Raw genomic sequence first — 123,423 nt, 5'->3', positions numbered from 1 at the left:
ATGCCTCAGCATTGTTTTTGTGTGATATGAGCATGCTGATTAATTATGAATTCCATACACACACTTTAGAAGTGGTGACTGCAGATTTTCAAACCTCCATAACAGGAATTACTGCTTTGACTTAATACCAGGGAATGGTGAATGCTGTCTGAATAGCCATTTGTTTTACTGTGAGAATTCTTTCAGCATGAAGTCGGGACTGACAAGATGAAAAATGGCTTTGTGATTCATTTTCAGACCTGGGCTTCTAGAAGCACTTAAATGTTTTGAATGTCCCCCTCTGTCCTGTAATTGAACTAAATCAGGGCTGAAAGGATCCCAAATATCTGAGCTTGATCCCTGGGTTAAGATATCATACTTTATTTTCCTTTCCACAATGCACTAATGCTGTGGAAATAAACATTACTAAGAAACATTAAATGTGATTAACTGACAATTTTGAACTTGTCATATTCCATTACAAATTGCTTCCAAAAGTGAGGGCAGGGGAGAGGTGTACCTATGCTTCCCACGGGCCACCACACATCAGGTGTATCAAATGAACAAGGTATCCACGGATTCTTGGGGGACATTTCTAAGCACAGACCATTTGATGCCAGCTATTAAAGTCTTTTGTTCTTTTAATACATTTTAACATAACTCTCAAGAAATGTTCTGACTGACTCTGACTCATAGTCAGGGGATCTGGCCAGTGGAACTTCTCAGCGTGCAGTACTTTCCAAGGTATGCAGAGGCAGTTGGAACACGTCAATGTATGCAGCCAGGGAAAGTCAGATGGCAGACACATGTCACCCCATTCAGAAAACACCAGCCTGTGCTTACCAGAAGCCTTATATCAAGAAAGAATGCAAGGCCATTAAGGAAGAACAGACCCTCAATGAAATACATAAACAATAGTGTAAGGTCTACGAAAATAGCCTCTCTGAAACACTTTCTGGTTGCTCTTAGTAAAGATGATGTAGCCTCCAACTTTCAGACGACTGATCCAACATCAGATTTTATTTTTAGTAGGAGTTTAAAATGGAGTTATTCACTCAGCAAATATTCCGTGCCGAGAAAAGACTTCTTAGAGACTGTGCATGTGTGAGTGAGTGTGTGTGTGTGTGTGTGTGTGTGAGAGAGAGAGAGAGAGAGAGAGAGAGAGAGAGAGAGAGAGAGAAGAGTGAGTGTGTGTGTGTGTGTCAGCGCATGCGCCCATGCATGCTCATGCTCATGTGCATGCGCACACCCATAGAGACATTGGCAGCCCTGGAGCTAGTTACTGAGCCATCCAGTGTACTTACTTCAAACTAAATTCATGTCCTCTAGAAGAACAGCCAGCACTCTTTTTTTTTTCAAAGTAGACTCTTTTCTTATACAATATATCCAGATTAGCGTTTCCCCTCCCTTCCCTTCCTCCCCACCTCCTCTCCCCTCCAAATCCACTCCCTTTGCATCTCTCATTAGAAAAGAACAGGCTTCTAGGAGATAACAGCCAAACATGACAAAGTATAATAAGACGAAGGAAAAACTTCCATATTGAAGTTGGCCATGGCATCCCGACAGGAGGAAGAGTCCCAAAAGCAGGCACAAGAGTCAGAGACCCAGCTGCTTTCATAGTCAGGAGTCCCATTAAAAGTACTAAGCTAGCCGGGCGGTGGTGGCGCACGCCTTTAATCCCAGCACTCGGGAGGCAGAGCCAGGCGGATCTCTGTGAGTTCCAGGCCAGCCTGGGCTACCAAGTGAGTCCCAGGAAAGGCGCAAAGCTACACAGAGAAACCCTGTCTCGAAAAACCAAAAAAAAAAAAAAAAAAAAAAGTATTAAGCTAATAGCTATAGTGTATACACAGAGGACCTGGAGCAGACCCATGTAGACCCTGTGCTTGCTGCTTCAATCTCTGTGAGCTCAACGTGCCTTGCTTAGTTGAACCAAAGGACCATGCTCTTCTGGTGTCCTCCACTCCCTCTGGCTCTCATAATATTTCTGTCTCCTCTTTCTCAGGATTCCCTGAGCTCTGAGGGGAGAGATTTGATGGAGGCCTCCAATTTAGACTCTCTCTCTCTCTCTCTCTCTCTCTCTCTCTCTCTCTCTCTCTCTCTCTCTCTCTCTCTCTGCATAATGTCCATCTCTGGGTCTCTGCATCTGTTCCCACCTGCTGCCAAGGAAAGCCTCTGAAATGATGACTGGATAAGGCACTGAACTGTGAGTATATCAGAATATCATTAGGAGTCAGTTTATTGTGTTTGTTTAGACCAGTCATGTTTGATTTTACTCTGGGTTATCTAGTCTCTGGTTCTTGGTTACCTAAGCCCTGTTAGATATGGGTTCCTTCTTATGGAGTGGGCCTGAGGTCAAATCAGACATTATTTGGCTACTCCCACAAGTTATGTGCCACATTTCCCTAGCAAATTTTGCTGGCAGGACAGATTGTATGTATGTTTTATGGCTGGGTTGGTATTCACACTCCTCTTTTGGTAGTCTGCATGCAGAGATGCAGAGCATCTTCCCACACCAAACAGACAAGAATGTAAGGATGAAGGCTCCATCTAGGAACCAGCTCAACTTCTTCATATTCAACAGGTTGTGCATGGATGTTGTCCTGGGCAATGGGACCCCACTGTCAGTTTGCAGAGAGTAACCCTTTGTCTTAGCATCATCCTGGGTTGTTTGGAGATTTTTATGAGACCCCCTTGGCCAACAACTCAATTGAATACAACACAGTTCTGCCACTGGCAGCCTTGCCTGGCTACAAGAGATAGCCAGTTGAGACCTCATATCCCCTATTACTAAGAGTCCTCACTAGGATCGCCTTCATAGATTATAGGAAGTCCCCACTGCACTAGGGTTCCACACCACCCCTCAAATGCCCCTCAGTTCCAGCCATCGCTCTCCACACGCTCTCCCTCAATTCCATCCCCACCTCCTGATCTTTCCCACTCCTGTCCCCACCTGCCCTCACTCCACCTGTAAAATCTAGTCTATTTCCCCTTCCCAGGAAGATCCATGTGACCCCTGACCCCTCCTCTTTACCTAACCTCACCTTTTCTACAGATTGCAACTTGGTTATTGTAGCTGGAGTTTTCCTGCCTGGCCCACAGTCAGGACAAATCTCTCTCACCTGCCAGTCCCACAGCCACTCAGACCCGACCAAGTAAACACAGAGACTTATATTGGTTACAAACTGTATGGTCATGGCAGGCTTCTTGCTAACTGTTCTTACAGCTTAAATTAATACATTTCTATAAATCTATACCTTGTCACATGGCTCGTGGCTTACCAGCATCTTCACGTGCTGTTTGACATCGTGGCGGCTGGCAGCGTCTCTCTGACTCAGCCTTCTACTTTCCAGCTTTATTCTCCTCCTTGTCCCGCCTATACTTCCTGCCTAGCCAATGGTCAATCAGTGTTTTATTTATTGACTAACTAGCAACACATTTGTCATACAGAACATCCCACAGCAGTTTATCAATTACTTAACAGCTAATATCCACTTATAAATGAATACATACTATATTTGTCTTTCTGTGTCTGGGTTACCTCACCCAGGATGATTTTTTCTGGTTCCATCCATTTGCCTTGCAAATTTTATGATGTCATTTTTTCAACTGAGTAATACTCCATTGTGTAAATATTTCACATTTTTTTTAATCCATTCTTCTGTTGAGGGACATGTAGGTTGTTTCCAATTTCTGGCTGTTACAAATAAAGCCACTATGAACATAGTTGAGCAAGTTTCCTTGTGGTGGGATGGAGCATTCTTTGGGTATATGCCCAAGAGTGGTATAGCTGAGTCTTAAGGTAGATCAATTCCCAATTTTATAAGGAACTACCATATTGATTTCCATAGTAGCTGTACAAGTTTGCACTCCCACCAGCAAGGGAGGAGTGTTCCTCTTGCTCCACATCCTCTCCAGCATAAACTGTAATTTGTGTTTAAGATATTAGCCATTCTAGCAGTGTAAGATGGAATCTCAAAGTAGTTTTGATTTTTATTTCCCCAGTTGCTAAGGAAGTTGAACATTTTCTTTAAGTGTTTCTCAGCTATTAGAAAATTCTCTAATGAGAGGTCTATGTTTAGATCTGTACCCCATTTTTAATTGGATTATCTGGGGGATTTTTGGTAGCTAGCATCTTCAACAAATGGTGCTAGTCAAACTATACATCTACATGTAGAAGAATGTAAATACATCCATACTTCTTACTCAGCACAAAACTCAAGTCCAAGTGAATCAAAGACCTCAACATAAAACCAGATACACTGAAGCTAATAGAAGAGAAGGTGGGGAATAGCCTTGAACAAATTGATACAGGAAACAACTTTCTGAACCAGTGGCACAGGCACTAAGATCAACAATTAATAAATGGGACCACATGGAACTGAACAGTTTCTGTAAGGCAGGACAACATCAGTAGGACAGAAACAAAAGCCACAGAATGGGAGACGATTTTTATTATCTCCATATCTGATAGAAAATTGATATCCAAAATATATAAAGAATTTTTATCTCTTATAATAAAAATACTTCATTCTTTCAAGTAGGAAAAAACCAGTATTTTCCCACATATAAGTAATCAAAATAGATAAAAATCTTTCCCTGTAGTGTTTATACAAATTCATTCCAAAGTAGCTGACCTACTTTAAGACTAATTTGTTTCAGAAAAACAAGTATGAAACATATATTTGGCATAAAGAAATAACTTCAGAAAGAAATACAAATTGTATTTTCTGGCTGTTATGAATAAAGCCACTATGAACATAGTTGAGCAAGTGATTAATATGATTTTTAAGGACACATAAATGTAGCTAGAGTTTTCTTCCCTGGCCCACAGTCAGGACAAATCTCTCTCTCTTTTTTTTTCTCGTGACAAGGTATAGATTTATAAAAATGGGTTAATTTAAGATATAAAAACAGTTAATAAGAAGCCTGCTACAGCCATACAGTTTATAAGCAATATAAGTCTCTATGTTTACTTGTTTGGGTCTGAGTGACTGTGGGACTGTCAGGTGAGAGAGATTTGTCCTGACTGTGGGCCAGGGAGGAAAACTCTAGCTACACATAAAACAGTATTTTAAAAACATTATTATTGTGTGTGTGAGTGTGCATGTTATGTGCAGGTGGGTACACATGTTCCGTGGTAAAACATTAAAATCAGAGGACAACTTGTAGGAGTGAGCTCTTTCTCTCCATTTACAGATTGGACTCAGCTCATCATGCTTATATAAGAAGTATATCCAAGGGGGGAAATACTAGACATTAAAGTTGTACACATGGTGAAAGAGGAGAGAGGAGGATGTGGTTTTAGCGATCATGAAGAAAAAGAAAGTAAGATAGAGCAATGGATGAAATAGAGCCTAAGACAATCCTATGACATTGTGGCACACATGTAGAAACATAGCCTTTGTGTTTGAACCCCACCTCCAACACACACACACACAAAAAAAAAAATTTAATTGTCAATAACCATGTCATAAGCTGAATTACTGACAAGAATGAGAAAATAGAAACACTTGTGGTATTTTGTTTAAATGGGAAATGATGTATCAGGACTTCTGCAGTACTGGAATAGACAGAAAACCCTCTGGCTTTAAACTTACTGTGTGGATGCGACACTTTCATGAATGCTTGTAACTCTACTGTCTGTGGCATTGCCTAAGTTCTTTTCTGCTGTGATAAAACACTCTGGCAAAAATAACTTGCAGGAGGAAAGTTTTACTTTGCTTACCCTTCCAGAAGTCCAGAATCAAGTAGGGAAGATATGGCAGTCACAGTCAGATGCCGGCTGATCAAATGGAGAGCCAGGCTGTAAAACCTCAAAAGTTCCCATTGAGGCTGGTCCTCCAGCAAGCCTCCACCTCCCAAAGGTTATACACCTTTCCCAAACAGCCACCATTTGGGGACCAAGTAATCAAACACATGAGCCTATTGGAGACATTTCATACTTAAGCCACACAGATTCTTCATTTTATTCAGCAATTAGAAGAAGAGTTATGCATTTATCAGGCGAGGGTTTCATTTAAAATTCACAATAATTAGCAGGATGATCATGCTGCCTTTAACGACAGACAGCAGCATCTCCAGATTCTAAGCAGCTCAAAAGATTCCCCACGACAACGTCCAGTGCACAGAGGTTCAGAGAAGATGGGCAGCTCAGCAGTGCTCCTATTACTGTCTCTCCTTGAAGTATTTTCATTCAGGTATTCACTTTAATCCCAAAAGCCATTCACTCCAGTTGTCCCTGATCTGTCATTACTCATAGCTCTCCGTCACACTCTTCAACCTCCATCAATTTGCACTCAAAACACTCTGAATGTTTAAATTGGGACCAATGTCATTCCTAAGTCTCTCAATATGCCTCACTTAAGGGGCTGTTTCTATCTTGTGACAATCTTGCAGAAGCGTAAGTACCGTCGATATTTTTTCTAGAGCTGAAGCTATAATCAGGAAAGCCATCAAAGACGACCTTTATCAGCAGTTGCACATTGGGACCACACTATCGTGAGAATAAGGATGTTCCCATTGTCCTCTGAGGGAAATGTATATGAAAAGGAAAAAATAAGAAAAGAAAGTTGAAGATCAGCTCATGCAGATGTCTATTTCCCCAGACGTAGCTACCAGATCAGTATAATTACTAGGAAGACAAGTGAAATTTTAGCTAAAAGAAATGATTTTTTTTCTAACTCCTAAAAATGTTAATAAAGAAATTCAAGTATTGTCTTTCTTAATAATTCAGAAGGAAATTTGTTAACATGCATAGGAAGCAATAGTGGTGTTTTTATGCCGTTTACAGAACTTGGGCAGGTGATACTATTAGCTTCAAAACTGTTTTTCAAAAACTACGTCTATGTGCTCTGCATGTGGCTCTGCAGACATCTAAAAATGGTTCCATCAGCTGGGGACCAAGTGTTTCAGCACATGAGCTTGTGGGGGACGTTGCACATCCAACCCATGATAGGTTCCAGGAAAATCATATTTATTGAAACAGAAGTAAAACCACATCCTGTGTGTGATCATTTTCCTGCTCTTACCATGTTTATCTACTTGCTATAAACCACAGTTTATCTACTTGCTAAATCTACATCATAGATTTTATGAAAAAGAAGGAAAATTCTTTTATAGCCTAGGTCTCAACTGTTTGCCTCTTGAGACTAATTCATCCTTGATTTAAAGGAGGAAAGGGCCCAACTGATATTGCCTGTTTATAACTTGATTCCTATCTATTTACCCTCCTCTTCCATATGTATTATAATGTATTATAAATGCCACCTACAATTGATGGATTGTATTTCTATTTAATAAACTATTCTGTGACCCATTATGAAGATTTCATGAAGAAAATCATACTGCCAAAGAAAATATCCCATTGAATCCCAAACTTAAGAATAGTATAGTGTGCTAAAAATAGCTGAAGGAAATTTGAAGGAAAGCAAAGTTTTTGACATGGTTAAAGACATAATTTGTTAACAAAATCATTGAACTGGATTTAATTCAATATATTTAATTAGACAAACTAAATGGCTGGTGGAATGAACGATGAGTGAATGTTTAAAGAAACCATGCTTAATCTTAAATAGCTAATAATGGTGTAGAAAATGCAACATCTCTGGCTTGCTTTTCTTCCAGCTGATTTCAGCTTTTCAGGGAAAGATAAATCTAATGTGCCATGAATAGAAAAATTCCTTAAACCATTTTTCATTATTTAAGTTAAAAAAAAGAAGCAACAAACAAATCAAATAAATACATGAAATTTCAACATTCATGCTCTGCATTTTGGATTTTCTTGATGGCTTTTAGTTGTTCTCTGCTCTGAAATGACGTGACCTTCCCTTGGCAACAGGACCATGACCAATACATGACAGACACACACCTTATTTCAGTTCTGATTTCTTCACTCTGTTTCCAGTCTCTATAACAGCCCCCTTTGTCCATAATTGTGCAGTGATGACCATTTTCTCTGTGTCCTGCATGGCTAACAAATCCATCTGGGCAGTTCAGGAGTACACTGGGAGAATTTCATACAACTCATATACCAATAATACTTATGGAGAAAGTTGTGTAAGGATCATTATATGAAGTGGTAAATTTCATAAAGGACTGTCAATTCTAATCCACTCCAAAATAGTTGATTAGCTGTTGTACTTCTATAACATGATATTTCCAAATGACGTTACTAAAGTTAGCACATTTTATCCTTCTAGACTCTCGGAAGTCATTACAGTGAATTGTTACGTATCCATATTGCAGACATAAATCCTATCTCTCAGGGGCCAAATTACATATACAAAAATCAGAAAATTAGTAAATGATGGAATTTAATTTAGAACTTAAATGTCCTTCCTGCCCTATTCCATTTACAGTCTATTTAACTTCATAGTAATCAGTTGTCTTAAATGTGCCTATCATAGAATGCACACTAAATATAGACATAAACAGAGCGAATTAAGGCATCCCCCTAGGTTGGAAAGGCAGCTCAATTTCAGAAGAGCTGGGTTAGGATACAGACTTCAAGGCCAAGGGTAGAAACCACAGAACATGAGCACAGGTTGCTTGTTTCTTTGAGACAGAAAAAAAAAATTCCCCAAGTGACCTGGGATTTGCAGTGATCCTCCTGCCTCTACTTCCCCAATGCTATGATCACAGACATGAACTGACTTTCTTGACTTAAGCACAGAGTTTTAAAAGGCAATTTATTTAACAATAGTTTTCAGGAGAGGGTAAATAGGACCTGGCTCTTGAAAGCAGGGCTGGGAAGAATGAGGCTGGCCTGTGGCAGGAAACTGGGGGACAAAGACTTGTCTCTTGGTACCCAAGTACGCAGAGAGATCTGGAGACAGTATATTGATTCCCCAGAAGGGCATTTGGTGAGTATGCCCTGCCACCCTTCCTGAAAGGCACGGGGCTTTCAGCTCACAGTGAGAGGAAAGATTTGCAGTTCCTACTGACTTTTAGAGAAAGGAGTTGAACCACACTGACAGACACACCACTCAGCCTGATTGGTTTTGTGCTGACAAAAGGCAAGGCAGTTTGCCATTGCTTGGAATTTATGACTATTAGGAGAGAGCTGGGGCAATGCTCAAAGAAAGAATAATGTTTACTAATGACATTATCAGTTCTCTATGAAAAATTCTACCTTCAAGTATCCCTATCAAGAAAACACCCATGTGCTTTCAACCTAGTGGTTGCCTGGGTGCTGGGCTCCTATAATTTATTAACTCAGCAAACTTTTAAAATACTCATCTCCAAAAAGGTACTTTGAACAAACACAAGTCCAATTCTCAATTGTTACCCTAAATCTTTTGCATACTATAGCATTTCATCTTTGTAACCATCTTACAATAATATTATGCATCTGTTCATGCTATAGATGAGGAAATGTGAATTGAAAATAGACTAAGGGATTTCAAGGATTCAGACTCAAGTTTGTCTATAGCCCAAGCTCAAGAACTTGAGTGTAACACAAATCTTAAATGGTATTATTAATAAAAAACCCAGGATCAGATATTGGGGTGAAAGCTGAATGATCAGAGAAACAGAACAAGCCACAGCCAACTTCACCTCACCAACTCCTCAGCTGATCCTGTTTCCATGAATCCTCAGACTGGAAGCCTCTGAGTCCTCACCTGAAAATGATCTCAGCTGAACTGCCTAAAAGCCTCTATCTAGTTCCTGGTCCTCATGCCTTATATACCTTTCTGTTTCCTGCCATCACTTTCTGGGATTAAAGGTGTGTGTCCTTCCCAAGCAAAGACATAAGATCTCAAGTGCTGTGTGCCACCACGCCTGGCTCTGTTCGCAGCGTGGCCTTGAACTCACAGAGATCCAGATGGATCTCTGCCTCCCAAGTGATAGGATTAAAGGCATGTGTGCCACCACTGTCTGGCCTCTATGTCTAATCTAGTGGTTGTTCTGTTCTCTGATCCCCAGACAAGTTTATTAGGGTACACAATATACCAACCACACTTGAACATACCTCCTATAATGACATTGGTTTAGAAAGCCTGGGCTTAGGCAGAAAACTAACAATACCAAGTGTATAATTCTCAAAGAACTACCATGGAGAGTAGCAACAGCTACTTTCTGGGTAGTGGAGGATGATTGTATGCTTCACAGACATCTCTGGGAGTGATGAATAAAGAAGAAATAAAGAAAGATGAATAAGTTTTGTTTTCTTCAGCTTAGTTGTATGATTATGGTGGGCAAGAATTATCTTAACATCTCTAAGGAACTAAAGGAGAGGATGTTGAATGCTTCTAACATAAAGAAATGTTTGAATTAACAGATATACCAATCGCTCATATCAAATTATTGAGTTTTGTATGTATTGAAATATTACATACCTAGATAGGAATACAGCTCAATTTTAGATGCTAATACTTGCCTAGCATCTCTGATGCCATGGGTTCTATTTCCAGCACCAGAGAAACTAGCTGTGATAGTCCATGCTTGTAATCCCAGCACTCATGAGTCAGGAGCATCAGTAGTTCAAGGCCAGTCATGGCTATACAGTGAATTGGAGGCTAGACCGCTGTGTGTTCGTTAGAACTTGCCTCAAACAAAAAGCAAATGCATAAGCAAAAATTATTACCTATCCCATCCATGTGTACAACTATTATTTGTCAATTTAAAAAATGTATTAATAAAAATAATTGTGATCAAAAGAGGTGTGGTGTATGTGTTTAATCTTCAAAACTAACACATCCAGACTGATGGAAAAAAATTGAAGCATTTACCATAAGAAAGTGTGAGGAGGAGGTAAATGATTCCACAAAAGCCTCAAAGCAAAAATGCTCAAAGAATATTTAGCGATGGAACATAGACCAGACTGATGAAAACCAAGTAATAGAGATGTGCCCACCACCACCCATAAACACAATGAAAGAGTACAGACAAGGATCCATGTCAAAAGGAAAATGCTGGGTCCTGCTACAGAGAAAGCATGTGTTTCTCCATTAGGGATCCAGCCAATAACAAGTTCCTGTTCTCCTGTTAGAGGATTCTAAAGAGGCACTGGGCTAAGTAATGATTGGATCTGGGATAAAAAGTTATTTATTACAATCATGATGAACTATTCTGGAGCCTGAAAGCTTGGTACCCAGGTTTGAGGAGAAGACAGTGTTATGCCCAGATCTCGGGAATCCCCAAAAAACCACCACAGAGATTGAATCCCGCATGTAAAAGCAAAGAGCCTTTAAGCTCTGAGCTTGGTCCCTCTGTCTGTCTGACATAGCAGTGAGAGCAAAGAGCCCTGAGCCCAGGCAGGGTGGGGTTTTTATCATAGCAAAGGTTAGGTTAACAGTTGTCTAGGGGTATCAATAAAACAAAAACAGGTGTGCTAGACTCAGGGACATCTGGTCACCTTATCTAATAGCTCAAATGTTTAGGATGTTAGTTACTTCTCCATCCCTGGGTGGATCCCTGGGTGGTGTCAGCTTATGGCTTTTCCTGAATCTGGGTGTTGCCTACCAGTAAGCCTATCACAAAAGTTATGTCTGGGCCCCTAAGCCTGTCATGGCAGCTGTGTGGTCAAGCTGTTTTGGGGCCCCTCCACAACAGCAAGGTTCTGAATACAGTAGATCCATCCATGCAGTATACACTCTTGAGGCCTCCATTGTCTATTGCCAAGAGAGGCTGCCATGGTCCCAGAGGACCATGTTTATCCTCATAATATAAAGAGAGATGACCTTGGCTGTTTTTAACTCAGCATCTCTCCCCTCTGCTACACCCTGTACTGGGATTCTTCTTATGAATTCATGGCTCGGCCAAGTAGTGACAAGGCTCAAATGCTTGAATTCTGCCCTCATGTCACTAAAAGTGGCCGCATGGATGGGAGGGAGCAAAGTCAACACCACTAAGAATTCCACAAAAGCTGTCTTCTTCAGCAAAACACAATGATTCTCACCTACCACCATTCAAACATGATATTCCATTTTCCACACGTGTGTTTACTAGAAACAAAAGAAAAACATTTCCTCTCCATGTGCAGCAGGAAGTTATATGTGGAGAAAATAAAATCTTTTCTTCATGGAAAGAATTTTAGCACAATAGAGAGCTGACTGACCTTCACAAAACTGTGCTGGGAGGCTTCCCTGGGAAAAAAGGTAGAAGTTGAACCAAGCCTAGGATGCTTCAGCTTTCCCTCCAGGTTTAACCAGGAAGACATCTTTAAGCATCTGTCACCCATGTGGGTCTTCAGGGGAGAAGGAGGTCCTGCATGCCAACAAGAAAGACAAAACAGTCACGAAGGATGCCACCCCTGTACAGGATACCACGCTTTGTCCAAGTTGTTCTCCATTGTCAAATTGTTCCCTAACCTCTCCACATGGAAGGCACAGTAATACCTCAGACCATCAAGTTCATGACAAAACCATTCATCTTTCCCCAAAAAACTATCCTTTCTGTGTTTCCTAGCTCAGAAAATTGCAGGAATGTCTTCCAAGGCTGTAAAATTCACCAGCATCAAGTCCATGGTCCTGACCTCATCTGCACCTGCTCTCTTGGGCCCCACAGCTTTTACACCCCTCTCTGTTACACACCACATGGTCACCACTATCATTTTATTAGGGGGACCATTACCCTACATCCTTTGTTGCTGCCAAAACTACATGGGTAATGGGATTCTATGGACAGTCACCTCCCTGTCCATCTCTCTTGTACATGACTGAAAAATATTTGTCTTGTCTTCTGAATGAAAAGTATCCTATCAACAAGAAGACACTTCTTCCCTGTCACTCACTACCAAATTCTTCCCCTCTACTCTTCCTGTTTGACTCAAGACAGACTTTCAAGACCTCTTACTGGGAACTTGTCATAACCAGTCACTTTGTCTCCCCAAGTCTCTGTGTCTCTGCTTTAGCGTCATCCTCACAGGGCTGCCACAGCCAGTCTCCTAAGTCAGCTCTCAAGCTCTTTCTTCTGTCTGAAGCTCTTTGGTTCCTTCCAGCTCACAGGTTCAGCTTGTGTTGGGAAGTTTGAAAAGGTTAGGAAAGAAATAAGAAAAGAAGACAAAGGATAGAAATATTTCAGCACTTACCAAAACATTTTTGCTCCTAATTTGGTGCCATGTGCCAATTATGTTTTGTGGGCTGAATATACAAAGCTATAAGGAAATGCAATTGTGAATGTGTGTGTGTGTGTGTGTGTGTGTGTGTGTGTGTGTGTGTGTGTGTGTGTGTGTCTTCCAAAACAAAGAAAGTAGATCACAAACTAATATAATGAGTTATGTGTTGGGAATCAATGTAGATTGATCATCTAATTAGAATCTCTAGAATTTTGCAAGTGTAGTATGTTTATATAAAATTCTTATCCTTAGGAAATATACACTATAAAATAAACAGACCAAAGAATATGACTTTTCCAATCTACTGTCAAATGACTCAGATTAAAAATTACCATGAGTGTGTGTTGTTTGAGGAAGACAGAACAGAGAGAAAATGAAATAAAACCAATTTGTCATGAGGTTAGAAATTATCACTTAAGGGTAAAGAGTCATTTTCTTTTCCCTAACCAAACATTCATCACTTCCTGATGCTCTGGACGAGCCAGAAGCCTTTATCCTTGTTCCAAATCTCTGCTTCTGGTCACTGATACATTTAAAACCCTGAAGATTTGCTGATAATTCTGTCCTGGGGAAGACTGACAGTGTCTGAGTTCAGTCCTCCATCTTCTGCCATGGTTTGGAGTGCTGGTGAGCAAACGGTTCTGTACATTTCCTCTCAGACTGAAATATTGCAGCTCTTAGGTTGTTACTGGGATGATTCATTGCATGCTGTCATGTATGTTCTTGTGAAATAGACATTTTAAATTCCTTCATCTGCCGAACTGTTGAGCAACCACTAGGTTACATCTCTAAGGTCCTTTCTCCCACCAAAATTCCTCTGCCATATTGTACTTCCTTGACCTTCATAATGTAGAAGAAATTCAGTTATGTGACCACACATTCCACCATCACTTGGGAGAGAAAAACTTTATTTGTTCATGACGGAGATGAAATGAAGGCTCTTGTCAACCTTGTGCCTTCCTGCCTGACTTCAATTTCTTAGTTGAGCCCAGAATTGCAAGAAGCTTATTATAACAAGAATGCTAAAAATACTAACCCCATGCCTGAGATGGCTCACATTCTTCCAAGTAGAAGGGAATTGTTGAAATATTGCCATGTTGCCAGATGAAGGCCTTCAGTTTTCCTCATTGCTTGGGCCTGCTGTCTGTTCCAGTCACTAGGGGTTACTGACCTGCTCTTTGAGCGTGTGCTATAGTTCTTGGGTCAAAAAAGAGTCACTACCCTCTCTCCAGAGGCCACAGCACTTGTGTGCTTTTTAAGTGACTGGATACACATTGGGAATCATTTTCTATTCTTTTTTTCTGCCCGGAGGAAGCCTTTGAAAAGGACTGGACATCATACAGAAGGAAGCTGCTGCTGTTAGCGGACGTGTGGCAGCCATGGGGTCTTGGTGGAATTCTCAGGATTTGAGGGTTTAGATGACAGAATATCACAAATCTTATCTCCAAGAGCAGCAAGACAACAGGGAAGGAAGTGGCATCCGGGATGGCATCCATTACTCTCAGAGACACTGAGGTCCTGTGACATACCAAAGGCAATTCGTTTTCTTACAGGAAAAAAAGTTTATATTCGAGTTATACTTGATTCACCTGCTACACATGCTTTAAGTCCTTATTATATAGTCAGTACCATGATCCACAAGTCAAACTTCTGCTCTCAGGGAATTAGATTATAAGGAAAAATTAGCTTCTAAGAATGATTTATTAAAAAAATTTAAAGATAGTAGTTAGTTCAGATACAAGATTTTATGTGATATTTTCCAATGGAAAGAGGTGCATACATAAAATTAATCTTAAAATAAATTGAAATTTCTTCTTCCTAGGCCATGCCCTTAGTGTTTTCACGTATTTTATAGTCTGTCTCGGCACCGCACAGAGCTTCTGCATTCAGAACTGCCCACGCTGCTGCACAGCACGTCCTTTTACTTTTGTCTGTGACATTCACCCAGCTTCGAACTTTTAAGATTCAGACATGCAGTGGGTGTTGACGACATCGTTCATCTTCCCACACAGGCATTCAAGGGAAGTGTCCACAGTGGAATAGGAAAATGTGGATGCCATTAAAACTGGCCTTTCCTAAACAATATTGTCACTGCCTAAATGCCAAGGTCTCGTCAAAAGCTTTTCATGGTTTCAAGCCTTGTAATTTTTCCTCCAATAAGCAGGCTTTGCTGTCTAAAATGTTCTCTATGTAAATCGTCCCAAGGAAGTCTATCTTAGAAGGAAAAGATAGTGTTATTTTAAGAACATCACTTAACAAAATGGTGTTTTACTACAATTGATGTTGACGTACTTCTTTTGAAGCTTTTCACACCTATGCATGCATGTATGTATCTAAACATATACAAAGAAGCCAATTAGAGCATTGGGTTTCTTTTTACCCTGGGAGTGTTTATTATTCCAAGATTTTAGAAGGTTGGAATATTTCTTTTCAGAAGAGCAAATGGTGCTGAGAATAATGAAATGTGGTCTCTGTTGTATTTTTTAAATGATGAGAAGGAGCCACATCATACAGCAGGGCCCACGTGGGAGGTTTATAGGGAGAGGGCAGGAGAAGAGGGCAGAGGCTGGTCCCTGAGGACAAGAGCAAAGGAAGAGAGAGATGGGAGGTGGACAAGGCCCGCCTTTTATAAGGGAATGTAGCAAATGCACACAAGGGGTGCTCTTATTGACTGCAGCTGAGGATGTATCCTGTCAGGACCCTAAGGGCAGACTAGTACAGATGCCTGAATACTAACCTTCCTCCCTTTTGTTTATTATAAAAAGTTGAGGAGTTAGAAAGGGGTAGCAGGTGAGGCGGGGATGGAGGCCCTGTGTTCTTGAGAGTACTTCAAGCTGACTTGGGGGCATTGGTCACCTTTGGGGTACCTGAGAACTGGGGTACTGACCATGTCCTGAGGTAGTTGGCTGTTTCACTTCACTGTCCAGGCTCTGTGGAACCGTCTAGCGCTGCTTGGACCTGGCAAGATGCTGTTCGAGGTGGATCCAAGTCGACTCCCTGTAGCTCCCAAGAAATCGTGATGAGGTCACCAGCCAAGATAAAGGAAAGCCACATGGTTGCCGTTAATAGTTACATGCACATACACACAGAATTAAACAGGAGTTGAGTAAATAGAAAGGGAGAACCGGTGTGTGCTGAGCAAGGCGAAGCTGGCTTCTCCATCTCTGACTCGCACGTTGCAGCAAATAGAACATTCAGAGAGGGAGAGCAGACAGACACAAGCAGGTCTTGGAGAAAAGAAAACGAAAGAAAGTAGAGAATTCTTTCTCAGTTCCTCAACTGCCTGATCCAAAGAATGGTCAATGGGTCTCCAAAAGACACCCCAATGGGAGCAAGGAGGTATATGACACAGTTCCCAAGGATGAGGCAGAGAGAAGAAGATCGAAGGGCCTGAATGTTCTGGCATCCCAGGGGTCCAGGGAGGGTCAGATTAAGTAAGTGGGCAGAAGTTGTTCAGTTCGTTGTCGTGTAAGAACAGGGGATGAGGGCTAAGAGTCTGCGAGAGACACAGGTGCCTGGTACCAGGACTTCAACTTCAAGAAAAGCCAGAAGGCGAGGAGAGGACTGTGCTCAAGAAATGAAGCCTCACATCTAGGAGAATGGTCAGAGGTGGGTGGCCCTACCAGAGACCCAGTTGTTGGTATTGAACGGAAGGCAAAGCTGTCAGTGAACGAGGAAGCAGATTTGTGGCAGGTGGAAGAGAAGAGATCAGCTGCGGATGAAGCAGGTGGTTAAGGTCCTAACGTGAAGTGGGTACCTTTGGCGGACCCTGCCAAGGTATGCCACTAAACAAACACACTACACACCGACAGTTAGTGCAAGAGGTTTATTGGGAGAGGGAGAGCCAAAAGTGAAAGAGCGAAAGGCTGCATCAGAGTGGGGACTTGAGAGAGGCAGGCAGGCAAGAGGAAGAGAAACAAGAGAAGAGGAAAGAGAGGGAATTGGAGGCAAGGAGAGGAATAAGCGAAGAGGCAAGAGACAGGCAAAGAGAATGAGCTCTGCCTGGCGGGCACTTTTAAAGGGTGCACATGCCGTGGAAAAGGATCTGGAGACAGGTGATGACGTAACTGCTTTGGTCGAGGCTGGGCAGGGGAAATGCAGCTTAACCGGAGGCCCAGCAGCAGGCTTCTTAGCTATCAGGAGCCGAGGAGAGCAGGAAGAAAGAACAGAAGAGAAGGGCTTGGAAAAAGGTTAAAAACAGGGCACCCCCTTCCATCTGTTGGATTGCTGGCAGAAGTTGCAAAGGTCCCATGAAACACCAGGATATGAGGTACCGGCAAGGGGCCATTTGAATTGATATCCAAGGGCTATTGGGACAAAGGCGGCTAAGTTTAGCCGTTAAGTCGAGTGGTAGGTATGATGGTAGGCACATTTTTCATGAGTGAGGTAGAGAAGTTCCAAGGGCTGGAATCTCTAGCGTCCCAAAAATTCAGCGAGGATTGATGAGGAGGCACAGGCTGCTCAGTGGATCGTTGACCAAAAAAGCAGGGGCCGATGGGCTAAGAGCCCGAGTGAGACACAGTCGCCTGGTACCAGGACTTCGAGAAAAGCCAGAAGGTGAGGACTGTGTTCAAGAAACGAAGTGAAGAAGAGGAGGGCTTTCTAACTGTCGGTGTTGGATGGAGAGTCCCAGCGATCTGTTAGGTGGGAAGGTAGGGCTGTCACCGGAGGACCAGGTTCCAGGGTCCCCGCAGGTCTCAGACTGCTGGGAGAGCCTATTCGAGTCACAGCACCAAATGTTCTATTTTAAATGTTAGCACTTAGGCATCCGTACTGGCCTGCCCTTAGGGTCCTGACAGGGTACATCCTCAGCGGCAGCCTTAAGAGCACCCCCTGGGCACATTTGCTACACTCCCTCTTAAAAGGTGGGCCTTGCTCAAGTCCCCTCTCTTTTCCTTTGCTCTTGTCCCCAGGGACCAGTCTCTGCCCTCTTCTCAGCCCTTCCCCCAATAAACCTCCTATGTGAGCCCTGTTGTACGGCGTGACTCTTTCTTGCCACTTTAAAATTACAAAAGTCTCTACCTTTTGTATTTTATTATTTTACCTAAGAGCTGCAAGTAACATTTGAACCACACTACTGTTATACCTTAAACAAAAACTCAATAAAAACCCGTATTTAATCCATTTTTAAAAAAATCTCTTTTTGAAGAAAAAGTTCAATGTCTCTGATTAGACAGAGTATGGATCTTCACTGAGAAATATAATGGCCCATTTTCTTTGTTAAAATCTGGAAAAATGCAAATGAAAGCATGCTATGCATGCTCTATTTTTATTGAAAGAGTGTACTTTTATGTCTCTTTGCTTTTCTTGACTTTTTTCAAAAATCGTACAGCCTTTGAGGTGAGTTTCTTCTGTTAATGTACTTAAAGGATATAGAAAATACAAATAAATTGCTTTTAAAAGTAATTCATAATCAAGCTTTAAAGGTATATTAAAAACTATGCTACTTGCAGAATAAAAGATTAGTTTTAATTTTTTTTAGATTAGCTTAATTTTTATGAGTGTGTGTTTTGCTTATATGTATGTCTATACACCATGTGCATGTATGGTGCACATCAAGGTCAGAAGAGGAAATTGGATCCCTTGGAACTGGAGTTATGGATGGTTGTGAGTTGCCTTGTGGGTCTGGAAATTGAACCTGGGTCCTCTGCAAGAACAAGTGCTTTTAACTGCTAAGCCATCTCTCCAACCCAAGACTAAAGTTTTATTTTCTACAAGAGCCTAGGACAATGTTTCACTAATTTTTAACCTATATTCTTTTTAATATATATTAAGTTCACACCATTTTTAGTATTATTTGGAATATCAAAATGTTATGACACACACACAAAAAAAAAAGACACACAGCTTTCTGAATGGGTTAGGTTTCTATATAAAATACCATGACCAAAAAATAAATAAATAAATAAAGAGGGAGAGAGGGTTTATTTGGCTTAAACTTCCACAGCAGTCCATCATGAAGGGAAGTCAGAGCAAGGACTCAAGCAGGAATACAGAGGCAGGGGCAGAAACAGAACAAGTCATGAGCACAGCTTCCTGCTTGGTCCTCACACCTGCTCAGTTCGCTTCCTTATATAATCATCTGCCTGGGGAATAACACCGCCCACAGTGGGCTGGGCCCTCCCATATTAATAATCATGAACATGTCCCCACAGACTTGCCTACTGACCTGTCTAATGGAGGCATTTTTCTCAGTTAGTTTTCTCTTCCCAAATGACTTTAGCTTATGTCAATTTGGCAAGGGGAAAAAAAAAAAGACAGACTCTGGTTGCTAAGGAAATATGGCCAATTTGGATCTCATGAAATTAAAAGGCTTTTGTATAGCAAAGGAAACTGTCAATCAAGTAAAGAGACCCTGGAGAATGGGAGAAAAGTTTAATCTGATGAAAATTTGGTATCTAGAATATAGAAAGAAATGGAAGAAACTAAACTTCAAGGAAACAGCCAATCATAAATGGGCCATGGAACTGAACAGAGAATTCTCAAAAGAAGAAGTACTAACAGCTTGGAAACATGTTTAAAGTGTTCAATACCACTAGCCAATAGGCAAATGCAAATTTAAACTACTCCGAGATTCCATCTTTTCCAGTGTCACAAGAATCCCTCTAGGTACTTACAAATAAGACTCCAGACTGAATGGCTATCACAAAGAAATGAAATGACAATAAATGATGCTGAAGACATGGGGAAAGAGGTTCCCTTGTTCACTGTTGGTGGAAATGTGACATGGTAGAAATGCTTTGGAAATCAATGTGGAGTTTCTATAGATGAACAACATGGCCTGCCTACAGCATTCCAGGGCTGTACCCAAAGGACTCTGTATGATACCACAGAGACACTTGCACATCCATGGTCATGATAGCTAGGAAATGGAAAGTACCTAGTGTTGGTTTTAATACAGAGGCACTGTGTTATTCATTAAGCGGCGCTATTACCATTCGAGAAAGGCCACAAGGAACAACAAAACCCACCATCAGAGCTTTATTAGGAGAAGAGAGGGACAGAAGAGAGAGTGACCAGGCCTGTGGAAGACATGTGCAGAGAGAACGCTAGGAGGAAAAGGAGAAGAGTGGGGAGAGATCTGTGTCCTGCTTCTTATGGATTCCCCTGCACATGCGCATATGGGCTTATGGAGCTATGCCACACATGTGAAGATTGTGATCATGCTGCATGCAAAGTACGTGATCACTCAGTACACGGATTACATAAGACGCAAGGCCCCTTGCTTGGCTACTGAACTGTACATGTGTGGTCATGTAGCTGGAGGAGTGGCCAGGAATTCCAACACCTAGATGCCCATCAACTGATGAATAGATAATGGAAGTGTAGATGACAGAGTTTCATTTAGTTGTAGATAAAAATGAAATTATGAAATCTACAAGTAAATAGATGGAATTGAAAAAGTTAAACCAACCAGCAAGATCAACACTGTGTTTCCTCTCTCGTATGTGACCCTTAGCTTTGATTCTTTAGTCTGCTGTGTTTAACCTGGAGAACTGAAAGTCAGGAACTAGAAAAAGGCCATTGTGTGGGAAAATCTCAAGGGAGGGGTAACATGAAGAAGCATAAGTAATATGAAAGCGGAAAGGGGTGTGGATATATTGTTTGAATGCCACTTTGCTTTGTCTTTTTCATCCAGCAGGGGAGTATTTTCAGTTCCTGTTAGTATCTTCAGAAAACTGATTTTCCCCCCAATCTTAAAAAAAAAAAAAAAAGAAAAAAAAACTAAAGTAAAAAAAAAAAAAAGTAGAGAGACATCAAAGAAGGTTTGAGACAGCTCTTCTCCTTACCTTGCTTTGAGAACGTACAATTATTGCTCCTCTTGCTGCTATTACAAATTACAAACTTGGAAGCATAAAACAACAGGGATTTGGTAGTTATAGTTAAATAGGTCAGAAGTCTGACCCGGGTTGCTGAGGGATAAAATGAGACAGCACAGATGCATTCCTTTCTGGAAGTTCTAAAAAACGAATCCATTTCCTGACTGTTCCGGCTTCTACAAACCACCCACATTCCTTGGCCCAAGATCCCTTTACTCCACCTTCCAAGCCTGTTACTATTACCTCCAAGGCTATTTCACTGTAGTTGCTTCTCACCACCGCAGGGAATGAGTCCCCATGTATGCCTCTGTGTGATTAGGTTCTATTCATGGAGGAATCTAACTCTACCTCAGAGTCACAGCTCAAGCACACTTCCCAGGTCCCTTTTTGTCATGTAAGGTGACTTATTCACAGGGTGTCAGATTCGAAAGTGGGTGTCCTCAGGAAGGCATTATTCTGTTTACCACAGCTGACATCTTGTGGCTTAAATATTACTGTTCTGTTCACTTTTAAACAAGAATGTCTTACATGGAAATTCTTTTGAAAGCATTCAGTCACATGCAAGGTTTTATGGAAAGAAATTTGCCAGTTTTTCTTTGATACACGATTGGAAAAGCATGTTGTTGAAGAGACTGCTTTCTCCGCATGGCTCACTCTAGACACTTGTCCTTTTTTTTTTAACATGCAGTAAGGTCTATGTGTTTACAAACAGTACCATGTGTTTTTCAGCGTTACTTCCAACAGTCTTCTCTTGCCGTTATCATATTGGTTTTGTTTCTCAAAAAAATTTCAGAAGTAGTTATACTAGTAACATAAAAGTCACTAATTAGGACTACATTAAACACTTCATTTAATACTTTGATCTTTAATTTTTAGGCCAGTTTGTTACGATGACAGGGGTTCCAGGTTGTGTGTAAAATACCATTCTGGATGTTTCTGTCAGGATTTGTGGGGTGGTATTTGATAGGTTTTCTGTACCCCAATAGTAGGTTTCTCTGCCAACATGGTAAGCCAGATCAAGCAGAACTAAAAAACCAGGTCTGGACTTTGGGTGATCTTTCTGAGAGGGGCGGGTTTTGGAATGGGGAGGAGTGGAGCCAAGGTGGAGTTTTCAGTCCAATGGTATTGACTTTGAATGGGGTAGATTCTTTTTTTTATTCCCTAATTGAGAATAGTTTTTGGGTTTTTTTTTCCATGTAGTATATCCTGATCACAGTTTCTGGGTAGATTTCTTAACTAATGTAGATTGCCCTCCTCAATGTCACGAGAGCTCTTTCAATAAAGATCTGAAAAAACAAAAGTGAGATGGAATTTTATAGCAGACAGGCATGTCCTGGTTATAAAGTAGCCTGCCTACAGCAATGATTCTCAACCTTCCTAATGCTGTGACACTTTAATACTGTGCCTCGTGTATGGTGACCTCCAACCATAAAATTATTTTCATTGCTACTTCATAACTTTAATTTTGCTACTGTTATGAATCATAATGTAAGGATCTGTGTTTAATGATGGTCTTAAGCTACCCTGTGAAAGGGTTGCTAGACCTCCAGAGGGTTTGCAATCCACAGATGGAGAACCACTGGCCTACAGACTCCATCTGCCACACTGGCCTTTGAATGGAGCTGTGGTGTGGCTGCTCCAATCCACAACATGCCAGTTTATTCTGTACTTTTAGAATGGTCAGCTTCCACAACTGTGGGAGAGCACTCCTTCTGAAATACTAATGTTGTATGAACAAAAAACACATAAATAAAGAATATTTGCCAAGTGGTAGTAGCACATGCCTTTAATTCCAGCACTTGGGAGGCAGAGGTAGGCAGAGCTCTGCAAGTTCAAAGCTAGCCTAGTCTATACAGCAAGTTCCAGGACAGCCAGGGCTACACACAGAGAAACCCTGTCTTGAAGAAGAAGAAGAAGAAGAAGAAGAAGGAGAAGGAGAAGGAGAAGGAGAAGGAGAAGGAGAAGGAGAAGGAGAAGGAGAAGGAGAAGGAGAAGGAGAAGGAGAAGGAGAAGGAGAAGGAGAAGGAGGAAAGAAAGAGAGAGAGAGAAAGAACAAAAGAAAGAGAGAGAGAAAGAAAGGAAGGAAGGAAGGAAGAAAGAAAGAAAGAAAGAAAGAAAGAAAGAAAGAAAGAAAGAAAAGAATATTTTGTAACACTATTTAAATATAATTATAAAGGCCTGAAGGCAGGGAAGGGGATCATTTGCGGGAGGAAGGATGGAGGGAAACAAGGAAGGGTAGTGAGGAATGAATATGAACAAATATAATGATATACTTGTATGAAAATGAAATGGCATAATGAAGCCCACTATTTTTCATGCTAGCTTAAAAAGCAACACTAAATGAATATAACAATAACCTCTATTCCTCTCTCTATCTTTGTCTCTGTCTTTCTGTCTGTCTGTCTTTCTCTATGGGTGTGTGTGTGTGTGTGTGTGTCCCTGTCCTATGGACTCTGTTTTTCTAGAGAAGCCTTGTTAATGTCAACATAAATAGCTCCTTTGATATATGAGGTACCTATTATCATTAACCTTGTTCTTTAAATTAGTATTTTTAATTGATAAATCAATTGTATACATTTATGGAATAAATGTGATGATTTGATATATGTATAGAAAGCAGAATGACTAACTCATGCTAATTAACACATCCCTTATCTCACTCACCATTTATTTTATGTGCTGAGACACTTAAAAATTGCTCTCTTGGTTATGTTGATACATTATCATTGACTCTAGTCATCTTGCTGAGCATTAGACTACAAATTTTTTCCTTCCTTCCCAATGGTCCTCACTTTATAAATGTCAAACATGAAGCCAGTGATTAGTTCGGCATTTCAGAGAGAGTGTGAATGAGAAGAAGACAAAGAAGAGAGAGAAATGTGAGACTCAGGTTTGCCACTCTTGATTGTAACTTCTCCTGGGGAGGCACACACAAATGTCTACTCACACCAGGTGAGCCCCAGTGACAGAACAAAGAGACAATTCTATCAAAGAGCAGCTTAGTGAACCAGTAAGTTTATTCGGGTGATTTGTGGGAGCATGGGCGAGGCATTACTTCCAGGAGTGTGCACAACTCAACTCAAGAAGGAAATGGTTAGTTGAGCCTCCTGAGTTCAAGTCTATCAGGAGAAGTGTCTTGGTCCATCGTCTAAGAAGAAGAACAGGACAAAACTTCCTTACCTGCATTAGAATCCTAGGTCATCATAGTAACACACCACAAATGGAGTGCTTTAAATCATAGATGAATTCTCTAGTGGCTCACCAGGCTAACCTCGAAGTCACTGTACAGCCAAAGTCTATCCTTGAAGTTCTGAATCCTCTAGGCTCTGCCCTCTGAGTGCTAAGATTATACTCATTCACCACCATAACTGGTTTATGTGGTGCTGGAGATCAAAACCAGAACACCGTTCAGGCTAGGCCAGCTCCCTACCAACTAAGCTCCATCTTCAGCCCCTCCCAGAAGAGCACTATCACATGGGATTAAAGTCTACCCTAAGGAACTCATCTTAAGCCAATTGGACCTACTCAGACCCTCTTTCCAAAGAGGATCACATTTATGCCTTAAAGTTTGTATTCTAAGCTATCTTTGTGAAGAAACAAAATGACCTTTTTCAATGAAGCCAGAATCATATAGCTCTAACCTCTCACCTGTTATAGAGTTTAGGTTCCTCTGCAACCTGAACTGCCTGTATACCTTGGAGTCCTATGATCTGGTTTCACACTGGAAACTGTCACCTATAACAGTAAGTTTCTCTGGTCCCACTCGGTCCTATGGTTGGGAGAATCTCTTCCATCCACGTCCCACAACCACTTGGTCCCAAGTAAACACACAGAGGCTTATATTACTTACAAACTGTATGACCTGTGGGTCAGGCTTCTTGCTAGCTAGCTCTTATAACTAACCTCAACCCAGTTCTATTAATCTATATGTTGCCACATGGCTGTGGTATCACCCATCTGTGGGCATCTTGTTGCTCCTTGGGTGGCAGGCTGGCATCTCCCTTGACTTCACCCTTCTTCCTCTTGTCTTCAGTTCAAATGTACAGCCTAGCCATATCCTGCCCTGCCATAGGCCAATGCAACCTTATTTATCAACCAATCAAAGCAACACATATTCACAGTGTACAGAAAGACATCCCACAGCTGCCACCTTGAGAACTAAAGCACTGATACATACCAGAGAAAGTTTCTGGTCAAGCTTGCCCATGGAAATGTGAAATGAAGAACCCTTTCTTCTTTGGTTCCATTTTCACATCATTAAACACCATGTAAAGCTTGTAGTCCCCTTTCCTCGTGTTTTATCTGATTGGTTAGCTTCTTCCTTAATCGGCAGTTTTGGCCTAATACCACGCTAAGTACTGTGAGGCCATCAAAATATAATATATATGGTACTAAAAGAGGCAATCTTCCCTGTCCACTAGAGAGGGACACTAATACCAACAGAGTTTAGTTTTTTCTTAGGTTAAACCCACTAGAGACAGGGCCAGATAACGCCGAGTATCAATTGGCCCTCACCTAGCCATGTTTCCCAATCCAATATGATATTTATATAACTCACAAAAATACACATGGGACAACTTGTTTTGATTTGCATTCACTGACCCTAATTATAGCCATTACAGAGGAGAAAGTTCACAATTTTGTCCCCAACAAAGGAACTCTCTTTTTCCTGTCACTCAGAGGACTCTGGTGCAGATTATGACATAGGAAGCATTTGTTCTTTGCCCTATCTAGTAAATAAACTGATGAGAGAAAGTCCAGGCATCTTCCTTGGTCTGGACAGCTGCTTAACCATCTCAATTCTGCTTCCTCAAGGCAGCACTCATCCCTCTCCACATTTCAATTTCCCACAAAACCACTGAAGGCTTTGCTTGGGCAGCTGTCAGTGCCTAGCCCTGAATATTGAACAGACAGCTACACATAGAGCAATCATAGTCTTAATCAAATAATGTTTTATGCCCTTGAAACTTGGCAATAAAATTCAGATGGACTTTTTAGAAGTTACACCTTCTCCCTGCAATGCACATAACCTATTTCCAACTTTCATTTTCTGTACTATCCGAGATTTCAGGCACCACCATGGCTTAATAATTGCAGGAATGCATTTTTATGAGGAATGTGATTAATTTGTCTCCATCCTCTTTAAAAAAAATCAATGGGGAAACATTTTACAGCATGAATCTCTGCATCACTTACTGCATTAAGCTGAGTATCTACAGTCATTGAAGAGGAAGGTGAATAAACTATCCAGTGGAAAGAAAGTATAGCTCCATTAATGAGAAAGCAATCCAATCAATCCTGTTCTAATTGAGTTATGAAGACAAACAAGCCTTAAGGACCTTGGAAAACATGAATTTTGATAAGAAGGATTAGACGACTAATGCTGAACAATAGGATCAATCTTTATAAAGTAACTTGGCTCTCCCAACTCATATTTTTAACAGAAAAAATGTAGAAGCACTATTTTTCTGGAAATAGCTAAATATTAGTTTTATTTTCACTTTACTTAAACTTCCCAGAGACATAATATAATATAGCATTCAAATCTGGACTCTAAAATTAGGCTTCATTCAAGGACAAGCATTGAGATTGAGTAGCCATACGTCCTTGGGTAGATTAACCCTTATAAAGCTTCCTGGATTGTCTTGTCTATAAGACAGAAATATAGTATAGTTCCTTCCTCCCATTATATCTGCACAGATGCACCAGGATAATGCATGCAAGACACCTGGGATAGTAAGTACACATGTTCCCTCAGCTACGTGGTCTGTGTGAGGAGGGAAAGCCATATACAGACTCTTGCATATGGAAAGGGAAGTTTTAAGCATTGGCTACCCACTCTAGTGATGTCTTTTTTTTTTTCAGCAGCAGACAGGGCCACCACCTTATCTATCTTCCTGAAACAAGCTGCATGTGGTGGGAGTTTAGTGACAAAGCATATATACTTATGAGGTTCACTAACGTGAAGCTGGGAGAAAAACAGAATGTTGTTCGTGTCCTACAGTGGTTTGTCTCACTAAACGAAATGGTGACTAGTCTTGCTTCAGCCATCATTCAGAAACTTTACAAGACCTAACACAGAGACGAAGTAGATGAAATAGAGAATTTGTGTTCTTCCAAGAAGCAAATATGTAATTTATAAACATTTTTCTTATTCAAAAATATCGCATATGTTTTTCATGAGCTTTTAACTGTAAAAAGTCTTCTAATTCCCATGAAGTCCTTTTGTAAGAGTCAATTATTTGCAACATGATGAGAAACCTGTGCTCTGTTCTTGGCAGACAACCTTGGCATTGGCAACTACGGAAGCAGATGCTGTCTGCACAGCTATCCAAAAGGAATAAGGAACAGTCCAAGGTCAGAGTTAGCTGAAAAACACTCCATGAGGAAAAGTACAGAAAATCAGGGATATATCAGAATGGTGGGAACCAGTGCCTTGGTGGTTGCACTTCCTTCAATGCAGCAGTGCGGTGGACCAGAGGAAGAAAGCAACAAGCTTCCAGATTCTTCCACGATGAGATCTCCATTGAAAATTGTGGAATCTTATCTAGCCACTTTGTAATTAATTCAAGGTCTTCATACTACATTCCAGCTTGTGAAATGTGACAGGTCCTCCTACTATTCATTAAGAGCATATAATTTTTACATGATTATTTAAACCAACTCCTATCTGAAAACCAAATGATTGACCCTGATACTAAAGCAACAGTAAAAATCCATCCGATGTCAAAGGGCAGGAGGTCAAAGCCACACCTATGGTGCTTGGAAAGAGACTCTGAGAGGGATCTCCACAAAAGTGTGTGAGGAAATGCCACAGAAATTCTTCTCTAATCCCGTGGTAGAGGTTAATCTTCAGAAAAGAAGAATGACATAAAGGTTACCCAGAACCACAACTAAAATCTATCAAATAATTAATTTGCTCTAATTAAGACCAATTCTGCAACAAAATGAGAAACTGTGACGGTTTATAAAATTAATAAATAAATGCTTCTGACCCTATTGGGTGTGACAAGACAGTAACTTCAGCTCTTGCCAGTTCTGTTTATGCTCATGTCGGATCAGTTATGAAACACTCAGACTAGGGTTATATCTCAGTGGCTGAGCATTGCCTACCATACCCCAGGCCCTGGGCTCAATCCCTAGCACCAAACCAAAAGAGGAAATCCCCCCAGACCAATTCCTATGTTTTAAATCTGCATTAGCTTCTACCATTGACCAGAATACCTGCGAGCTACCACATAAGAAAAGAAGACTTATTTTGATTTGCAGGTTCAGAGAGTCCAGCCCAGTGTTGGTTGGTCCTGTACACTTGGGTAGAACATCATGGCAGAAGGAGCTTGTGACAGAGGAGAGTTATTAACTTCACGGCCAAGCAGGGGTGAGACAGGAAGCACCTAAGGATAACAACTCCCATGCCCCCCCCCCCAGTGGCTCACTTCCTCCAGTTGATCTAAAGATACCAGCACCTCAAAAACAGTGTTACCAACTAAGGACCAAGTGTTCCTGTAACAAGCCTATGGAAAGCATTTCATATCCAAACCATAGTAAAACTCGGTCTCTGTGCTTGGTTGTGGAGAGAACACCCTACAGGGGGACTAAGGGAACACATAAGCAGAGGAGACATGGGTTTTTACCTCCTGCTAATAAAGGCAGGGCAGACAAGTTTCTTGAAACAGAGTTAAGGATTCCGGGAGGCGGCTGTTATCATTGGCCTCCAGTTGACAAGAGAGGCTAGTCTTCACAGCTGGGCCAGATGTTCTTAAGTTCGGAGGTTGCTTCCCAGCACACAGGCCTGGGAGAAATAGGAAGATGATGTCATTGCCTCACCTCTTCTTTCTGCAAATGAAAAGAATATCTTTTTCCCCAGAATCAGACTGCAGGCTAGGAAAACTATAAATTCATATTGTTTGTATTTATACAGCCAATTAATATTTATAATAATGAAATCTATATCACAGCGATAGGTAGATATAACTTCTCACCTCTCTCTCTCTCCTCCCCTCCACTCTGTGTGTGTCTGTGTGTGTGTGTGTGTGTGTGTGTGTGTGTGTATGTCTGTGTCTCTCTGTGTGTATCTGTGTGTACATGTATGTCTGTGTGTGTATGTCTGTGTCTGTGTATGTTTCCTGGATTCTAAGATACTAAAATATCCTAGGCTTCACCTATCTTGCCAATAACTTCCTTTCAGCTTCTTGAAGTATCTCAGACAATAAATATCCAAAACAAGCTTCCTTCCTTCACCCCCACCCTCATCCCTGCCCCATTACCCATCTGGTTCTTGTTCCTTATTGAATTTTCTATTTCCTTTACACTGACATATAACCAGTTAGTCCCATCTCCAAAATGTGTTCAGCATCTGACCATTTCTCTTTACCACCACTGTTTTTACTGTGGTCCACCCTTGCTCACCTGGGTCACTTAAATTGGTGTCCTCACTAGCTCTATGCTTATTATTCCCTTGGTTCTTAGATTATATTCTCCTCACATAAAGGCCACTCCAAAAGGGTCAGTTAGTTCCCAGCCACAGCACCCTTATAAAAGAGAAGTTATACCCAGTTACACTTGCTGTACTTTGAATGGGAATGTCCCCCAAAGCCTATGTATCTGGTCCCAAGCACAGTTCTGTTACATACTGGTGGAATCTCCAGGAAGGGGGGGCCTTGTGAGAGGTCTTTGGGTCATTGGAGGTGTGCCCTTGAAGGGGATTGTGGAATCTCAGTGTACTTCTCCAAGGTCAAGTAGAAAATTGTCTCATTGCTCCACTTTAAAGGGCAGTGGCTCCCCTGCCCCATGCAGGCAACATTCTCCCTTGGGTGCTGTTTGCACTCCTTGGATTACCTCAGCCAAAGCGCAGTCATCACTGCCAGACCAGCACCTGGGCTGCAACAAGGACTGCTGTTTTTCTAAAGATCTCAGACTACCCTCTACTAAAGTCAAGGAAATCACTCTAGGCCTGGAAATAACCTTGCTCACGCTCAGGCATTGCTGAAATTCCACCCAGGAGAAGGTGCAGCTGATTAGAATTCCTCCGAGACTCAAGGTCCAAACCAAAGTCAAGAATGAAAATATGTTTCTATTCAAATCAGAGGACAATTGCATATTTCTGAACTAACATTTTAAAGTTCAGATTTTCTTGTTCACATAGTAAAAACAATGCACATTTTCAAAAAGATGCTAAAATTTATTGAGATATCAGTTTGAAATATGTAAAGGATAAAGGCAAATAAGTGTTAATGAAGAAAAAAATTGTAGAATCTAGAGATTCAAAAATCAGTTAATAAATAAAGTACTTAAGTGCTTACCGAAGCTATGTGCATGCTCAGCATCTTACCAAGTCAGAGCAAGATGCCAGGCATTTCTTGACCTGAAGAGATTGTCTGGGAGGAAGTAACAGGCTCCTTGGAGCACTGGGGATTGTAGGAGGTGCCTGGCTGACCAGGGAAAACTCGGCCACAGTTGTTTCTCAAAGATAACATTGAGGCCCATTCTCTAAGCCAAGCCTGGGCATCAGCAATTCTAATGCATTATCCTGGTTAATCCTCACAGCATCTCTCTCAGCTACATATTGCTGGCTCATTCCCACCTTACACCTTAAAAGCCTGGGTCTCAGAAGTTCGGTGATTTGCCCAAGGACACAAAGCGAAGAGTGACTTGGCTGGCACTCAAACCCAGAGCCTGCAGGCAGCGTCTGATGCTTGCCACTGCACTCTGCTGTTTCTTGGCCAATAATGAAACAAATAATGAACAACTAAAATACTGTCTTTCTGATCACTTCCTAAGGGTGACCTGATCACTTCCTCACCCTTGGAGGACTAGAACACCAGGCAAGGTGGCTTCCCAGTCACCCTTGGAGGACTAAAACACCAGGCATGCACCTCCTTTTCTGAGTGTCTTTTCTTTAATTGTAAAATGTGACAATAACAGCATCCACGAATGTTATGAAAACGGAGTGATTATACTGACAGGAAATAATCCTGCCTCAAAAATCACTGGCCCTGGACCCTCACACTGACCGCACCTTTTCCATAGATCTGAAGGGGCCTGCCTACTGGCTCTCCGAGCCTGGTCTCCTGCCTGGAGTCTGGTCTCTCAAACATCTCATGTGTTTGCCTGCATGTTCTGCAGACCCAAGTCTAAGAAATGGATTTCTGGCCTCTTTGATCTGGCTCTATTCCCCTTGCCTAGGTGATTTCTCTGGAACGTGTGTTCATTTTAATGGTCCGCAGCTTGTTTAAGTTCCACCTGTGCTGAACATTTTACCTAAATTGAGGTGTGTGTTATGCCGGCTGTTTCTATAGCTGGGAATGCACAACTTTTGTCTACTATGGAAATGTAGAGACATTGCTTCCCCGACGCTGACCACCTCTCCCTCTTTCTAGTCTGTCTTTGTAGATCCCTCAGCAGATGTGTACAGGTCTTCCCCAGACTTCCTTCCATTAAAGCTTATCTTCAGGCACTTTTTGAGAATAGTTCATTGTTCCGATGGCCAGCTGTTCTCTAAGCCCTGCACTCAGAACTCCACTTACGTAATTGTTATTTTAAGAATTCAGTTTTGGCCGGGCGGTGGTGGCGCACGCCTTTAATCCCCGCACTCGGGAGGCAGAGCCAGGCTGATATCTGTGAGTTCGAGGCCAGCCTGGTCTACAGAGTGAGATCCAGGAATAGGCGCAAAGCTACACAGAGAAACCCTGTCTCGAAAAACCAAAAAAAAAAAAAAAAAAAGAATTCAGTTTTGAAAAACAGAATTCCATTTTGTCTTTTTTTTTCCCCATGGGCTCGTGTTCTAGTCCATATTAACATTCTTCAATAAACTTCTTCTAGTATTTTAAGGACTTCCCACACCTTATCTGTATTGCTCCCTCCATTGTAAATTGGATCAGCTGATTAGGGTAATTTTTCTACTTCTTTTCTATAAACTTTGGTTCATGGCAAGTGAGTTCTTTATGTTTGAATTTAACTTATTTTAGGGAGTCTGAGTTTTCACTAGTGTCTCCATGATGGCAGGTGCTGAAGACCCTCCTGAAATTTGGGGTATCATTTTTTCACACGCCAGGGGCACCTTGAATGCCAGCTTTTATAGTACTTTCTTATCTGGTGATTCCATGCTTGCCACATACCGCAAATTTGAACCCTCACCTAAAATAGGGTATTGGTAGGGTTTTTTTTTTTTTTATTGATTTGAGATTTTTTTTTCCCCTGGCAACAGACAGAAAAATGAGCTTCCTTGTCAAACACTGGGTCATAGGGCAGATAGTTAATGCCCACCTGTCATGGAAGCTTCAAATTTCTATCATCCTGGTTTTATTGGAAGTTTTTTTTCCCCATAAAGAATCTTTGCTTTGTAAAGTTCATGTGCAGATATTGAAATTCAAGCCCGGGGGCTATTTCCATATCATCCCTCAACCTCTGCCCAGGGCTGCAGCTGTGTCTACTCTGGGTTTACTGACCTAAGCTCTATTCCATTTTTGAAAAAGTCAAATGGAATTGCGGTGCTAGGACTTTCTGTCTTTGCTCTGTCCTCAGTGTTAACTTTTAATGCCAGCATATACTTTATCAAGCGGTTCCAACGCAAGGGGAGGAGTTGGCACTTATTTGGCACATCATTTAATGGAACTGAAACTCTGTGGGTGATTTCTTCTATTTATGTGGATTTAAAATTCCATGTGCATTTTAGCAACTCCTCAATTATATTCTGGAATCAGTGGCTCTCAATTGGGTGGTGTCTTTGCCTTCTGGAGGGCATTTGGTCATGTCCGGAGGTATTTTTGGTTGTCATAACAGGAGAGGCCACTGCTGGCTCACTGTGAGTAGAAGTCAAAGGGTGGCTAAACAACCTATAAGACCCCCAGTAGACATTTATCGCTCATCAAATGCCAACAGTAAGAGCCTGGTGGTCTTTGTGCACTTTAGACCACTGCTCTATTTTCTAGACTCCCACTTGAATGCATATTTACATGTGTTAAACCAAATATTGGTTTAGGCTTTATTCACCAGATCATTTTTCATCATCTATCCCATCCTGCTGAATGGCAAGCACCATTATGAAACTGTCTGCTCAATTTAGAAATGTGGTGGTCATTCTTAAAATCTTGATAGCCCCACTCAGTTGATCAGACTTATTAAATATGAGCTCATCTTCCATCTCTTCTCCTCCAAGCTTACCTACCTTGTTCTCTCAAAGGCTCTTTGCCTGCCTCCTTCCAGCCTGGCCTGTCCCAGATTCATTTTCAATGTCATCGGAATGACTTTCTCACTGGAAATCTAACAAATATCCAGTTTCCTCAGCAGGGTATTCATGATCTTAGCCCTCTGAGTTCTTTAACCCACATGTGTTTCATACATTCCTGTACCCAGGGCCACATTTCCTTAGAATGACCTAATCATTGCTGAGTCTCTTTCCTTCCTGTTGCCCAGAACTCAGGCCCTTTGTGTATGTTTTGCCATTGGTGTTTTTATAGCTTAAGTATTTTGCTATCCTTAGATGGAAACCAAATATGTTAAATCCTTTTTTGGGGGAATGAGATTGAAAACTTAGTAAATATAAATTAATTACTGTTCAAGGAAGATAATAAACTGAATTTACAGAACCCTGTGTTCTAACAGTTACTTTTTGTAAAATGACTTAATGACTTTTTGTCAACTATTCCTTTGAAAAAGAAGAGTTCTCTCCCACTTCTTTTAAGGCAGAAATGTGGGCTTTATAAGAAAGAATATAATGTTCTGAAAAAGTACTTCATCCGACAAAAGAAAGCTGTACTGAGGCAATGAATTTTATTCTACTGTGCCTGTCACAAAGTAAACTCAGCTGCCTTCAATGCTGTATCCTGCTAATACCAGGATGCTGCGTGGAGAATCCCATATTCTTAAAATCTTTCCTTATCTCTAGAAGAGTTATGTGCATATTGACCTTTCAATTTTCTCCTCAGTAAAAGTGCTCTAAAATTTAAACCAACTGAGTAGACTTTGGGTTGTTGAATGTATATTGTGGTCTCATTGTCATATTTAAGGCTGCTACTGCTCTGATTGCAGATAACAAGAATATCACTCCAAAAAATATTTCAATCAAAACAACAATATCAAGTTTTGAAAAGTATCACTTCATAGTCTTGAAAATAAACTGATTTCTAGCACTCTAAGTGAAGGACTTCTTCACAGTAGAGAGCTGGTTTTCTGAGTCTAAATCTGGCCTTGGTTTTTGCCTACCTCTTGCTTTAAAGCGCACTAACTAACCAGTCAACCAGGGTTGCATTGGCCATTATGTCTACTTGCAAACTAGCAAATTCAACCTTTAACATAACAACACAGAGGAAAATGAAGTGGCATGCTGTGATTTTAAGGGGCTTTGGCCTCTTTTGTTCTGTGACCTTTGCCAGCTTTCACACCATAGAAGCCCCACAGCCCTTTGTTCAAAGTCACATCAAATGTACAGAATGGCTTTACATTGTGATTTCCTTACCAGAGGAATCCAAAGGCATCAAGAAAAATGCTCATCGAGGCTTGGAACAGAAAGAAGTATTTATTTTTCCTGTGCCCTCATTTTGTGCAACTCAGCATCATGACAGACGGGTTGGGCTTGCATAGGAAAGTCTGTGCTCTCTCTTGTCTCTATGAATCAAGAAGCCCAAACACATGCCTAATACTTATCCTATTAAATATCAGCTACTGGTGGGAGGGGCCACTGAAGATCACCACCTCACACACCTGACTAGCACCAGACATGCAAGAGATACCACGAAATGCATCCTTGGTTCCCACAAGTGTTTATTAGTCAGTTTTACACCAGACTGTGGTCACTGCATATTATCCCATTACAGGCACGGATACAGATTCTCTCAAGGAAGCCACGGGGCAAGGTGGAGAAAGCTCAGGGTGGACTAAGGAAACTTACATGACCTAATTTTCAGGAACATAAGTGACAAAGTCAAACAGATTCAGACTGAGTTCACATCAGCTCAGCTAGCTCCTGCCTAGTGGATCCTCAGTGAATTCTCCACGAGTCTTTGTTTGTTGAGAAGGATTAAGTTGAAAAACAGAGTTGGATGTGATAGGCGTGTTAGCTGACTTAATCTACTCATTCTATATTATATTTTAAAAACACATTGCTTTGTACTCTTAGTATGTGTAGGGTTTTTTTTAAAAGAATTTTGAAAAGAAGACAGTGTTTTTGAAGAGCATGGTACCATGTTGCTTTCATTATAGGAAGAATCTGACACAAGTAACTATTATTATTAGAAGGGATATCTGCCTTGTTTTTTTTTTCATGCTATAACTCTCCATAGTTTGTATGAAATCATCTTCAGATGAAAATGAAAAAATGTATGGGATAAGGAGCCAATAACCCAACCAAGTTTCCAGTGTGTCAGCTTTGCTATTAACTTTTCCACTGTGTGGCCCTTTGCTCCTTACATTCATTTAATGACATCCAATGTCTGTGGAAAGGACCCTTATAGATTTAGAAGCACAAAAAGGCAAACACCAGACATAGCACTATACATATGTTAATACCAACACTCAGGAGGCTGAGGCGGGAGGATCCTAGAGTCTGATCAGGGCCAGTGCACACTACATACTGAGATCCTGTCTCCATGAAACAACACACACACACACACACACACACACACACACACACACACACACACACACGATATCTATGAAAATAATGAAGCCAAGATTGTCATTTCCCTCCGTGGTAGAAGCAAGGTTGTATATCTGCTTGAGACACTGACCTAGAAGAAACACTGCCCACGTGTTAAGGGAAATAGAAGCCTGGGAGTGGCAGGATGTCAAAGGCCACAACTCTGTGGCCCACCGAAGAAGAGGGCAGCATTAGTGAAAAAGAGGACGAAACACTAGAATTTGGACAAAGATGAAGTGTCCAGACAGCGCAGAGAAATTACTTCAATAAGCAGAAATTACACTGAGGAGTCTTCTAGAAAAAAAATAATGAAATAAAGGTAACAATTTTGCAATGTACTTAGACACAAAATATAAGAGTTTCTGGCAACAGGGAAACTCTAAGGGCAGGGTGCAACTCACAGAGGACAGCTCTTGAACTTGACTGTCCTGCCATTAGTCTTCCTCTTCACAAATACCATCCATTTCATTCGGAGCAGAACATCTTGCCAAGTATGCTCTTTAAATATTGATTTTTTTAAGAACATTTCCTTGATTTGAAAGTTCACTACCGAGCCTGGCAGCAATCCAAATTCCTTCTTTCTGTGGTCGTCGTGGTGATTTATAGGGAGCTCTTCCTCCCAAAGACCAAGTAGAAGAAGACCAGATGGTCGAACGGTGCAAAGCTCACCACTGCTGACAGGAAAGTGCCTTGGGGAGAGCCATTCTGAGCATGTGGTTTGACCCAAGAGATCCTCATTGTGTACACAAAGACGTCTGGACATTTATGTTTCCTCTCCTTGTAGGGACCTTTGAAGACTGAGAAGAGAAAGCTAAGTGAACGCTGCATGAAATTAGCCTTCATGATGTGTGCGTAGTTTAGAATGAACGCTTCTCACTTCTCTTGTCCCACAGATGCACTGGCGTTAGCTTGAAGAAAATAAACTGCCAATGAGGTAGGCCCTAACTGCCTGCTTCCTGCTTTCTCAGGGGACCGAAAGCAATCCTGACACACACCTAGCACTAAATAAACACTGGCTGTATGAATGAATACATACAGCGCTAGAGAACTCACATTAGCAAATGAATCGACTTCTTTTATCATCACCACCTGAGAGGCCCCTGGGTTGGAAGCCCTGAGAAATCTGAGGAGTAAGTTGCAACTCCTGGTTTCTGGCACCTCAACCTGAGTTCACAGCTCCAGCCAGAAGCAGGTGAATAAGCTGGTTTGTGATCAACCATGAAGAGAAATCAGGATTTCTGTGTGTGTGTGTGTGTGTGTGTGTGTGTGTGTGTGTGTGTGTGTGTGTGTGTGTGTGTGTGTTGGGGTGTGTGTGTTTGCATGAGCACACACATGTGTTTGCTCAGGTGCATGTCCTTCTGAGTCTTTCCCTTTGATGTGGCCTCAGTGACCTTCCTGGTTTACATAATTCTCTTTAAAGGCTACTGATGTGACAGCTGAGGGAAATATATCTAAAGCCTGAAGCAGTCTCCTTTTATCCGTGTTTCTAAAATATCTTTTGAAATTTCATCTCATAACAGCGTTTTCCTCAGAAGTTGGTACATTTCCTATGGATTTTAAAATGACCCACAATTACATATGAAAGACTCTGGAAAACTACACCTATCATAGATACCTCTTCCCTCGATCATCTCTTGCCTGAAAATCCTCTAGAGCTTGCTAAATTACTTTCCCGCATTGCCCACCATCCTTTCCTGCTGTGTGCCCCAGTCCCCTGGAACACAGGCCTATCCTGTGGTGGCTTTTCAGAAAAACACATTGAAGCCCCCCAATAAAACATGACAAGAAAATAAATATAACATTTAGTGGGAACCTGGGCAGGGTGGAAAGACAGGTAAATTTATGGGGACATGGAAAGGGAAGAGAGCCCTCACTCCAGAGTTGGATTGAAGCCAACTGAGAAACAAGAATTCCAGTACAATGAACATTTGCTGACATAGAGTTAATATTCCTCTGATGTTTGTGGATATTTTATGTTGAAGTAATAATGAATAGGCTTAAGTACTGATTGTACATGACCTTGGGTAAGGCCTCAGTCCCTTCCCCAGACCACACCTAAGGATCCCAAATAAAATATTAACTTCGCTTACGGTGAAGATGTCCTACCTTGTTGCATCCCTACATTTTTACCTTATTGATTAGAATTCTATCAGATGCCTCAGAAACTACCCTGTAATCTTATTTAGATTCCTTGGTTGCCCTTTAAGATAGTAACCTTAAACTCCATCAGAATCCTCTCTACGACTGCTGTAAGCAGCAATGCAGTGGTACACCTCTTCTCTGAGAACCCCGTGCCAGTGTGTCTTCCTTTCTTCAGAGCACCTGTGTCTCTTAGCCCTGGTACTTAAAATGACATCAACATATCTACTAAACCTCAGCTCTACTTTTTAAACTGCCTAGTCCTGAAATTCTTTTCAGCACTGAAGCCACAAATCCCACTTCGGCTTGAGTCAAGGTCCCTAAAAGTTTCAGGAAACACCTTGGGCTGCTGAAGGCGACAATTAGCTGTTTCTCCTGTGCCTGTACCCACAGATGAGAACAAAAACCACTAAAATTAGCTGAGGCCAGAAATGCAGGGAAGGTGATGCCTCTGGCATCACTCTCTAAAATGGCCGCCACCAAAACCAGAGACCAAGAGCGTCAGACAGTCATAGTGAACTGTCCCATGATCACAAGCTCATTCTCCTGCCAACACGAGGTAAATAAAGGGTTTTGGGAGACCTTCAACAAGTACTTCACTCGCTCCTTCAAAGACCAGGGTGGGAGGAAACAGGAGCAGCAGGAATTCAGCTCTGGAGCTGAGAAATAGACACTGCTGAGAGTTTTGGTGTCCGTAGTCCATACCTAACTCCTTGCTGCCTCCACTGTTCCCCACCATCTCTTTTCTTACCCATCTCTTGCAGCTCAGCAGAAGAAAGTCTGGCTAAGATCTCAAGAGTGTTGCCCATTATTACTGGTTTAGTTTGCAACTCTGGAATCTTCTTTCTTATCGCAACTCCAAAATTCTGGTTGAAATGTTCTGATTGGTCCATTTTCATCAGTAGTCTCATTTTAAACCAATCAGTTATGACAGGAAACAGAGCCAATAAAAAGAATGACTTTCCTGGCTTCAGTTACATGGCTGTCCACTACAACAAGGAAGAGGTTAGGGATGAAGTGGGGTGGCAAGGTTCCCAGAACACTGTTTTTAGGAGGCAGTACAAAGTTCAGGCTATTTTGTCTCACCTACAGTCAGAGGCAATACCTGTAACATTCACCATGTGCTATGTTTAGCCATTCACCAGAGAGTTCTAGTGTGTGTACTTTGCAGGCTATGTATCCAATGTCTGGAAGGACACACACCTTCCAAACGTTTTTTTCACTCGTGCATAGAGATGAAAATAACTGAGGTCTTCCACTCGCTTGGGTGCAGAACCTAGCCATGATGGACATGCACCATAAAAAAATCTCCTTTGCTGTAAGTCACAGAGGTTTGCGGGCATTCCGCTCTTGCAGCATTCCTTTGCCTGTTGCTGTGGTTTGGATAAGTGCCTCCCAAAGATCATTTTGCTAAATGCTCAGTGCCCCGAGTAATGCTACAGGGAAGTATAGAACCTAGTGGGAGGTCCCTAGGTTACTAATACTGTGCCCTTAAAGAGTGGGAGTTATAGGAACATTGTACTTGGACTGGAGCCTCACAACCATCAATCAAAATAAAGGATTTGTTAGTTGCTCGTACATTTCACAGTTGTGACGAAAGCTGACTGAGGTACCTGGGCAGACTGAGACTCCACCCTTCCCCCCGTTTGCCACGGCCACTCTTTCTGCAGAACCCACTCGGCTGCTAACGGTATCCTGGCTCAGCAGCCCCTCTCCAGTGTGAGCTGCTGGTTCTCTTCCTCATGACAAAATACGTCTGCTTCTTTGACCCTCTTTCAGAAGAGATTTTGAAATGCTTTTGAGGCCCTAAGAATGGTTTTATGTGTCAGAAAAGTTCTCAAGAAACACAGATCCTGAGTCCTGGGGTAGGAATGAGAACAGGTGTGTGAACAGTGTTACTGGGTCTGGAGATTTGCTTTGCCATGGGCTCTTTCAGACTTATTCCTCACCTGGACTCTTTCAGAGCCTCAGATGTGTCTCTCCCCTGAATGGCAAGTGGCTGCTTTCTGTGCTTGGTTTCCTCAAGCCCTGTGGTCTCCCTGGATTTTTCCTCATGTTACACAGGGTGCCAATAGATTTTTTTGAGTGGAATTTCACAGAGAAATCTCTCATAAGCTAACTGTGAGAAGACCACAATTCAGGTTTATCTTTTATGAAAGACTTGGTATATAGGCAGGAGCTCTCAGCTGGGGATGTGTGAGGGGATGGGAGAGGGGGTGTCCTGGGTGATATTTTGCTTCTCTGCTGTGGAGAGTGGAGAGCAGGGTGAAGGCTAATCTTGGTTGTCATGGAAACTGCTTGTGACAGCTAATCTTGGTTGTCAACCTGACACACTTGGGAAGAGACAATCTCAATATCATTACCCCCATCAGACTGGCTTGTGGGCATGTCTGGGGGGGCATTTTCTTTATTGCTAACTGATAGAGGAGGACCCAGCCCAGTGGGGCAACACTACCCCTAGGCATGTGAACCTAGGCTGTATAAAAAAGCTAGCTGAGGGCAAGGCAGGGAACAAGCAGACAAGGAGCATTTCCCTTCAGTTTCTGCTTCCAGGCTCCTGCCTGAGTTCCTTCCCTGACTCCCTTCAGTGGTGGACAGCTAGCTAGAAGTGGGAGCCAAGTAAACCCTTGGCTCCCCAAGAACCTTCGTCACAGTGTTCATCGCTGCAACAGGAACCAAACTGGAGCGCCAGCTGAACCACCTGCACTACTCATAACAGTTGCCACACAGCGAGGGCCCTCGGCTTTCAAATGTCTCCAGTCCAGGAAAATCACACCACAGTTGAGTTTTAACTAGGAAGTTTTGTCTTTCATTGGAGACTTTGCTATTCTGGGTCCTGCCATGCTCCTCTTGTTAAAACACACCACCTCCCTCCTCTCACGGGAGACAATGCTTTTGGCATGCCCATAACAAGGGAGGTGACACAAGAGAATAAGATAGAAATGTCACAGTACTAGCAAACAATTAGTACTGTCACAATGGCTGCCAGGACATTTGGGGCTGCCTTACATTTTATCTGTCATGTTCACTGATTAAAAGAGATTAATATTGAGTCCCTCATGGAGGAAGCCATAAATTATTCCTTTCCTCTCTTTAAAACTATCTGAGACTTACAAGCTTAATCATAACACAGTCTCGCCAATTTAGAAAGAATATCTGGGTCATAGTTTGTTGTTGTTATGAAAATGCTACAAAGACTTAAAAAATAATAATACATTGACCTCAAAGTCTAATACTCCTGAGATTAAGAACCAAGTATCTTATTTTCTTAAATGGAAGTTGAGCCAATAATATATGACAATGTATAAACCAAATGATGCCTGTTGTCTTGGATCTAAAGAAACCACTGGCAGATCTGCAAACTCACAGCTCTCAGTCTGGGTTATAAAGCAGCTCCTGTCTCCGAAAGCCATCTTGCCTGCTGAACTAGAGTGGCAGCCAACTATTCGTCTGCATGGGGTGAGAGCCACGACTAGGAGGCTGGCTTCAGTTTTTAGCTCTATAACACAAAGCTTTAGGAAATCCTGACAAGTATTGTTAAGAAAGATAGATTACTTTTTTTAAAGACAATGTATGAGGGTTCCTTAATGCACACATAATTTACCAAAGTAAATGCATTTTAGCCAGATGACAGTAGAGGGGTACCCAACCTTCCTATAAGACAAAGAAATGTTGCATTGCTCACACACAGTGCCCTGACAGGGAAGGACCTCTGTGGTTCATTCACTCAGCATGTGCATTTTTAGACTCTTCAACAGAATGCCAGCAACTGTGAGTCAGGCCTTTCTTACAGCAGAGCCCCATCCCAGGGGACTAAAGAGCTTAAAAAGTGGGGAAGATGCCATATTCTGACATAATACAGCTGTGTGTAAACAGGGAAGGGGCAAAGGTGACCGGGGCAGGAAGCCCAATGGCCTCTGAAAGTCAAAGGCACAGGTCACATGGCCTTAAAGCTTCTTGCAATGTCAAAGAAATAACTCCATCAGCAAAGTTCATAAATTTGTTTAGGAAATTGTTTTATTAATGTTGGAACATTACTAATGTTCGGTAAACTATTGAGTAATAATCACATAGCTTATTTTAATACCACATATTAACTTAGCTTCTCTCCTACTCCAAAACAGGCCATGTTTTGTTTTGTTGTTGTTGTTTTAACAAGAGCAAATAATTCAGGTGACAGAATTTTAATAAATTAAAGGATTAAATAAATGCAAATGACATTCTACAATTGGTGTCAGTGGATTGGGAACTGATGGAATGGACCAAAAATATTTAATAATTACTAAAAATAAATGGTTCTTCAGTTTTCATTGTGAATAAAACAGTTTATAAACTATTTCTTTCAAAAATCAAAGTTCCAATTTTGTATGTAAGTAATTATTTTGCTCTATTAAGTGATGATCTTTCTTTTTTATGTGTAATATAATTTCTTACCCTCCTTATTTTGCTGGAAAGCAAGCATTTTAACCATCAGAGACAGTAGACCAAGAGCTAAGTGATCCTCCCATAACTGGGTATCTATGGGTCTGAGAGCCCACTGAAATTATAGGCAGAACTATTGAACAGGCTAGTTTCAGCAGTTCCCCAAAGTGACCCAGAGCTCAAACCCTTTTAATGCTATTGTTATAAGACAGAACACAAGTGAACGAAGTCATTACTAGTCGAGATATGCAGTATGAGTACTAATTCCTGTAACACCACACTGGAACATAGTGATACACATGGTACATGCTAAATTTGATCTGTCTCCCCAGATGCCAGATGGCCTGGAATAAACATTGTGAATAGTAATAGTTAACTATGGAAAACACAGTCAGACTCACTAAAAGAACAATACCTCTTTAAACATTTCAGGTACAAAGTTTAGTTCTAATTTTGGACAATTTTCAGTAGAACTTGTCTCTTAAACTTGATGGCTAAAGATAGAACTTGAAGCTTATCCATGGGGTCTTGATTGAGGATTTATACACTAAATGTCTGCTTATTGATTTTAACATTTGCATTGCCTAGCACAGAGGGTAAGATGATAGACTGCCAATCAACTATGTCAAGAAATTATCAAAAGTTTCTATTAACTTCTCCTCATGAAAGTTTACAAATCTAAAATCAGTACCACACATGATTATGACCATGTGAAACCTTAAGGATCCATAAATTGAGATTCCTTGTATTTGTAAATAATGACATTTACTGGCATTCTCTCTTTCTATATCAGAATAGTGAGGAATCTAGATCAACCATTTGCCTAAAATGGAGCAAATTAAGTCACTTCCTTTCATTAAATGTTTATTCCCAGGGTAAGAGTTGGATAAATGCTAAATTCATGAAACCATTCTGTTATAAAATTTTATCAGTATGTCTTAAAAGTTTGGTTAAGTGAACTTTTCAAAAAAAATTAAAATAGCTTTCAAACAGATAAAAGTATACAAGAGTAGTTAGAAGTTTATTAAAGCAAAATTTTCCAAAAGATAAAATTGATTCTTAGGCAGATATAAATATGTATAAAAAATTTTATTCAAATAACTACAGCATTACTACAATGATAAATCCATTTAAAAATATTTCCAAAGCTAAATATTTATACTCCATATTATAAGATAGTTGGAGTAGATATAATACTGGTTAGTGCCCAATATGGTAATAAATTTTAACTATTAAGGTTGTTTCTCCCACTAGAAAAAAAAGTTGTATTTCTATGGAACAGGAATCTACATGATAACCTCTTCCCTAAAATTCTGTTCAAAAGCCATTCAGTAGAAAATTAAGCCCAACAATTATAAGAAAATGTCAAAATCACATCACGCTATTTCCAAATAAGTTTTTTTTTTTTTTCCAGGGAGGAGAGTTTATTTGACTTACGTTTCCAGTAACAGTTGATCATGAAGGGAAGTCAGGGCAGGAACTCAAGCCAGGCAGGAACCTGGAGGCAGGAGGTGATGCAGAGGCCATGGAGGGGTGCTGCTTACTGGCTTGTTTCTCATGGCTTGCTCAGCCTGCTTTCTTTTTTTTTTTTTTTTTTTTTTTTTATTAATTTATTTTGCAATACAATTCAGTTCTACATATCAGCCACGGATTCCCTTGTTCTCCCCCCCTCCCGTCCCCCTCACCTTCCCCCCAACCCCCCCCCCCCATTCCCATCTCCTCCAGGGCAAAGCCTTCCCCACAGACTGAGGTCAACCTGGTAGACTCAGTCCAGGTAGGTCTAGTCCCCTCCTCCCAGGCCAAGCCAAACAATCCTGCATAGGCCCCAGGTTTCAAACAGCCAACTCATGCAATGAGCACAAGATCTGGTCCCACTGCCTGGATGCCTCCCAAACAGATCAAGCCAATCAACTGTCTCATCCATTCAGAGGGCCTGATCCAGTGGGGACCCCTCAGCCATTGGTTCATAGTTCATGTGTTTCCATTCATTTGGCTATTTGTCCCTGTGCTTTATCCAACCTTGGTCTCAACAATTCTCGCTCATATAAACCCTCCTCATTCTCGCTAATTGGACTCCCAGAGATCCACCCGGGGCCTAGTCATGGATCTCTGCATCCAGATCCCTCAGTAGTTGGATGAGGTTTCTAGCACAACAATTAGGGTGTTTGGCCATCCCATCACCAGAGTAGGTCAGTTCGGGCTATCTCTCGACCACTGCCAGCAGTCTGTTGTGTGGGTATCTTTGTGGATTTCTGTGGGCCTCTCTAGCACTTTGCTTCTTCCTATTCTCATGTGGTCTTTATTTACCATGGTCTCCTATTCCTTGTTCTCCCTCTCTGTTGTTGATCCAGCTGGGATCTCCCGCTCCCCCAAGCTCTCTTTCCCTCAACCCTCGCCTTTCATTACCCCCACTCATGTCCAGGCTGTTCATGTAGATCTCATTCCATTTCTCTGTCATTGGGTGATCCCTGTATCTTTCTTGGGGTCCTGTTTTCCAGGTAGCCTCCCTGGTGATGTGAGTAGCAGACAAGTCATCCTTGTTTCATGTCTAGTATCTTGCTATGAGTGAGTACATACCATGTTTGTCTTTCTGAGTCTGGGTTACCTCACTCAGGATGATTTTTTCTAGATCCATCCATTTGCCTGCAAACCTCATGATGCCATTGTTTTTCTCTGCTGAGTAGTATTCCATTGTGTATATGTACCACATTTTGTTTATCCATTCTTCAGTTGAAGGGCATCTGGGTTGTTTCCATGTTCTGGCTATTACAAACAATGCTGATATGAACATAACTGAACAAGTGCTCTTATGGTGTGGTTGAGCATTTCTTGGGTATATGCCCAAGAGTGGTATAGCTGGATCTTGGGGGAGATGGATTCCCAATTTTCTAAGAAAGCGCCATATTGATTTCCAAAGTGGTTGTACAAGCTTGCATTCCCACCAGCAGTGGAGGAGAGTTCCCCTAGCTCCACATCCTCTCCAGCATAAGGTGTCTTCAGTGTTTTTGATCTTAGCCATTCTGACAGGCGTAAGGTGGTATCTCAGAGTTGTTTTGATTTGCATTTCCCTGATGATTAGGGATGTTGAGCAGTTCCTTAAATGTCTTTCGGCCATTTGAGTTTCCTCTGTTGAGAATTCTCTGTTTAGCTCTATAGCCCATTTCTTAATTGGACTGTTGGGCATTTTGATGTCTAATTTCTTGAATTCCTTATATATTCTGGATATCAGTCCTCTGTCAGATGTGGGGTTGGTGAAGATCTTTTCCCATTCTGTAGGCTGTCGCTTTGCCTTGTTGACCGTATCCTTTGCTCTACAAAAGCTTCTCAGTTTCAAGAGGTCCCATTGATTGATTGTTTGTCTCAGAGTCTGTGCTACTGGTGTTCTATTTAGGAAGTAGTCTCCTATGCCAATGCGTTCAAGACTACTTCCTACTTTCTCTTCTAGCAGGTTCAGAGTAGCTGGATTTATGTTGAGGTCCTTGATCCACTTGGACTTAAGTTTTGTGCACGGTGATAGATATGGATCTATTTGCAGCCTTCTACATGTTGATATCCAGTTTTGCCAGCACCATTTGTTGAAGATGCTTTCTTTTTTCCATTGTGCACTTTTGGCTTCTTTGTCAAAAATTATATGTTCATAGGTGTGCGGATTAATGTCAGGGTCTTCAATTCGATTCCATTGGTCCACATGTCGGTTTCTATGCCAGTACCAAGCTGTTTTTATTACTGTAGCTCTATAGTAGAGCTTGAAGTCAGGGATCGTGATGCCTCCAGAAGTTGTGTTATTGTACAGGATTCCTTTGGCTATCCTGGGTTTTTTGTTTTTCCATATGAATTTGAGTATTATTCTTTCCAGGTCTGTGAAGAATTGTGTTGGTATTTTGATGGGGATTGCATTGAATCTGTAGATTGCTTTTGGTAAGATTGCCATTTTTATTATGTTAGTCCTGCCTATCCATGAGCATGGGAGATCTTTCCATTTTCTGACATCTTCTTCAATTTCTTTTTTCAGGGACTTAAAGTTCTTGTCATATAGGTCCTTCACTTGCTTGGTTAGTGTTACCCCAAGGTATTTTATGCCATTTGTGGCTATAGTAAAGGGTGATGTATCTCTGATTTCCTTCTCCACTTCTTTGTCCATTGTATATAGGAGGGCTACTGATTTTTTTGAGTTGATCTTGTATCCTGCTATGTTGCTGAAGGTGTTTATAAGCTGTATCAGTTCCTTGGTGGAATCTTTGGGGTCGCTCAAGTATACTATCATGTCATCTGCAAATAGGGAAAGCTTGACTTCTTCCTTTCCAATTTGTATCCCCTTAATCTCCTTATGTTGTCTTATTGCTCTGGCTAGAACTTCAAGTACTATATTGAATAAGTATGGGGAGAGTGGACAGCCTTGCCTCGTTCCTGATTTTAGTGGAATTGCTTTGAGTTTCTCTCCATTTAATTTGATGTTGGCTGTTGGCTTGCTGTAAATTGCCTTTATTATGTTTAGGTATGTTCCCTGTATTCCTGATCGCTCTAATACCTTTATCATGAAGGGGTGTTGGATTTTGTCAAATGCCTTTTCTGCATCCAGTGAGATGATCATATGGTTTTTTTCTTTGAGTTTGTTTATATGGTGTATTATATTGACGGACTTTCGTATGTTGAACCACCCTTGCATCCCTGGAATGAATCCTACTTGATCATGGTGGATAATTGTTTTGATGTGTTCTTGGAGTCTGTTTGCCAGTATTTTATTGAGTATTTTTGCATCAATGTTCATGAGGGAGATCGGTCTGTAGTTCTCTTTCTTTGTTGTATCCTTGTTTGGTTTAGGAATTAGGGTAATTGTAGCCTCGTAGAAGGAGTTTGGTAATGTTCCTTCTGTTTCTATTGTGTGGAACAATTTAGAGAGTATTGGTATTAACTCTTCTTTGAAGATCTGGTAGAATTCTGCACTGAAACCATCTGGTCCTGGGCTTTTTTTGGTTGGGAGACTTTTAATGACTGTTTCTATTTCATTAGGGGTTATTGGACTATTTAAATAGTTTATCTGGTCTTGATTTAACTTAGGTATGTGGTACCTATCCAGAAAGTTATCCATTTCTTTTAGGTTTTCCAGTTTTGTCGAATAGAGGTTTTTGAAGTATGACCTGATGATTCTCTGGATTTCCTCAGTGTCTGTTGTTATGTCCCCCTTTTCATTTCTGATTTTGTTGATTTGGATGCTCTCTCTCTGTCTTTTGGTTAGTTTGGATAAGGGCTTGTCTATCTTGTTGATTTTCTCAAAGAACCAACTCTTTGTTTCATTAATTTTTTGTATTGTTCTCTTTGTTTCTATTTTATTGATTTCAGCTCTCACTTTGATAATTTCCTGGCGTCTATTTTTCCTGGGAGACTGTGCTTCTTCTTGTTCTAGAGCTTTCAGGTATGCTGTTAAGTCTCTAGTGTGAGATTTCTCCAACTTATTTATGTGGGCATTTAGTGCTATGAATTTCCCTCTTAGTACTGCTTTCATAGTGTCCCATAAATTTGGATATGTGGTGTCTTCATTTTCATCGATCTCTAGGAAGTCTTTAATTTCTTTCTTTATTTCTTCCTTAACCCATTGGTGATTCAGTTGGGTATTATTCAGTTTCCATGAGATTGCAGGTTTTCTGTAGTTTTTGTTGTTGTTGAAATCCAACTTTAGACCATGGTGGTCTGATAGAACACAGGAGGTTATTCCAATTCTTTTGTATCTGTTTAGATTTGTTTTGTGGCCAAGTATGTGGTCAATTTTAGAGAAGGTTCCATGGGGTGCTGAGAAGAAGGTATATTCTTTTTTGTTAGGATGGAATGTTCTGTAGATATCGATTAAGTCCATTTGAGTCATGACATCAGTTAAGTCCTTTATTTCTCTGTTAAGTTTCAATTTGGGAGATCTGTCCAGTGGTGAAAGTGGGGTGTTGAGGTCTCCCACTATTAATGTGTGGGGTTTTATATGTGATTTAAGCTTTAGTAATGTTTCTTTTACATATGTGGGTGCCCTTGTGTTTGGGGCATAAATATTCAGAATTGAGACTTCATCTTGGTGGATCTTTCCTGTGATGAGTATGTAATGCCCTTCTTGATCTCTTTTGATTGATTTTAGTTTGAAGTCTATTTTGCTGGATATCAGGATGGCTACACCTGCTTGTTTCTTAAGACCGTTTGATTGGAAAGTCTTTTCCCAGCCTTTTATTTTTAGGTAGTGTCTATCTTCGAATTTGAGATGTGTTTCTTGTATGCAGCAGAAAGATGGGTCCTGCTTTCGTATCCATTCTGTAAGCCTATGTCTTTTTATAGGTGAATTAAGTCCATTGATATTGAGGGAAATTAATGACCAGTGATTGTTCATTCCTGTTATTTTTTGGTGGTGATGTGTGGGTACTTCTATACGTTGGGGTTTACTGCTGTGGCTTTATCTGTTGCCTGTGTTTTCGAGGGTGTATCTGACTTCCTTAGGTTGGAATTTTCCTTCTAGTGCTTTCTGTAGGGCTGGGTTTGTGGATAAGTATTGTTTAAATCTGGCTTTGTCATGGAATGTCTTGTTCACTCCATCTATGGTGATTGAAAGTTTTGCTGGGTATATTAGTCTAGGCTGACATCCATGGTCTCTTAGTGTCTGCATTACATCTGTCCAGGTTCTTCTGGCTTTCAAAGTCTCCATTGAGAAATCGGGTGTTATTCTGATGGGTTTGCCTTTATATGTCACTTGGCCTTTTTCCTTTGCTGCTCTTAATATTCTTTCTTTATTCTGTACGTTTAGTTGTTTAACTATTATGTGGCGAGGGGACTTTTTTTGGGGGTCTAGTCTGTTTGGTGTTCTATAAGCTTCTTGTATCTTCATAGGCATTTCCTTCTTTAAGTTGGGAAAGTTTTCTTCTATGATCTTGTTGAATATATTTTCTGTGCCCTTGAGTTGGTATTCTTCTCCTTCTTCGACCCCTATTATTCTTAGGTTTGGTCTTTTCATGGTGTCCCAAATTTCTTGGACATTTTGGTTCATGACTTTGTTGGCTTTAGTGTTTTCTTTGACTGATGAATGTATTTCTTCTACTGTATCTTCAACGCTAGAGATCCTCTCTTCCATCTCTTGCATTCTGTTGATTATACTTGCATCTGAAGTTCCCAATCGTTTTCTCAGATTTTCTATTTCCAGCATTCCCTCTGTTTGTGTCTTCTTCATTTTTTCTATTTCCCTTTTCAGGTCTTGGACTGTTTCCTTCATTTGTTTCATTGATTTTTCTTGATTTTCTCTCAGTATTTTATTGTTTTCTTCCAGGACTTTATTGATTTCTTCTAATTTGTTTGCCCTTTCCTCTAGTTGTTTACAGCGTTCTTCACATTTTTTTGTCTTTTCCTCTACACAAGCCTCTAGCTTCTTCATGATGTCATTCATAAGGCTGTTTTCTTCTGCTTCTTCCAATTTCTGATGTTCAGGTCTAGGTGTTGGAGGAGGGCTAGGGCCTGGTGATGCTGTATTGCTATTCATTTTGTTGTATATGTTTCTGCCTTGACGTCTGCCCATCTCCTTGTGCTTCGTTACTGGCCTTATCCGCACACTTGGTTCAGCCAGACCAGTGTTCCAAAAGGGAAGTCCGGAGCAAGATGGGAGCTGGGGGCCGGCCTCTAAGTCTCAGGAAGAGGCTTGGGGCTCAGGCGGATGGGAGTGGGGGCAGGGCGTGGAGACTGCAGGGTCTGCCAGGGGTCTTGGAGAAGGGGATCCTTCCCGGTGGGGCAGCAGGGAACCTGCCCGGTGGCCAGGACCTGGGGCCAAGTTGGGCAGGTCTTCCCTGGAGTGGCTGGTGCCCAGGGATGGGGTCCAGGGCAAGGAAGGGCACTCACCAGTTTTCCAAAAGGGAAGTCCGGAGCAAGATGGGAGCTGGGGGCCAGCCTCTAAGTCTCAGGAAGAGGCTTGGGGCTCAGGGGGATGGGAGTGGGGGCAGGGCGTGGAGACTGCAGGGTCTGCCAGGGGTCTTGGAGAAGGGGATCCTTCCCGGTGGGGCTAGCAGGGAACCTGCCCGGTGGCCAGAACCTGGGGCCAAGTTGGGCAGGTCTTCCCTGGAGTGGCTGGTGCCCAGGGATGGGGTCTGGGGCAAGGAAGGGTACTCACCAGTTTTCCAAAAGGGAAGTCCGGAGCAGGATGGGAGCTGGGGGCCGGCCTCTAAGTCTCAGGAAGAGGCTTGGGGCTCAGGCGGATGGGCGTGGGGGCAGGGCGTGAAGACTGCAGGGCCTGCCAGGGGTCTTGGAGAAGGGGATCCTTCCCGGTGGGGCTAGCAGGGAACCTGCCGGGTGGCCAGAACCTGGGGCCAAGTTGGGCAGGTCTTCCCTGGAGTAGCTGGTGCCCAGGGATGGGGTCTGGGGCAAGGAAGGGTACTCACCAGTTTTCCAAAAGGGAAGTCCGGAGCAAGATGGGAGCTGGGGGCCGGCTTCTAAGTCTCAGGAAGAGGCTTGGGGCTCAGGCGGATGGGAGTGGGGGCAGGGCGTGGAGACTGCAGGGCCTGCCAGGGGTCTTGGAGAAGGGGATCCTTCCCGGTGCGGCTAGCAGGGAACCTGCCCGGTGGCCAGAACCTGGGGCCAAGTTGGGCAGGTCTTCCCTGGAGTGGCTGGTGCCCAGGGATGGGGTCCAGGGCAAGGAAGGGCACTCACCAGTTTTCCAAAAGGGAAGTCCGGAGCAAGATGGGAGCTGGGGGCCAGCCTCTAAGTCTCAGGAAGAGGCTTGGGGCTCAGGGGGATGGGAGTGGGGGCAGGGCGTGGAGACTGCAGGGTCTGCCAGGGGTCTTGGAGAAGGGGATCCTTCCCGGTGGGGCTAGCAGGGAACCTGCCCGGTGGCCAGAACCTGGGGCCAAGTTGGGCAGGTCTTCCCTGGAGTGGCTGGTGCCCAGGGATGGGGTCTGGGGCAAGGAAGGGTACTCACCAGTTTTCCAAAAGGGAAGTCCGGAGCAGGATGGGAGCTGGGGGCCGGCCTCAGTTTTCCAAAAGGGAAGTCCGGAGCAAGATGGGAGCTGGGGGCCGGCTTCTAAGTCTCAGGAAGAGGCTTGGGGCTCAGGCGGATGGGAGTGGGGGCAGGGCGTGGAGACTGCAGGGCCTGCCAGGGGTCTTGGAGAAGGGGATCCTTCCCGGTGGGGCTAGCAGGGAACCTGCCGGGTGGCCAGAACCTGGGGCCAAGTTGGGCAGGTCTTCCCTGGAGTGGCTGGTGCCCAGGGATCTCAGCCTGCTTTCTTAACTCCAAATAAGTTTTTTGACAAGTCAAAATGTCTCTCACAAAATGAAAGTTCTTGTATTTCGATGTTCTGTTTTGTTTTCCATTTGTTTTTGAGATACAGTCTGACTAGTCCAGGCTACTTCAAACTTGAAGTGACTCCAATTCAACGCTTAAATGCTGGGATTTGAAGTACAGGCCATCATTCCCTCTATAAAACATCAGTGGAGAGCAGTCAATCTGAGTAGCAGCACACAAGGTGCTCACTCTGTTTTCCAGTGGGACTCCAATAGCTTGGGCTCAAGTCATCATGGTGCCATAGGCTACTGAATACCTTGGAATCCCCTACCTTGATTCTTAACTATGTTGCTTAATTTTTACCAAAAAAAAATCAAATTCATTTTCATTTGATCCATATATAATTTCAGTATATTTTTCAGACTACCACATTAAATGTGACTTACCTAAGTCTGTGTTCAAATAGACATTAGGATCTCATAAGGCAATGTGCAAATAAATTTCTATCTAGATATTTTATTCATTACATGTAATGTAATGCATATTTAAAGGTACAGTAGAATAAACACATTATTATTCAAGTCCAGAGATATAAATATTTTAAGAATAAGTCTAGGATATTTTACACTTTGATTAGTTCCTTAAGTACTTAACAAACTTATTAAATATAAATAATAGGAAGGAGACTTTAAACATACTGTAAGGCTCATGTCAACCATAGAAAGTTAACCAAAAATTAAATCTCTTCCTAAGATGTATGGTATCTATTAACTAATTTTTTTGCCAACCCTATAGTACAGTACTTATGAACACCAAGATAAAGCATAGTGATCATGAATTATGACATCAAATACATGCATACATGATCCAGGCAGACATCTCAGTCTTAAAATTGTCTCTTTCTTCATTTGTCTCTTTTTTTTTCACACTCCTTCCAACAAATAAACATTGTTTGTTCTGTTTTCCAGTTTAAGCAGAATATTTGCTCATCCAAACAAAGGACAATATAAAGCAGACAGAGATTGGAGTGAACTGTTCCAAAGGAGAGGGGGAAGCTGCTGTATGTAGCCTTTGAAAATTCACGTATAAAAAAAAGAAAAAAAATGCAACTTTAATTTGTAACATTTTATTACAGAGTCTCAGATACATGTACATTTTTGTATCTGCTAAAAGAAAACATGGCACAGGAGAACAAGCTCTTGTATGTGAGCCAAGATAAATTCTTCTATTTTAAATCTGTTATAACAGAGCAAATAAACCACATAATGGGATAATGCAAACCAAATCACAGTAGAATTTGAGCACATCTGAAATGCACAAAATATTCTCATCATTTCACCAAAGGAGAATGTTACTTATTAGAATTCAAAAGTTGGTTTGCAACTGTTATTCAAAACTAATGCAACATTAATTACTCACTGTTTACAATACAAAATACATTGTTAAAAGGTGACTAGAGGACTGGTGAGATGCTGGGCTGTTGAAAGCACTCATTGCTCTTCCAAAGGACCTTAGTTCAGTTCCCAGAACCCAAGTCAGGTAGCTCACAACTGCCCCAGAGATTCCCAAACCCTCTTCCGGTTTCCATGGGTACTGCATACACATGCATGTGTATATACATGTAACACACAAATAAAAAGTAAAAATAAGCCCTTAAAAGGAAAATTATAAAAGTAATTAGTGTTCTTGAGCCTTCTGTTTAGTATTAAGCATGTTGAAATAACCAGGCAAAAAATATAGTCCAACCCACCTGTGGGAGTCCAGGCTGCTCCAAAGCAATGTAGCCTTAGACACATGAAAGCAAGCTTTTAAGATGTTCACAGTGCCTGAAATTAATATCAAAGTGTGGATGAAATGGTACATTTTCTAAAAATAAAAAAGTATTAAAATAAATGTAGGTCATCTTGACAAGGCATGAGACATCTTGGAAGAAATTCTTTTGATTCAAGTGGGGGGGTGCAAGTCAAGTGGGGGGGTGCAAGTGCTTGAAAGGATAATTAAATGATGATTAACAAAATAAAACTCATAGACAGAAGACAACATGGGGACTCACCAGGGCCAGAGTCATACTCAGGTCACAGTGGGGGACTGAAGAGAATGTGACAAAAGTCAGCACTCCAAGGGAAAGGGAACACACATGATGATAAATGCAGTGCTTGGACATGAGCCTTAAAAAGCAGAAATGAGAGGGTCAGAGGAGGCCTCTCCCCTGTGTCTGTCTTTTATTATAGTTAAAATACTATTAGCTTAAGTTGGTGTGTTTGTATCCATTAGAATCTACACAAATGTTTTCCATCTATGATATAGCCTAGACTACTATGTTTTTTAAAGTTAACATTGTATTAAATTATTCTTCATCAGAATATAGAAACTGTGCATGTTAGGAACTGAAAAAAAACAACTGGAAAAAAAAGAGAAAACAATACGATAAAAATTTGTAACTTTTTTATTTTTAAGTTTCCAAAGAAATAAAAGGTCAGTAAACCAACTTTTATGAAGGGAAGGATACATGTCAGACAGGATATTACTATGTCAACCAGACTGGCCTCAAACTTGGAATCTTCCTTTCACAGCTTCCTGGGTGCTAGGAAGTCAGGTATTCATCACCATATCTGGCTAATCAGTCAGCTTTTAAATAAGGAGTAGGAGAGCTAAAAGTGAAAGAGAAATAATTTGTTCTAGATTTGAAGCCTTCTTCCATGTAAGTAGACTACATGATGACCTTGCAGATTTCCCAAGGACAGGAAGATTCAGAGCACGAACATTGTATGCCTCAGTCCTTCCAACTCAACTAAAAGGTTGGCAGAGGAATTTGGAGGAGAATTATTTGAGATTCAATTTTTCCCAATATATTGTCACATGTTCTCTAGTCATGTACTCTTCTTGAAAAGATTCAGTCACATGGGTTGGGTTCCACTGAGACTTCTCATATTGAATTGATCTACATAATAAATTTAATATCCGAACTTATCGTCAATACCTAGTTAACAACAGTTGAATCAGATGACACATAATTATACCAAAGATGTCTTCTATGATTAAAATAAAACTACAGAAATCATAGCATATCCTTTATAAAATGACAGTTTGCTAAACAGTCATTAAAAGTGGGCTGGGGTTATGGGCTTAGTCATGCAGTACCTATCTAGCATGAATGAAACCCTGAGTCTGATCTCCAGCACTGCTGGAGATCTCCAGCACTGGTGGCACACATCTGTAATCCCAACACTTGGGAAATGGAGCATCTGAAGATCAAGGTCATCCTTAGATGCATGAGGAGTTCAAAGCCAACATGGACTACATGAGACCTTCTAATTATTTTTTTAAAAAAGCCAACCAACCAACCAATAAGAACATTAATAGACTCCACAAAATAAATTTTCAAATAGTAACATCATGCCTTATAACTGTTTAGTTTTCAAACCACCAGACATAAATTGAATCAAAATTAAGAGAGCAAAGTGAACTAATATATCCATTATTACATATGGATATTTCTATGCTGACAGTAAATTTCTTAGAAGGAATGAATATAAGATTTTGGTAGATCAAAAATAACTGGTTGTTTATAGACGCTAGAAAATACAACCAGCAGTTTGTAAATGAATCTACTACCATGACTACTTAGAAGGTGTTTCAAGACTGTGACTTTCACAGCCACATGCCTCAATTTCCTGGTAGAATTGCTTCTGGATAGGGTTGGGGAAACTATTGTAATGATCAACATCAGGGGAATGTCAATAAACTCTCTGCTAGGAGCTGGTCAGATCAGTTAAATGGCATGAGAATGATTTATTAGAAGAGTCAGTGCCTCTGGTTTATATTGCTCTGTCAAATATCATGAAAATGCTTTAAACATTAGTGGGAATAATAATTGGAGCCATTGTATAATAACAATGCTGAGACACACATGTCAGAACGTTAGGCAAAAAAACACCATCAGACATTTTGCAAGCAATATGCTATCCCGAAACTTCTTGAATCTGCATACCTTTAAATGATGCAAACTTTCTAAACTCTGTTTAGGATATAGATCAGATCAGTTTTGTATATTCAACTATGCTGCTTCACTCCTAGAAACACTTAAGGTTGATCTACTTTATTTAAGAAAAACCAAAGGTCACACATGTATAGCCCTCAAGGCAGAAGAAAGTCCTGTGTCATTCTTTCATCGGTAATACTTTGACGCCATGGGCATTGATATAGGTGACAAGGATTCTAGCTCTCTGCTCTACCACATCAATGAGCTTCTCGATGCCTTGCCTGCCTCCTTGACTTTCCCAGTAAACCTTATCAAGGAACAGAGACTGAAGGAGCTTCTGCCGTAAGTGCTGGCTCTTCAAAACAGAAACTGCAGAGTCGGGAAACCTGAAACGATAACACAATGTTTCACTTAGCAATTGCTCAGAACTATTATTATTCCTTCTCCCAAGTGCCCTGCCTTCATTAATCTGGCATAAATCACACTATCAAACAGGACCTTGAGAACCAAATGTTTTTGTCACTGACAAGCAGACTCTTCTCCTAAAAAATAAAATACAAGAAAAATGTATAATTTTGTACTTAAAGGTTGCTACAGACTGGCAAAGAGAGGCACAGAATTGAGATCACATCAGGTCTGAAGAAGTATTTCCCTTCATCTTAAGCTCTATGTGCCCTACAGAAAGTCTTTTATCTGTTTCCATTGGTAACAAGGTGGTTTGGTGAAAGGAAATTTGAGAGTGGAGTATTCTCCCTGAGCAAAACTTGGAGTTTAAAGTGCAATGATCTCAGCCGGGCAGTGGTGGCGCACGCCTTTAATCCCAGCACTCAGGAGGCAGAGCCAGGCGGATCTCTGTGAGTTCGAGGCCAGCCTGGGCTACCAAGTGAGTTCCAGGAAAGGCACAAAGCTACACAGGGAAACCCTGTCTCGAAAAACCAAAAAAAAAAAAGGGCAATGATCTCAAACTTGTAATAGAACAAAAGAAAAATTATTATTTTTAAAGAAAACTCAATTAGAGAATTCCCTCTGATTCAGATTATACTTTTAGAACTTGAGTGATTGCCAATGCTCTTCTTTTATTGTTTTATTTTTTATTTTAGATTATAATATAATCATTTCCCCTTCCCTTTCTTCCCTCCAAATTCCTATATGTCCCTCCATGATCTCTTTCAAATTCATAGCTTCTTTTTCATTGTTATTACATAATATGTATATGTACATACATATATAGAGATATGTATATATATCTATATATAGATAGATATGTATATATATATATATATATTTGGTTTTCGAGACAGGGCTTCCCTGTATAGTTTTGATGCCTGTCCTGGATCTTGCTCTGTAGACCAGGCTGGCCTTGAACTCACAGAAATCCTTAGAGTACTGTGATTGGGAGATGGTGGTCCTTCAAGGAGGTGAGGCATAGTGGAGGGTGGGGTCAATGGGACAGGCCTTGCAAAGGATACTAGAACTCTACCCTTTACTTTTCTCTCTTTCAATTCCTGGCCATGTACTGAAAAGGACCTCACCAACATTGATTATAAAAGTTCTGTTTAGGCCGGGCGGTGGTGGCGCACGCCTTTAATCCCAGCACTCGGGAGGCAGAGCCAGGCGGATCTCTGTGAGTTCGAGGCCAGCCTGGGCTACCAAGTGAGTTCCAGGAAAGGCGCAAAGCTACACAGAGAAACCCTGTCTCGAAAAACCAAAAAAAAAAAAAGTTCTGTTTATAAAAATAAAACAAAAAAATTTAAAAACCCATTACTCTACTATTGGTTTTATTTTACATTACACTGGTTAATGAGATGGAAATGATTAATGGAAATGTGGTGGCATTTAGTACCACTAAAGGATCAAACAAACAGTCCAGGTGACTATGGTCTGAAATCTCTAAAGCTGTGAACCACGATATATCTCCCCATTTTGTAAGGTGATCACCTCAAATGTTAGTTACAGTCATGGGAAGCTGGCAACTGTTTTCAAATAAATTCAGTGAAAGTAAACTTTTGGAGCAAGGACATTCCATGACATCTCACTGGACATCCTGAGGTCACTTAAGAAGGATCTGGCTGAATCACCTTGATAGAGTTCACTGAACTTGCTTCTTTCCATGTAGAAGGACTAGAGCCAAGTTCCAACACACACAGAGTCTAGCAGTGTGGACAGAAATCTTAGGAAATGTCTGGTTGAAATCATAGGTTATATTCTGCCACGCCCCCAGCTTGGCCTCGTCTAGCTCTCATTAAAATGCTGCTAAATGCACCCTATAATCACTGGGGTTCAAGAGTAACTTTCAAATGAATTCAGTTGTACCTCAAACACTGCATGGCAAGAACATACACTTATTTAAAGACAAACTTGGAGACAAGACATGGGATGCATGGACACTAGGAACCCAAGGTCAGGAATTCTGAGGGTGCTAGAAGACCAAAGGTCACAGCGTTGAACATACTTATTAAATCTCAGAAGTGTGGAGTTAAATAAGGCTTATTGTATATTCCAGGCTACCCAAAGACATGTATCATGCAGTCCTGTGGGCTATGAATTAACCAAGCAGCGTTTTTGTATGAAGTATTAATATCTGTAATTGTAACTTCTATAGCCCTTCAACTAATTTAGCTGAGGCAGAATGCATGAAAGGCAAGTATTAAAATCACCAGGCTCTTCAGCCCCGTTCATAAAAGAAAACAACCCATTACTCTATTATTGGTTTTTACATTGTATTGGTAATGGAAATATTCTATGTGTGACTCTGAACTTAGCAAAGACTTCACTTTTGCTTCTTAATGTGTGAAATACATATTCAAAGAAGGGTTAGCCTTAAACCCATTACTCCTCATAATGAAGTTAAGGTTTAATCTTCTTTGAAAGAATAAATAAAAGTATTCATACCTATGTGAATGTTTAAGATAGATAGATGTATGCCTCTGGCACTCTCAATTCTGCAAAGAAATTTAAGTCCTTGTAGTATCAATTCAGCAAGTGATGTCTTGGGAATGTCAATTTTCCTATGCATAAATTCTCCTTGGCTTAGGCATTTAAAAGAGAGAACCTGCCATGTATTCTGCCTTCAATTCACAGAGACATGAAGAGCATCAACAGGGGAAGGAGGGATGTGGCAAACAACCTCTCGGGACTCTCAAAACCCACAGGAAAAGTGTGCTTTTTAGTATTGAGAGTGTATATAAAATCCACATTATCTAAGAACCAAGTCAATTAAGAGGTGCTGCAGAGGATCATCAGCAAGTTCTACACTTTTTGTTGTCTTCTTCTGGGTTTGCCTTTGTTTGAGCTCTGGGTATGGAACACCCTGAGCCACACACCTGGCAGCCTAGTAAGAGTAATAGCATCGGAACACAAATACAAGTATCTGCAAGAAAAAGCTGTTGGTGCGGGCTTGGAAAAGCTGAGCTCTACCATTAACTTCAGACTTACTGGGATGTTTCCCAGACATTGCTCAACTCTTAGGAAGCTACCACTATCTTATGGACTATTAAGCTTCCAATCTAACCTAATTAGGGCATCTTATTCCTGACTAAAATGGATATCAAATGAGGGTGGCTCCACTTACTGTGGAAATTTATTCACAGCTTATAAAACTGAGGTAGAACTGATAAATCTTTGTAGCCCAGCTCCTGCTACTCAAGAGTCTGAACCTCCTCTATGCACAAATGCATGAGATCGGTGTGCCATGAGACCAAATGTATTTTCACTTCCACAGTACAGAACTATCTTCCTTAACTTCACAGCAGCCTCCTCTTGACTCTGTATCCTTTCTAAGTCCTACCAAATGTCTCCTAAACGGTTTCGGTCACCTCTGAGTTTTGGGTCCATATTGAGTACAGCAGTACTTCATTGACTAGCCTCCTGCAGCTCCTCCTTTGTTCAAGACCCAGCCCCACAGTCTATGTCTACTATAAAGATCTGTGAGTACTCCAAAGTCCTCCTCCCCAGCTTGAAGGGTCTGCTGTCCTCTGGTGCCCTGCTCTCCAGAGAGCTCTTCTTCCACTGTATTCATAGCAGTCATTTGGGTTTATCATGAATCTGACTTCCCGCCATGCTTATTAGTTATATTGACATGCCAAACAGTTTATTATGGATGTGGACATCTCTATTGTTCCTCCCGTGTCCAATCCTGGGCACTAATAACAGAGCCTCTGTCGCCTGATTATGCCTACTCCTGGCAGCCCTGAATATGTCCAACCTTACCTACATGGGTTTTCACAATGAAGGGTGATCAAGGAAGTGAAGGCAGAAAATGGTAGGAGCTGTGTAGGCATTGTAGACTGTTGATAGGTGCACTGGCTGCTCTTGGAGGGTTATTTTACTTCCTTAGGTCTCAATTTCCACACCCATAATTTCTTTGGAAATCTATCTAACATAAGGTGTGAGTTTTCATGGAATGTTACTAGTTGTTTAACATATATGTGATCATCCAAAATGTCACTTCATTAGAAAATTTACTCTTTATTCTGGGTGTAACAGCTCCTTCCTATAATCCTTGCCCTCTGAAAGCTGAAGCAGGAGGATGACTGCAAGCTTAAGGTCAGTTTGGAAGACAAAAGTGTGTAGCCTGAGCTACACAGAGAATTCCAGAACAGTCCAGGCTAAAGAATGAGATGGGACTTCCACAACAAACAAAATCTTACTCTCTGATGCCTTCTAGCAATTTGAAGTTTAGGTTGTCTTCACTTCTATCGAAGAAGCCCTTGTTGTTTACGAAGACCAAATGCCTTGGGTCCTTCTTTCGCTGGACGATGTGTGCTAAAGTCACAGAATTTTGGTCATCACAGTTTGGCCTCAGTCCATTCTGTGTACAGGTATCTTCCTTTCGAGGTCTGAATCCACAGCAATTGGTATCTAAGCGATTGTAAATCTGAAAATGGAAATGAAAACAAAATCTAAAATGCTGAGTAAAACCTTGGGAAAGCCAGAACATTTCCAAAGAATGGGAGCTTTCTGAATAGCTGGGCTGCCAGAATCCCAGCAGGCCAGGCTGACTTAATTAAAAACAACTGTTAGAATAAGTCCACAGTTCAAAGCCCTCTGACTCAGACGTAGTCCTAAGCATTTCCAGCTTCTGCTAACAGCTCCAATGTCAGACCATCCAACTCAGGCGTCTCCACCCTTGGTATCCACAGTTCCCACGGAATCACATTCAAGCATGTGGCCAGCAGAATCTCTAACTCTTCAGGAGAGGAGAGACAGCGTCATACTTCTACAGACCCAGGGGGCTAGCTCTTGTTTTCTCCCTGGAGCTGGGCTCTGCAGATTCTGATTACTTTGTTGGCTATAAAATCTATTGTACTGGACTTCAGTATTGCAGTAGCTAACTGGAAATAAGATAGAGAAATCTGTAGGAGGTATGAGATCCAATAATGAAGCATCAGCTAGATTCTGAATATGTGACAAACACTTTGGAAGCTTGTTATAATGCCAATGACTAGAATAGAAAGTGGAAAGATTGATTCAAACATTGTTCAATGTCACTTCTTTTGACCAGAACAGACAAGGTTGTTACATAGAAGAACCCTGTCTCAAACAACAACAAAATGAAATGATCAATAAATATGTCCTTAAGAGTTAAATTCCAACTGTGTAGTCTAGTACTGAAAAACATTTCATTTCCCCTACAAATGTTAACACAATTGAACATGAACATATGGTGGTAATAATGAAGAATGGTCTCCAGCCAGCGTAACCCTGGCTAACAGTTTTGCAGAATGTAGTCCCTAGTCGGTTGACCTCATTGCCTTTGGACTTGTGGGAAGGCAGAGGAAGCTGAGAACCAAAGATAGGAAGAAGAGTTATGAGGGTCCAAATCCTTTCTATGGCCTAACCTGATTACTTAAGAACTCCTACTAAACAGCACCTCTTAAAGATTCCAGTTCCTCCCAGCAGTGTTGCAAGCTGGGGACCAAGCCTTCAGTACATGGGAATGTGGGGGAGAATTATGATCCAGACTGTAACAAAGGCCATGAATATTCAATGTATTCGTGTTTGATCATAAGCTCTCATAAATTCAGACCCTGTCAGCATCTCTGTAAGTAATATATTTTATAGCTTTTATTTTTAAACCCCATGAAAGCATGAGCAATTAGAAGTGGGAAAAAATGACATAGGACATCTTTTTATCGCCTTCCCCAAGTTCGACTGTTTCCTACAGTGTGTTTCAAAGTGTCCTATATAATTTATTTTTGAGTCATGAGACGTTCTGATGATTTCACCAGTTCCCTGACAGCCTGTTGTACCAGGCAATTCTGACCAACATCACAAATGGTATGTGTGTACGTCCAGTTCATCTTCTAGGGATGTTGCCACTGATGCTATTCAGATTCATATTTGTACTTGGTGAGTACATTACCATGTGCTGAGTGTATATGTATGTATACCTAGAGGTGTAACAGTCAGACTTCGAGGCCCCCAATAATTTGCTTTTCTCTGTTTTCCTTGTTCTCTGACTAAAGTATGTCTTTCTATTTTTGTACTTGTTTAGCAATGGCCTATTAAATCATGCCCTCTTACTCTTCTCAGAGCTTTGTCATATTTTCCTTCTGAGTCCCCATTCACTATACCAAGTAGCATTTGGCCACCATAACCCAGCTCCTTAAAGTCAGCACCATTTGCCTGGCAGCTGGTTTAGGTATATGCTAAACACAGTTCTGCATATTTTTAAGATGGCTCACCAATTTTTAAGCCTAATAAAGCACATCTCACACAACTATGAACCCCGGATGCATTTTTAATGTTCTTGTTTAGTACACACATTAAAAGAAACACTTAAGTATTGCATAGAAAACCACTCACAGTGCCCATCTGCATCTCTCTGTTCTTAAGTGGGTACCCTACAAAGAAGCCCGTTGAAGGGTAAATGTTTTCAGGTAAGCAATAATGATGTTAGTCACTATTAGTGTTTGAGTTCTTATCAGTTCATTAATTTTCTTATTTTATGTGGATGCATGTGGTGGGTGTGTATTTGTATGACAACCTCCACACGTGGAGGGCAGAGGACAACCTTCAGATACAGTCTCTATCCTTGCACCACGCAGGTACCAGAGAGAAAACTCAGGTCATCAAGTTTGGCAGAAGGCACCCTTACCAGGCCAGCCATGTTGCTGGCGCTGACTGAATTCATGCTTTCTTAATCTTTAAAACAAGGAAAATCATTTTTGCAAAACTAATCTACTGCTGAAGAGGACTGCCAATCATCATTTTCCATAAAAGTATTCTTTCCTTCTTTAGAAAAATGCATCTTTTCAATGTTTACCTAACTAAAATTACACTCAGAAAAATCCAGGTGTTCCAGCCAATTTTTTGAAGAGATGGGATAGATATTTTTAGATATATTTTCTTCAAAAGCTTTTCCCCCTTAATTCCATTTTCGTTTGGTAGCAATAGTTTCGTCTGTAGGAAAAAATATATCTTCTGAGTAATTTATAACTTCTGCTATAGCACCGAACCAAGGGAGCCTCTGTCTAGCTGCATGCCTCCCCAAGAGCCATTAAACATCTGTAGAACACCAACTCCTTTCTACACAAAGGGACAACACCCATCCAGCTCTGTGTTCAAAATTAGGTCCATCAAGGACTTGGGTTAGTTTATTCCTCTCTTCATTGTCTTCAAAGTAACACGATTAAACAACTAATCACACACAATGTCTCAGCAAAGCAATAGAAACTAAGTGAGGAGACTGAGCACTGAAGAAGAGGTAGCCAACTCCTCTGGGGTCCCTCTTCTCACAAAGGACAGAACTCAGGATTCCAACGCAGAAGTCCAAGACGTCACCACGCTCTCATCCAAACTGATTGGATCTTCCAGGTATTGGCTCCCAGAAAAGGAAGAAAAAAAACAAAAGCATTTGTTTACATTTGCATAAAATGTTAAATGGTTCACTATTCAATCAATAATATTGATTACTATAAGAGTTTCAGAAGAAGTACAAAGAACTTCAGCCCAGAACTGCAAAGGAAAAATGCATGAAGGAGAGTTCATAAGACTTGAGTTTAAAGAGTCAGGCAGCATTAGCTGGAGAAGTATTTCATTTCACTCGTGGACAAACGTGCTCGACGAAAGTGCTATGGATATTTCTAAAAGTGCTCACCGGCACTGTTTGCATTGGTGTCGTGGACTGATGTGAGGTGGCCTGGGTCCTTGACATACACCGTACAGTGCAGTTAGATTGCACCGCTGGAAATGATGGGAAGATGAAAGCCAGCAGAGCCAATGGAAGTTAGAGTGCTGGGCCCACATGGAAAATCTGAAAATAGATATATCTGAATACTTCCCCATTTTCTCACATTGAACTGGAAGAACAGGAGAAGGGCAGTGAGCAGGACATCGGGGGCAATCATTAAAAGAATGAGAACCGAAACAGAGCATGCTGGGAAGCTGAAGGGAGATTATAATGAGGATGTTCTCACCAACATAGACAGTGAACTCCCACCCAAATGCTAAGGCCTAAACCAGCTAAATCAGATAGACCTGTATATTGGCATCCAACTATTTTTCCTTCTTCGTTCTAAACTGGTCCGCATGAGCATATGTGTACAGGTGTGCATGTATGTATTTTTTGTTTAATAAGTCAGTATCTAAATATTCTTTGTGGAGGGGGTATACACAACTTGTTAATTTGTGTGTGCACATATGTATGTGGTACACATGTTCTTACGTACAGGAGCATGTAAAAGCTGGAGATTGGCTTCAAGTGTCTTTCCCTGTCACGCTCCCTGTTAGTGTTTGACAAAGGTCTCTTACTAAACCTGGAGGTCATTGATTGCAGTAGGGTCTAGCTGACTGGCTGATGACCCTTCTGTCTCTGCCCTGTACCTTTTTCACTGGGGTGCACACGCACCATCATGCCTGGAGTTACAGATAGACACCCATTGCCATGCCTGGGGTTACAGGTGCACACCTACCACCATGCTAAGGGTAACAGGTACACACCCACCTCCATGTCTGGCTTTTATATGGTGCTAGGGATCCAAATCCAGTCCTCATGATGGATTGTACAGCAAACACTGGACCAACTAAGCTGTCTCCCCAGCTCCTATCTGAAAATCCTTACCGTCTTTATTTGAACTATTTGGTTTAGGTTTTGGCTTTTTGAGGCAGAGTCTCTATGTAACCCTGGATGTTCTGTAACTTGCTAAGTAGATAAGATCCACCCACCTCTGTCTTCCAAATGCTAGGATTAAAGGTGTTCGCCACCACACCTGGCTCAACCTTTTTGTTTTTGACATTTAGAAACTGCCATCTTTTGAAAGAAAACACCAAATTTAAGAGGGAAAAAAAGCGTACATATTCAAGAAAATATGTATGTAGATAGACAGCAGTTCGGCACAATAATTTACCCAAAGGCTAGCATGTGGTGGGCATTCAGTGAATGGCTCGTAATGGCTGAACTCCGCTCAGTGCTGTAACTCACTTTGGATGTGACTGTGTGCAGACCCCCACCAAAGCCCTGCCTTGTACAGCAGCAGTGGCATGTCAAGACAGGAGTTTACAAAAGTGCCACCGGGAGCAAGCCACCACGCTGCCTCCGTACCTGCTGCCTGCTCGTGGTGTGACTGCACTGGCCACGGATCATGAATTCTATATCTGGTAGAAAATCTGCCATAATGCCTGGCATGTCACAAGCATAAAAGCAGGTAAAATGGAAGCGGCAAAAGAAAATTCTTTCTTTTCTCTGACTGGCAGTTTTCTGGCAGATTTCCTCCTACTTTCAATGATTTGGTTGAATATCTCATTTGCTTGTCAAAGATACAGGCAGGAAACGGGTCTTCCTTTCAACAATTATCGTGAAGTAATTTCAAAAGGCAAAGAGACATAGAATCAAATCGGCTAGTACCACTCCAGGAATGGGAAGACACAAAACATTGGAGCTTAAATAGTTGTCAGAGCAGCTCACAAGGGGAAATGCACTCCGGAGTTTTGTCCCGTACAAACCTGGGTGCATTGGCAATGCTGACAATGGAATCTGCTGTCTAATGAGTGTGTGTACAGAAACACCACACCATGGGAAGGGCGATCGTAGACAAGCACCAGGGTATCCATGGTGCTTGATAATAACACACACACACACACACACACACACACACACACACACACACACACACACACACACATGAAGGAGAAGAAGAAGAAGAAGAAGAAGAAGAAGAAGAAGAAGAAGAAGAAGAAGAAGAAGAAGAAGAAGAAGAAGAAGAAAGAGAGAGGGGGAGAGAGAGGGAGGAAGGGAGGGAAAGAGAGAATGTGTTCTCCCTCACCTGCACCTATACCACTTGGGAACTGTGTCTCTCGCAAAGCAATAGCTTTCAGTTGTGCTCCATGCCGCCTTGACAGCAAGCATCTTGAAGCAGCAGCATGATATTGACATTTTGTAGACGTAGTGTGATTATTCCTATATGTATCTATCTATTGATGAGGATCCTACTTTCTTAGTATAATTAGTACAATTGACTTCCAATCAATTAGATCTAGAAATTAACCTAGAAGATAGTAATAAATATATTTTTAGTATTATCTGTAAACATTATTTTATCCTTATCCTTAATCATAATTGCTTTCTGATTACCCCAACTCAATTTATATAATGAAAAAGCAGTGCAATTAGAATTAAAATTACGACTGGGAGAATAGTTCAAATTGTTTCTACTTCTTGGGCATCTATTGTATTTGTGTGAGTTAGTTTTGTAGTTAGTATTAGTGTAATAATATATAATACTAAAGAGCTGATTAGGAAGACAATTATTAGAGTATGGTCATGAAAATTTGTTAATTCTTCTATAATAGGTGATGTAGCATCTTGTAAACCTAGTTGAAATGGATAAGCCATATAAGATATATAGATATTACTCTATAATTTAACTTTGACAAAGTTATGTAATTGTTTTACTAATATCTTATTGAGAAAGACATAGAGGTTATGAGATTGGCTTGAAACCAGTTTTAGATGTGTTATAGCTGGTGGTTTTATATTAATAATAGTTGTAATAAAATTGATAGCTCCTAAAATTGATGATACTCCAGCTAAATGTAGGGAAAAAATTGTGAGATCTACTGATGCTCCTGCATGTGCTAGGTTACCAGCTAAAGGAGGATATACAGTTCAACCTGTTCCAGCCCCAGCTTCTACTATAGATGATGCCAGTAGTAGGAGAAATGATGGTGGTAATAATCAAAAGCTTATGTTATTTATTCGTGGGAATGCTATGTCTGGTGCTCCAATTATTAGTGGAACTAATCTGTTAGATTACTAAGCATGTCCATATGACTAGCAGGGCAGTTGAGGAATGATGAGGAATGTAAAAAGGGTCTTCCGTGTCTCACAGTGCCTCCACCTCTGTAAGAAACAGCTCCTCTAATCCACCTCCACCCCAGAATTCCACATTTAAATTGTTATCGATGTGCACCAATTCACGGATGGATCTCTAGTGTCTTCCATGTTACAGATCACAAAGAAAGGCGTAGTAGTATTTCTCTGTTCAATGTTCAATGCTGTGATGTATTTAGACCATTAGATGCAATGTTTTAAGCTTCACTGCACCACAGAAAGGCTCTGGATAGAGGCACCAGGCAACCAACAGACTATTTTAGGGAAAGAAATTCACTTTCTATAATTTGAATAGGCAGAGCTGAGTAAAAATAACCTCTGCTAGAGACACACCCACCTTCCTGCAATGACTTTTAAAAGGCACGCAAACTAACAAACAGAAAAAGTCAAGTATTTTTGTATCTTGTAAAGTTTTGGTTTGCAGACTGAATTTATATTAAGCAGAGAAATCTAACACAGAAAGGAGGGGGCTGAAGAAATGGCTCAGCAATTAAGAGTGTTGCTGTTCACCCAGAGGACTCAGGTTCAATTTCCAGAGCCCACACAGGGGCTCACAGCCATATGTAACGCCAGTCTCAGGAGATCCAATACCTTCTTTTTTTCTTTGTTTGGTTTTTTTGTTTTTTGATTTTGGGTTTTTGGTTTTTTGAGACAGGGTTTCTCTGTGTAGTTTTTGTGCCTGTCCTGGATCTCACTCTGTAGACCAGGCTGGTCTCGAACTCACAGAGATCTGCCTGGCTCTGCCTCCCGAGTGCTGGGATTAAAGGCGTGCACCACCATCGCCTGGCCCAATACCCTCTTCTGTCTTCCCTGGGTACCAAGCACATAGGTGGTACACATACATGTAATTGAAACGCTCAAATGCTTAAAATAAATAACATTTTTTAAATTAAAAAATAAACAAACAAAATGAGAATGAACAACCTGAAATTTTTCTTAGGAATTTATAATAAGCAAAGAAATTTAAACTAGAAATGAAATATTCCTAATTTAAGAAAAATCTTCTTAAAATACATTCCTCTAATGAAATGAGATGGCACATTAGCCTACATAAACTCGGATAATCAAGGATCTAAAACTCCTGCTGGTTTACATCTGAAGGAGTAATGCCCCTGAAAACTGGTCTCTTGTACAGTGACATTTGTTCATATTTAGTATTTACGTAGAATTCCTCTCAAGTTTATTTTTCTCAATAATAGGAATTTGTCAAAAGAAAATTGACAAGAATAAAGACCAACCCTGTGACAATGCTCAGATGCCATTCTGATCATGGCTAGAATTGATGTGACAAACCCAACAGCTGGCTAAACTCTTATTCTTAATGGAACTCAATTAAAATACTAACTAATGCTGACAAATTGGTTGTTTGCTAGTCTTTCAAAAATATTTTGGTTTTGCTTTCTGAGTTGACCTTGCTTTCAAAATTATTTTTACATCCACTATATATAGACTCTCCCATTCTAAGATGGATTCATTTCTGTGCTTCTTATAAATTAAAGCCTTATATATAACCAGCTAAAATTTTTCAAAACATTGTAAGGCTTATTACATTATAAATGTTTTAATCATTGAGACAATCCAAACTAGCATGTGGGGTTTGGGGTCCAGTTGTTAACATAGAAATGAAGAGAACTGTTCCAAGAGGGTAACTCAGCTGCCCAGGAAGAGAAACAGGAGCTGATTTTTACAGCAGCCTGCCATGGCCTCTCATGCTAGGAAGGCCAATGCGCTTACTGCCATGGATGTTACGGCCTCTTGGGCTAAGCATGGCTGATTCTGCACATCTTACCAATGCACTTCCTATCTTATAAAGACTGTGTACTTAATGATTGTTTATTAATGGAAAAAATGAAGACTGACTCTGCATGAGTCCGTTCACCTGATATGAACAATAAATACTAAACACACTGACCTGGTGATGAAGCTAGACTTCCACGTTTCCCCCTCTGTTGTCTTACCCATGTCTCAGCACAACAGTTGAGCTTTGAAACAGAATACATGAGATTCCTTCTTGTCTTATCGCTCAGAGTATTTAAAAAGCATGTATTTACAGGCAGACATTTAATAAAGTATCACTTCACCAAGGCCATTCTTGAGAAAATCTGGCATTTACTCTGTATTTTCCCGAGATGTACAGAGAGGCACAGACTAGGGCTATTACTGGTGGATTGCTGCCTACCTTGACTCATGCTAAGACATCAACAAATCCATGTGGGGGTCCTCTTTCCCTCTCGGCCTGTCAGCCATCAGACTGAGAGGGGAAAGAGGCAGAAGGGACAACAGAAAACTTTATATGTGGCCCATGAGCACAGAGACAGCTCAACTTTCTTCCAGAGTATAAGGAACATATAGATTTGGGGAGCCTGGGGACAAACCCTAATTTGCATTAAGTGGCATGCTCCTCTCACAAGGCTTAGTATGTGGCAGTAGGATCCTATAGCAGAACTAACACAAATCTTCCAGCAGGAATCTGTGCCAAAGTTCAAGCTAAAGATGAATCAAGCATCTGGTTTAGAGGCAGGCATCTGGTTTAGAGACAGCTTTCAGATACGGTCAGCCCTCCAAGCCCAGGGACATTCTCCAGATAAGGGCAGGTAGAGGCAGGAAGTTCTGCTGGAGGGAGGGAGGGAGTTCCATGTTGTCTAGCTATTGAGATAAGCTGCCAGACCATGGAGGAGGCTGCAACCTCTGACCAGCCAGCAATGTCTTCCAACAAATTCACTTACTAGTGTGAATACTAACACAGTGAAAAGTGGCAAAGGAAGAAAAAACAAGTCTCAGTATTATGAAAATATTTTTGACCTCATGGTTCCTTGAAAAGCCTATAAAACCCATTGCCCCAGACCAAATCTGATTTGATTTGATCCCATCACAGTCATGGTTTTTGAAGCTCCTTCTATCTTGTAGTGAATGATGTCTGTACACGGCATTAACGTGGTTGGGGAGTGCATGAAACAAACAGAATCTTTACCTCACTTTCATAATGGATCGACCAGCTCCTGGTTAACTCTTAACCCTGTCTCTAAGTCTACATCCTCAGTAGCCAATAATGAACCATGAAAGTTTTAAAATAATTATACAGTAGTATGTATGTAAATATATGCATAACACTATATGGTTCTATAGGAATATCTGGGAGAATGGGCAGGGTATACAGATAACCATCAGTCTCAATGAGAGTTCAGAGATTTTAATTTGTTTCACAACAGATTCACCTAGAAATCCAACTCATAAAACTCCAGTTTCCCTGAAACATGTTAGTTAAGTAAGTGGGTTTCAGAAAAGTGCAATGGCGTTAGGAAGAAAGCAAAAACTAGCTCACAGAATGTGTCAAAAAGCCTTTGAATCTCAAATGTCATGTATTGAATAACAGGCTTTCTCAAATTCATCATCTTTCCATGATCCCTGTGTATAACTAGACACATGATTGAAACATTCTAACTATGCATTATTAATGTCAGCACTATCTGGAAAGTTCATAGCAACTGTGAAAATAAATTTTAAAAAATGGCACATAACTAATCAATATGTTCTTCACTCCTCACTAACAATAAAACTAGAATTGACCAAGAACTATTTAGTTGGTTATCATAGTTTTGACCAGAAATTTCTCTCTTGTACTCAAATACAAAAGCAAACACTTGGGTCAACCAACCTCCTACTTTAGAGAAATCAAAGACATGAGTTTCTGGGGATGAATACTAGATGTGTGCAAAAATATGTACCAAGTTCTGCTACCATATGACCCAGTAACCCTAGTCCTGAGTACATAGCCAAAAAAGATGAAATCAGTGTCCACTGGGCATCTACATCCCAAACTCACTGCCATACTCTGCATGACAGCCAAACCGTGGAATTATATTAGGTGTCTATGTGGATGAATGGAAAATAAAACCATGAGTCACACATGGAGTATTGTTTATAGAAAAGAGTAAAATCGTGTTATTTCGGATAACATGGACAAAACTGGAGAACATCACAGTACATGAAATAAGTCCAGCACAGAAAGAGAAATAGCACATGCCTCACTGATCTCTGGAAGCTTAAAGGACTGATGTCATGGAAACTGTACACAGACTAGTATTTGCCAGACACTGGAAGAGTAGGGAAGGGATGATAAGAGAAGATGACTGATGGGTCCAGGGTTACAGTTTGGTAGAAGGAATAGTGAATTGTTCTGTCGTGCAATAATGCAACTGCGGTGGACAACAATTATTCGCCTATTTCAAAAGAACTAACTATCAGAGAAGATTTTGGACATTCAAAAATTAGAGATGATTGGAGAGACCTCATTCCACCAGTGTAAATTATATATACATGCTGAAATACTGCAGTGTCAGATAAATATGGACAGTAAAATATTTTTAATATTTAGAAGAAAAATAAATTAACAGTCTTCAATATTTCATGTTGGGAGCAGACGTCTCGGGAAGCTATGCACTCCTTAACAAGGGGCATAGGTTTCGAGGCACAAATTATTCTTTAAAGAAAGTGGACTAAGGCAGACATGGTGGCACCAACATGCAATCCCAGCATACAGGAGAACAGTCAAGGACAGGGATCATGAGTTTGAGGCCAGCCTCTGAGACCCTGTCTAAAAACTTAAAAAGGTGGGTGGGGGGAGACTGGCTAGTATCCAGAGAAGTAGATATTGGCTGCAGAGGCCCGCTGTTGGTTCATAAGCCAAGTGTGAGTCGATGTAGTTAAAGACCACTCCTCTCCCTCTCCCCATCTCTCGTTTCCAGAATAAAACCATTAAATAGTTTACATAATGTGACGTGAGAGAATGTGGTTTCTAAACCTCAAGTCTTTAGCAGAAGATGAGGTCAAAACCCAGAAGAGAGAATCACCACAGCTCAATGGACACATATTTACTCTTCTCTCCTGTTATATCCTTGAAGAGAACTTTAGCACCAGAAGTAGGTTCCATTTAAGGTCCATAAGGTGGAAAGCATTTGCCTCTTGAATCAGAGACCCCCTGCAATTCCACTGTCTCCTTCCTCCCATTCTGCGGTCCTGAGAAAACATAATTCTCAGAGGAGAGCATGTCAATCTCTGCAAAGGAAGAGTCTATAGACCTTTCAATGAGACGCAGTTTGAAGGCATGGAATCTAAAGGAGCTGTCCTGTTGAAAGGAGATGTATCAAAGAATGGTCAAAGACGAAGAAGATGTGACGATCAACACAAAGACACCTGGGGTGGAAACCCTCAGAGAAACAGAGCATGGAAATGATGTTCTGTCAGTGTCAAGAGGCAAGCCCTTAAACCTCACATGATAACTGAGGCCAACAGGAAATTAGAGAAATTCCTCAATAGAAATGCATTGACTTTCATCAAAACCTGCTGTGGACATCACTCTGTATAAATAAAATGCTGATTGGCCAGTAGCCAGGCAGGAAGTATAGGTGGGACAAGCAGAGAAGAGAATTCTGGGAACAGGAAGGATGAGTCAGGAGACGCTGCCAGCCGCTGCCATGAGTACCAACATGCAAGATACTGGTAAGCCACGAACCATGTGGCAAGGTATAGATTTATAGAAATGGGTTAATTCAAGATAGAAGAACTAGATAACAAGAAGCCTGCCACAGCCATACAGTTTGTAAGCAATATAAGTCTCTGTGTGTTTACTCGGTTGGGTCTGAGCAGCTGCGGGACTGGTGGGTGAAAGAGATTTGTCCTGACCATGGGCCAGGCAGGACTGAAGAAAACTTCAGCTACAAAAACCTTTCAATGGTTCTCTAAATATCTGTAATTTTCCAATTTGGTTTATAAAGTAAATTAAGAAGTGCTGAAATGCACTAACAGGAATAGAATAGCTGATTTAAAAAAAAATTCAAATCAAACACCTAAAATGCAAAACAAAGCTTTCATATATTGTTAAAAGGGTCATACACAGTGAATGCATCAAGATATGATTTCACTGGCTGTTGCTGCAGAGAGTCCATATCGTAGGATTTTATTCTCCACACCCACATGATAGCTCACCACCATTTGTAACTCCAGTTCCAGGGAGACATTGGTGCCATTTTCTGACTTCCATGGGCTCTATGTGGTGCACAGACATACATGCAAGCAAACACCCATACACATAAAAAATAAAATTAGAAGAAAAAAGAATCTGGTTTCAATCTAGAGAGTATTTCCTGACCCATGCCTTGTTCTTTTTTGGCTAGTTGGTTGGTTGGTTTGGGGGTTTTGGTTTATTTGTTTGTTTGCTTGCTTGCTTGTTTTTCAAGACAGTGTTTCTCTGTGTAGTCCTGGCTGTCCTGAAACTTGCTCTATAGACCAGGCTAGCCTTGAACTCAGAGATCTGCCTGCCTCTGCTTCCTGAGTGCTAGCTTGATCTGTTCTCAGGAATACATCTTCCTTACCTTCCTCCACACCCTCTGTCACTCCTTAATTGTTAAAGGAAGCAGGACAGTACAGAAACCTGAATTTGCAGTAGGCCAACTTTTTGAGGATGCACAAATATCCACTTACTACATATGAATGCAGGGATACACACATGTAGGGGGGTTTCCAGTTAGAAAGACACATGTTGGTCTCATGAGGGGGATCACATCTGGGAGAAGTTGCAAGAGTAGGGGATGAGGAAAGGGCAAGAGTCAAGTCTTCAGAGGAAAGACTGAAAAGAAATCAGCAAAGAATTGACAAGGTCGTTCCAAGAGAGGGAATGCTGTGTCCTGTTTTTGGTAGGCCCTGTGCTTCTGGATTTATAACAAACAGAGACCCCCCCAGTGAAGAGAATCCAAGAGGGAAAGGTTGACTTGTTTTAGATTCTACAGATTGAGGGCCCAGCAATTACCAAACACAGCCAGAGATGCGCTCTGTAATCCTCCTGTCTGTTTAAAAATGATAGCCCATCCCCTGGGACCTACGTAGCAGGCCCAAGGAAACTGGCTTTATATGATCATGTAAATGGAAAGGAAAAATAAAATAAATGAACAAAAAATAAGAAGATGTAGGCTTGAAGTATTGGAGTTTACATATTTAAAGACCCCAACTGACCACATGGCCAAGCTTTATTGAAATCCAGTTTTCAAACAAACTGAAATATATATATATATATATATATATATATATATATATATATTTACCATTTACAAAACAAATAAAAACCCTTGGTATATGACAGAAATTATTAATAATTTGAGGTATGCTAATATGCTCATGTTTTATCTTCTAGTTATAAATGCTAAAATACTTACAAATGAAATAATACAATGCCCATGACTTCCTTCAAATTAATGTAGGAACAGGAAATTAGTAGAGTTAAAGAGGGAACAAGATTGTTGTGAAATGGGAATTATGGACAGATACACGGAGATTCATTTTAATGCCTTACCTACTTTTGCATACTTTTGGTGTGTTTTAGCTTAATCACTTTGCTTACGTGTTTATTTACTTTGGTCCTGAGGATAGGTGCTAGGTCCTCACATATGCTAAGCATGTCTTCCATCACTCAGCTATAAGCCTGGCTTCCATAATAATTTTGAAAGCACTAAGGTCTTTAAACTTAATTATCAAACCAAATGGAAGTCCTTACAGATATATTATAGTTTTCTGAGAGATAGATTCAGTGATGATTTGCACAGTAAATGGTAACTAAAGAGGACTATCAAGGTGATCAGTGGGAGCCCTGGAGGGCATCTGACTCATTAAGGAATGAGTCTGTTTAAGGCGGCTTTGACAGGAAGGAGAGACGGTTTGGGGAGTCATTTTGAGAAAGTGTCAAAATTTGCTGTTGCTTGACTGTAAGACACTGAGCAGAGGAAGGCTAAAAGATGACTCAGAATGCACAAACCTGGCAGATTTAACTCAGCTGTGTAATGAGGAAAAACAGGTAGGTCAAGAGAAGAAGTCATTAGGGAGGAGTTGATAAAAATACCCTCAGGCAGTCGGAGAACCTAAGGGACCAACTGCTAAGGAACACAAATTCTTTAGCTAGGCAGGCATAAAAATAATAACTAGTCAAATGTGTGACTTACTTATAAATACACTGTCATGAGTTAAACTTACTGTAGTGAGATAACTGAGTAAAGTGAATCAGTTGAGTGTAAATGAGGCCGACCTGTAGCCCCACACTCAGGAGGCTGAGGTAGGAGAACTGAAGGTTTAAGGCCAGTGTGGGTACACAGCAAGACCCTGTCTCCAACAAGAAAAAAATAAAGTCAATCCTTAGAACTAATGTAAAATAGCCCCAAACCTTCCTTAATAGCAGTAATTTTTACACGGTCTATCCATTTCATCTAATGCCAAAAACCTCTGTTTCTTGTTCTTTTAAGTAATCTAAGTAATTCTTCTTTTATATCACTCCCAATGTCTCTATTCCACTAAATAGTAAAAAGGAAGAAACATCACAGATGTCCAATAAACACCAAGGCTTCTGGGCAGTTTACCCAGTTACCATCAACAATACTGGATATTACAAAGAAATTGCAGTGTCCCGAGATAATATGAAAAGGAAGGGAGATCTTCTTGGGAAGGCTTGTCAAATAAGATAACATCATTATCGTCCTAAACCCAGCCATGAAGTGTATTAAGAGACATCGACAATGCTGAAATAATGTCTCTTGAATTTCACTGATGAAATGAGACAGTTTTATAAAACTAAAATTCTATAATAACCATAATACACACCAGTGTTTAGCATGTCTATCCTTGTGAAGTTTGACCTTGATCAGTTTTTTTTAAATAATGTTTCTTTTTTTCTAAAGAATTTCATACATATGTCTAATGAAACAAGATCATTACCTACCCCCATTCTCCCACTCTAATCCCCCCGATGTGCCCGCCAACATGTCCCCATTACAACTTCCCATCTTCTCATGTGTTTGCTTGTCAATCACCCATTAGGTCCAATGAGTGGTGCTAATGTGACTGTGGGTGTTTGCTCATCCACTGGAGTATAGGAGACCTACCAGTTGCCACACTCTCAAAAACCGATGATTCTTCTTTACCAAAAACCTAGTGCTTGCTCATAGCTCCTCAGTAAGGCATGGGGCCTGGAGAACACATCACACATCTATAAACCTTGGCCATTTTTAATGTTTAGAAAAGCTTAGTCCCTACATCCTGCAGGCCAAGGAAATCACTCAAATCACCTCAGATTTCCCATAAGAATTGGAATGCTGTCTCAACAAACAATAAGAAGGAGAAAGACGCACTTCTGCCGCCCCTTTGTTCTTCTCCCTCTTCCCTTACTAGGTCCAAGTCAATTCATCGTGTTAATTAACCACTATCACTAAATCCCAGACTTTCTCTGCTGCTTGGTCCCAAGACATTATCTGAGGCCATCATCTCTCACTATTTGCTATCAAATAAACGAGGAACTGCACCATTTGTTTGAACTTCAAATAAATACACAGCCAGGGGTCATTTGAATTGATAATGCTCCAATTCTGAAAAACAATAAGGACAAGCCCAATTGTGTGAAACTACAGTGTTTGGAACACTGGACTACCCTATCTCCTGTCACTGGAATGCTCACCTGTGACAAGTCTTCCTCACTGGCTCCAGAGAGCTGCCAGAGCGAGCCTTGGCCTCTGAGAAAGAGGGAGAGGAAAGGATGCTGGGGAATCCTTTATCGTCTATCAAGGGGCCATAAGCAGAATCTTTCTTTGTCTAGCAGAGAATGTAAAAGATAGTAAGTTCTTCTTTACACAGAAGGTAGTTGGGGGTGGGGGACTGGAAAGAAGGCTCACTGGGTAAAGTGTTTGTGCATACATGAGTACCTGAGTTCAGGTCCCAGCGCCCACGTTAAAAGCCAGGCAGCACACACTTGTAATCCCAGTGCTGGCAGGCAAAGACAGGAAAATCCCAGTGGCTCACTAGCCAGCCAGTGAACATCCGATCTCCACATACAAGGGCATGCACACCCACATACAGATGTGCACACACACACACACACACACACACACACACACACATACACACACACAAGATGGTTGACATTTTTGCTTTTATCACACAACTAAGTGGGAAAATAAACAAGCCATAAAGATGAAAGCACAGGGAATGAGATGGAATTCATCCCAGAGCAAATTCCTTAGGCACCAGATGAGAAGGTGAGGAAGAGTAACTGGAGCTGACAGCTGTCAGGAGAAGGAGCACTGTGGCTCACTGTTGACTCTGTGACCACAGGTTCATTACTCACAGTCATCTAAGAGAAAAACTTCCTTTGGAAAACAGGAACTGCTTCACAGGAAATGCTTCAGGCATCATTTTCCCATTCAAGGAACCTTTTCACACTTTGAACTCATTGCTAAGATTCTTCTCCATTAAAATGTCTTCCTATGGAGTCTTACCTTTCTGGAATAAATGTCAAACTCCCTAACTCCATTCTCGATCCAACCATTTGAGAATAATCCATAGCTTCCAGTTTCTTTCCATAAGACTTATTACGGTGCCTGAAACATTCCACCACAGTTATCTTTCTCTCATATTAAACTGTGCAACCCTTGAGGCAGGAGACGGTTTCCTTCACCTTTTTCATGCACCGCACTAGACCTTCTCTGTGTTGAGGACAAACAAGAGCTTGAGAAAGTCTATTCCAGTGCAAAGAAATATGTTATACTTTTTGGTGATGGTGAAAGCAAATATCTCTGAGCATACAACTGTTGTCCCCTTAAGGCAAGTATCCATTCATCACTCATGCAACAAATAGTCTCAGAAAATATCAGCCCATCAAACAATAAAAAATGCTAAACATTTTCTATTCATTCAATTCTTCCATTTAAATGTTTTCCCTAATGTAGCACAAATCTCTAAAGGTCTTATTAACAAATATCAAACCTGGAGCCAGTTATTGGGGTGAATGCTGGAAGATCAGAGCAGCAGAACAAGCCACAGCCACCTCACCTTGCCAATTCCTCAGCTGATCCTGTTTGCTCAGACTGGAAGCCTCTGAGTCCTCACACAAATGGATCTCAGCTGAACTGTGCTGCTCAAAAGCCTAAAAGCTTAACCAGGCTCTAGTTCCTCATCCTCATGTCTTAAATACCTTTCTACTTTCTGCCATCACTTCCTGGGATTAAAGGCGTGAGTCACCATGCCTGGCTGTTTCCAGTGTGGCCTTGGACTCACAGAGATCCAGGCGGATCTCTGCCTCTGGAATGCTAGGATTAAAGGCATGTGTGCCACCATTTTCTGGCCTCTGTATCTAGTGGCTGTTCTCTTCTCTGACCCCAGATAAGTTTATTAGGGTGCACAATATTTGGGGGAACACAATACCACCACACCCTAACCCCCTTCCTTTGACAACATTACTCATTTTCTGTGCTACAAGTAGTTTTTCTTCCCCTTGTAACAATCCTAATTTGACGCTTCGGATTTAATGTTTTAATATAATTGGACAGTTTTCCTTGACCAAAAACAGGGCCCCAGGTACTATGGCATTTCTAAACATTTGGCTGCTAACAGAACGGTTACAAGTCCAGTAAGACAGGAACTTACCCTTGAAAAAAATCAGAGTTTATAAGAAAAGACAGAGTAGTCAAAAAAATTAAACCCTAATAAGAAAAGACCTCGAAGAGAAGTATAGCAGTCCATAAGCATTCAAAGAAATTAAGTTATTTGGTAAATGACTTGCAATTTAATGATGGAGAGATTGGTTTACTTAACTCTTATTTACATCTATGAATTTCTAGGTGTTCAATTTGCATAATTAATGAATAATACTTACTATGTATCAGATATCATTCTAAATACACAAAGGTATATATAAAATTAATTTCTTCTTTCATTAGCCCTCTAAACAGTGTCCTATTTTACAGATGGAGAAACCAAAGAGAAGGAAACTTAAGTGATTTCTCAAGGCTAAGAAACGACTAGTGGCATGGTTGATGTTTATCTTCTGCAAACTAATCCATTCTCAGTTTCTAACCATTAGAGTCTCCTAAGTCAGGAAACAGGGTTCCCACGTGCTGAAATTGTTCCTGTTATTTTATCTAATCTTTTGAGAGAAATTGGGCCAAACCGTGGAAACACAAAATGTTCTCTAGAATACTTGGTTTGTTATCCCCATGGTGATGAATTTTGGTCTGTGCAGTTCATACCCCCACACTTCAAGAAGAAAAGATTGCTTGTGGCTCTTTTGTACTTTACAGAGTCAGGAATATGGTCCAGCCTCTCTGAATGTAGATTTGCTAATTGGGTGAAACAAATGAACACTGTTACGCAGAGAATAACAACTGTTCTGTGTTCCCTGGCCCTTGTTCTGGCTTCACAGAGCAAGTGATTGTCATTTGCTCCAGGCATAATGTATCTAAAATCGTTCACAAAAATCCACTCACTACATTCCCAAGCACCACTTTGATAGGGCATATTTCTGATTAAAAACCAACCTCCATGTTACTGAATAGAAAAATTTTATTCAAAAGTATCAAATGACACTCGTGAAACTGGCCAGTTTATACAGACTTTGTTGCATAAACTCCTTCAATTTCTATGAACGATTTATGATGGTAAATACAAGAAGTAAAAGAATCAATTATATATGATCTTACATAAAATGGTATTAGAAGAATCAAAAGGAAAATGTTACAGTAGTTTGCATCTGGAATGACTCATAAGGGCCCATTTGTTGAAGGATTGGTCCCAGGACTGTGCTATTGGGAGGTGATGAAACTTTAAATACATCAAGTTGGAGGACTAGTCTTCAGTGCACTGGAGATGGTATAGCATATAGCTTTTCTTTCCAGGCAAAACATGAACATCTGGTAGCCATTGTGGAGCTAAGATAACCTTGGCCCCTTAGTCATGATAAAGTAATAGGCAAAATAGCATAACAATAGCTCAATCTCTGGTGATAGCAATGGCTCTATTTATACTCCTTAGTAAAGAAAGAGAAAGAGAACTTTGACTTGGGATTCCAGGCTTTGTGAAACCATTTACTTCTAATTGAAATATTCCCTCCTGGAGGGGAGACAATGGCTTCTAAGAATCAGGAAGCTAATGAGACCTACTAGACAGAGGAAACTCATGAAACTTACAGTACCCAAAGGTACCCTCCCAAGGCTGTAACAATGGTTGGAGAATGAGAATACTCTTTGGTGGAACTGCCTGAGAGTTGACATCGAGTTCCAATGATGCTGCTTTCGTGAGCTCATCACCCATCTGAATGTGGGCTTTTTAGTGATGCAGCTGCCTTTGGATTAGCATGGTCCTGTAAGCAATTCCAATAAAATAATTGGCTTGGCAAGCTAGACTTGAATGAAATCATCAGTCTGTCACTGATGCCCTACCTGAGATAAATAGACATTTGTTTGCATCTATCCAGGAAAAGTCAAGCAACACAACTGGTGCCCACATAACCAAAGAAAAGTTGGAATGAACATTTGTACATCAATTACAATGGATGACAATACATGCAGTTGAGGCTCATCCATCTGTAGGGGAAGCATTCACCAGAGTAAAGCAAGCTATATTTTTCCTGTGGGGATGGTATACCTCTTCTACAGTGGCAAACGCATTAACCCTGCTGCGGGATAAGACATGTTTGCAACTGATACAGGAGGGTTAATAAATTGGAACCTTTCATATCCCAGTTATGAATAATCCAAGGAACTAAGGTGTTAGACAATCTGGGACAATGCTCCAAGTTTGTTTTCTTGCATTACTGAAGCTTAAAAATATGAACTCTCATGGGAACATGCAAAGCAGAATCAAGCTTTACTCGGAAGAATTACAGAAAAGGAGAATTTGAGAAAAATTCAGAGAAACTCTCAAGAGTGGGAGAGATTTCTATGAGAGGAAAAAGATGTCAAACTTCCTTGTCTAGGATTTTTATAGGATGAAAACTGAACAAATGGTGAGGTAAATGCTGTGAGACTGATTTGCTCTCTGGGCTATATTGGGCCAACTCAGTAGAATGCCCGCACACTCTACAAGTTTTCCTGCCAACCAGGGAGGTGATCATGAGCCTAAACACGATCTCAACATGCACCAAACACCCAGCTAGGTGTGGTTAAAGTCCTTCTCTGCCATCTCTGACTTGTGCCGGCAGATACTAATTTTGACTGTCTGCTAACTAGTAACTGGCTGCTGTTGCTACCTCTGACATCGCAATGACTCAAATGTCGTAAATGTATTAAACTCTCCTTGTTCTCACATTTACACGATCTACTTATGGCTCTATCATGGCAGAGTTAACTCTATCACAGCTTTGTATTTAACTCCTTACCTATGGGGTCAGCTGGGGTGGTCACTTAAGTGGAAGGTTCTTAATAGAAGCCATGCTCACTTCCAATTTAGACTTAGTAGAATTAGCTGCATTTCAGAGCAAGACTAGCTGGAAGGGCAATAGTGTTTTCCATCCGTTCCTCAAAAACTTCCGGCAGGGGACACCAGCCTGCTGTCACTGGTCCAAAGCCCCATTCTTCCTCTTACCAGGTCCACTTGGTATCTCATACCCCGCTGCAAGTCCTTCCATGTCTTATCCCTAGTGTTCCTGGCCCCCAGCCTTAACTCTACAGTCTGTTCTCACTGTTCAATATGTTATTCCCTTGCAACTCTCACCATGGACTCTTTTTCTCTTACCAGATATTGGAAGCTAGTCCCTGAATCCCAACCCAGGTTGAGCAATACAAGCCATCCTTGGGGAAACTCAAGGTGACCCTCTCTCTCTATGTGGTACAGAGTGGTGTGCCTCCATGAGTGAGATGTACATACTACGTGAGTACAAGCAGGAACCCAAATTGACTGATGCACCAGAGAATATATCACAGTCTCTGAAAGTAACACATACGGTTTAGGATCCTAAGTGGCTGTGGTGTCAGATGCATGGAGGAGACAATAAAACATGTAACTGAGGCTTCACGATCTGCCCTGACAAAGAAAGACTTACAAGGAAGGAATTGTTTACGTTATCCTTCATATTAGCCTCCAGTTTGGAAGACAAGCGGAAAAGGAGGATGAGAAAGAAGTGTCGGCTTGCCATTTCTTACAGACACAAAAGGAAAGAGAATAAAGAAATTACTAATTTGTTAAACATCCATTCCTGAGATCAAAAACATGGAACTCGTGAGTAGAATCAGTCAGTGTGGAGGGAGAAAGTGAGAAAGAAATGATGTATGATGTGGAGGGGGGCGTGCAGATCCAGGAAAAGCCATACGCTGACTCCATCTAGAGATGGGCCAGCATCTAAGGGGAAGTAGCTAACATCCCAAACATTCCAACCCTTAGATAAGGTTAGATAAGATGGCCAGATGTCCCTGAGCCTAGTACACACCTATTTCCCTTTTATAGACACTCCTAGACAAATGTCAGCCAATCAGGATCCTGAACCCTGGAAATTCTCTCACCCCAACCTCTGCTATGATAAAAACCCTACCCTGCCCAAGCTCAGGGCTCTCTAGTCTTACCACTGTGTTGGAAAAACAGAGACCAAGCTCCAAGCTTGAAATAAAGGCTCTTTGCTTTTACATGTGGAATTCAGTCTCCATGGTGGCCTTTTGGGGGTCCCTATGATCTGGGCATAACATATGATAACCCTCAGTATCAGTGAGACTCTTAATACAGAGGAAGAGAAAATCCATGACTCAGCATGGACACAGGAGCATTAACGAAGGATTATACAAGAAACCATGATGATGAGGAAATTCTGTGTCTGAACTGCTTGAACTGTGAAAAAGCATCATTTAAACTAGAAATAAAAGAAGTCCTCATAACCTGGCTTATGAGGCAGTGGGACATGGGATATGAGAGTGAATGGGATAAGTCTGAGTCCCAAAGATGTGAAGATACTGGATTACCGCTCACACATCCTTGAGACAATACAATGAAAATTTGTCCCCAGTGAACTGGCTTAAATAGTCTGTTAGGGACATGTGGTTATAGTTAGCTGGGGTCCCCATGAATATCAGAGACTAGAAGACAAGAGGAATATCATTACTGAGGAGACTGGGAGTGAGGGAGAGGACATTCTGTGCTTGCTCACCAAGTCTAATGAGATGGGTTTGCTGAATAACTAAGAAAGAAATTAATTCCCAAAGGGCTTTTGTTACTTTACTGAGTCACAGGTGGGACATGATCTTCATGACATAGAAGAGGTTATGGTAGGTCTGAATGACTTAAACATTTAAACTGGAAATTACACAAAGGGGCATGTCCAGGACACCCACTATCCAATATGATGAAATTTGTGTAAAGACAGAGTTCCTAGGATAGATTTAAACCCCAAATGCTGTGTAGTGAGCCTCAGAAAGCTTTAATGACTAACCATCAGTTCACCAAAGACATAAAAGAAAGAATGGAAGACAGAGTGGTACAGTTAAAAAGGACTGTTTGTCCTAGAAGTGGGCAATTATTCCCCCAGAATATTCTGTGTGTATTTCTCCCTTACAAGAAAGTATACTGGGGGTAGAGATTGTATTCCCAGCCCAGGATTCCTTCAGCATCCAAATATGGCTAAAAGAGTGATAACAGTCATGGCATTGGACCAGGGTCTGTGCTTGAACAGCTGGTGAAAGCGCAGCCATGACCCAGCCTTAGCCAAGCAGTGCAAGGCAGCCCAGTGGAAACCATCCAGGGTGGAGAGATGTGTAGTGGTCTCACAGTAGTGCCCCAGGATGAGGAAGCAAGACAGGTTGTGGAGAACAAGTGGATGGAAGAAGGCTAAATATAGCCCTGCCTACCATTCACTCTACGCTATTCCACATTGACCTTTTTGTAAAATGATTGATACAAACGATTAGATCCTTTAATGCTTTTTAAAAGGACCTCCCTACGTTTTGAAAAGTATAACTCTAGCTGCTAAATCCAAAGACCAATTGGCACTTGCTTAAAGTGGACAGGCCTTAAGACACCCTGCCCTTTCTAAAAAGGTTTCATTACATAATGCCCTTGAGTGTCTTGGGTATGCTACAAATTTGGAAACACATCTAAAGGAAAAGTGAAAACAGATGTTAAAGATGCTGAGTTAAGGCACTCATCTGAGTGGGAAAAGGCACTCGCAGAATCCATAAGTTATTAAATAAAAATCTTGGTGCCAGGAATAGGTTACCCCTATTCTAACTACCTCTCTGTTGCTATGATGAAAACACTCTGATCAAATGCAACTTAGTAGAGGAAAGGGTATGTCTCATCTTACCTTTCCAGGTCACAATCCATTACTGGGAGAAGTCAAAGAAGGAACTCAATGCAGAACTATGGAGGATTCTGCTTGCCAGCTCACTCTATGGCTCAGTCTCAGGCTCCTACTTAGCTAGCTTTCTTAACTCAGGACCATCTTATACCCATTAACAATCAAGACAATCCCTCATAGACAAGCCCACAGACCACCTGATAAAGAAAATTACTCAACTGGGACTCTTTGCAGGTGAACCTAAGCTGTGTGAAGTTGACAGTTACATCCAAGCACTGGCCCCTGACTTCTCACAAACCACAGAGTCTTTGTTCCTGCTGTTGGTTAATGCTGAGCTGGAGAGTAAGTCCCTATTGCTGAAGACATTGCATATTTTGGTCTTAGGATATTGAAAATTCAAGCTGGAACTAAGATGAAAACTCCCTTCATATTGCCTGGCTTTCACAGGACTGGAAGTCCTATGCAGGTCATTTGGGGAGAATTGTCACCAAACGCCCTGCTCAGTTATGGACTCTACATACTGCACTACCAACATCCCAAGCAAAATGTGTCAAATTGCCTTCTAAACATTTGTGTTTACACCACAGATTGCTGCTGTTGTCAGGTGTGAAATCTCTTTTTGTTGCCACGAGTGGTTGATATATGACTCATTCCTGGTCAAACTGCTGAGAATATATGACTGCTTCTATGCACAGTGACTCAATGTTTAGCTATAAATGGAAGAACATTCCAAGACATCTATATTGCCCCCACCAAAACTCAGGGAATATCACGAAAAGGTGGCAGAAAGGGTGGCAGAGCTGAAGGAAGGGCACATTATTAGGCAAATATCTCCTCTAACTTGTAATATCCACTCCTGTGGGGAGTGAGACAGGATTGGGAAGCTAATGAGACCCAAGAGACTCAAGGAACTCAGAAAGGTAGGAGTCACAAGGCCTCTCCCTGAGGTCATGTAAATAGTAAACAATCTCTAAAGAAAGGAGAGACTCTTCTGTGGATGGAACTGTCTACAAGTCACAAAGGGAGCTGGGATTCAGCTTTCGTGAGTCCTGATGCATCCTTGGCTGGGCTTTTCAATGATACAGCTGCCTTTGCATCATACATGTTCCATTAAGGCTTCATCCATGTGTCTATAAGTAAACCCAATAAATCATTGGTTTGTAAAGTTAGACTCCGGAAGAACTGATTCTTCAGTCTGTCATTGATGTCTTAGATGGAGTGAACAGAATTTGTTCATGTCTCCCCAGGAAAAGTCAAACAATACTATTATTACCTACTTGTGTGCCCAAGCCTCATATGATCTTGAGAGGTACTAGAATACACAAGAAGCAGACACTTCACTGAAGGCTGAACTTCATAATTCAGTGGCCACGAGGCTTCACCCATGATGGGATGGCACTTTTTGGTGATGCAGCAGTGTTTGCCACCATTGTAAGTGACCACGCCCCATTTGCCTACGAGCTCACTGAACACATTGGCTCACCAAGTTGGCTTTGGATGGATCATTTCTCTGATATATCAAGGTGACAAATGTTCGTTCATCTCTCCTGAGGAAACGTCAACAGGAAGTTGTGGGAGACTGGCCCCTCTGTTCTCTCTCATTTATTTACTGTTCATGACATAAACAGGTTTGCTCCACCGCAATCTCCCATGCCACAGGCCCAAAGTAATGGGCCAACCAGTCACAGCAGGACACATTGAAAACTGTGAACCATGATGTCTTTTCTTTTTATAAGTTGATTGTCTCAGCTCTTTGTTCACGTCACAGAAAGTCAACAGGTGCAGACATTTAATAAGGTCTCCTTTTCATAATATGGAAAGTTTCAGTCAATAAGGAATGTTTTAAAATGGCAATAATTTGAGCAAGAGATTTACTGAAACCAAATTAAATACCTGGATATATAATATCCTCAATCTCACACACAATGTAAAATGAAAAAAATACAAGTAAGAACTTATCATCCTCCATCTGATTGGCAGAAATGTCATGGTGCCTTCTACTGCCCACAGTGGGGAAGAAGATAGAAGCTGGTACTATCAGACCTAACACAGAAATGGAGAAATGATGCACTATCTTAAGAAAATCAGTCACTTGCCTCTTCACTGTTAGAAAATAAATAATGAAAAATAAAGAAAACACATAAGCCCTCCCAACTGATGCCATTTACAGATGTATGCATATGTGTGTGTATGTATGTATGTAATTTCTAGTTAAACTGACCATTGATAAATGGAATTTTTGAGTTTTAAACTTAAAACTGAGTTTTAGACTTGCAAACCAGAGTAAGGAGCTCCCACTTGGGATATCAGTCGGAGAGACTTCTGGAAAAGCCTTGCCCAAAGTGCTTCCTCAGGAATTATCAAGGAGGAAAACCTTCCTACCACAGGCAGAGGGAGCAACAGCATTGACTACAGAAGCAGGTAGAGCCACATCCTGCAAACCCACAACCTCCGCCATAAGTGATCTTGGCTTGTACAGTTTGAAGGGGTTAGAGGGAGTCATCTAAGTAAGAAAGGACAAAGAACTGAGCTAAGGCAGGGGCCAATGACTGATTTCTTCAATAAAGCAAATCAAGAGACATCAAGATGTTTGCCACTATGAATGTGGCCCTCACAGAACCACACAGCTGGCTCCTAGACTTCTCACTTGGAACAGTGGCTGAAGACAGTACTATTTCCTGTACAAGGGATGAAGGTTGCTGCAGGCTTGATTCTTAAGACACAACTCCTGGTCTGACTCCAGGGACTAGTGATTATTGCCCATGTGACCCTGGCAAGAATACCAAAGTTATGCTTGCCTCAGCTTGTCGTCTCTACGTTAGGAATGACAGTCATTCATTCTTATGAATGACTCCTAACTTGCTATCTTAGAGCCTAGAACCAGAGTGCCTAGAACCAGGCTGGCACAAAGCAAGTGCTCCAGGAGTGGTAGGTTAATTATTATTTCAAGGTATATGAAATATGTATGCATGTTTAAAATTCACAGCGATGATTTCCTAGGCTCACATTCATCCTCATGGCAGCCAACAATGTCCCTGTGGGGATAAAAGTCAACAAATACTTGTAAAAAGGAGTCCTTCCCTTTTCTGACTTCCTATGTCCACAGGCAGGAAGCCCCAATACTCACTTGAACAAAGGCTCTGATTGGAATGGCATATTTAAGCTGATTAAATACCATGGAACACTGTCATATCCATGTTCCTCTCATGCCTTTCTACTGCCTCCTATTTTTACTTCCCCTCAAACGCTTTCTCTTCACTGTTTTGGGGCACATGTCCTCCCTGTTTTGACCTCAGACAATCAGAACTAATATTCAGCCAGCCACTCTGATATGGATCTGGCTTCCATTTCATATACTACATTTTCCTAACTATTCCACTTCCAGAGAAAACAAAAACAAAAAAAAATTTAGAGTGTGGTATTAGAGACAATTACCTCTTACATCTTTTATAATATAATGAGCATGTGTGTGTGTGTGTGTGTGTGTGTGTGTGTGTGTGTGTGTGTGTGTGTGTGTGTATTCTTCTTGGATGAATAATAAAATGGAGCTTAGGACAGAATGAGATTTACTTGAGGGTTTCAGAGTTAAAATACATAACACTAGATAATCCTGACAGAGATTTGCCCTTTATTTTCTATAGGTAAGTTCTATGTTTATCAGCTACAAGCTTCAAGATCATTTCTTGTTGAAAGACAATTCTCCATGGCATTTCTGTACATCACACCAATCTAGATCTGCAGTTTTGTGTTCTGTCTTGTTTGTTTTTGCCTTTGTGGTGGTGAGGATCAACTCAGGTTTTCATGCATGCTACAGAAGTGCTCTATCGTGGAGCTGTCTTTGTAGCCCTCATGGTGCACTAATTGTTATGCTTGTTAATGTAGTAAACTGTTCTGGAAGATAAAAATGTGCATTACTCTGGGATGGATGGAATATTTGTTTGCTTGCCAAAATACTAAAACCACATATCCTTCCAAGACAAATATTAGTCAGGTTTGCTAGCACCCAATAGTAAGACTGGAGATTCCAAGGTTAGGGTTCCTCATCAGAGACATAAACACATTATCAGAAAAATTCACTAGAACACTGCCATATCACCCCAATATAAGCTCTCAGACTACATATAGTTTCCATGCCTCAATTCTCCTACATGCAGAATGGAGAAAGGATGCCTACTTCACAGCCATCATATGTTAATTAAATTTACAAATGAGATAATACATACATAATACACAATCCGTCTATACCTCATAGGTAAACTCAAATATTGTTCAAGATAGCAGTACCAGGTGACGTTTGGCTGCCTCTCCTCTCCATTAAATGGCATGCACACTGGCTTAGTCTTCACTAACCACTCCGCATCACAGACACCAAGGGCCATTCTCTACGTTAACAGTGTTCATCCTCCAGACAATGGCTTAGCTAGCTTTCCCTCTACTTTTTTTGTTTTTGAAACAGAGTGTCCCATACACCTCATTGGACTTGAAATCTCTATGTAGCCTAGGAGGACTCTGTCTACATTTCTGTTCCTTTCCATTTCCTTCCTTCTAGTCATACACACATACATAAAAGGAACGAACAAAAAGGAGGATGTTCTTACAAGTGTTCTAAAATGGTCCTAAATTATTCCCCAATTACCATTTAACAGATGCTAACAGAAAACCAGTTTGTGTAACATGGGATAAGGAAGAAGTCAGTAGCCAGAATAAGGTGAAGGTAAGTCATGGGATCTTTACTGGAAGAAGAATTATAGTAGGCATAAAAAGCAATCCAAGAATTACTCAGTTATATAAAGGTATTATTCTTAAATGTTGAATCTTTATAGAAGTATTGTTGAAAAAAAACAAACAAACAAACACTGGAGCCAGACATGGTAGTGTGTACCATTAATACCAGCACTTACGAGGCAGAGGCAAGCAGATTTCTCCAAGTTCAAAGCCATGCTGGTCTACAGAGTGAGTTCCAGGCCAGTCAGGACTACACAGTGAGATCCCACTGAGAGAGGGGAAGTGAGTGGTATTGGAAAGAAAATAAGGAAAATGGTGGTTGTGGCAGTGCGGCCACATGAGTGTTGGAACACAGCTAGGGAATGTGCATCACCCAGCCCCAGTGAGTCTGAGCGCTCATTCTTAGTAATTGTCAGAACTTGAATGAGATGCCCATTCTCACCAAGCTTTAGTTGGCCTCCGGAATATGTTAAGACACAACCTCACAACTCTATACATTGTAGCCAGGATGAGAGGGAGTATTGCAGACTGGCCAGTAGATTACTTCTTCAGAAAGTAATTTTAAAAATAATATTCATAATCCTTTCTCAGAAGAATATGAAATTTCATAATATGTGTGCTGCACTTGGCCAGATACAGCCCTTCTAGAATGTAAACTACAACTTCATAGAAACTCCAGTTGCTGAAGATTCTATTGAGACCTTCCAATGCTATCAGTCCTGGATAACCACTTAGGGGACTAGATAAACTTACCTGTAACAAAAAATCGAAGAGAGCCATCTTGGACCATTCATGGTGATGGATTTCAGTGCAGCCCCACTCAGGTCTAGGAACACGGCCATTCAGCCAGCACTTCTGTTTTAGCAACTGCTGATAAGTTCCCCAGGTGATCTTAACAGAAGAATGGCTATCATTGCTTGTAGATGCCAGAGATGAGTCCCAGAGAACGATAGGACGAGGGCGGCCATCTACAGAATCAGAAAAACGAACAGATCTCTTAGCATGCTGCCCTATTGAGTGGGCAAGTGTCCTTGGGATCCCCAGGTGATCTTAACAGAAGAACGGCTGTCATTGTTTGCAGATGCTAGAGATGAGTCCCAAAGAATGATAGGACGAGGGCGGCCATCTACAGAATCAGAAAAGCAAATAGTTAACTTAGCATGCTGCCCTGTTGAGTGGGCAAGTGTCCTTGGGAAGGCCACTTACTCTTTCTTACCTCACCTTCACCTGTCCGGTGGGCCCTGTGTCTTCACAAGTTTTGATATTTTTATATCAATGATACTCCTGGTCAGTTGTAAGTCTTATAAAGTGGAAAGTTATTATAGACAATGAAAAGAAAATTTAACAAGATTTATGGATGTGGCAGGAACAGGCTACTAACCACTCACTCAGGCCTCCTTTGGTTAGCATGGTTTTATTCCACATCTAAAAGCAGCCACCACAAGAAAGGAAGGAATCCAGACATTTATAATTGTCTATTCAGGGTCTGAGCAAGAGCGGTCTCTGTTTGTAATAACAGCTGTCTGAGTTTTGGAGGCTACACCACAATGCTGGGGGTGGGGAGAATTTTTAGAAGTCACAAATTTCAAAGAGAAATTGGATGCTTCACATCAGTGGCTGGAGTCTCCAAAGAAGGAAAGCAAGAAAAAGAAGTGTTTTTGTTTCTGTTTTTCTTTTCTGATAGGAAACATGCAAGCACAACCATGCTCTTGGAAAGGGATCATACAGTCATCACACATAACCTCATAAGGCAACTTTAAGCAAATGTCACTTTTTCAACTGTATGTGCATAGATGATATTTTTTTAAATGTCACTCAAGTTGTTTGGATCTCAGTCACTGGAGAGAAATGCAATTTCTATCATTGCTAAACTAAATAAAGTATGGTAAGGCCCAGTGGAATCATCATCAACAGGAAAGACCATGATGGAGTCCACTGAACAACGTTTCAGGCTTAAAACAGAACTGTCACCAGCAAGTCCCCATTTCAGCCAAATAAAGTCACAGAGAGGGCAATGGGCAGATTTGCTTATAACTCGAAAGTCTGTGCGGTGCTCTTGAAGAAAACAACTCAACTACAAACCTCTTAAAAAGCCCCTTTAACTCATTCTGAACAAGCCTGAACAATAGAGCCCTAAGGAATTCTGACCGGAATGTCCAGACATGCCCTGGGAATTTCTGAAAGCCCTTTGAAACGGGCTCGGATGTTCGGAATCTACAACTTGCTTCGCTCAGCTAGCAACGCAACCTTTCTTGCTTGTGTCTCACAGCATTCTTATCTGCAGGAAACAGGCAGCTGCTTGACCTGTTCTGAAGCTGGTGGCACACCAGTAAGTAAATGAACTTACTTAATCTTTCTAATTGCCCCCATCCCAACCTGTTCCAAAGAAAACTTGTTCTCCATTTTGCCAATAGTGTAGGGCAGAGCAAGAGGAAGGTCTTCAGCTTATACAGAATATGGCACAGTCACCGACACTCGGTTAAGAGAAGAAAGGAACCTCAAGCTGACCCAAAGGATCATCATTTTTACCATCACATTCCTCCTTTCTATTTCTTTTTACTAAGCAATTGGGCTCCTGAGACCTAATTACATTCTAAGATAGAAGAAGATCAAGACAACTGTGACTACCCCAAATACTGTGCTGATTTTTTTTTAAGAGAACTAAATCCATGCAAGATCTGTCTATGATGTGAAGAAGACAAATCAGGCCTGTGTCACCAAATATGAACAGAAAATGTCACACGGATTTCAGAGACAAACACACAGGACACCTGAACGGCAAGAGTCTGTAAGTCAGTGTCCCTGACACTGTGATTCACAAACAGCACGTTTCGTCTCAGAGCAAGGACGTGTTCAAAGGGAACTAAAGTCTAACACTGCATGTCACAGCACAGTCACCACAAAGGACAGGCAGGCAGCAGCTTCCTGTACAACCCCAGTCCTGGGAGGAGCAAGAAGTGGTCTACAGAAGTCAGAGGAACCTTCTAGGCTATCTCCTCATCCCTAAGAGTACCCATGCTGTACTATAAAACTAACTAAATAAAACAAGTCTCCTCATTTCTGGCAACGAAGCAAATTCTACACGAGAATGTATATATAGCTCAGAAAAACACATTCACCTGCAGCCCACAAACCACCATGTTTTGTTTTCTAAACTTTCCTGCCCCTCTCCCTCTTACCTGAATAAATAAAAAGCTTTAGACATTCAGGAAGAGAACGTGGTTAACTCGTGGCTGAAGCTTAGACTACAGAACTCAACAGACCTTTTGCTCTCTGGTCTTTGACTTCGTGGCTTTGTAACGTTGGACAGGGAACAAAGCCTCTCCAAGCCCGCCTCCTCCTGTAACACGGGAGCGACTGTGTACCTTTGTAAACTGACTTCGCTATCATTAAGTAAGACTGTGCATTAAAAAGAAAAATCTTTCCTCAAACTTTTATCACTTCTACCTGGTACAAACATTGAAATCCCTTCCTAGAAATTTGTGGACATATTAAATATATAATTGCTGTCTGCAGCCACCCACTGTGTAAGATCAGCCTGATAGATAGGTCTACCCTGATTTGAACATGATACCTCACTAACAGGTAGGTATATTTTTTAGGTTGACATATATAAATTAAATGAAAGAAAAAAATAAAGCAAATAAATAAAATCATCACCCTAGTGTTTAGCATAAATACATAACCAAGAAATGGTTTATAGCAGCTTTTCTACATATGAGCTTTCTACAGCCTCATAGTGCACCAGCCTTCAGCCAACCTTTGGTGCTTACTGAGCAACTACTATATGTCATGCAGGGTTTTAGAGACTGAAGCTAAATTATAAACAAATAGGTGTCAACTTTTATTTTTGCTCTCATGAAACTTAAATTTTCCCAGGATAAAGTAGCAGAAATTACACAAAGGAAAAAAAATGGACCATTTCATATATACAGACCCTAATCATTGTTTCACTAAATACTATAGCACAACTGCCTATCTTACAATTAAGTAGTTAAGTAGCACAGCTACAATTGTATTACAGTAATAAAGCCCAGTGGCTGCACACTGCGCAAACAGCAGTGAATAAACACTTGGAGTTTGGTTAGCCTCGTGGTCTCCACCACAGCCATTCAGTTATATGTTGGCTCAGTGTCACCATGACACAAAAGAGTGGCAGACAGTAAACGGACAATTGGTTATGACTAAGCCAATACAGTTTTATTGTAAACACTAAAGTGTGAATTCCATATGATTTTCAAGTGTTGTAGTAATATTATCAATGTTTTTATTATTTTTCAGGCATATAAAATGTAGGCAACACCATGCAGAATTGCAGAAATCAGTTCATGAAATCAAAATAGGTAGTGGGTCATTTTGGCCACAAGCTGTAACTCTTACTTGCCCATGGGTTTACCATTTCTCTTCTGTAGAAAACTAAATTCTTTGATGGTTTTTGCTGTGTTTTTTTTTTGGGGGGGGGGGTGGAGGGTTGTGTTTGTTTGTTTGTTTGTTTGTTTGTTTGAAACATGGCCACACTATGTAGCCCTGACTGGCTTAGAGCCTGTTATGCAGGTCAGACTGGCCTCAAACCTGCGGAGATTGCCTGCCTCTCTTTCCCAAGTGCTGGGATTAAGTGCACATCAGCACAACTCATGGCTTCTTCCCATCCCCCAGCTGCAGGTTTCCAGCTGTAGCCACAGCTGGACATGAAGCTTCATTCCTCTCATTTCAGCCCCCTGAGTGCTGAGGTTACAGGCGCACACCATGCTTGGTCACTTAACACACATTCTACTGTGATCATTAAGAAGCCATCCTCTAACTGCCAAAGGTGGTTCAGCAGATAGCACAATTGGTTTTTCTCCACAGCTGTGCATGTTTCCTCAGCAAAACATAAAGACCTTCTTTCCTTTCCTGTCAGGGAAAGGGATTCCCAGAGAAAAGAGAAAGCTAGTGATCTGCAGCTCCCTAGTTGGTGAGTGGAGCACAGAGCCTTTCCCATCTTTGAAGTTTAGTCTTCCCACTGTACCTGAGTGTGTGACCCTCACAGGTAAGAATATCGGTCAATGGAGCGGCAGATCCCAAAGCAGGGAGTGCCATTGAGGGAAGATTTCCACTTTATATAAAATATAGCTTTGAAGGAGAGTAAAGGAACATTGATAGATCTGAGTGATGACGGGGAAATGGTCTCTGAAAACAGGAGCCCGGTTAAAGGCAATCGCCCTGAAGTGTTTTTGAGATGAGCAGTGTTCATCTCCTCCCATTCAGATTTGTCAAAATGATGCAGGGCTGTGCTCTCCGGAGAAATCTTAATGGTGAAGAGATAAAATTCTAACTGTCAGAGCGGTGGGAAAGCAGCCTTTGACGGATGTGAGGATGTCCGTGTGAATTAAAGGTTACACAGCTGTCTTAAAAATGAGGTTGCCAGTAAAACTCCTTTCTTCCAATATCTGAATCTCTCCTCAGAATTTTGATGTTCTCTTAAGTCATTTTTTTTTATTTTTTTACCCAACAGCACAAAGAAGATATTCTTTGGGGAAGATGGACATGAAAATTAACCAAGAATGTATGCTCTGAACAATCTCCTTTGTCTACATGTATTAAATTCCCTTCCCTTTAAACACTGTCTGACTGGTTTTGCTACACTATAGGGGCAGGCCAAGCATGCTGGTGGAGTGTGAATGTCTGCCTGTATTTATCACCAGGTAAAAATAAGCAAAAGTGTTCTGAGCTGTGAATCAAAAGCCCTTTCTATGACATGGGCCAAGTTCCAGGACTCCTCGTGAATGAGACTAAAAGGAAGTAACAGTCCAGCTCAGAGCCTTTCACTAAGCATAACTCTACAGATCCAGGAAAGAAAACATGGGCTAGTCCAAGCCAGTGGAGCATCTTCATTGGAGGAAACAAATTCCATGGGCTCCATCACAAGCACCAGCAAGTCACCAACAGAAAGCTTTATACGACGGGTTGCCCAGTGCAGAAAAGCAGTAAGGTGTTTGTGCCTGCTGCTCCAATGGTCATGTCAAAAGTGTCTAGGTATGAAGATTCATTAAGTTCTATCAACTCCATTATCCTTCAAGTGCCTGGCACAGCGGGATTCGGACAATTAAAATACATACATCTATTAAGAGCTGAAAAGATGGCTCAGTCATTTAGCTCTTTTTTTCTTTTCTTTTAATGATTTATTTATTTTTATTTTATGTACACTGGTGTTCTAAACCTGCATGTATGTCTGTGTAAGGGTGTCAAATCCCCTGAAACTGGAATTAAAAAGAGTTGTGAGCTTCATGAGGGTGCTGGGAATTGAACCCAGGTCCTTTGGAAAATCAGCCAGTGCTCTTAACCACTGAGCCATCTCTCCAGCCCCGTCATTTAGCTCTTGCTGCTTCTTTGGAGGACTGGAACCCAGTTCTTATCACCTACATCTGGCAGCTCATAAACATTTATAACTCCAGCTCCCAGGAATCCTTCCTTCTTCTGGTCTCCAAGGGTACCAGCACATATGTGTCATACATACATAGGGACACAAGATTACACATAAATAAAAATTAAAAATTTGTCTTTTCAAAAATAATAGATGGGTGCTGGGTGTGGTGGTGCCCACCTCATTCCAACATACAGAAACTGAGGCTAGGGCATTTTGAGGTCATGACAGTCTGGTTTGTATTACTGTTTTGAAGACAGACTGAGCTGCATGAAAGACACATTATCTCAAAATACTAAGGAATGGGGTTTGAGCTCACTAATAGATCTCTTGCCTAGCATGCCAAGAGTACTGCAAACAATCTCTGTCTGTCTGTCTGTCTCTGTCTCTCTCTCTCTCCTACTCTCAGGTTATATATATACATACATACATGTACACACACACACACATACACAATTTTTCCCACCTATCTCTCTTTTTTATTTTTGAGATTATAAAGTATAATTACATTTCTCCCTTCCCTTTCCTTCCTCCAAACCCTCCCACACGTCCCTCCACACTCTTTCAAATTTATAAACTCTTTTTTTTCATTAATTGTTATTTCACAAACTTATGTATACATATATACATATATTCCTAAATACAACCTCCTCGATCTCAATAATGTTACTTGCATGTACACAATTTGACTGAAGTGGACAGGCAGGTGAAATCTCTCAGCTTAAAGCTGGTGAGGGTCACAAGCTAACACATATGAGAGAGACCCAAATAGGAATGTAGATTTGTGATAGCCTTGAGAGAAGAATGAGTTGGAAGAGTTAGAGGAAATTTCACATGTATTCAGGATTTTAGGTATTGTTAATTTATTTGTCCACTGAACAAGTATTTAAAAGTGTCATTTACTCTCTGGTCTTACTTGGTCCTACGTTTGGGGTAGAAGAAATATGAATATGAATGGAGTATATTAAGAGAGGAGACCCTATTAGGAAGCTCCCTGAGGTTCCAGGCAAGAGCTGAGCCTTATAGATCTGAGAACTTAATAGAATCAAACAAGTATACACATAGAGCATGTTCAACAGCCATTGAAGAAGCGAGTGGACCAGAACGGTGAAGAACTGAAGACAGAGCTGAGATGTGTGGCTGGAAGTCACAGGTCACTAGGAGAGGAAAGTTTGCTAAGATGTGACTCGGGCTCTCTATGGTAGGGGGCTCGCAAACAAAAAAGCCACACATTGTTGATTTTCTCCTGAAGCCACCACGTGCTCTTCAGGACCAGAGGCAAGACCTAGCCCTCTGAGGAAGATCCTAACCTACCCAAGATGCATAGAGAACTGTCTCAACCCATCTTGTAAGACTGTGTAAATCCAGCGAAGCAACGCCAGCATTACTGAGTCTTAAAAGGAAACAAATCTTCATCCAGTTTTATAAGGTTTCTTCATTTGAAAGGAGAAAGAGTAGAGACATAAGATTACATAGCTTCCGAATGTATAGATGCTACAAAACCAACCAAGTGGTGGGCTTGGGGACAAGTCTTGGAAATAGATTTCTGTGTCAATTAAAACATAGGAAGACATCGTCATACATCTATTTGAATGTCTGTTTCTACTATGAAAACCAAGTGCTGGCAAAGGCCTGGAGAAAAGAGAAACTTCAGACGCTGTTGATGAAAACGCAAATGAATACAGCCACTGTGGAAAACTGTATGCAGAGTCCTCAGAGGACCGAGAGGAGAATGTGACCCAACAACCCCACTTGTAGATACTGTCCAGGGAATGAATCAGAATCTCCCATGTTCACTGAAGCATCATCCACTACAGCCAAGGAGTGGAGGCAGCCTGCAAGACTGCCATCATGTGCTACCACACACCAAGGCAGAATACTATTCCATCTATATGAGAAGAAATGCTGTCACACAGGACAACATGAATGGAACAGGGGACCTTGTGCTAAGCCAGATAAACAGAAAGACAAAGACAGATACCGTGCGATCCCGTATGTAGACTCTAAATTATTTGGACTCTTTGAAAAGGATAAACTGTTTGTTGCTAGAGTCTAGGGAGAAGAGAAAGACTACTTGAGGGGCCGTGTTGACAAAAAAAAAAAAGAATTTGAAGTTTCAGTTAGATGGGATAAAGAAGATTCAATAATCTCATGGTGGGGGGAGGAACAGCTCAATGGATAAGGTGCTTGCTGTACAAGTTCTGGGTGTGGGGGCACGAGCTTGCAGCCTCGGTGTTGTGGGTGGGGGTAGGGGTGGGGACAGAGATAGGGAGATCCCGCTAATCTAGCCTAAAGGATGAGTGTCAGACTCCGTGAGAAACGCTGTCTCAGAAGAGCACAGTGGAAAGTAAGAGAGGAAGACACAAAGTATGTGAGCACCTGGGTGAGAACACGCCCTTGTGCATACACATGAGAGAGAGAAAGAGAACATTTTAAAAAATGGATGACCTGTTGCACAGAACGGTGACTAAAATAAGAATGCATTGTGTATTGCAAAACTGCTTTTAAAATCCGGGGGGGGGGGGGGGCCGCAAAGCTAAAGTGATTTTATTATGAAGAAATACCAAGTATCTGAAGTGATTGATTTAATCAGCCTGATTGAACCAGGCCCCTTCAAAGCAGCAAATTATAACCTGTAAGTATACACAGTTATCACCTAAAACTAAAATTAAAGAGGCATTAGATTTCTAGGTAATTTAGACCTCTTCTGCAAGCAAAAATTAAAAAAAAAAAAAATGTCTGTGGATTCAAGTAACTATCACTCACTTCACAGCTCATTTTCTCTGGGTTGAACAGAGCTCGGTTCATCCCAGTGCTTCATCAGGCATTAACTGCTCGGGTAAGTGTGCAGAGAACACCTATGACTTGTCCATCGTGACTTGCCTAAGCAATCTGAACCATCAACTTTTAAAATTATCCATAGTTCTGAAGCTTGCCTATGGAGCTACCCTGAATATCCACTCCCTGAGAGTCTCTACACAAAGGGAAAGCTCTAGATTCTTCCTGCCACGATGTTTATTTTAAAATGCAGAAATCAGGCTGGGTGTGGTGGCACACACCTTTATCCCCAGCACTTGGGAGACAGAGGCAGATGGATCTCTGTGAGTCTGAGGCTAGACTGGTCTACATAGTGAGTTTCAGGACAACCAGGGCTATGTACAAAAAAAAAAAAAAGAAAAGAAAAAAAAAGGGGACCAGCCTAGGCCCTCTGCATGTGTGTGACAGTTGTGTAGCTTGGTCTGTTTGTAAGGCTCCTAGCAGTGAGATCAGGACCTGTCCCTGACACTTAGCTGGCTTTTAGGAACCTGTTCCCCATGCTGGATTACCTTGCCCAGGCTTTATGCAGGGGGAGGAACTCAGTCCTGCCTCAACTTGATGTGCCATGCTGTTCAAGCCCATGGGAGGCCTTCCCCTTTCTGAATGGAGACAGAGGAGGAGTGGATGGGTAGAGGGGGAGATGGGAGTTGGGTGGGGAGGGGATAAGAGGAGAGGAGAGGAGGGAGGGGAAACTGTGGTAGGTATGTAAAATAAATGAAAAAAGTGTTTAACAAAATGCAGGATCAAACTGGCTTCTGAGGGCGGTGATGATGTGGTAAGGGGGGCAGACTCTACAAACATTCACCTTTAGAGGTGATGCCCTCCTTGCCTTTGGGTAACCTAGTCTGGGGAGTCTTAGGTTCAAGCTGTCAAAGGAGACATGAGTTCCTGACAAGAGTAACCTTGGAAGACAAGTCCAACCGCATCACTCCCTTCTCTAAACCTGTGCTGAAGACGAAGCTCGGGATCCTGACAGGATAAAGAACAAACTGCCCCTATAAGAAGACATGTCTTGCTTCATCCCCCAATCTGCAATCTCCAGTTCAAACGATTTGCATTTTCCTGAGTACACACTGCCTTCACGAGCCTTTCAGGCTGTCTGAGTACACACTGCCTTCACAAGCCTTTCAGGCTGTCTGCCTTCCTACACCTATCTGAGCTCCTACTCTATTACAATGGCATGTAAGAGAGAATTTGGGGCCAGCAAGATAGGTTAGTGGGTTAAAGCACCCCTAGTGCATGCCAGATGACCTGAGCCTGAGTCTTGGATCACACTGTGAAAGAAGAGAAACAACTCCTGAAAGTTGTCCTCTGTTACACACACACACACACACACACACACACACACACACACACACACACACACACACAAACACACACACACATAACTGGATCAATGCAAAAAACAATTGTGATATACTAATGATTTGTTTCATAATCTCCCAAAGTTCTTGAATAACTCTTATGTTCTAAAACACAGCTAACAGACTCGGAATAAAAACGTAGCTGCCATGAGACCCCTGGAAACTTCCATTTCAATGGCTCCCTGAAAATGAATGAGGTTTAGAGAGAAACTTGAGAAACAGTTCTAGGGATGTACAAAGATTTCCACGTCCTCATTCTGTCCACCTGGTACTTGACTCACACATCCATAATGCTAGAGAACTCAGGAACAAGAAAGGTGGAGTGGAAACCACACACACACACACACACACACACACACACACACACATGCATACACACACATACATGCACACACACACATACATACACATACACACACATACATGCACACACACACATACATACACATACACACACATACATACACACACACATACATACACACACACACACACACACACACACACACACACACACACACACACACACACCTACTGACCTCAGTCCACTGATATGAGATGAACTGTGAAGGCATCAGGGCTACACTCAGGACAGACAAGAAAATAAGGCTATTGAAAGGAGGTTGCCATCTGGATGGCTGAGGAATGTGGGTACCATCACTGGAGGTCCTCCTGTGACCACAGAGGTCACAAGACAGGATGATGAAGGATGAGGCTACTGAATCCTCCCCACTCACATCTGTAGTTCAGCTTCACTAAGCATCATCTGGGACCTATGTTATCTTTTAAGCTTCAGTTTCCCCACAGGAAATCTGTACCATGAGAATAGCATGTGCATGAGACTCTTTTAGGACTTAATGAGCTAGTGAATGGAAAGTGTTCTCATTCCAAAAATTAGAGACATCCTCTGCCAGTTACAGGACTTGCTTTGAATTAATTGTAGGTGCCCATTTACTGATCTCAAGTAAAAATCTAGAGATCTAGAAAGCATACCACAAGATGCTAAATCAGGTTAGAAACTAAATGAAAACAAAAGGTCACATTTATAAGTATGCAGTAGGCACTATAATAAATATTTAGTATATAGATATTGAATTATTATATTTATAGATATCAATATATGTATTATATATGTTGATCAATTATGTATCAGCCATATCTATCAATTTGATATATATGTTGAATCAATTGTAATATGAAGGCCAAGTTAAATGTTATTATAAGTATCATTATTCTAATCTTCATCATCATTATTATGGTAATAAAAAAAAGGTTCAGTAAGTGATTGAATCAAGAATCAAACTCAGGCAGTATATACTGCCAGAATATACACTCAGCTGCATAGCTATTTGATTTAGAAAACCTACTCCCTTCCCCTGTTCTGGGACAGTGCTTCACAGACAAAATCAAATGCCAATAGATTGAGCTGATTACAGCCCAATTGTGCTGACGTTCCAAGAATTGCCCTTTATCTAAGGTAAGGAAGGCTATCTGGTCCTACTGAACCTGTGCAGTCCCTCCACCAACCCAGAGCTGTAACACATTCAGGTCATATAGAGAGAGCTCATCCCCCTTGAGCTCAGGGGGATGCCTCAGGAAGCCTGTAATCAGTGGCAGTAAGAGTTACTCTCACAAGATTCCATGATATCAGGTCCACAAGGGCAATCATCCTGAACTATGTTGTATAGGGATGCAGCCCCAAGGACTGGAAGAGGGACTGGTATAAAGCAGGTGCTCAACAAACATTTGTTAAAGCAATAGAGATAAATATGATCCTAGAGAAGGAGTAGAATTGGATGGAGTTGAAGCACGTGTTTACAGTATGAATACCATGACAACCGTTCACTATCATACTGTCCTAGTCCAGTATGAGATAAAGGAAGAAATTCTGGATGCGTAGGAGAAGGTTGCCAGGTCTCCAGTGTGTCTGGGAAGGTATGTAGTAGGCAAACACTGCAGCCAGCCAATGATGCTTGGGAAGGATGCTCAGTAAACTTTAGTTCCCAAATGAATGCAAGTATTAAGCTGGCCAGCTCAATTTGATGGCTAAAGAAATAGCCTTGGCGCTTTTCTGATAAAGAACACAATGTGCTTTTGAGCAAAAATTTTAAGAATAAAACATGATTATACACTCCCTAAATGAATATTTTAAGAAAGTTTGCAGACATGCTGGAAGTCTGCAGAATTCAGAACCACTGTGTTTCCAAGTTGTGGAGGAGTTCTCAAAACTCCAGGGAATGGATTCCATCTCTACCTGACCCCTGCAACAACAGAAAAAAAGTAAAGCTGCCATCCCTCCACCCTGGCAGATAGATACACCATCAGCTAGGACTCCCCAGGCTGATCCAGGAAACTTGAGAAGACAGGAAAATAAAATCACACGATGTATTTCTCCTGCTCCATAATGAGAAGGGGCAATGCAAGTTGGGAAAGAGTGAGTACCTGGGGATACACGATGAATCTAGATGGAAGTGTGTGGGGCGCCTGCAGTTTGTCATCTAAGCAGCATACTGCACAGAATTTTTGGAACTAGCCTACCTTAATTCAATATGACAGCCCTGTGGCAGTAAAACAGCATCCTAAAAATAAAGCATACATAATGCATCTTCCATGCTGGGTATGAAAAATAGCTAGATGCTTAAATGATACCCAAATGGTGTTCCTGAGACCCATTCCCAGTAATGTGTAGACTCCTGGGAAGCTTTGGCAAAGCTACTAATTCAGAGGTCACAGAGGGCACTGGGTTTCCATTCATTCATTCATTCATCCATTCATTCATTCATTCATCCATTCATTCATTCATTTGAGGGGAGAACACATACATACCAGGGCTCTTGTTGAAGTTAAAAGACAAGTTTCAGAGGTTGTTTCTCTCCTTCCACTGTGTGAGTTCCAGAGATCAAATTCAGGTCATCAGGCCTGACAACAAATGCCTTTACCTAACTACTAAGCCACTTTTCCTTTTTAAATATGTTGACTTTCACATGGTCACTGTCTGCTTTGTCTTAGCCTGCATGAATATTTTTAAATACTTTTTCAAAAAGTCATCTGAATATATCACCACAACACCACAAAGTACCCGGTGACCTTTGTAATAATTTGAGAGTCTTGTGTGTAAGAAAAGAGAGGCAGAAAGCAAATTAAGATGTTCAAGCATATTTTCATATGCATATGTTCACACTAAACAAGCAAATCTGTTAAATATTAGAATTTTAGCTTGCATTTAAAAATAAGTGTAGCAGTGCTCAGAGCGAACATCAATATTTCTTCCCTTGAGCAAAGACATTGTCAGAGTTGTATTGTTGAACTGAAAAAGAAAATAAATGTGTTGACATAATAGCACAATCAGAAACTATCATGCTAAAATGTGTACAGTTTGGTCATTATCCTATAACTGTCCCAGATAGAATTTAAAACACAGTGTTGACTTACAGAAGAAATCTGGGGAAGAATTAGCCTGTGAAGAATCAGGAACAAGTTCCATCTCCACGAGTCATTAGCCATGTGGCTTGGAGAAAAATTCATAACCTTATATAGATTCAGAATTTCCCTGCTTAAAATCAAAGTAATAGGGGCTGGGAGTGTAGCTTTCCTGTCCTTATACAGGGTTTCCCACATGCATCATGACGCCAGGTGCATGGTCATAAGTTGTCTTATGTACATGGCGAACCACTCCATTATGTACTGCATCCTCTCTGACACCAGGTCTTCATAGATGACCAGTTGAATATTACTGAAAAAAATATCATTTTATATTTCATTAATTTTTTTTATAAAACCAAGTTGGGGTTTATTAAGGAAATGACAGAAGGACATACCCAAGGGTGGGTGTCGGTTTCTCAAGATGTGGGAAGACCCTCAGGATTTTAGATAACTGATTTCATAGACAAACTTTAACAAAGGAAAGGATTATTCATGAATTAAGGTAGAGAAAAACAAGGAATGCCAGGAATGGGAGGGGATTTTCCCCAACAGGGGTTTCTACCCATTTCTGTCCTTATATGTGATTTCCCTACGTCTGTCAAGGTGTCAGATGCAGTAAGATGCATTCACAAAGATGTTACTGTTAGGCATCACACAGTGCCTGTAGCACATGTGATATCTTGTCTATTATATTTATTTCCAATTCTACATAACAGATGTTACTGATATTTTATTTGATTCATTTGTTTGCGGTACTTAGGACTGAATCAAGGGCCTTGTGCACATTAGGCAAGTACACAGCTGCCGATATCTTAATAATGAAGTAAAGGACACTTATGGGTCATCCCAGTTGGCCATGTTGGTCCTAACAAGTGTTACATGGTCTACCAGCCTTCAGCCACTGCACAGTTTTCTCTTTTTCCCTAGGCATGTCTAGCCAAACTCTCTCTTCCCTCAGAGGTTTATACCTTCTTAAGCTTAAGGGGTTAAAGTGGATCCAAAAACTGGATCTTTTTTAAAGGTCCCTGGATGCTTTATCTTTGGACTTCCCTCAAAGAGAACCATAGAACAGGAGTCTGTGCCCACGATAATGACTTGTATGGTGACACATTGCTGTCATTCCCTACCTAATTACAAACATGCCCATACATACTCCCTTCTTTTTCTAGAATAGCTTTGCAGCATTTCAGAACATGGTTGGTTATAAATGCTGGCAAGTCCACTGATTTCAAATGTGTATTTTTATGTCCAAAGAGATTCATTTAAAATGTATCATTCTACATCCAAGAGCTGGTCCAAAGAGTAAGCTGAGCTAATAACTCTGTGATGATTGAATTGCTTTTACTTTTATCAATTTTTAAAATTGTGAAGACAGGGCTGGAGAGATGGTTAAGAGCACATATTACCCTTGTGAAAGACCAGTTCCATTTCCAGCCCCCATGCCAGGCAGTTCAAAATCATGGATAACTCCAGCTCCAGGGGATCCAATGCCCTGCTCTGGATGCTTGAGGGCACTACACCTACATCCATAAGCCAATACTCAGATACACCTATGCATATAATTTAATTTTTTTAATCTTTAAAAAAATATACTGAAGATAGTCCATGTATTGACAGTCCCCTGTACCATGGCTCAAGTTAGCTTACAACTTTTCAACTTTAGGATGATGACATAAGAGTCTTTGATAGAAAGCATATTTTGAATTCTGAGTTTTGATCTCTCCTTGGACTAGTGATATCTGATGATGTTTTCTAGAAATGGAAGGTGGTAACATTGAGCCCAGGTTAGCCACCTGACTGTGAAGGTAAATGAAGGTAGATAATCAACATTTGCTAGTATGCTATATTGCAGGCATTGTTTGGATATTGTGTTTTACATCCCATCATGTGTATGAAACACACATCTCTCTGTGTGTATGAGCTTTCATTAAAAAAGCAGACTTTGTGGTAGATTATTTTGCCCAGCTATTGGCTAATGCAAATGTTCCTGGGAGCTACCTAATGATGCTTAAGATGGGACAGGCTGAGCTGTGATTCTGTATGTTAACCATATTAAGTGTGTCTTCTAATTCCAGTACATAAAATTATTGTAAGGTGAGATGTATCTGTAATTTGGACCCTCTTATCATTGGACTGAATCAATAGAGAGCTTCAGCTGAGAGATGAAGAGTGGACAAATCATTCAGGTTTCTCCTTTGCATCTCCCTAGGAATGTCACACATCCCTTTTATATTCTTTTACACTCATGTGCTTTTAATCAAAGTACTATTTACTCCAGGCTTCAATCTCCATATCCTTCAATTTCATATCATGGAGTTCCAAAGTCCTGTGACTTGAGTGCACCTCTGAAAATTTTTATGTGGACTTAATGTGATAATGGAGACTCAATTCTTGAAACAAACAAAATGATGCTTGGTAAGAAGCGACATTCAATGAGTCTCAGTTATGGTGGCAGTAGCTGTTTTCTTGGAAAAGAGGTCTCCACAGTCTGTATGTGTGTGTGAGTGTTGGTCACCTGTGATAACTGTATTAAATAACAAGTTTATAATTGCTAAGAATGTGGATAGAAAAAAGACAGACCACATGACTCCTTAAAGGATTTGTTTAGAGAAGCTGGTTGGTGGAAATGGGAAAGACTTGAAAATTCAGGATAAAAATATGGAGAAAAAGGAGCTTGAATTCTTTATGCTCTCAATAGTTCATTCTCTTTTTTTAACCCTAAAAAGCCTTACTTTTCTTTCATCTCAAATTAAGGTTTTAAAAAATGCCAACTGCATAAGTTTCTTGGAAAGAGTTCATGAGATAACCCAAACAGCTACACTTAACTGCACTACAGACAAGTTGCCTTCATTGTACTAGATATAAATGTAATTTTCATAACCACAATTAAAAGTTAAAGAATAGAAACAACATTTAGGACAGATTATGTATGAGATGGGCTAACTACCTACTCTCTCCTCCATATAAAAAGATGTATTTCTAGACCAAATCATATTGCCTAAACAAACACTATTGCTCCTCCTACAGAAAACCCATCATCAAATCATGCTAGCATGATGCCAACACATCATGCTGATTGTACTCAGCACAGTACATCTATAAACCTTATTATTTGTACTGTGAGGATATTACCATGAACATTTGTTATTAGCCTCCGTAAAGAACTTTTTAAGAGGCCTCTAGATGAACCCCAGCCCAGATCTAGTATAAAAATACTAATACTTGTTCTTACATTAAAAGCTGGAGGCAGATACAGATTTACTGTTTAGCATCAAAGGAACAAGGCAAGAAGGAATTCCTGCATTCATCTGACATGTTCATTGAGTATCTGCAGTATATTATACACTCCAATAAGATCCAGGAATACAATAAAGAATACAGGAAATATTACTGCCTCCCAGACATAGAGACTAGTGGGAAGGGAATGATGGCACAAAATGAATGAGCCAGATCTCCTTCAGAGCTCAGACTTGTGCATGTAAAACTAAGTTTGAGCTAAGAGAAGAATGGGAGGTCCTGACAGGGGAAATTCACACTCAATGGAAATCAGGAGAACAAAGTAACATAGAAAGTGGAATCCTGAGAGTGTTCATTGCATGCCAGAATGGGTCTCTTCAATGCTGCCTGCCTCACTGCAACAACTCACATGTATGAGGTGATGTGCAGCTCCATGTGAGTCATTTCAGAGGCTCCTGAGGAAGCTGGCCTGGCTTCATGACTCTACAAACCCACAGGGAGAAGAGACTGAAGAGAGAACAGAGCAAGCACCGGAGCCATTTGAAATGAAATCCTAGGAATTTAACTCACCACACTGAGCTGCGACTGTGACCCTGCTGATTTATTTCAACTGCCACTTAGGTATGAATGGAGAGAGGACCATGCCAGAGACGACTCCAAACTGAATCTTAGTTTGGAGATATGCTAGGAACCCAAGGCACAGAACCAAATATCCAAGAGGAGTCCTGGCACAAATTAGGCAGATTCAAGAGAGCAGGAGTTTTATTGCTAGTTTTTTTCATAAGAGAAAATGACCTTTGAGGGCTGAAGGCTCAGGGCAACTCAATGGACTTGGCACTTCATGCCCTTAGTGTGATAACAGCAGTAGCCAACACTTATCCAAGGTTTCGTTTGTGCCAAGAACTGTTCTCCATGTGTGAGCTACCAGCAACTGCATGAAGTGGACAATATTGCCATTTCATAGCTGAGGTAAGTAAGAGAGAGAGAGAGAGAGAGAGAGAGAGAGAGAGACTATAACATTCAGCCTGGATTTATTTTGTAACGTATGGATTATTCTACATTCCAATACAAGTCACTGACTGAGTATACTTCAGATTCCAACCCTGACATGGCATCCTTATTCAGAGAGTGTCTTCTATGTGGCGTGATCATTCCCAGAGACCAGCACTGTGACCTTGTATGTACTTCAGTGAGTGGTCACATGCCCCAGACACTACCTTTGTGCTCCAGGAAGACACAATTTTGAAAATTATGCCGTAAAAAATGAAGTTTGAAGACATCACATGGCTAGCTAGTATACATTCTAAGTACATCAATGATTTCACCTTATTTTCTTTATTTATTAAATATAGAGGCTGAGTCCATCAGTGACAGAGAAAGTAAAAGACTTGGCTCTTACATGTTCTTCAGTTCTGTCTGAACCTCTGGCAAAGATTCTATTTACTGTGGAAAGATAACTCAGTTTCCTCTTACTCTTTTTTTTAATTGAATCTTTATTTTATGTGAAGTGTTTGTCTTCATGTATGCAAATGTACCCCATGCATGCCTGGTGCCTGCAGAGGTCAGAAGGCACTGTTGGATCCCCTTGAACTGGAGTTACGGGTGGTTGAGAGCCGCCATGTGTGTGTTGAGAACAAAACTCCACCTCGGTCCTTTGCAAGAGCATTGAGTGCTCTTAACCACTGAGCCATCTCTCTAGCCCCCTCTTACTCTTTAAATCGTCCTTGGAAGGAAGTTTCCATAGAAACCTAATAATATGCAGAACTGTGAGCAAATTCTGTACCTCCACCCTGGCTTCTTGTCATCAGGCAAATTGTCATTGACTTTAATTAGATTTAATATTTAATATGCCACAGAAAAGTTCAGCAAGGGAAATGGACAGCAGAGACTGCACAGTGTGGGCTTACCCTCACATGCCCAGCACAACCATGCACTGGAACTCTAACATCACCAGACTGGGAGAAAGAATGCCACGCATATGGAAAGACGACGCTACTGCTGCTGCTGCTGTCCAAAAGGGAAACGTGGGTGGGGAAAAATCATTTAGAGAGAGTGAGGGAAAAGAGAAAATGATCCCAAATCTCCAACAGCTGCAAATAAGAAGCAAATGAATCTGTTACCTTGGATGAACTCTGATTTCCTGCTCACAGATGGCAGGGTCCTATTGAGACCCAGAATCCTGTCCAGGTGGAAGGCAAACACTTCACTCATGTCCAGGGGCTGCTTGAGTAGCCCACAGGGGCTAGGCCCGCAGCCAGGCACAGAGCCTGAGGTGCTCCCTTCCAACACCAGCAAGCGGGCACCACTCTTAGAGAAGGATGGCAGGATGCTAGCCACCTCACCATCAGCCAGCAGGCGCATTATGCGGATGTCTTCTTTGCTCAGCCATGAGGGGGCGCTCTCACTGTAAATCCTGATGTTGCTCTCCCGTGTCCCAGGCTGCCGCAAATTTGAACCTCCCGTTCTGATTCCAGGACCACGCAGCACCCTCCAGGGTCGTTCCCCAACCTTTGTCAGGTAACCCTGAGCATAGGCAGGTACTTCAGCATCTGCTGCCGGTACAACGTCCTGCAGTATAAAGGATGGTTTAACCAGCGCCTCCTGACCAGGGGCTACAGATGCCACTGCATACTTCTTCCTGCGCTTGGGTTTCACCGTGCCACGGATATTGGCAGGCTTGCTGCGCTTGGAGCGTAGGGTAATGTACACCACGTTGGGTTGCAGGGTGCTCCCATTGCCCTGAGACTCTGGAGGGGCCAGGGTACCATCCAAGGGGATCTCCGGGAAGAGTACCTTGAAGTTGTCGCGGCTGTGGGGTGGCCCCCTGTCCGTGGCCTGCCCATGCTGGAAGGAGGCCCTGCCAACCTGGCTCACCAGGAAGCCCAGGTAGATGGCACAGGCAGTGCCCAGCAAGAGGTTCCGTCTGGTCCTGGGACGCCGGCTGCTCCAGAGTTTACACAGTCGAGGGACGCACAGGGAGCAGACAAACCAGTTTATGAGCTGCCCCGGCTTGTCTGGACAGGTCATTTCTCTGCCGCTTCCACATGCTGAACGGAGTTTAAAGTCTGCAGCTCGTTTCTGGTGACATGATTCATGGCTTCCTGAATCCAGCCGTTCAGTCCGCTTCGATATCTAAGTTGTCTCCAATGGACAGAGGTGAAAGAGAAGGGTCGCTGCTGGCGCTGGAAACACTTGGGACACCGGCCACCACAAGCCTTTTAAACGCCTATCAGCCTTCCTCAGGAGAAAGAAAGGCTGACTCTGGGGATGAATGGAAACAAAGTTGACTGAGTCACCATCTCAACCCATTTCAGTTCCTCTGCAGGGGGAAAGAGGAGAGTAACCCTTTCCTTCCATAAATACTACCAAGTTTGGTGTAAAAGTTTAAAACATGGAAACAAGCTAGGTGTGTGGGTCCGATTTCACTTTAAAGTAATGAAAATAAGCTGCAAAGAGCAATTGATGGTTTATGGTTAAAGCCACTACACCTGACTGTGAAGCATTAAAACGTCGTCAACGCGGGCTCCCCTGCACACACCCATTGTGTGATTGAAAAATAACTCAAGACACGTAATAAACACATTTAAAATTCTTACAAGCACCCTAATTTTTATAAGATATGGATTAACTACTCAGGCAAAAACACCAAGTAGTGAGTTCACATTTAAACATAGTCTCTTTAAATGAAATGCCCCAGATTGTCTCCACAATGTATTTTATTATCTTACACTGGTATTTAACTGCCTTTAATGTCTGTGTAGCTTGGAAAGAGAGACAGTTACTCTCTCTCTCTCTCTCTCTCTCTCTCTCTCTCTCTCTCTCTCTCTCTCTGTTTTACACACACACACACCACAAATCCAATTAATTTTTATTTCTTTTCTTTCCACTAAAGAGAGCAGAAAGTAAGAAAAGAATCTCCACATTTTTTTTCCCTACATTTTTTCCATAGAGGAAGAAACTGGTCTACAAAGAAAAACAACACTTTACTTACAGCGCTGGCCCCACGCTCAGCTCCAGGAAGAATGGAATCCCTGATTCTAATGCACAGAACTTTGAAAGACTGCGGCATGTAAGGAGAGCATATTTCATGGTCAAGAGTGCTCCACCTTTCAAACATCTCAGCTCAGCCCTAAAAGCTGCCGCCTTCTGACAGCGAAGCCCAGGGATTTGTAAACTGGCTGCTGCACAGCATTCAGACACGTGAGGGTCTTTTTAAAAAAATGACTACAAAAAATAAAAAGTAAAATTTAATTTTGAGTTCTCAAAACACAGTTCGGAGTCAGTTTTCATTCAAACAACTTTCTGCCTCTTTCGACCCCTGGGAGCCCTCTAGTGTCTCACTTGCTAACCAACACAGAAGTATCAACCCTGGGAAGTGAAGTGATCTCAAGTGTTTGCTGAGGTTGGAGGAGACCCCACTGCCAAATAAATGCCCTGTAAAATGAGGAGTGCCGCTGACCCCTGCCTGACCCTATGGAGGTGGGGACCAGACACCAGAGAACCAGGCCCTGCAACTTACCTCACATCTGGGCTGTTTGCGGACTAACTGTTGTCTCCCACCAATTCTGGGAAGACACGGCCAGGAAGTGAAGACAAAGAGAAGATGGGGGTAACTGGAAATGAGGAGGAAAATGGAAGCGTGAGATAAGAGTCGGGGAGATGGGAAGGCACTTGTGGTGTGCAACTGCCCCCAGCAACCGTACTCAGAAAGCAGCCTGGACGCCTTCTGATTGGAGGCCTTTTAAAAACAGGTTAGTGATTGGCCTGGGTCATTTGCATGTCCTGCCACAAAGGCAAGAGCAGACGACCTTGGGGTCTCACTGGGCTTTTTTTTCTTTGCTTCTGCAGCATATAGAGTCAAACAAGAAGCCACCAACGGGACAGGGGTGGTTTTCCCTGTTAGGAAAAAGGTTGTGATGCCAGGGAGTGAGTAGATTAGAATTTGATGCTTTTTAATCCTAAAAATACTGTTACAATGCCAAAAATATAAAAAAAATAAAATAAATAAAAAATAAAAAAGCCAAGAATTTCTCATGCTCAAACTTTTCTTCCTCTTTAGAAGTTCTGGTACATGTTTAAAAGAGATAAAACATTTCAAGACTGAATGTACCCTTGAAGTTTTGACAGGCTTCTGCTAAAACTTCATGAGAATTCAGGCACTGAAGTCATTTTCTTTATGCTCCCAAATTCTTAAAACACATACTCCATGAACATGGATTTACTTTCTAGAGACTACCTCAGAACTTTCCGACAGGGGCCTATGGCTGAGCTGCTTTTTATAGATATCTTGTGCTTTCCACATATTCAAAAGATTAATTGTCCTGGGTCTCGACAAATGAAAGCCGTGGGCTGAGATGTAGCTTACTGAAAGAAGACTTGCCTGACATGTGGGCGACCTTTAGTCCCGTTTTCAACAACGTAAGATATTAAATTAAAAAGTTAGAAATAAACGCTTGGCAGCAGCCTCTTCCAGACATCTTAAAGGCAACTTTACGGGTGCCTGGGAAGCAGATAAAGGTTGTGTGCGCTGATAAGTCTGGCTGACTCCTCTCTTCCCTCAAAAGAGTGGTCATTACTGGGAAAGAACAATTCGTCCTCCCCCTCCTTCGTCGCCATGGGGGTTAGCAGGTGCTAAAGCACGTGGTCAGCATAGGACAAGCTAGAAAGGAAGCCAGCACGGCTCTCCCCCGCACTCGCTGTATTGTGTACTGATACTTGTCTAATCCTCTGTATCTCTTTCCACAGACAACAGCATTCACCCCGAGAACTTCCCGCTGTGGTTAAAGGAGACAGCATTGTTGGAAGGACCACCTGGAATAGTTGGTGATACATTTGTCTTTGTCTCCCCCTGTCCACACCTCACCGAATTTCTCAAAGAATCTTCTACTGAGGCTTGCTGTGCCAAGGCAATGCTATTATTACAGAATTTGGAACAAGCACAAGAAGTTATTTATGTTGTAAAAATAAAACCAATACAGTAGATGAGGCTCATTAGATGTAATCAGGAATCAGTCAGTGTGTCGTTCCTTCCACTGCCCATGAGACCTGATCCGGGCCTTATCACTTCCTTCAAACCCCCTGCGTGAGACTGCAGGTGGGCTCTAGGACTCCTCTAGCTACACTGGGGGTGGAAGAGGAGGGGTTTAAAGCTTGTCAGTCATTGTCACTCCTAGATGTATCTAACATGACTTCTTAAACTGTTTGATTCTATAACATGGTCAAAATCTCTTGATTTCATTTCAGACTTGAATCATGTTCCCTCTGCCGAAGCTATCTTAGCCTCTCAAAAAGTCTGACGAGGAGATGGACACAGCAGCACATGCCTACAATCTCAGCACTCCGGAGGCTGAGGAGAATAAATTAGAGGCCAGCTTGGACTACCTAGCAAGAACTTATCTCAAATTAAAGACACACACACACACACACACACACACACACACACACACACACACACACAAGCAAAACAAAACCTATAGCCAGGACAGGAACTGAGACCATAGCTCACTGACAGAGAGCACTTGCCAAGCATTCCTGAGACAACTTTCACACACAGACACACAAAAGAAAAAAAAAACCTACAAAAACAAAACAAAACAAAAAGCAAGGAGACCCATCTGGGATTTTGTTTTGTTTTGTATTTTGTTTTTTGTTGTTTTTCCTATCTGTATAATGAGTTCATTCTGGATCCATCTACCTCCTCACTGCATGCTGAGCCTGGGTCTAGCAATCCCAGTGTTCCAGAGAAGCTAAAACTGATTAAGAGCAAAAGGAGGCTCCTGGCCTTTCCACAGGAAAGAAATGTCCTACCATCATCCATGTAGCCTCGTCTCCCCAGGAATGTGGCACCACCTCTTTAAGCTGTGTGTTAGAATGGCCCTGCTGTATTAACAGAAATGTCCGCGTGAACAAGTCCTACCATAACAGACAAAACACACAGCCGCAGCCAGGTGCTATTATACATTCCTTTAATCCCAGCAATCAGGAGGTAGAGGCAGTGGGATCTCTATGAGTTCAAAACCAGCCTTGTCTCCATGGCAAGTTCCAGGACAACCAGAGCTACACAACTTTCCCCAAATGTACAGTAGCCAACTTAACAGATGTGAAATAAGAATGACTTATAAGATTGTTATTTCACCTCCTAATAGTTAGATGACTTAAGAATATTAGAATAATTAGCATTTGCTTCAATTCAGAGTTATCATAGAGCTTTTATTTATTTTTAGATCTATTTACTTATTTATTATGTATGAGTGTTTTGCCTGCACGTATGTATGTGTACCATGTGTGTGTATGCTGTCCATGGAGGTCAGGAAACAGTTCAGATCCTCTGGAACTGAAGTTATAGATGGATGTGAGTGACCATGTAGGTACTGGAAACTGAACCTGGGTCCCATACAAGAGCAGCTAGTACTCTAAACAACTAAGTATTTCTATTTCAGAGGTGGCACTGAGTCCTCAATGTGCTGCCCCCACCCCTCCAGGCAGACCACATGTGGGGAAGAACCAGTCCCTGCACACTGGCCCCAGGACATCCTCAGTTTGGACAGAAGCACACTGCAGGAGAGCTGCATCTTCAAAAGTAGATAAAGACTGGTCAAAGCTGGCTCAACACTTGAGCCCCTAGCAAGAAATTAGACCAGAATTGCGAATCATCTCCCCTTAACTCAGGCACAGTTTATATAATGGAAAATACACTGTGGGATTGTATTTGAAGGAAGGAAGGTCCCCTAGCTATGCTGGACTACATTTGGCACACTGGAAATGCTTCAGAATTATAAATAAACACCATACAAGTGCAGGAAACAAAACGGCGGAATTCTAGTATTTTGAGAGCTTCCATGCCACCTTCTGTGATTCAAGTATGTGCAGCAGATCTGATATGTGGATGTGTAACTGCACCTACATGTGTTATGAACCCGTGAGAACATTTGGGAAGACAGTACGGGGTATCACAAGCCTTGCTCACCCACCCAGTCTCACTTTGCAGCCCTAATAGAGTCATGGGAGATATAACTGTAGGGAGACACTGATGGAGGTACTGCTGTGTATTCTGAGATGTAATGAGATACAGGCAACACGTTTCGGGTTTTAGCTGAGGAGATACAACGCAGGATCTGAGGGCTCTCTCCAGTGCTGTTCGGGCACTTCTAGACGCTGTCTACTTTGGGAGATAGCAGGGCAGCATCCATGTGGTGGGCCACGTGACACTGTAGGAGACAGCAGCAGCTGCAGGGGCAGTGATGATTTGCCCTTAAGCAGCGGCGCAGCCAGGAAACATGAATGAGCTAAGCTTATGTGTAGTAACCAGAACTGACAGGGTTATAAGCGTATGAGTGACAAGACTTGACACACCCTGAGACGCAATTAAGAGCTTTATTGAGGGGTGCCCCTGGACCTATCTCATGCAGGAGAGTGACAGTCTACAATTCAAGTCATTCCTGCTGAAGTGTGCTTGGTGAGATTTGGGGAACCAGACTGAAAGGGAGGTTGGCCCCTTGGAATCAGTACCCAACACACCCAGACACCAAATTCTCAGCACAAAGGAGACTTATTACCCCGAAGGGGCAGGAGGTCCCGGGGAGACTGCAAATGCAGCAGCAACCAGGGCAAGCAAGACCAGCAAGAGAGCAAGAGAGAATGTTTCTGCAGTGGGTTTTTAAGGGGGAAGGCGGAGAGAGAGTCTGTGCTAGGGTGAGTTGGTAAATCCTGATTGGACACATTGGCCAAATAATGAATTTTGATTGGTGGACCTTGGTGTTTTTGTCTCTGGAATAAGTCGGTGGCCAAATAAGGGAATAGACCTTGGAGGCTAGCTTTAGGAATGTAAGGTTTTTAGCAAGAGAGAGGGAAGGGGTTAAAAGGGCAAAACCTGTCTGCAGTGTTTGCCATGCTCAGGCTTGTGTTTGCCATGCTCCGACTTGCTAGAGCCCCTTCATAAATTTATGAAACTGCTGAATGGTGGTCAAAACCCAGGGGTTCTGTGGAATGCTTGAATTTCTAAGGCATTTGAGCTGATTAGCTTCATTGCTGCTAACTAGATATAAACTAGAGTAAATTGAGAAGAGAGAACTTCAGTGGAGAGACTGCCTCCATCAGATTGGCCTGTGGGGCATTTCTTTTATTTATTTATTTTAGGTTATTGATTGCTGTGGGAGGACCCAGTCCACAGTGCCACCCTTGGGCAACCTGGGTTGTCTACGTAAGCAGGCTGAGCAAGCCAAGGGGAACACAGTAAGCAATGTTCCTCCAAGGTCTCTGCTCCAATTCCTGCTTCCAGGTTCTTGCTTGAGCTCCTGCCCCAAGTCCCTCATGGACGGACTATAATCCTTTCTTCCCCGAGTTGGTTTTGGTACTTTTCATAGAGCAATAGAGAGCAACCACGTTGCTGGGCTCAATAACATCTCAGGCAATGTTGAGTAAATGAATTAATGATTGAAAATACTAAGATGACCAAGTAAAGCCCCTTGCCTAATGCTTCTGAAATTGTGGCCATGCCCCCACAGCGTCAGCTACAACCACAAGTTTCCTAGAAGTGCAGCTCCTTGGCTATAACACCAGATCTACTGAATTGGAAGCTTTGGTCGCAAGTGCCAGTATCTGCATTGACCCAAGCCATCCAGGAATCCAAAAGTTGAGGACCACCGTGTTGGATGAGAATCCACAAGCAATGGAGCAGGACTTGAGGGAGAGAAGAAGAGGCTAGAGAAGGAAGGACCAATAAAGCCAAAAGCTGCGAGAAGATCCAAAGTAAGTGTCTTCAGAAAACTGAGCGGGTTTTCCTAACTACCACACACCTTCATTGTCCTTCCGCAGGAGAGAATGCATATGGGATTCCAGTTCTTTGAAGAAGGGAGCCATCCCTGACCGCAATAATCACCAGCTCAGAGACAATTCCCCATTTCACTTTCGCACTAATTGCTCACAACAGAGAGGTAGGCAATATAGTTTATGACTGCCAATTTGCATTTCATTAGGTTAGGTTGAAGAATCTGTAAACAAAAACTCTAACTTCAGCTAGGTGCTTTGGGAAAATTCTACTCACTTTTTTCAGCTGAAGCACTAGGCTGCCTTTGTCTAGCTCACTGGGTGGTTCTAAAACTAGATTATACCTTACAGGTAAAGCACTTACCACAGTGATTGCTAGGCTGTCCGAGCCTGGTCATTCAGTCCACTTTTCTTGTCATAACTAAACTCTAGATTGACTCTAAGAAGCCAGCCGTAGCTGAGGCCCATGGTCAGCGCATGATTTCAGGTTCACGACACCGTTGTCAGAAGTTGCTAACGTGACTCATTATCTAGAATTTGCTTCACAACCATATCTTATAATCAGGAGTGTATTCTCCATACTGCTTTGGATTCAAACCATGGGTAATTTTTGCCTTTTAAAATTATAAGTAGTCAGTGGTAATCTGCATGAAGTGATAGTCAGCACCTTGGAGATGTAATTGAAATCAGGAACCTTTGTCACAAAAACATATTAAGTGTGAAATCAGAAATTGAAGCATTTTCTTCCAGATAATTTGGTGCTTTTAAGTTAAAAGTGGGACACACTTTTTCTAAGCCAGAACAGGGGCTGAGGAGACGGCTTGGTCAGTAAAGAGCCTGCTGGGTCTGGGTGAGCATGAAGACTCAAGTTCTGATCCCCAGCACCCCCCTAAAAAGCCAGGTGCTGCAGTCCATGACTGTAATCCCAGCACTGTAGCGGGGGAGACAGGAGGACCCCTGAAACTCTCTGCCAGGTCCTTTTAGCTAATCAGTGTAATCCAGTTCAGTGAGAGGCCACCTCTCAAAAAATAGAAGTGTAGAAAAGTGACTTTGGAAGGAACTGATGTCAATCTCTGGCTTCCACGTGTATGAACACTCATAAATATGCACCCTTCCTACACACACACACACACACACACACATATATGTACGCACACACACTCACACACACTCAGTTACCAGTACAGTGATGATTGATGACAATGATAGTAAAAATATATTAATATTAATTTTACTATTATTAATAATAATAATTAGTGACTAATTATTATTATTAATTTACTCATAGGGTTGGTATGAGGAGTAAATGAATCAATGCATGAAACACCTTACCGTAACAACAAACAAACAAATAAATAATGTTAGCTTTATCATTACCAGGAAGGAAATAAACACAACTCCGGAGCACTCATTTGCTGTGACCAAAATCCGAGACTCACAGTTGTTCATTCCCGTTTACACACCAGTCAGGGTGAGCTAGCTAGATCGAGTCAGCTGCTCATTTCCCAGCCTACATCTCTCTTCTTTGGAAAAGCTTGATGGCTGATCAGAGAGTGAGCTGCTTGCTGCCCTATTGCTAGACTGTTATATTATTCTTTTCTTTCTCATTTAAAATAGTTTGTGAACATGGGGTATGGTGGTATCTGTCTTTAATCTCAGCACTCAGAAGGCAGAAGTTAGCAGATCTCTATGAGTTTAAGATCAGCCTCATCTACAAGCAGGTTCCAGGCCACCCAAGGCTACATAGTAAGACATACCATGTCTTGAAAAAAAAATTAGTTAATTAATTAATTATATGAAGCAACTGTTTGCTATCCCTATTGAGCTACTTTAGATTTACTAGTAAAATAAACAAACTGTGGTCAGTCATCAGAGTCTAAAGCAATGACTCTCAACCTGTGGGTTGTGACCCCCACAAAATTATATTTAGGAAACAGAAATAAAATACTTTATGGGTGGGGTCACCACAACATAGGGAGCTGTGTTAAAGGGCTACAGCCTTAAGAAGGTTGAGAAGCGCTGGTAAAGAACTGTCTTGTAGACTCCACTCTAACATCCTCAAGCACTTTATACATCTTCCGCTTCATTGACCACCCTTAGAACCTGTGCAAACCCAAAAGAAATGTCTCAGTTCTTATATCAATTCTTGCTCTGTTTTGTCTCAATGTAATTAAGTACTTCATGCCCCCACGCAACCTCAAACATGGCCTTTCTAACCATGCCGAGTCTGTGATCTTCTAAGTGACAATGTTGAACTGGTTTGGGTAGTTGTAGAACTAGTTTATTCTAGTTGGCAAATCATCTCAAATCTGTTGTGAATTTCTAACTGAACCAATGCTTACTTGAAAAAAAGGAAAGAAAAGGCTCCTTTTCCTTAAATAAGAATAAAAAAATATTTTAAATGTATAGATGCAGTTGAGTTACAGAGCTGGGGAGGTTGCTCAGAACCTCAGAATCGACATAATCCTGGCAAGCATGACAGCCACCTGAGTCCCAGAACTCGTGAGGTAGAGACAGGTGATCCCTGGGATAAGCTAGCTAAGTGCTAGCTTGGTGATACTCTAAGTTCAGTGAGAGACCCTGCCTCAGTAAACGCAGTGGAGACCAATCAAGGAAGGAACTGGACATCAACTCTAGGCCTTCACACATACACACATACACACACACACACACATACACACACACACACACACACACACACACACACACACACACACACACACGCCCACACATATGCACACACAGAAAAATGTAGTTGAGTTTTAGCTAAGAGGTGGGTAACTTTCACTCTAAAATATATGACTAAAGCAAGTGAAAAAGTTTAATAAGATGAGCCTGCAGTTTCCACAGCTGAAGCTTGTCTGAGACCCTTGGTAAATCTAAATTTATTAAACTTTCTTTTATTAGTTTCAAGTTTTCCATAGGTAGCAGAATTCAATACTAAATTGTGTAACTTTTTGTTTCAATTGCTAATATCAAACTAGAAATTCCCACAGGTTCTGTTACCTCAAGATTATACTCAAAATAAATAAGAAAAATGTATACAACACATTTTTTAAGAAGTTCCCTAAAAGTTAGAGTCTGGAGAAATGGCTCAGTGGTTAAGATCACTTGATGCTCTTGCAGAGAACCCAAGTGTGGTTCCCAACACCCACATCACAGCTCACAACCACCTCCAGATACAACACCCTTTTCTGGTCTCCATGGGCATCCACGTGTATGTGCACAAGTACACATGTACACAGATGCACACACATGTACATATGTATAATAAATAAATGATAAAATAAATAATTTTTTAAAGTTATCTTAAAACATAAAGATTCTTGAATTTAAAACCCTCACAAACTAGTATCACTTATCTAAATATGAAAAATTATGAATACATAAAGGAAAAACAGATCCAACCATGAGGTACATACAAAATGTTTACAGGAAGACAGTGAGCATGTGACATATCCCACATAATCTTTTTAATTTTTTTATTTAATTACTTTATCCATAAGAGCATTTTGCCTGGATGTCTGCATATGCACCTTTGTTCCTGAAGATGTAGAGACTAGAACTGGAGTTATGGGTGGTTGAGACCCACCATCAGGTCCTCTGCAAGAGCAAACGTATGAGCCGCTCTCCAGGCAAGTGCCGCATAATCTTTAGTTGCTCTGCTTGAGTGCTTCCTTTTTCTCTTTTTATTTATTCTTCTCTCACACAATACATCCTGACTACAGTTTCCCCTCCCTCCGCTCCTCCCTGTTCCCCCCACCTCCCCTCTCCCCCAGATCCACTCCTCCTCCATTTCCCTTCAGAAAAGAGCAGGCCTTCCAAAGATTTCAATCAAACACGGCATAACAAGATTCAATAACACTAGGCACAAACCCTCATATCAAGGCTGGTTGCAGCATAGTTACTTTGCATTTCTGTAATTAAAAATAGCAATCATTAAACCCAGCAGCAGCGGTACATACCTTTAATCCCAGCACTTGGGAGGCAGAGGCAGGTGTATCTCTGGGAATTTGAGGCCAGCCTGGTCTACCAAGTGAGTTCCAGGACAGTCAGGGCTACTAAACAGAGAAACCCTGTCTCAAAAAACCAAAATAATAATAATAATAATAATTACAACTAATTATTATAATAATAATAATAATATTATAGTTAACATTTAGTTGTATTCTAGACCAAATGGTATAGTATACATTGAATTAAATCTATTAAAAATAACTTTAAAATTATAAATACATATAAGCAAACATCTGAAGGCAATGATGATCAAATATCAAGTAATGTTGAGCACCTGGAGTCCTGACCGAGGGACTTACATGGAGATGTCCCAACCTTAACCTCAGAATTTTCATAAGGGCATTTTCCGAACTATGGTGAAGGTGAAGAGAATCCAAGAAGAAAGTAACAATCTCATAGTCTAAGGAGAGTCAAGTGAGGATGCTGTGCTGATCAGCTGTCTATCAACTTGACCCATCTGGGAAGAGGGGATTTCAATTGAGAAATGCCTCCATCAGATTGGCCTGTTGGAAAGTCTATGGAAAATTTTCTTAATTAATGATTGATGTGGAGGAGTCCAACCCACTGAGGGTGGTGAGACCTCTGGGAGGCTGGTTCTGAGTTGTATAAGAAGGCTGAGCAAGCCATGGAGATCCAGCCTGCCAGCCTGTAACCATTGTTCCTCGTGGTCTGTGCTTCATTCAGCTTCTGCTTTCAGGTCCCTGTGTTGAACACCTGCCTTCGTTTCTCTTCATGGTAGGCTGTAAGATGAAATAAACCCTTTCCTCCTCAGTTTGGATTTGGTCATGGAGTTTTAATCACAGCAACAGAGAAGCAAACCAGGACAGCTGCTTACGGAGCATTGGTCTGAGGAACAAACTACTGGAGAGAAAGGCATCTGAGAGAGAACCTAAGAGCTTACCCACACGTCAGCCCTTGACTTTCCCTTTAAACTCTAATCTTCTTGTGTGTGAGGCAAGCTTCCAAGGACTGTCACAGACCACAGCGGACAGAAGACTCTAATACAGGGATTTCTGCAGGTGAGCAGCACTAGTGGAACAGAGGCTGGAATTCCAAGTGGAGGGGACTGGTTACAGCCCGACATCGGTTAAGAGGCACACCTAAAATTAATATTCACACCGTATAGTTGTCAACATTGAAATAAGTCTGCTCTAACAAAGGTTAAGACAGCGCCTTAATTGGGTGAAGCCATTCAGTGAAATGCTTCAAGAAACAAGACATTTTAACGGGCAAATCACACACAGCCTGTTGATGAGGCTTGTCTGTTACCTGTCCTGTAGGAAGGGGCATAAGGAATAATGAGGGTGGCCTTGGCCTGTTTGAAAGTGTGCCTGTGAGTGTTCAGCACACTCTTACTTCGAGAGACAGGGCTGCTCCGTCGCCTATTTCAGTGTTTAGGCAGTATAGTGCATCACAGCTACAAAGTTGTAATAATATAATCCCCCCCGATTTTTTGTTTGATTATCTTGAAACCTAAAACACAACATCCTGATGTAATTATTGTAGTGTATCTCCTGGTGTGCTCAGGGATGGGTTCATGAATCTTCAACCTGTTGCTGGAATTAAGAGAGTCTGCACGGATAATGGCCAGCGAGTAGACTATAAATACTAACATCTCCTTCCCAGCCTACCTTCACCTTGAAGATTACAATACAATCCTGCACAAAATCAAATGGTATTAGTTCTTGTCTGTTCCCCAAATGGAATTCTACTTTAGTGGGTACTTTAAAGGTATATGAAGCTACAACAAAAACTATAGTTGCTCTAGGGTAACTAGGAAGAAACGCAAAGACCAGAGCTGAGCATCTCTTTATGGTGCTCAGTGTTGCTTCTTTTCAGAGTGTTTAACACAGTGGTTATTTTTGCCTCCCCCAAAAAGGAATATTTATTAAATAAAACCGGGTGATGAGGCTTAAGATATACACATTTTTTTAAAGATTTTCATTGCATATACTTTTTTTTCCATGAAATTTCTTAGTTTTTCTCTCTGAGAAATAGAGATTAAGAATTTAAAGAGATAGATCTACCAATGACTTAGACTTTAAAACACTGTTTAATGTATAAAATAAAACACAGCAAAATATGAGAAAAATGAGGACCGACAGAATTCACACAGAATCCTGGAGCTTAGAGTAAAAAACCCCAAAATATCTTAAATTTGAAATTAAAAAATATTAGTTTTAAAAACAAATTTCACAAGGCAGAACATGAGCTCTGAACAACCAAATCTAGTTAAGTAGAAAATATGAAAACTGTCAGAAAAATAAATTGGAAAAAATCAGAGATGCATTGACTATAGTAAAAGATTCAATGTGTGATCAGACACACATGAGCAGAAATGACAACTGAAAAGAAGACAGAGATTTTTCAAACTGATAAAAATTACCAATCCAAGGAATGGAGAAAAATCGCTGACTCGGGACAAGGCTCCCTGTAGAGGGAAGATTTCACAGTCAGAAGATTAAAAACCAGAATGGGCACAGACGAAAAGAAGCTAGCCAAACCGGCCCACAGAAAGTTGAGGTTGGAAAATAGAAAATTAACAAACGCATCAGATTGTCAGACTCAGTGGCAATGTTTATTTAAAGTGCAAAACTAAAGTAAAGGGGGAGGGGACTAAACAGTCTTTGAAGAGGAAATTGTCAATTTTTTTTTTTCAGGTTCAAGAAATCTTGTAAACTCCAAGAAGAATACACCCAAACATACATTTTTTTTTTAAAAAAAAAAAAAGGAAATAAAAGGTTTGGATAACTGAGGTGTAGTTGAACTTTTATGGGGACTGGAAGCAGTTTGAAAGGTAAACTGAATTTAACTCACTGACTTTATAGAGGAAATACGTTGAGGGTTCTGCAAACACATAATCCAAGAGAAGCCAGACAGGCCACAGGCACCGTCAGAGCTCCTGGGAACAAACCTAGTGATCTTCTCACTGATCAAATCTTCCTCTCATTTACTTCTGCTGTCATGTCAGCAGTATCACCAGACCATGCTGTCACGTCAAAGAGAAACCATTTTTTAAAGTACTTTCTGCTGACCTAATAGAATGGAAGTGAGGAAAAGTAATGTTGAGTCACAAGGTCAAGATCACAGTGTTGGAAACACACCCAGGACTGGATTTCAGTCACTGAACTCTCAAGAGCAGGTTGTTAGATCCAAGAGTATTTGTTTCCGTTCTCTTATGGCTTTTGAGCACAGAACCACCGTCCCTCCTCTCTCCGCTAGACTTGGCAATGATTTCAGTTGCGGTCTATACACCACCTCCTCCAGTGCTCCACACTCTGAAAGGGGTCATCTAACTTTGTCTGCCTGATATCCCCCTCTTCTATTCTGGAAACAGAACCCCAGGGATGTGAGGATGCCCACATGTCTTTCCCTCAACAGATCTAGAAGCAGTATTCAGAAAAAAGGATACCTGGGTGTGGTGGCATATACCTTTAATCCCACATTCAGGAGGCAAAGGTAGGAGGATCTCTGAGTTTGAGGCCTCTGTGAGGTCTACAGAGAGTCTAGGACAGCTGGGGCTATATAGAGAGACCTAGTCTCAAAAAACACCAAAAAAAAGAAGCTTGGAATGAGGGAATGATGGATGCTGAAGTACCCAGCTTCAGTCTCTGTTCCCGCTGCCCTCTCTGTGTTAGCCTAAGCCAATGGGTTGCCCCTAATAACTTCAAATAGAGTTAAAATGGCTTGAAACCCAAAGGTTTTTTGACTGGTGTGGATTTGGACTTAGAAATTAAATATTTTCAAGCCAATACCCTGGAATGTGGAACAGCTGAGTGAGGATGATATAGAGACGATGCAAATCCATCTTCTCTTGATGTATAATACACCTGTTATGTATTGTAGTGGCTTAAGTAGTGCCACCTGAGAAATCATGTCTAGGCAAGGCACTGTGGTTCACACCTATGATCCTAGGACTCAAAAGACTGAGACAGGAGGATTGCCACGAGTTTAAGGCCAACTTGGACTACACAATGAGTGTGAGGTCAGTCTG

The 123,423-nt window shown here is 41.4% G+C and overlaps 1 protein-coding gene across 2 annotated transcripts; it reads right to left on the bottom strand.

Moving 5' to 3' along the window:
- Nucleotides 1–53,711: 53,711 nt before the first annotated feature.
- On the bottom strand, nt 53,712–110,277 carry Gask1b (golgi associated kinase 1B). 2 transcript variants are annotated; one of them, XM_052731397.1, is made up of 5 exons: nt 110,167–110,277; nt 107,768–108,908; nt 89,157–89,371; nt 59,913–60,139; nt 53,712–55,649 (listed from the first exon to the last, which is right to left on the bottom strand). In XM_052731397.1, the coding sequence occupies exons 2-5, from the start codon at nt 108,672–108,674 to the stop codon at nt 55,442–55,444; spliced, it is 1,557 nt and encodes a 518-aa protein (XP_052587357.1). In that variant the 5' UTR covers nt 108,675–108,908; nt 110,167–110,277; the 3' UTR covers nt 53,712–55,441. The 2 variants fall into 2 exon arrangements, with proteins under 2 accessions (XP_052587357.1, XP_052587356.1); XM_052731396.1 differs by lacking the exon at nt 110,167–110,277 and adding an exon at nt 109,639–110,107.
- Between the last annotated feature and the right edge of the window lie 13,146 nt (nt 110,278–123,423).

This window comes from Peromyscus californicus, unplaced genomic scaffold, assembly GCF_007827085.1.
Source record: "Peromyscus californicus insignis strain IS unplaced genomic scaffold, ASM782708v3 Scaffold_9__1_contigs__length_137607984, whole genome shotgun sequence".
NCBI lineage: Eukaryota > Metazoa > Chordata > Mammalia > Rodentia > Cricetidae > Peromyscus > Peromyscus californicus.
The sequence above is the reverse complement of the archived record's forward strand: the minus strand, read 5'-3'. Positions and strand labels throughout refer to the sequence as shown.

Coding starts and splice junctions, on each gene's coding strand:
- Gask1b (XM_052731397.1), bottom strand. CDS start 108,674: ATGACCTGTCCAGACAAGCCGGGGCAGCTCATAAACTGGTTTGTCTGC. Junction 89,372..107,767: donor GAAATCAGAGTTCATCCAAG/GTAACAGATTCA, acceptor CTGATTCTGTAG/ATGGCCGCCCTCGTCCTATC. Junction 55,650..59,912: donor TTGCTAGAAGGCATCAGAGA/GTAAGATTTTGT, acceptor TTATCGTTTCAG/GTTTCCCGACTCTGCAGTTT.